We start from the raw sequence: 144,179 nt of genomic DNA, 5'->3' as shown, positions 1-144,179 counted from the left end.
TTAAAGACAGACCTGCTTTGAATTCTGATATTGTTAAACAACAATATATGCTTTTATTTCAACTTAATTTTTTATGTGTTTAATAGCCATATTCCCAGTGAAGAACTGCTGTACATCAGTGGTTCCCAAACACGTTCCTAATGGATATTTCAAAAGGTTATGTGCACAGTGCGAGCTGCTGCACACTTCGCACACAGGTCTGCAACGCAAGATTTTCATAAATGTAATAACTTGCCACTTCGGTTTGTTTCTCACCAAACCTGACAGTGTACCTTCAGAACGCTTGGAATATATGCCATTGCCATGAGATACATAGGATTATTTTACTACAGACTTGTATCCGCTAAAAAAACAAAACAAAGTGAAAGTCACTATTCTCTGCTATCAAATGGGCAAGTGCGAGCAGGAAATTTTGTGAGTGTGTGTTTCGAAAAAGGAAAGTAATAAGCCTTTAGAACAACATCAAGGTGAGTAGTTACCCTAGTTCACACAGTTCCAATAAGTTGCAATGGGTTAAATAAACTCAGTGAACTAAATAAGCAGACAAACGGGACTACAATCCAGTTTTGAAGTGTATAGGAAATATGCAGCAGTCATAACTTTTTTGCTGAGTTTATTAATTGATGTTCACTTGGATTTTTTCCTCGGTAGCGGAAATAACGTAATACCCTATTATTTATAGTTGTATGATAAAATGTATATTTTTATTTGTGTATATTCAAAATGACTACAAAAATTCATGCCTTTGAAAAATAAAGAAAACAACAGAATGTGCTGCTTTAGCACATCTCTGTCTCCTTGTAGATCTTTCTGGCGCATGTCATTTTTGGAAAAAAATGTAAAAAAACAAAAAGGAGCTGTTTTCTCTTTTTTTACTTTAAATATTAAATAAAAAAATGAGTGAACGAATGATACACAGATTAAAATCCATGAGCACAGCACAATTTAGAGCCAGAGAACTGCCAATCCAGTGTACCTTCATTTGCCTAGGAGATAATGATGATGATGATTATTATTATTATTTTTATTTGTTTAATCTTGATGTTTTATGGGGCTGGAGCATAATCTGCAGTGGTTTGCGCCACATCAAGCATAAACAAGGTTTTACAAACTGTGTTGAAATTTTTAGGCACATCTGAGAAGTGCTGTACATTTTGGAGTTTGCTTGGGGTTGTCTGGTAAGCATAAGAAGCTGTAATAGTGCACTTCTCACATAAAAATCTCCTCTTTTGTCTGTTTAGGCTGAGTCAGGTGCTCGTGGAGTCAGCCGGGACAGGTTAAGTTCAGAGGCTTCTTCTACCCAAGAGAAAGGGGGTCCCACTGTCCCGGCCCACCTAATTGGAAACCCTTACACATTTGGCTTGACACCCGCGTCAGTGATGCAGGACTCACGCTTTCAGCCCCTTAAGTGAGTATTACTGACGAACTGTGGGAAATTGACTTCACTGCTAAGCACACTAAGCCATATCGCTATTTGGATTTTAGAGATGTTTTATGTTATTATGAAATATTTTCAGGTTATTATGAATCTGTGGCGGGGCAGATTAGATGCGATCCACCACAATCTTGGTAATTAATGGGAAACACTGGTTAGAAAACTGTTCATTATTAGCTCTGGTCAATTAAATAATTTAGAACAGATTTTAATAATGCTTTACAAAAATGTTGAAATTAATATAAACGAAGGTTAATAAAAGCTTTGTAAGTATTTTTCATCGTCAGTCCTCTGCCAATCCATTGATGAAATTGGGTGTGCCAGAACTTTCTTCAGTTAAACAAAGCGAAAACTGAAGTCATCGCATTTAGAAACAAAGATGAAGTTCTCAAGGTGAATGCATACCTTGACTCTAGGGGGTCAAACAACAAAAAATCAAGTCAAGAATCTTCATGAGATTCTCATAGCTTAGTTTCAGTAGTCAATGCAATAACTAAATCAGCATACTATCATCTCAAAAACATTGCAAGAATTAGATGTTTTGTTTCCAGTCAGGACCTTGAGAGACTCGTTCATGCCTTCATCACCAGCAGAGTAGACCTTTTTAATGGACTTCTCACTGGCCTTCCCAAGACCATTAGACAGCTGCAGCTCATACAGAATGCTGCTGCCAGGATTCTGACTAGAACTAGAAAATCTGAGCATATTACACCAGTCCTCAGGTGCTTACACTGACTTTGTTACATTTAGGATTGATATTAATGTATTATTACTCATTTATAAATTACTAAATGGCCTAGGACCTCAATACATGCAGATATGCTCACTGAATATAAACCCAACAGACCACTCAGATCATTAGGATCGAGTCAAGTTAGAAATACCAAGGGTTCACTCAAAATAAGGGGAGTCCACTTTTAGCTATTATGCTACCCTCAGTTGTAACCAGCTTCCAGGAGAAATTAGATGTGCATATTTAAATCCAGCCTCAAAACACATCTGTTTAGCTGTGCATTTACTGAATGAGCACTGTGCTATGTCCAAACTGATTGCACTGTATCCTCATCTTTTATTCTTAACTGTTTTACTTCATTTTCAATCAATTTTTTTTCACTTTGAATTACCATTAAGTTTAAAATGCTTCCTTCTGGTATACGGTATAGTATGCCTAAACTAAAAAGCAATCGGTACAGACATTATTTTATTCCCACTGCTGTAAGGCTTTTAAATCTATGACATGTCAGAATGTTGTGTTGTTATTTGTTTTGTTTGTGGGTTTTGTATGATGTTACACCAATAATCGCCCTTTGGGCTTATAATAAATTTGAACCTTGAACCTTGGTTGTGTATGAAATGTGCTATATAAATATACTTGCCTTGTCTTTAACAAACTTATTGTAAAGCGTTACCTTTCCGCTTTGTTACAATTTTGTTCATGCAAAAAATGTAAGGTGTGTGGAGAGGTCCTAAATCTTGCCCTCCCTTGTGACATGTTTTTTTTTTTTTTTTTTTAATTGGCTATATTGCTTTAAATTCTCTTCCTGTATTTCACTGACAGCCTGCCCCGTCAGATGCCCCATGCCGTGCCCCCGGCCAGTGTTCCTGAAGAATATCTGAGGGGGTTTCGTCCTTACGCCACAGCTGAGGAGCTCCGCATGCCCTCTTTACCTCTGGGGCTTGATCCTGCCACTGCTGCAGCTGCTGCTGCCTACTACCACCCTGGATATCTGCCCCACCCCTCCTTCTCACACTACAGGTACACTAACATGCAACGAATAACATGTTTAAAACCCTGGAGATCTGAGATTTTCTGTCAGCTAAAGCAAATGAAGTGATAATTCTGTCCTTACTTACTCTCAGGTTGTTGCCAATCTGTGTGAATGTCTTTCTTCTATGGAACACAAAAGGAGACATTAAGCAGAACGTTCACACTTAAAACAATGACATGGACAATAAAGGATGATAACTGTAACTATAAAGTTTTAACAATCAATCATAAATAATCACCTAATTCTGTGAGATTAAGGAAGTCCACATCACAACTATAAAATAGCGAACAATGAACAATAAAAATATGCACAGGCAATCAGATTCCATCTAAATTTAAAGAGCTTGAGCATTTAAAGTGGCAGATGACATAACGGCATTATGTGCTTATAAAAAAACAATGTTATCATCCATTGGTAAGGACATATATATATATCTTTATAGTTACTATTCTTGGTGTGAGCAGAGCTTAATGTACTGCACAGGACAGCCTAAAGGTGTAACATGTAATTTTTGTATCACCAGATCTCCAGAATGGCATCTTTCCTGAAACAATTCCCAATTCAGCCTTTTGTTGGCCAAACAGCCCTAAACTTAATTTGAGCCAATATTGTTGTGTAGGGCTGGTCAGAATGCTCAGAGAAACAGAGCAATGATTTGAAAGAGCCACAGTGTTTAAATTCATTCAAACAATCAACCTATGAATGGCTTATTTATAGCTGACTAAGCTTCTGCCTATTTTAACTCTCTTAGAATGGATGATCCATTCTGTCTGTCAGCGCTGAGGTCGCCATTCTATCCATTGCCTGCAGGGGGTGCTCTACCTCCTCTTCACCCGTCTGCAGTACACATGCACCTGCCTGGGGTGCGTTACCCTGGAGACCTAAGCCACCCCTCACTGTCCAGTTTACAGTCGGAACGCTTGTCAGAGAGGTATTCAACAGCACCATGAAGCCTGGATGTAAACAGAAATACTGAAATATATCAATGTATTACAACTTGATGAATCACTATACCATATTATATTGTACCAGTGTCATTTTTGTAATGGTAATGGCCTTAAACTAATTTCATGACGTTATATCTAATTGTAGTAATGTAGTAACATTGCAGACTTGATTAAATTTGATTATTTTTTAAATAAATAGCATTGGGGAAAAAGATGCTCTTTATTAATGTAACTACAAAAGGAGAGCTTGACTGTAGTTTGAAGGACTAGTTTAAATTTGAGTAGCTTGTTGCTGGACAAACTTTAGAAGTACCACAAACATGTATTTGCGCTATGTTTCTGTAGTTTGAGCTCTTCTGTGTGTGTTGTGTCTTCACAGACTCCAGATGGAGGATGAGCTGCGACAGAGAGAAAGAGAGCGCGAGCGCGAGCGGGAAAAAGAACGAGAAAGAGAGGCTGAGCGAGAAAAAGAGCGTGAGCGAGAAAGAGAGAGAGAGAAGGAGCTGGAGCGTGAGAGAGAGAGAGAGAGAGAGAGAGAGAGGGAGAGAGAAAGGGAAAAAGAGAGAGACCGTGAAAGAGAGATGGAGCGACAGAAGGAGAGGTCGGCACGAGAGAAGGAGAGACTCTCTCTGGCTGAGCTTCATGGGCTGAGAGGCCCCCCAGATGACAGAGCCAAACCTGCAGACAGAATCACTACGAACAGACCTGGTATGAACATATGCCAAAGCAACTGAACCACAAAAACAGTATGAATGCTTAGTAGCATCTTTTTTTGTACTCATTTCAGCAATTTTATACTCTGGTTTAAATACACAGTATCAAATTTAGGAGTGGAACGTGACATGTTTTTGTGAGATTCACTACACTTGGTCCCACTCCACATAATTGTATTTTATGAGTTTTAACGCAAGTAGCAACAGACCTTTTGTTCCATACATCTGAGTGAAATTATTATTATTATTATTATTATTATTTATTTTATTTTTTTTAAATGGGGACTTAACCATCGGTTGTTGTTTGGGTTAAGGCAGATCTAAATGGGAGTTTACAGTCAATTGTGAGAAAGGGCCTGGTTTAAGCAGACTAAATGTTTGAAGAAGTCTGGTTTACGTAATAGAGAGTCTTTTGCTTCACAGGAAGATCAAGTTAGGACATTTTAATTATGATGAGCCAAAAAGTTCATGCGTTATTTTAAGGTCCAATTCTCCAATTAACTATGATGTTTGCCTCAGTAAACTCTTAATTTGCTGCTCATTAATAGTTAGTATGGTAATGGTTAAGTTTAGGTATTGGGTAGGATTAGGGATGTTGAATATAGTCATGCAGAATATGTGCTTTATAAGTACTAATAAACAGCCAATATGTTAGGCATACTAATAAGCAACTAGTTAATGGTGAGAATTGGTCGCTATACTAAAGTGTTGCCATATGCATGGATTAAACATTCACAATAAGATGCATTGATAGGTTGAACTTCCATTAAATGCTGACTTCAAGTGGATATGAATCAGTCAGTCAAGTTTACATCATTTAATAAATGTATTTCCTCCCTAATCCAAAATTATATGCCAAATGTAAACATTAAAAAAATGTCCTGTAATAGCTTTTTATAGGAACATCACGCCTTCTTACAGTACTGTAAAGTGTAATGTCACAGAGATTGGCATTGCCATTGACAAGGGCTGCCCCTAATAGTCAACTAGTTGACCAGAAGAGGCTTAATCGATCAAAATTTCATTAGTCGCTTAATCACAGATAAAAAATAAAATCCATGGGAAGTGGCAAAGTTACATAGTCCGTGACGGATAGATCATTAACAGCTGGTCTATGTGGTCATTACAGTACATCAGTCAGGACATCCAAACATTCATTTGAATCATCGACCTCAAATGTGGCTTATCATCTGAAACATGAAAATGGCTGCTCATCCAACATTAAAGTCCTCATGAAATCAAAATTGACTTTATTTACTTACCGCACATTGCTAGTCTTGAGGTGAACAATTAATCTGTGCAAGGTAATCCACTGAAAACAAAATTGTCTTGGTAATCATTCATCAAAATCTGAACATTTGCTTGGGAATAGAATATCCTTAACCACGCCCCTCCAACTGTTAGGTTGCTATGAGTGAGAGACAGAGAGACAAAAATTAAACCCCGCCCTCTGTTCAATATTCAATATCTATTCAATATTTTGAACCAAATTACTACGCTGCCTTTAAATAGATACTAGTACACATTTATTAGATACAAGTACTTATTTGAAATGTTAATAGTTCGATTTTATTTTTTTATTTTACTAGTAAAATGTTTAACTGAACTCGACTGTGGCCATTCGGACTAGTCATAACAAGACGAGTAAAAAAGTAGATCTGACTAGTAAGATAAGAATTTTTACTACACTATAATTACAAAAGAACTAGTGTCTAATAAAGAAGTACTAGTACGCAATGAATAACTACTGGTATTTAATAAATAGGTACTAGTATCTAATGAATAGTTACCAGCATCTAATAAATAAGTATTAGTACCTAATGAATGTAATGAAGTAATATTTAAATAGATACTAGTTACTATTAGAATGATACTTGTCATTAATTAATAGATGAAATCAAAAACAGAATAACAACTACTTCCTGTTCTTTTGGAGATATCTTCAACCTCATAAAGAACTAGTGAGAATGTATTTGGAGATATCTTAATTCAAACAGATCATTCCATAAAAATGAGTACCTCTCAACCATCCAGTCAGAGTTCACATGATTAATATAATACTTTAATATTACCAGTAATGAAAACCATATAACCAGTAATGAAACTGATTGTTAAGTAGGCCTAGCTGACTGTGTATATTAGCTTATCTTGCTAATTGGTTTGTGTAAAAATTGGAAAAATAATACTTCTCTTTTAAGAACTTTAAGGTAAACACAATGCAAATCCTTACCTTTTTCTCCAGTGTAGAGAAGTGTACAGTTTTTTTTTTGTTTGTTTTTTTTTTCTTGCAGCTATATTTATTATTATATTTATTTTTAAATACTCAGTTTTGTATAGTGATATAGTAATATTCCTTATTTTGTTTAATGTTTTTATTTAGTAATAATAATATCCATAATCATCATTAGTCGTATTGACATATAAAAACATTTTTTGACCAAATGTGCGGCCCTACAAACAAGCACAGCAAACATGGTGTTTTTTGTTTTATTTTTTATAATTATTGGCCTTTTTTTTTTGTGTGTGATTTTGTGTGCCCTGTACAGAACATTAATGTAAAGACATTCAACGTTTGTAGCCCCAGTGCTATATGTGCAAAAGTTAATGTATAGCCCTGATATGTGTTTTTTTTGGGGGGTTTTTTGACTGGAGGAAAAAAGAGGAAAACAAGTAATAAAATAGGTGTCTTATGTCCATCCTGCCACCAGAGGTCACTCATACAATCACCAACACACACATTAGGCTACTATGTTTGAAAATTATAGTGTTTACATTACTGAAAAAAATATGTTTTCTATGTGTTTGTTTACAAATGATCATTTCTTTTCTACGTGGTTTCCTCATAATATGGTTTTCTTAACAAGAAATGTATATTTTAAATACTAGTCACTATTGGAATAAGTACTAGTATATAATAAATAAGAACTAGTAGCTAATGAATAAGTACTAGTACTTAATGGAAAAGATACTAGTATCTTGATAGTACGTTGATTTAAACCTAAAGTTGCTTCGTCTGTTTTCAAGCGGAGTAAGCCAATATAATCTTTAACCTGTGTGACCCATCATTCTGTGCAGCTAAACATTATGCATATAATTTCCCCCAGATAAAACCAAAGAGCCCATCCTTACAACCCCTAAACCAATCCAGCCTGGACTTCACCATTCTCTAAACTCCACCCATCACCCCGTGCCCAGCCTTGTCTCTGCTCATGGCATGTATCTGGGCCCTGGAGGGGCAGGACCTGCCAGTCTGACAGCGGCCACCATGCTGCAGCGCACAAATGAGGAAGAGCGCTGGTTGGCCCGGCAACGGAAGCTAAGGCAAGAGAAAGAGGACAGGCAGTACCAGGTTTCAGAGTTCCGTCAGCAGGTCCTAGAGCAGCACCTGGACCTGGGCAGACAGGGGGAAATTGCTGACCTGCATATAGAGGGACACAGGTAAGGGCATTTTCACACTGGAGGTTGTCACACAGATGTCTATTCCCTGCACTTTAAACAGAATTTGTTCTTTTTTTCTTTGAAGATTTTTTTTTTGTTTGTTTGTTTTTTTTGCATCTTTGCCTTTATTATGACAGGACAGATCAGAACTGACAGGAAGCAAAGTGGGAGAGAGATAGGGGGTGGGATTGGTAAAGGTCCTCAAGTGAGGATTTGAACTCGGGACGCCCGTAGCGCAACAGTGCTGTATGTCAGTGCGCTGCCTGCAAGGCTATTGGTGCCGACAACATATGTGTTCTTTAATGACAAAAATTCAGCCTGCAATATACAAGAGGTCACACTTATTTTTATTTATTATTACAGCAATTCAATTATTGAGCTGCATTAACAGGTGTCAACTTGGAAAAATAGAAATGCTGGATCGTGAAAAAGCATGTGTTGGGTGGTCATAAAATAAAAAAACAGGAGCAATTGGACATCAAGTGAAAACTGTTGGGATGGGTGGGGATGGAATAAAATTGCAGAGTCCTCTTGTTTAGAGTCTAGTGTTTTTGGTTGGGGCGTCAGAATTGGTATAAATCCAGGTGACTTCAAAGAGTGACTCACATGTAAACATCATCTACAGTGTACGAAAACTGATACAAATTAGTTAAGTTTAGGTTACAAAACCTTGGGATAGTTTTGTTGCATTGCAAAAGTCAGCGCTAACAAAGACTGGAAAATGTATTTCCTCTTTTAGACCTATACCAAACCATCACGAGCCCAACAGCAGAGATCGTGAGAGAGACCGAGATGCCCATCCTCTCCTGGGAGCTCCGCCCCCTCTCATCTCCCCAAAACACCAGCACAAAGACCATGCTCCCCCACCACCAACCACACTTTGGAACCCTGCATCGCTCATCGAGACCTCCACCGACTCTAGACGCACCTTGCACGAGCCCCAGAGTCTGGGTCACTATGATATTAGTCGGCTTCCCCTACCCCCCTCCAAACATGAACGGCATTACAACTCTGAAAAGCTGGAAGAGGGATCTCGGAAAAGGGACAATCTGGATAAATATCCCCCCATCCAGCCCAGTGGGTTCTCTGAGTCAAACACTTTCCTAGTGGAGCTGGAAAAATCCACCCATAGCTTCCTGAACCAGCAGAGGGCACCATTGAGTATGTCAGGGCCATATGGAGAGCTAAGTGCAGGCCTGAAGTCCAGCGGGTGTTTTAAGAGCCTCCAGGGGCATTCACGTCTTGCACCAGATGCCATGTTAGTGTATGATGAGTTCCTGCAGCAGAACAGACAAGCTGTCAGCAAACTTGACTTGGAGGAGAAAAGACGCAGAGAAGCCAGAGAGAAAGGTAAGTAGTTAACTGTGCCAGTCATCAAATGGTAAAAATGTTCACACAGCCATCCCAATGATTATTGCTTTTGTGAAAACTGGTGCTTATATCTATCTATCTACAATACACAATACAATACAATATTTATTTGTAAACCAAAGTGCTGTACAGAAAAGAATAAAAAAAAAACAAAAAAAAAAACACAGGAATAGGATAGATACAACAAGACTATCAAATTTAAAACACAACACTAACAAAGCAACAATTCAACCAATGATCAAGGGGTATTGAAAGCTAGAGAGAAGAAATATGTCTTTAGAGCAGACTTAAAAGCCGAGATAGAGGGGGCTAATCTGATATAAAGAGGTAGACTATTCCAGAGTTTCGGACCTGCAGTCGCAAAAGCGCGATCACCTCGTTTTTTAAGTCTACATCTAGGCACGATGAGTAGACAGAGATCACTAGATCTCAATGTTCTAGAATGGGTGAATGGATGAAGTCTTTCAGGTACTGAGGGGCCAAGTTGTTGAGGGCTTTATACACAAATAGAAGAATTTTAAAATCAATTCTGTATTTGCAGAACCAGTGCAATGTCGATAAAATAGGGGTTACTGGCTCATACTTGCGGGTACCAGAAAGAAGTCTAGCAGCTGCATTTTGCACTAGCTGAAGACGGGAGAGAGAAGACTGAGAAACACCATAATAAAGTGAATTACAATAATCTAAACGAGTTGTTACAAAAGCATGGATCACCGTTTGGAAATTACTCTGTGATAGGAAGGATTTTACTTTAGAAAGTTGACGGAGATGATAAAAACATGATTTTACAACAGCATTAATCTGTTTGTCAAATTTTAAGTTATGATCAAATAAAGCGCCTATCTAGCTATCTCTATATATATATATATATATATATATATATATATATATATATATATATATATATATATATATATATATATATATATACTGGTGCTGAGAGCTGGAGAGCCTAGAGACAATGTGTGGTAAATTTTCAGTAGCTGAATACTACATTATTTTTGGATAGCGAATACTTCTTTTAATTGCATGATTAGCCAATAATTTTTCCATCGCTGTTGATTAACCAGAAAAACTGATACTTCGGTCGAACTATAGTTTCTAGTGGGTTTGTGCACATTATCAATTGGAATATATATTTGGAGTGTTTGATGCCAAGTCAAAACTGGAGTATACTTTTGGGCTTTATTCGTACCATTTTTATCCAGTGGGTCAAGCTTACATCATTTGTAGGTCGTTTCTAAGAGCTGTTGAGTGTTCAGTGATATCTTTTGCAGGTTATTACTATGAGCTGGACGACTCTTATGATGAGAGTGACGAGGAAGAGGTGCGAGCTCATCTCAGGAGGGTCGCAGAACAGCCACCACTCAAACTAGATGATTCCGCTGAGGTGAATCACCACAGTCTCATGCATTACTACTATAGTTATCAAATGTTTGTAAATATTGTTGCTTTGTGTAGATTTTTGATGATTCCTTCTTTGACTCTAATGGCCTTGTCCCAGTAAATCAGTATTTATTGAGAAAAACCCTCTCTTCCTACAGAAGGTGGAGTTTCTGCAGATGTTTGACCTGACAACTCTGGCCCGTCGGGAGGAGATGATGGAGGTGAAGAGGAGGAAGAGGAGGCGCATGCTGAGAGAGAGGAGTCCTTCCCTGCCAGCTGTTCAGACCAAGCGGCCTACTCCTGCCCCCCTAATAACCCGCTTCACCCCAGAGGACATGAACAACAGCCCTGAGCTAGAGGAAAAGAAACGCTTTCTCACCATCTTCAGCCTTAACCACATCACTCAGCAGCAGAGAAGAGGTACTCGTGCTGTCTATTGTGTTCATATTGATGCTCTGGTTTGTTTTTTTTGTAAATTTTCACACTAGAGCTTACTTCAGAGTCATATAATACAATTTGAAGCAGGACTGGCAGGGGGTGGTAGAAACCTTGTTCTGGACCAAGTGTAAAGCAGTGTTGCTCTCACCTCAGCTCTATTGGCAGCAAACATACAAGATACTTTCACAAGCTGTAACAATAATATATTCCTGTCTTTCTTGCTCTTTTTTTCTTCCTGTGTTTCAGATAATGAGAGGGTTGAGGAGTTGTTGAAGGCCATAAAACAAAAGAGCGTGACTCTAGACAGCATCAGACACAACCCTCACCCGCTGTGCAGGAGCCCTTCAGCCCTATGCTCAGGTCAGTTCACACTGATCTGTGTGTATGTGTGTGTGTGTGTGTGTGTGTGTGCACATGTGTGTTTGTCCATGCAGCGAGTCATGTTGTGTGTTTACACAGTGTGGATTGTTGTCAGCGTGTGAAAGCAGCTGACAGCTCCAGATGTTCATCACTGTCTGTTTTCTCAGCTCATTACCACAACATGTAATGAGTGTTTTACTGTGTGGATGTGCGCTACGTCTAATTTGACTGTCGTTTAAACGGAAGTTTTGTATCCGACTAGTCGACTAGTCTAAAAGCTAGAAACCCCCATAAAATGGCTAAAGAAAAAAACTGTGTGTGTGTCTATGTAATTGCCTACACTTGAAATACTTAATCTTTGCATCACACTGTCAAATCCCTCAATGAAATCTGCAAAAAATAGGTCACGATTATGCTTGCCTCGCGTTATCATCATTTAATTTTAGGCGGTCATTAAACAGAAAAAAAGGAAGGGCATACACTCAACATAAACCAGTGCATAGCTTATTTATTCAGATCGGCTGGAGCAATGCAGAAATGGAAAATCAATCAATAGACTGACAGAATTCTTCATTTTCATATAACGTTAGCCAACATATTAAAACACAAGTCAAAAACAATAGGAAAGTTTATCAAGGAATAGCATTAAAACGGCTTTTAAAAATGTGTTGGCTATGTTGTCTAAAAACAAAACAATGCTCAGTTTACTTACTCAGACCATGTGCATTTGTTCAGTGAATTTAACATGTTAACGTGGTCTGGCGAAAGACGGGACTAGAGGCGATTCTGCACTTGAAAAAAAACAAACCGCTGGCTTTGGCTAGTCTTCAAGCTAACGCGAAGAAAACGCATGCGAGTTCTGAGGTAAAAATGTAGTTTCTGACCAGATACGCTTTTAAAAATATTTATATATTTAAATATTTTGATATTTATTCTTTTTTAAAAGTTTTATTTTAACTTGTTATTTAAATGTAACGTTAAAATGATGGTAATTTGAATGATAAAATCATCATGGTTTTTTTCTCTCTCGTGTAATCGACTATTGTTTTCAGTGTCGACTAGCAGGAGCTGTACCGTTTAGTCGACTAGACCCGCACATCCCTAGTGTGGATGACCCTCAGGAGATGCACAGCATCTGTGTTACACTGTCTGGGATGTACAAAATACTCCTCATGATAGCTTCAAAATCCCTTCAGTCAACTCTGGTTGAGAGCTTGTTTGATGTTTTGCTATGTTCATGAATACACTAACCTGCAAACATTATATTATTGTAGTTATTTATTTATTTATTTATTTTGCAGACCCGTCGTCTCAATCTCCAGTCCAATCTGATGAGCTGCTGAACGGACGGCCCCCCAGTCCCTCCCCTCTGTGTCTGTGCCCCAGCCCCAAGCAGAACCCCTCTCGCACTTGGATCAGCACAGATCTCTCTCGGATCCCTTAAGACTGAAAGACTCTTCCTTGCCTGCTGCATTACCTGACAAATGTCGAGCCAATGACAGCATCCCAGGCAAAAGCTCTAGTCTGCTGAACAGTGTGCGACAGCCCCCATTCACTAAAGAAAGTTCTGTTAATGTCAACGGAAAGACCAAACCCTGGGAGAGTTTCATTGCTGAAGAGTTTGCCCAGCAGTTCCATGAATCAGTACTGCAGTCCACCCAAAAAGCTCTGCAGAAGAGTAAAGGTAATTAGCAGTTCAAATTCTCTTTAAGATTCTGTTATTTCATTGCTTACATACTTAACCACTAACTTAAAGTCGCCATTAAAAATGAAAGTTGTGATAGTCTTTTCTTTCTTTTTGTGATATATCTGAGTGAAATGACTTGTTGAACAAGAAAAAAATGTAGGGTGGGACATTTTGTTTGAGAATTGATTGGATTGTTCTCGTTTGCTATTGCTGCGATCTCATTTGAGTGGCCCTTGCTCCAGTGCAGTGGTTCTCAAACTGGGGGTACGTGAGATGACGGAGGGGGTACACGAACAAAATTCTAAGTTTTGGCATTTATTTAATTCTACCCCAACTTAAGTGCCCCTATTATGGGTTATGAAAGGTTCTTTTTTTGGTTTTGGGAGTCCCCAACAAAAGGTTGACATGCAAGCAAGGTAAAAAAACACTTTCATTTTCTTATAATATGCATTTATTTTTACCTTATTTGCTCAACGACTCCCAAACGATTCGCTCAACGATTCATTTTTCCAAACCCCTCCTTTGCCTGACGCTAATTGGTGTGATTGGTCGATTTCATTTAAAGCAGTTTTTGTGATTGTGAGCAGTGCTGATTTGTGTACAGCCGTTATCAGGGAAACAGCTATTTTGAACGCTCCAAAAGCAGCACCTAGTGGCAACAATTGGGCGGGCAATATGCTAATGTTTCATTTTGACATCAACGTGAAACGGCTTAAGATTAGTTTTAAAAATGACTCATTTCAATGATTCAGAGTCGACTCTTTCTTTTGAGAGACAAAAACTTTATACACAGTGCACTTTCAGATTTAAAACTTTGCAGGATGTTTTCATTCACTTAGACCTGTGTTACACACTGCATGAAAGGTTATTTTCAAAAATCCATAATAGGGGCACTTTAAAGTATAACATTAAAACCGAACATGTATTTCTGACAAGCAAAATGCCGCTTATAATGTAAAAACAGGAAAATGGGAGTGCCGTAAACGGTCAAATACATGATATCCAATCAGCTGACCTCATGTTTTGCGGTCAAAACTGACTGCATCCACACAAGCAGCGTGCATGTGATAGGATGCTGCTGAAGTTGCTGCTTTAGCAAATCGCGGCATTGTTTAATATATCTTTAAAGTAGATCTTCGCTTAATAGCATGAAGAGCAAATATTGACATGGACTGTACATTGAGATCGATTTAAACTCTCCGATACAGACACAATCTGTGCGAGTTATTGTTTTCATGTTTAAGATACAAGCGTGCAAATTTCCCTGAAGATCCAAACGATGGCAAATGTGACATTAATTTTTACAGCAGTTCAACAAAAAAAGGTAATATTAAGTGAACATTTTACATTTTAAATGTAGCCTAAATTTTTAACAGATTATTGTCATGTTTGTTCTATTTTGCAACTAAATAATAATGGTTCCAACTAAATCTGTTTCATCTGGTGTGCGTCTCCAAGCAACATACAGCGGTGTTTTGTTAGTGAACGAATCTGCGGCTTTGAACGATTCGGAGAGTTGGTGATTAATAATCCATTCATAACTACAGCATTTTGCTTCGTTACTGAATGAATGAATGACGCAGCGCCTGGCTCATTAAGACAGTTGCTGGGTCCCAATTCGCATATTATCTGTCCTAAATAGTATTCGAAAACAGAATTAGTATGTCCCAAATCATAATGGCCATTTCTCAATACCAAGTACACAAAGTTCGGACTTGCGTCCTCTGTAGTTCGGACTTCACAAGTTCGACTCAGGAGTGTGAACTCTCAAGACGGAAGGACACAAGTCCGGTAATTCTGCAAATGAAACAGCAGTGTACTTGATAACGTCAGTCAGCTCGCCTGCACTGTATTACAATCAGGGGCGGATTTAACCAATAAGCGAGGTAAGCGGCCGCTTAGGGCCCCGTGGAATCAGGGGGCCCCATCTGATATTGGCGAAACATATCTGCAGCGTTGAGCAGTGTAGCCGTTGAGCAGACATGTGCACTGATTTCTTGAACGCAGTGACCAGAAGTGTTTAAGTTAGAATCCACTTACCAATCAAAATGCCGAGTTTTTGTCAAGTGCTGCAAGTTCTGCAAGTTCGGGGATTATCTCATTATAACAAAGTGTAGATATGATGTAAATAAGAGATTCATTGTGCAGTGTAGACTTGGAATAAACACTTTGAATATGGAATGAGTTGCAAGGGATAGTTTTATGTTTGTAAAAAGATTGAAAATTTTTACAATTTATTAAATAGATAAGTGCACGCATTTTTCTTTTCTTGTTTTATTTATTTATTTTTTGATAATGTCTTCCTTTTGTGATCCGAAAAAAACAAAAAAATAAGGTAGCCTAATTTTACTTTAGAACAGCAGCAAGTTGACTAATTACTGGTTGTGAAGGGATAAATAAACTAAAAACAAGAGCGAACGACCAAAATAGGGGTTAAGCATAAAAGGACACATATGGGGGCCCCATACCTGGAATTTGCTTAGGGCCCCCAAATCGCTAAGTCCACCCCTGATTACAATACGACGAAATAAGATATCAAACACCACTGCCTCTTTTTGTTTTTATGTAATCATATTAATAGTCGCATAAATGTATTTCAGGGAACGTACATACATTACAGTAAAACAAAAGGTCACACTTTATATTAGGTGGCCTTGGTTTTGCTACAGTTATATTGCAGTACTATTGTACAACTGTAGTAAACCGTGACAGTAGTAACCATGGTTTTTTGATGTGAACCATGGTTTTAAAAACCATGGTTCAAGTACCACAAATTAACTATGGTTGTATTACCATAGTTTAACCATGGTTTTACTAAAGTACCTCAAATTACATTTAAGCCTAGTTATTCAACAAACATCTACAAAATAAAAACAGAATGACAAGTTACTATTCTATGATACAGGCTTTATTATAGCACTTACATCATCTGAAAGAAAATATTGTTGTCACATGACAAAATGATTCAGAACTATGAACTATAACTTTATTTAAAAAATAGTGATAAAGCACTGCAGTGGTAGAGATGGTTTTCTGTTAATTTACAAAATAAAAATAGCAAACTGTTTCACTGTAATAATGCATTATCTCTATAGAAATGAATTACATGTTGTACAAATAAACATGACTTAGTGTTCACACACAACATTATACCGCCTACCTCTTTAACAATATCTTATGCAGGGCTGCATGCAACTAACAATTTGTTTTGATAATCAATTTATTTGTAGATTTTTTTTATTAATATTAGTAATTGGACGACAAAAAATAAATAAAATATATACATTATTTTTTAATTAAAATAATTTTAATCCATTATTTTAAAGAATGTCATTTCACATCCTGCCTATGAAAACAAATATAATGAATGTATCTATGTAGGCTCTGCTGTACATTATAAGCATTAAAGTGTTAAAATACCAACATTACATTCTAAACCTAAAACCAACAGATTGCTTGTTATTTTGAAACAGAATTTAAAACAGTTTAAACAAAAAAACACAATGTTAACTTGTAAGAGGTACGAGGAACAAACACAATCATTCGTCTGAACAGAGTAATTATACTATATTATATTAATGGACAATTCCAACAATAGTGCCTTTACTGTTACTGCTCTCATAAATAAGATTACTTGTGTTGCATGTAGGGTTTATACCTACACTTAATTTCTAACAAAAGAGCGGTCTGTTTGTTTTGATGCACTATTCAAATTCGTTGACGATTATTTTCATTATCTATTAGTTGTTGCAGCCAGGCCTAGTTTTATACAACCTGTAAACACAAGCCCAACACAGGCAGATGTGTGCAGTCCATCGGGTGCATCAAGGTCGCATTAACAACCTTGATTACAATATCAATGAAGGTAAAAAAGGTTCTTTCATTGGAAAAGTTTTACACATACTACAAAATACATTCACAAGAAATGAGAAGTACTTTTAAAGAAGGTTTAAAATGATATCAACTCACATGAGAAGATTTCAGTCATTTCAAGCCTAAAGCAAGCTGATTTATTCTACATCTAGTCACCTCATGGGGGCCGATGAAGGCCAGATGAATTCTCCACTTTTACTTGAAGGAAATGCCCCTCTTTTCAAAAACTTTTGATGCTACATACATGGCAGTAGTTGTCAGTATGAAGTCTATCATATAGTCCATTAGGTTACAGTCCACCTTTGGTTTGATTGTCTTGATCCTCACCCCATATGGTCTCAGGACCTAAAAATGAGAAGAATATATACACAATATTAATAAACAGCTTGCTGGAAAACTCAGTTGTTATTGGTCAGTTGCACACTCATCTACACTCTTAAAAAAGGTGCCAGAAAGAACCAAAAAGGGGGTTTCATGGCGATGTCATAGAGGAACCTTTTTTAGCAGGTTAATGTCAGTACCCCATCATCGACTACTATGCCCTTTTTCATCCCGTGGAAACTGCCACTGGTTCAAAGAGTTCCCGCTTTCACAGTCCTTCTGATGAATGGTTGAGGCTGGGTACATAGGATCCTGTAAAAAAAAAAAAAAAAATACAACCTTTCATTAGTTTCTTAATTTTAATAGGTTTAGCACAGGTATAATGATGCAAAATGACAAACAATGATAATGGAAAGGTATTTTTAAGAAACAAAATCAAAGCAAGTCAAAGTATTTTGGAAGTTCATGCATCCATCTATTCACTCTCCAAACCACTTTTCCTCTCTAGGGTCTTGGGGGCTGAAGCCTATCCCAGCATCTTGGGCCACAAATCCATCCAATTAATGTTATTTAAGCAATATAGTAACAATTGTTATACAGTAACTGTATAACAAATGTTAAATTCGTTAATATGTGAATATATTTTAAAATTTTTTTTTTTTTTTGCTGTGATCAAAGCTGAATTTTCAGCATCATTACTCCAGTCTTCAGGGTCACATGGTCCTTCAGAAATCATTCTAATATGCTGATTTGCTGCTCAAGAAAATTTCTTATTATTAAAAGAGTTGAAAACAGTTTTTGCTTCTTAACATTTTTGTGGAAACGGTGATACCTTTTTCAGGATTCTTTGATGAATAGAAAGTACAATTAACAACATTTATTAAATGTATTAAACAGTTTAGTAAATATAAATTTTTTCCAACATTATAAATGTCTTCACTGTTACTTCTGATAAATGTAATACACCCTTGATTAATAAAAGTATTAATTTCTTTATTTTCGTACCACAAATGTTTGAATGGTATTGTTTCCATAAAAATGTTAAGCAGCAAAAACAAAAGGTTTTCAACAAAGGTATTAATCAGAAATGTTTCTTGAGCAGCAAATCAGAATCTTGGAATGATTTCTGAAGGATCATGTGACACTGAAGACTGGAGTAATGATGCTGAAAATTCAGCTTTGATCACAGCAAAACAAAAATACATTTTAAAATATATTCATATAAAAAAGTGGTATTTTAAATGATAATATTTTACAATATTTCTGTTCTTACTGTATTTTTAATCAAATAAATGCAGTAGTGGTGAGCAGAAGACTTACTTAAAAAACACATTCAAAAAACATTTAAAAAAAATCATACCAACCTCTAACTTTTGAACAGTAGTGTCCTGTATGTTTGAGGTTTTACTTACTAGTCACATGGTTCATAGCGACTTTGAGATGTTGTCCGACAGGAGACTCTGCGCTCCTCTGCTGCACGGCCATCATAATCTAGAAACATAATATGCAATTTATCACAGAGCCAACGATATTTAGCTTTATTTAAAGGAAGCAAGCTAGAGCAGAAGTGAAACGCAGAAAAGAAAACGGTACATACACACACGCACACACACATAAACAATTTCTTAAAATAAAATTATTAACGTTCATGTATTTAGGTTTGTGTCACTACCTGTCAAAATCTTCCTTTAATGAACTGTAATATAACAGATGCATGGTGATATAAGAAAATATGTTGTGAAAAAAATGCATATGAATGCATATTTCTTCTATGCTCACCTGTGTTTTCTGCATTTCTGTCAGCAGCTCCCTTTAGAAATTTAGAAATCTTGGAGCTTCTCTTCCTTTGTAGAAAGATTATATTATCACTCCTGAAACCACAGAACATTTTTTTTTTTTATTTTTTTTTTTTATTTATCAATATTTGTTTACCATGAAAGATCAAAGCACGTTTGAACTAATGTTAGATTCAGTTAATTCGTGCTTTGTGTAAGTGACACCACCCATTAACAGTACAGCGCATATTTTAGGCTAAATAAGTTAGACAACTTCCAATAAACCATTGACAAACTGACAGCAAATCCTTTACAAAGCTATCAAAACCTCTCATCTACACATAAAGATGTGATTAAAAGCCCAAACTTTCATAAATAAGAGCTCAAGCTTCAGAGTTAGCCTAACATACCTCGTCTGAAAACAGATGCTAGCGGACTTTTTCGAAGACTGTAAAACATTTCTGTGAAGTCAATATTCAACAGAAACATGTCAGTTACATGTAGGAAAGTGTCTGGAACAGTTGTATGTGATATTTGTGTGATTTTAGAGACTAAACTCACCTGAAAGCAGTGAAAACAGCAGCAAGAGACGGAGATTTACTGTTCGTCAGTTACAGTGTTGCTCACCGTTTCCATGGCAACTCCCTCCGCTCCAACGTTACTTTCTGAAAATCTTAATAACAGAAAACAAGGTATCTAGAAATTTTCACATGTTTTGAAATGCCCAGATAATAAGTTGATAGCGGTGCGCCAAGTCTGACACTTTCTGCTTCCCATGATGACACTCGTGCAGTGTTTGCTTACTTCAATACAGATGAAGTGGATGAGAAACAGTATTTTTCAAATACATAGACACTTCAGATGTCTTTATGAAGCAGCAGAGTGCATGAAGTGTCCAACATTCCACTCTGGGTTTTTTTGTTTTTGTTTTTTTGGTTAATTAAAAGTGTCATCCAGGTATTTAAAGTGCACTTGATGTCTTTGGGAATTTTCAGTGTAAACGATCGCTATTTATACTACAAAATAGCCTAGAGTAGTGCATAATTACGCAAAATGGGATGCACTTAGAATAAACGCTAAACACCTGTGCCAATTGTGAAACAGCTGTTTTGTCATCAGTGCTTGTGCAGCCACTCTCGAGAACCTACTAGGGATGGGTGATATCAAACTTTTTTTAATTTGATCAAATTCGATACATTCGATACAATTTTTAAAATACTGATACTGATTATGTATGCGAGTCTGTTTAAAACAAAACACATCTACATGATATATACTGGCCATTAATAACAAATGTATTAAATGTACTTAAAGGGTTACTCCACCCCAAAATGAAAATTTTGTCATTCATCACTTACCCCCATGTTGTTCCAAACCGGTAAAAGCTTTGTTTGTCTTTTGAACACAATTTAAGATATTTTGGATGAAAACCAGGAGGCTTGTGACTGTCCCATTGACTGCCAAGTAAATTACACTGTCATGGCCCAGAAAAGTATGAAAGACATCGTCAGAATAGTCTATATATAGTCTAAACCGTAATATTATGAAGTCAATGGGACAGTCACAAGCCTCCCGGTTTTCACCCAAAATCTCTTAAACTGTGTTCCGAAGACGAACGAGGCTTTTACAGGTTTGGAACGACATGGGGATAAGTGATTAATGACAAAATTTTCATTTTGAGGTGGAGTAACCTTTTAAAACATTTGAAAGTCATGCAAAAACCCAGCTCAACTGGTAGAACGGTGTTTCCCAAAACTTTTCCTGGAGGTACACCAACAGGACACAATACGGATGTCTCCCTTATCGGACTCATCCATTTCAGGTCTTGATCTCTACTAATAAGCTGATGAGTTGAATCTGGTGTATTTGACCAAGAAGGGTTTGAAAATGTGCACTGTTGTTGTGTCTTCAGCAACAGGGTTGGGAAACACTAGAGAATGGTATTAGCGATGCAATACCATTCATGGTTTGATTCCCAGAGAACATTTTGCATAAATTTAAATACATTAGGTTTCATTTTAGCATCTTGTCAGGCTTAGTGTAAAGAGCAGCTAATAGAATCAACACGTCTTTTCCTCTAACAGGTGGTGTCTTGGTCATGTCAGAACAGAACAACGCAGTAGATTCATCTGTGCATTATAACATTCCTGAGCTCCAGAGCACACCAGGCCGGTCCAAACCCCACCCACACCCTCCTTCATTGCAGCCCAATGGACAGCACTGCCCCCCACAGCCTTCCCGCCAGGAGCTTTCCACAGAAGAGTCTGAGGAAGAGGATGAGGAAGATGACACAGAGGAGGACGAGCCCACTACATCTAGGTGGCAGGGCATTGAAGCCATCTTTGAAGCTTATCAAGAGTATGCAGAAGGTAAGATGTGTGTTCAGCAGATTGGGTCCCTATCAGTACTGTTGCATGATGGATATCATAGCTCTGGCCAACAGAAGAGTAGCTCTGCAAATCCTTAAGTTGTGGTGTGTTGGTGTATGTGATGCCAGGGGTTTCTTGAATGTAAGAGGAGGACCTTAGGAGTCTTACCGCTCCCTCTCTCTTTCTCTCTGTTTGACTCTAGAGCAAAGCATTGAGCGACAAGTTCTCCACAGTCAGTGCAGACGGCTGGAAGTGCATCACTATAATCTCAGTCTAACTGCTGAACAGCTCTCGCACTCAATGGGGGTAAGAAACACACAAATGCTAACCTCTTTTAGACTCCATTTCTACCTGATATTAGGATGCATTTTCAATGGTCACATTACTGTTTCCATTTTAACATGCATTTCAGAAGTGTCTCCTATAGTCAAACCAAAATTTATTCGGACACCTTCAACATTTCTCAAATTGTAATAAAATACGACAAGAACTCACAGTTAAACCATGTCAGAACAAATTCATCTTGATAACTTAGATAGAAAGGTATGTAATAAATTAGGTTAAATAGCTGTCAGCTGTTAAATTTAAGTACACAATTAGATGATATCAACTTAGGTTAACCAATTACCAAGCAATGCTTAATTTTGTTCAGTCTGTGATGTAGAAAGGTTGCATTAGCAATTAAAGAAAAAACATTTCAGCAAAACTTGGTCAGGTCAAAGTATCTGAATAATTTTTGGTCGCAAATTTATTATCAATTTTACTGGTAGTCCACTGTATGAAGAATTTTTGGATATAATATGTCAGTTTCTTTATTTTGCAATCCTCGCTTACATAAAGGAACAATAGTTTCCTTCACCCACTTGTAAAAAAATATCAAAAATGATATCTGGTGTCTGAATAATTTTTGGTTTGACTGTATAACCACTTGTGTTTACATTTTGTTGAGTTACTGTGCTCTTATTTCATATCACTCTACATCACTTTCATGGGAGTGCCAAGTGCGGTGCACAAATACTGTTGAGTGAACATACCCCTATTTAACGCAGTATCAGATCATGTCCCCACGCCATAAATATTAGATCCAGCCTGGACACCAGATCCCGTCAGACATCCTGTCCAAACAGGTATCTGGTCCTCCCCAGATGATGTTTCATAGGTAACGTGTGCATTTTTTCTGTAGGAGCTGATGGCTCAGAAGCAGAAGCTTGCGGCCGAGAGGGAGAACCTACAGGCAGAGCTGGAGCACTTTAAGAAGTGCCTGATGCTGCCACACAGCCCCTGGTCTAGGAGTCACTTCAAGGGCTATCCACCCAGGTGACACTCTACGGCACCAACCACCCACTCAGACAACCTCCCACATCCCTTACAAACCCCCACACCCAGACCCACATTCAGGCCACTCCGACAGCCTGGATAGTGATGGTGAGGAACAGAAGATCTGGCCCACAAATTTGCCATCCACTGACCTCCCTTGTGATGCCATCCTGTGGGCAAAATCACGCATGAACACACGTCAAAGCCTCTGAATGCCTCCAACTCGCAGGGACAGCCTGCATCGTAGTGAGAGAAGAATGCCAGGCGAAATGCAGCTCAGCCCATCTGCCATCTCTTTACTATGGAGGTCACGCCTTGAAATGCACTTAAAGACAAAAAAATCCTATCTGGAGGTACTGTGTTATGACAGACTACTCTTTATGATCTAGGGAAGGAAAAAAAACATCAATTAAATAAAGGAAAATGTTTTATTTCAAGAGTTAGAATAAAGTTTTTTAAAGAGGTGCTTCAGCATTGTATTGTAAATAATTTCAAAACAACGGAAAAAGAATTTTGTATGTTTTTAATTCTTTGAAAAAAAAAAAAAAAGCCTGCCATTTTTTCTAATATATTAATGCTTTTGGGCGTTAAAAGGTTTACTTTGTGTTTGCTCTGCTGCTGGTCAGAATAACCCTTTCAGGACTTGTGGAGTGATAATATCACTTCCTTTGTGCCTGAACTACAGTAGCAACGGCCCCAGGATGTACCGCCAACGTTTTTCTCTCAAGGCCATGCTTTACAGGATAACTTGAGCCCTGCATTCTGATGACATACCCACTGATATTATAGGACCCAGGACGTCTACTGTCTTCTATTATTGGCTAGTGGTCACTCGTCTCTCACAGTTCCAGACTGCTAACCTGAGTTGTCCTTTTTTTATCATGAAGCAGCATGCAGCCTCTTTTTGGATTTCTGTTTCATTCAATTAAAGGGCGTTTTTTTTTTTTTACTAAAATGTGATATTCTCAAATATATATCTCAGCTGTGTGCACAGAGGGCTCAAGCGATGACAGTCTGCCAGGAACTGACATGCACAAAAATTAAATCCATAAATGTTGTTGTACAATAAGAATTATAATTTGTTTGATATACGAAACATTTTTGCCATTGACAATTACTGTGCCAAATTTTCAGAGGTGGCATGCCAAAATGTTGAAAGCAAAGCTTGATCAAGTTGAAGAATTAAGTCAGTCCTGCTGAGAGTTAATTGGAAATTGGAGTTTAACTATAAACTCCTCCTCTCTCTCCCACCAAAAACTGCTCTGGCCGAATAAGTTCTTGTTTGCCAAGAATTTTTTTTTTTTTTATCCATTGCTTATGAATGACGCATTTTAACATGACGAAGCATTGACAAAAAAACATTAATATGGGCCTTAAATGAACTCTGACTGCCTGTAATATCTTTAATTTTCTACCTTTTTTATATTATTCTCTTAGATGATGTAGAATCTGGGAATGACACCTGTTTGTTTTCCTGCCACTTAACCCAACCTCCATCACTTGTGCCGCACATCACATGTATCTCATGTATGCAGTACCACATACAGCATGCAGTTATAGACGGACCGCACACACCATTTTTTGATCAGAATTTAGTGCAAGGGTAAAACACAGAGGTATCTCAAATGCATCTGAAGCACAGATGAGGAGTTTGCTTGCCATTTATTTAGGCTATGCTGACCCCGAGCAGGCGTGCCATCAGTGTAATCACTTTGTGTGTGTCTGTGTGTGTGTACCTGCTTCACATGAAGCACTACCACTGCCTGATGAGAGCATATACAAACCTGCCCAATGCACACAGTCACGCCCAGACTTAATGGAGGATATTAGATGCTGTGAAACCATGGGGTTTTTTTTTTTGTTTTTCTTTTATTTTCTTTTTTTTTATGTACTTGTTTGAATTCATTGTAATGTAATATATTCTTTGTTGAGTGTAGTAATTAGGTATTTATGGATATATTGCTGTAATTTCAGACAAAAAAATTAAATATTGCAAAAATGTGTTAGCTGTGTTTTATTTTTTATCCAACAAAAACGTCTTCCCATGACATTCTTTTTCAAAATAGTAATTCTCTTCCAAAATTCTAGGAACACTTCATCCAAAAAAAAAAAACCTTATGATTGGGCATTTAATGTCAGAGTAATAAGTGACAATGTGTTTTTTTTTTCTTAAGAATCTCGGATTTTTTCCCTTCACAAATGAATAGAACAGTCATATACGCCTGAATGAATGGTATGAAGAAGAAGAAAAAAACAACAACTTTGTAGTATGTTTTGACGTGCAGAATCCATTATGTCCAGAAGGAATACATCATCATGGTGGTCTCACACTCCTTTTTGGCTTAAAATATTCTTCAGTAAAATACGATTACAAAGGAAACATTGTTAAATGCCTTTTTTGTTGTTTTTGTACCTTTGCAGGTTGTAGCATGGTGCACCAGATGTAGACGAGGTGTTACCTGAATAAAGTGCTAAAAATAGAAATTAGTAACCTCCTTGTGTGATCTGAACAATGGCACTCAACAGTGTGCAAGAAAGATTGGACCACAGTAAAAGTACAGGGCCTACCCATGGTCACAGTTTTCCTTGATTGCTAACAATTCACTATTTTCTCACAACTATAAACACAATTTCAAAACTACAAACCAACTTGTATAAATCTCAAACTTCCATTCAAAATACTGTTACAAAAAAACCCTTAAGGAATCATTTTGCAAGTCAATGTCTATTATAGTTTATAACATAAAGGGGTGCAGACACAGCAAAGGTTTACTTTGATTACACTACTGTAAAGAGATTATGCAGTAGATTAAAAGCACTAGAAAAGTTCAAATGCCAAATTGAATATGAATACACAATACATTATACTGTACATTTAAAATAAAACATCCTCTGGTAAGTGCATTACAAGTGTTGGTAATGTCCTTTTTTATTTTATTTTGCAATACTACAGAAGTTTCTTTTGTCTTCTGACAAGACACTTTCTTTAGACAGTTGTCTCTCAGTTCCGGTAAAAACAAAAAAAACACAGTACACGCAAGTACTTGACTACAAATCTAAAGTTTCTTCTCTAAAGTACTGCTACTGTGTACTGTAATTATACTATATGTAAGCAGTAGAACAACAACCCTGTAGATGATCATGTTGGCCAACATCTCTGATGGTCAACTATAGACTACATCTTTCCCCCTTCTCTTCCTTTTTGTTTCCCACCACTAGGATCCATTTTCCAAAGCATATTTTTAAGAAATGTGACCCTGGACCACAAAACCAGTATTAATTCGCACAGGTATATTTGTAGCAATAGCCAACAATACATTACATGGGTCAAAATTATTGATTTTTCTTTTTTTCTTTTAGAATAATCATTAGAATATTAAGTAAAGATAATGTTCCATGAAGATATTTTGTAAATATCCTACTGTAAATCTCAAAACTTTTAATTTTTGATTCGTTATATGCATTGCCAAGGACGTTTGGACAACTCTAGAGGCAATTTTCTCAATATTAGGATTTTTTACACCCTCAGATTACGGATTGCCAGATCTCGGCCAAATATTGTTCTATCCTAACAAACCACACGTCAATGGAAAGCTTATTTACTCAGATGTATAAATCTCAATTTTTTAAAAATTACCCTTATGACAGTACAACTTTAGGTTAATACATTTATTTAAACACAAATTAAAATGGTCAGACAACTTTTTTCTAAAAAAAAAAAAATAATAATAATAAATTCTCCATTGCATACCGCTATTGATTCAGTGTTTTGTTTTTCTCCACTAGACTGGTCAGCATCTGTTACCATTTACATGCCAAGCCACAGCAGTGGTCACAAGTTGAAGTTCAGATATGATTCCATGATATGGTCAATAGCAATACATTTTCAATGATCTGTTTCAGAACATTAAAGCAAACTTCAATCTGTTTTTGTTTTACTACATATTGCAATAAGGCTGAAAAATGACAGATCAATCTAGAGAATTTCTCCTTTATCCGAGAACTTCTCAGTAGTCCTGACTTCTGCCCGGCTGCAGGTTTGAGCGCAGTTTATACATGTAGTTCAGAGAGTCCAACAGAAATGAGCGTGTGGTGTTGATCTCCATTAGCGTAAGATTATCCAGCTAAAGAGAAAGAGAATGAGAGTTTATCAAACAACTGATATCTCAATCTGACTAAATCACACCAGTTAAAGAGAATTAATAAATGTGAGGGATTTATACCCTGCACTAAGGCTTTTTAGGCCTGCTTTTAAACCTTGGTAAAATAACGTTTCACACTAATTTACAAAGGGGTTACTTAGCACTACAGTGAACCCTGTAACATAAAACTTTGGGAATATTTAATTATGTTCACATTCACATAGAATTCTTCTTGTCTTTCCATGCAGAATTTGAACTATACTCACTACTTACCAGAAAAGGAAAAAATAAAAAATAAATAAAAAATACTGGAATTTTCCTTGAGCTTCCAAGATAACTATACTGTATGGTTTAGAAATCAAATCCCCCTCCTCTGCAGTCCAACATAAGAATTTATTAAAACTAAACTGCAAAAATACAACAAAATGTGAATCTGAGCCCTGGAAATATACACAAATGACTGCCCACATTTACACTTCTACTAAACCTATGGTGATCATAGAGAAACTAATAAATCCATAAATAATTAAAGGGGAAAAAATAGAATATATAAATATTTCCGTTCATGAAGTTAAAGGTCAGTTAGTGTGATAACACTGAAAAAAAGTCTGTTTAATTCCAAAGACCACAAAAAGTGAAAACACCTTTCCCTTCATCTTTTCACCAATAAATCCAACATTTCAATAGCTTTTATAGAGGTAAAATAATGACAAATGTCTTTGAAACAAACAAAAAAAGTGTGCTGAACTGCACTAATTGAAAGGTGGGGGGAAAGAAACATTGCACTGCATTAACAGTGCCTGCATTTTAATGCATTGTATTATGAAATTGGCCATTTAAAAAAGGGGCGGGTGGGGCTGCTTGATATGTCTCACCCTGTCTTCCAGTTTCGGTCAACAACTAGGCACACTTTTTGTTTCATTTAAAATGACGTCAACACACAGAATAATGCTACGTGTTTCAAAGCACTTCTGTGAACCTTTACATTAACATTTAGTCATTTAGCATTTAAAGGACGCATATGTCTCAAGATCATTTCGCTAGCAGATAAGCTGTCTTCTCGGCTCACTCGGGGTACAGCTGTGCTTACCTGCAGTCGTAAATGCAGTAATGGACAGCTGTATTTCCTTAGTCGGCAGGTGTTTGGATTTAATGTGATTTCTCATTATGGTGGTAATATTATGATAACTTAATTTCACTGATTCATTTGATCAAAAGTAATTCCATTTTGCAAGATCATTTAGTAAAATCATTTTGATCAAAGTAATTCCAAACGTAGTTATCTACTTACCCAGTGATGGGTCGTTCTTGAATGATTCGTTCATTTTGAATAAATCTTTAATGTGACTCAGGAAGGAGTCGTCGCGTATGCGCAAGATCCTATAGGTTCTGTACTGGAATTAGTTCACCTGTTTCGAGCCTCCGGGTTTTTTTGAGTCGTTCGTTCATCACATGACGGGGCTGTCACATGATAAACGAATGACTCAAACACGAAGACTTAATCATAGACTAAAGACCCAGGTAAACAATGAATTAATCTTTTCTGTTTGTTATTGCATTATAGTTTTGTCTTAGTGTGATTAACGTTTGCGTAAGTAGTAGATGTGTTAGGGAAGTAACACATACCGTTTTATTATACATTGATAAAATGAATTAAATGACTCTGAAAAAAAGTTCTGTTCATTTTGCTGAACGAGGCTAAAGGTCCAAGTCGGTAAAATGATCCGAACTTCCCATCACTACAAATTTTTACGAGGCAGATGACGACATTTTGAAATCAAATACAGTACATTCCACTTGTTAATACGCTCCACAGCGCCACCTAGTGCATTTAGTTATAACTACTTATATTTGTTTATGGATTCCCTGCATTTACAGCCAGCAAAGCAACAAGCAGTAAAATTCGAAGTGTGTTTTTTTTCTCAAATAATAATTACAAAGCGAATATTCAAATACTTGTGTAATGTTTTGAATTATCAGCAGTAGGGATGTGCACAATTCACACAATTTTTTTACTCCAGACTACACTTCAGTCTGTTTAAAAACACGACCTATAATATTCAACAGGCAATTTTCAGTTCCTTTTATTTATTGTGTGTGAATATTTTTTGTGTGTATGTTTTGAATTGAATTATTCACAGCTTAAATATATGGTTCACTGTTGAATTTTCCTATAATACAATGCACTATAATGAAGTATCTAGTAATACAATGCATTTTGTATTAGTGCAATTCAGAATGCTATCTTTGTTTCAAAGATATTTTATTTCCATACATTTTTCCATTACTTTTTATGATTATAGGACTTTTCCCCCTCCATTAAAGGGGTCATGAACTGCCTTTGTTTTGTACTGTTCTGAGGTCCACTTGTTATCAAGATTTTTTACATCAAAAAACATAATTTAGAAGTAATAAGCTATTTTCTGTCCTATTTTTAACCCCCCTCATCAGAACGCTCTGTTTGAACAGGCGTGGTGGATTGTAGGGCTGTGCAATTAATTCGAAATATGGTTTCGATTTCGATTTTCGATTATGAAAATACAATATTCGAGATAAAACGATTATTGTGCCCCATTCCGCCCCCTTTCTAGCAGTGTGCTTTCACTCCTCCATAAAAGCCATTTTTTTTTATTAGATTATTCATATATAGCCTATCGTTATTATCATTCATTTAAAGTTTTGGTCATATGGCCCACTTATAATCATGTTAAATAATCATGATTACAATATTGACCAAAATAATTGTGGTTTTGATTTTTTGTCATAATCGAGCAGCCCTAGTGGATTGTAGATTCGGAAGTAAACACCCACTGCTATGATTGGCTAAGAGTTACGTATGTTTGACAGGGTACATTTCTCATAGATGAACGCTGCTGTGATTTAGGTCAAAAATGCATAAATAACTCAATACATATCAAACGATCTGTAAGAAGAGACAAAGCAACATTGACTAAGTATTGTAAACAGTTACTCACACTTGTTGCGACATTACTGTCGGACCCATTATTGCCGGCACAGCATTGTCTTTTAGTTTAAATCTTTTTCAAAATCACTGCACTGCACAGCATATTGTTGTCTTCAGAGCCATCTTTATCATTTGGTTTCTGCTTAGACCTGTGCGTTCGCCTCTCTCGTAAACTCTAACACTACATGCGTGAATTGGTGGGCAGGGATAAACAAGCAGTGATGTCGAAGCAGGCATTGATCTTCTTCTGCGGAGGCGGTGCATATCTATATCAATACATCATAGAGTAGAACATTCCAAAAGCTGTCGTTTTGGCAGACCGCCTTCAATATAAGCTGTTTTTAGACTAATAACAATGTTTTGAGTTCTCAAACTTAAAGGATGTTTTTACAGTACAATGACCTCTTATATGTCAACAGATCAAGGGAATTTTGGTTTCTCAGTTCATGACCCCTTTAAAGAAACTGCAATCATAAATAGCAATTTCTCATTGCCAAAATATTTTTGAATATAAAGAAAAATTCATATTCAACATGAAAAAGGCCTGAAAATAAATTTTAAATCATATATTTTTAAAATTTTCCATAGCCATGGAAACCCTGCTGCATTCAGAGCATGAGTCCATCAGAAACCCATCAGAGTATTTCTGTGGTTCTGAACCATTAATGTCAATAACTAGAAGTTGTGTTTTACCTGTGCGTGAGCCTCCTGCCGGCTGATGAAACTATCTGCAGAAAGTCTTAGTTTGGCCACGCGCGTGTCCCAGATGTCCTTCACTAGGGTTCGGATCTCATCGGCTTTGGGGATGTTATCTGCACAACTGTCCCCCAAAAAAAAACACTATTTCAATATTTCCAAACAGATGCATAAGTGTGCTTGAACCATGTAGTTAGTTTCAATTTCATTATCATGAAAATTGCAAAAAAAAAAAAAAAGGAACTATTTTATAGCAAGGCAATTAGCTTGGTGTATTATAGGAATGTTTCACCATGCTTTCGAAGAACTTACAATCGATCAAAATGCTGTGGATTGTATGTCAAAACAGCAAAAACATATGCTGACATTAATAGATCTTCTAAATTGTGAAAGAATGAAGAATAATGATTTTCAAATGTCTGTCATGTTTGATCAAGCACACTTTTCGTTCCTGCTTTTATGCATTTTCTATTGAAAAGGAAAGCTTAGGATTGACATAAAAGGACTTGTAGTTTCTTCTGAATAGCCAAGAGCCTTTAGTTTACAATCTAGCCAAATAAACCATATTTGACACCTGTTTAAGCAAAATAGCTGTTGTGGTTTTTAGCCAGATTTCTCTTGAGAAATTTTAAATATTACCTAAAAATTATGAAGTCAAGCAAACAAAAAGACAAAAAGCCACAAAACTCTGATTCTGAATGCATGAGGTCTTTTATCTGAACATACTGATGGTGATCTAGTACTCACTGGTTGAGTAATAATTTGGTTAGCTCCATGTAATATGGACTCGGAATGGGAGTGAAAGTGTCTAGTTTTCTCTCCTGTTCACGGATCTCCTCTAGTTTGTCTGGAAATGAAAAGATCATCTGTGTTTAGATATGGTTTCAGGAAAGATGGTATCTCAGCACAGACGTGATTTAACTCACCGGTGTCCATCCATTCTGGAGGAACTATCCTGCATTTCTGTCTTTGTTTAAGATTGAGGGCCAACCACACAGGAACTTCCACTGGCAGACCCGGGTTAAACGGACCCAAATCTCCCTAAAAGTTTGTTTATACACATCAAGTCATGCATTTTATGCAGTGATTAATGAGTGTGACATAATTAAAATATTGCAAAATATTTAATACACTGAGAAGTAGTCCGTGTTGGGTTGCAGACAAAATCTGTCTCAATTAATTACTTGGATTAATCTGTTAGACCTTTATAAGTATTGATTGACGTTTTGGGGAAACATACTGCTTACTCCATTTTCCCATAAAATGCGTGTTTACTGCAATTCAATGTATCAACTGCGTCAGAAATTATCATCTTTAGTATTTAATTTAAGCTAAACAAATAATCCAGGGCCAGAATTCCCTTTTTAGATGTACTGGATGTTTTTTCAGCAACATCTAGATAAGAAAATCAGATTTGACAAAATAATATTTTAATAGGAGCCAGTTTTGCAGGGGAAACTTCTCACCAGTACCTGCAACACTGTAATACTATTCTATACGTGTGTGTTTATGTTTAAGATTGATAACAACTCTAGCTCTAGAAAGAAGTTGAATTACCAAAGAACGACAGTATTAGTAAGTAATTAACAACTACTGAATTAAATACCTAGTTCATTTGATAATATATGACTGTTGACAAACAAAACGCAGAATCATACACACAGACTTAGAATAATAACATTTCTGATTAAAAACATACTGTAGCTGTCATATTTACTCACCCCAATCAAATAGATTTTGTCGAGACTGAAGTTCGGGATGATTTTTACCAACTCTTTCTCTGCGAGAAACTCTACCTCCGGTGGATCCATTCTGCAGTGGCAGTTTTCCCGCGAACTCTCAGACGTGTATCTATGACGTCAGGGAGGCGACAACAAAGCCACTGGAAGACAAGCCCGCAACCTTTAGCCAAAGAGCGTAACGGCGACGGTGACAAATCGAGTCCCCCCCTCGACATCCGGTCCCATTAGGACCCCAAGCGATCCCATTGGCTCAAATTACTTTTAATAGGCACTCTCTTTAGTGCCTGATTACAATTCCTACAAAATCATGTTATGATAAAAGCTGTTTAAACTACGTTACAATGATAATCAATGTCTGTCTTCGTTAGCTTATGTACTAGCAGAGCATACAGATACCTGGTTAGCTGCATAGCTTATTTTATACAGGAATTTGCGCTTATCCTACATGTATTCAGAATTTCTTTTTTAAATTATGTGTTAAATTAAGTGTTAAATGTCAAATGTTTTATTTTATAAACAAAACGAATTAATGTTTTTATTTTATTTTCACTTAATAGGATATTATTACTTTTATTTATTAATTAGCAGTTAATCAAGTGTAAGAAATTACATTTAATTTGTTTAATTATGCACTATAGTAAGCCATACGTTTTTACATTAAAGTGCCCCTATTATGGAACGAATTAATGTTTTTATTTTATTTTCACTTAATAGGATATTATTACTTTTATTTATTAATAAGCAGTTAATCAAGTGTAAGAAATTACATTTAATTTGTTTAATTATGCACTATAGTAAGCCATACGTTTTTACATTAAAGTGCCCCTATTATGGATTTTTGAAAATGACCTTTCATGCAGTGTGTAACACAGGTCAAAGTGAATGAAAACATCAGGGCTCTCAAGTCTCACGCAATCGGAGTGAGACTCACGCATTTCAACCAGTTCACACGTTCTCACACCTTGTATTTCTCACGCTGAGAAGGGATAACTTGTCCCGCTACAATTACTATACAATTAATAGATGAGGGAATACTGAGGTAAGTTTTCTGCCGAGTTGATAGCTCTCTCGACTCTGTAACTATAGAGTTAAATGCCACCTACCAGCCAATCAGAAATTAGGATGTTGTTGTTTCAGTTTAAATTACACGATTCTGCCGCAAGCGGGTTCGTTACTAAGCAACATGGATGCGCGCGCACATGGAGTGTAAATTGGAAGAGAAAGATCCAATGAATGCTGTCGGTAACCCCTTCATTTATTTTTTCGATTGTAAGATTCCTCTACGAAATCACTTGCCTGTGAAAAGATAGTGAGAGGAGAGCTGATGTTGGCTATAGCCAAATTCGCGCTAAAGTATTATTGATGCAGTCAAAAAAAACAAAACAAAACAAAAAAAAACTCTCCAACTGCTTTGCAACCAGAAGCTTTAACATTAGCTTTGGCTTCCTGAAAGGAAAGTACTAGAGATGTTATAACAGTTGGTGAATCTGATAAAAGACAGACAAATTCATCCAAATAAAATAAATTGTTTTACATATTTAAAAAAGGATAAAAAATACAAAGAAATTTGGCCCCAAACATGCCAACTGAACAGCAGTGCTCAATGTACATATGTACACACACAGTAGCATTACAGAACTTGTCCTGAACATGTATGTCAAGCTCTCTCTCTCTCTCTCTGTGTGTGTGTGTGTGTGTGTGTGTGTGTGAGAGAGAGAGAGAGAACACATTTCAGCTTATAATTTTATTTTTTTCTGTTGTGTTTGTTGCACATCTTGATGGCAGGGGTAGGGGGCTCCCATATAAAGCACTGAGGCTTCCCCAAATTCAAATTCAGATGCAGTGTGTTTTCCATGGTGGGTTTGAACAAAACCAAAACTAGAAACAGTTTGGCTCTGGATGGAACGCTATTATCATGACAGTGCTTTATGTGGGAGTCCTCTACCCCTGTCATCAGGCATCAAAATGTGCAATAAACATTTACAACAGAAAAAAAGAAACATAAGCTGAAATGTGTTTTCGCTCTCTCTCTCTCTCACACACACACACACACACACACACACACACACAGTTTGACATACATGCTCAGGGTAAGTACTGTAATTTATATGTGTACAGTATGTACATTGAGTACTGCTGTTCAGTTGGCTCGTTTGAGGCTAAATTTATTTTTATTTTTGATACATTTGTATTTTTAAATACATAAATATTTTTATTTTATTAGAATGAATTTGTCTTTCATCAGATTTACCAAATGTTATAACTTCTATTTGTGCTGGTCAATTATGAACAATAGGTTAAATTGAACTGCTAGCAAAAACTTGGGTGCTGCAAATATTTGAGTTGCTCCTCCCCTTTGACTTGCCCCTCCCCTTTGTGTGGCCCCTCCCCTAATCTCACTCCAAACTTTCGCTATAACTTGAGAGCCCTGAAACATCCTGCAAATTTTTAAATCTGAAAGTGCACCGTGAATAAAGTTTTTGTCTCTCAAAAGAAAGAGTCGACTCTGAATCATTGAAATGTTCTTTTTTTTAAATCTGATTTCATGCTATTATGTATTTAAATTGTGCATGAATATTCCCAAACACTATGCCAGTGCGATCTCTGTGTGAGATATGTGATTGTTGTCATATTTTCTATAAAAATCTAAAATACATGTTTGAATTAAAATAAAAATGGATGATAAATACGCCTTTCGTATGGAATTAAATAGCAAGCACTTTGAGTGTCTTGTTCATCATATTTATATTCATATAAAAGCAACAGAACTGAAATGACATCATGTTTATCAGCAGCACGGCATATGAGTGAGAATAAAGCGATATCTGCCTTTGATCTCGTATGTATCTGTTCCACTTCGAGAGGTCAGAACTGTCCGTCTTGATTAGCTGTGTCTCATTTAGAAGGCTGCGTCCTCCGGAGGTCTCATTCGAAGGGTGCATACGTCATGGAGGCCGTCTCATTTCAGAAAAGCAAGTAGGACACTCCGAATGCGACCTTCTTTCACGGGAATTCGAAGGATACATCAGGGGTGCGTCCGAAATCGCATACTTCCCTACTATATAGTATGCGAAAAACAGTATGCGAGGCGAGTAGTATGTCCGAATTCATAGTATTCGAAAAATAGTAGGCGAGAAGTACCCGGATGACCTACTACTTCCTTCCGAATTCTGTAGTAGGCATACGATGGACACTTTACTATCCCATGAGGCCGCGGGAGAGGCGGCGTCATATTCGAAAAATGGCGGAAAGCGACGCGGCTGTCTTCAAGTGTAAAGGGAAAACCTCAAGGAAAAACATTGTTGTTCATTGTGGTTAACTTGTACTTGTTTAACATCATCCAAGTAAACGGCTGACTTGTTGAGGGTTTAACAAACAGATTAAACTATTGTGTGAATTGTGTGTAAAAAGATCTCTAATCATTAATCATCAGATGGAGTTATGTTAACCTCATTGTAGTACATCAGCTTGTTAACGCTGCTTTCTTTAAATAGGCGGTTCGTTAAGCGTTAAGAATTTAAAACATTAACGATGTTTGCACAGTGAAGTGGGCTCTTTAAATTTTTGCGCTGTTGTGAAGACGCATGACACCATCAACATGGCGGATGTAGTACGTCCGAATTCCATTCATACTACCCTCATTCATACTATATAGAACGTACTTTTTTAACGGTCGAGTAGTACGTTCGAATTCAAATGTAGTACCTACACAAGTAGTATGCGATTTCGGACGCAGCCCAGGTGTATCCTTCGCTGCTACAGATAACCCACAATTCTTTCAACCGTCATCTATTTGAAAAATGCTGGAGCCGGTGTCCTGACATTTTATCCTACCCGTCAGATTTTCCTACCAGGCTTACTACAAAATCAATATTGCGTCTTTTTTCTCAAGCTAAACAACAATATTTAATGTATCTGCATTACTGTATGGGTAGGTTTAGGGTTGGGGTAGGTGTAGACATTAATAAATCATAATTTGACAGGTGGCATTTTTTGTTGTCGAATTGTACTACCTACTGTTTTAATGGGAGGTAGCAAAATCTGACAGGGTAGCACAAATCGACAGAACAGTTCAGATGTACACACTAGCGCAGATGTGGTGTTTTCAACTTAACTTAAAGTGCCTCCAGTAAAAACGGATAAACTTTGTTCTTAATATCCTTTTTTTTCTCTCTAACAGATGTCTGTACGTACGCTGCAGCTCCTCAAACATTGAGCAAAATAAAACGAGTATTTATTTATTTATTCAAATTACTTTCCAAATTTAGAAATAATTTTCCTTCCTTTAAGTAGTGTGAGAGTGCAATGATGCTCTAAATGTGTTGGCAAATCAATGTGATACTTCCTGTTTTCTTTTCTACCTGTCCTACAAAGGCTGTCTCATTTAATTCTAGGTTAAGGACACTTCGTATACATTACGCATACTACTGAGGATGCGACCTCCAGAGGACGCAGTCTTCTAAATGAGACATGTTTATTTCACTCCTCCCCTCACTGCAGACGCCTACTCTCGCCTACATTTCAGGCAAGGCGCATCTCAAACGAGCCTATTTTTAAAACGAATCTTAAGCCGTTTCACGTTGACGTTAAAATGAAACATTAGCATATTGCCCGCCCACTTGTTGCCACTAGGTGCTGCTTTTGGAGCGTTCAAAATAGCTGTTTCCCCGGTAACGGCTGTACACAAATCAGCACTGCTCACAATCACAAACACTGCTTTAAATTAAATCGACCAATCACACCAATTAGCGTCACGCAAAGGAGGGGTTTGGAAAAATGAATCGTTGAGCGAATCGTTTGGGAGTCGTTGAGCAAATTATGGCAAGTGTTATGTGACAGGATTACCTGCCGAAATAGACAGTCGTGTATTTTTACATGTGAGAAGGGTACGTCGCCTCCATAAACGCGTGAAAGACGTCGCCTCCACAGACGCGTGAAAGACATATTTTAACGCGTATTTCACACTTATTTAACGTATATAATAATACTTATAAATTTTATTATAATATAAAAAATGTAGTATACCACATTAATATAATTATTTAATGAAGAGTTCCATGTCCCGTTTTGTGAGGCTTCTCAAAGGTTTTTCACACTTCTCCCCTGGATGAAGAAACTCGCAATAAGTGGATTCAGAGTAGTAGATGTAAGGATTTTAACATCACTTCTGATACTTCAAGAATGACGACAGTATGCGGTTCTACACCAGGTAAGATCTAAACCCTTATATACTTTGTCTATATTACAGATAACCGGACAGTATGTGTCACGAATCCGGTTCATGGTCTTCCGTCCACTCACCATCAGAGGTCGCCCTTCCTTCATATTGACTCTTGCACCACACAAATCATTGCCCATTACACTGGACTGTATTTCCCATCATCCATTGCACTGAGCACACAACTGTCATCATCACACAGCTCAGTGGCGGTTTTAGGCATGGGCGAACCGGGCAGGCGCCCGGGGTGGCATTTTTTCATGACACGTGGGGGGCGGCACAAGCACTTGAAAAAAAAAAAAAAAAAAAAAATCATCTGCGCCGCTAAGTGGTTTTCTATTATCTATCATATAACTGTGTGGGGAATTGGCAAATTGGCGCCCCTGCTTGCTGAGAAGGTACCGTGCACAGAAGCTGTGTGAGAAGTGGAAAGGGGAGGGGATGCGGCCGCGGGGGACAGTTCACCTCAAGGTTCTCAAGGTTCTTTATTATTTATTATTATTACAATCATACAGGGTATAATCAGTAGTGAAATGTAGGTCAGGACAGGTCCGCTCAATGGACAGTGCAGAAAAAAATATGAAACATAACACGAGAATATATATATTTATATAAATAGGAAGAATTAGATAAAAAGTAAGAAAAGATAAAATAAATTAAAATAAGGAGTAAAATGTGCAATGAAATAAATTGTGCAGTACAGTCTACTGTGGATTTAATAAATATTAATATAAACAGGGATGTGCAATAGGAATGTGCAAACAGGTTGTACCGGGTAAGTACACATAGCAGCAGTGCGGATGATGGAGAATAATGAATGGATTTACAGTTTATTAAATTAAATTGAGTCCTGTAGATGTTATGAGACTGAGTTTAGGAGTCTGATGGCCTGAGGGAAGAAGCTCCTCCTTAGTCTCTCAGTTTTTGCCATCATGCTCCTGAAGCACTTGCCAGATGGCAGTGTGATGAAGAGGTGGTTGATCTGAGTCCTTGATTATTTTTGCAGCTCTGCTTTTGCAGCGTTTGGGGTAGATGTCCTGCAGAGAGAGGAGGGCAGACCCTGAGATGCGCTCGGCTGAGCGCACGACTCTGCAGAGCTTTGCAGTCTTGATTTGTGGCATTACTATACCACACTGAGATGCACTGGGTCAATACACTTTCTATGGCCCCTGAATAGAACGTTTTCAGGATTGCTGGTGAGACCCTGAATTTCCTCAGCTGCCGCAGATGGTACAGTCTTTGCCTGGCTTTCTTGACCTGTGTTTGAATGTGTGCAGTCCAAGTCAGGTCCTCGGAGATGTTTACACCGAGGTACTTGAAGCTGCTCACCCTCTCCACAGGGGTCCCGCTGATCATAAGAGGGGTGTAGGGCCGCTGCTGTCTCTTCCTGAAGTCTACAATCAGCTCTTTAGTTTTGCTCACGTTCAGAGAGAGACAGTTGTCCTGGCACCATGATGTAAGTCTCTCTACCTCACCCAAGTATGCGGTCTCATCATTGTTGGAAATGAGGCCCAGAACCACAGTATCATCAGCAAATTTAACAATGGAACTGGAGCTGTGAGAGGACACACAGTCGTGTGTGTAGAGAGAATAGAGCAGGGGACTCAGGACACAGCCCTGCGGGGCTCCTACGTTCTTGGTGATGGAGTTGGAGGTGAACTGGCCTACTTTCACCACTTGTGGTCTGCCGGTGAGGAAGTCTTGAATCCAGTCACAGAGTGAAGTGTTTAGGCCGAGGTCTGAGAGTTTGACAGCTAGTTTGGTGGGGACTATAGTGTTGAAAGCTGAGCTATAGTCAATGAATAGCAGCCTGACATAGTTGCCATTTTTGCTGTCAATATGTGTGAGGGAAGAGTGCAGTACCTGAGAGATGGCATCATCAGTAGACCTGTTTGGGCGATAGGCAAACTGAAGAGGGTCCAAAGTAGCAGGAATGGAGGAGCATATGTGTTTCTTTAAAAATCTCTCAAAAACCTTCATGACTGTTGATGTGAGGGCAACTGGGCGATAGTCATTCAGGCAAGAGGGTTTACTGATCTTAGGCACAGGGATGATGACTCATTAAAGATAGAAGTAAACAAACCAGCAAGCTGGTCGGCGCAGGATCTCAGAACGTGGCCAGTAATCCCATCAGGTCCGGCGGCTTTCCTGACGTTCACTCTCCTTAGTTCTCTCCGAATCTCGTCCTCCGACACGGTGATAACATGATCATCATCGCTGCTCTGCCTGCTGCTTCCTGACGCGCTGATCGGCAGAGTTGCGTCGCCATTACTTTCAAAGCGGCCGAAGAAGGTGTTTAGCTCTTCGGCCAACAATGGATCTGCTCTCACCTCGGCGGAGGAGTTATTTCCAGAGGAACAGATGGTCTTCAGTCCCTGCCACATGCATAGCACGATGCTTTGTACTCGCTCATGTTTCCTGACAAAAGACCGGCGTTGTCTGCGGCAGTGCGTTGGTTCACTGCAGCACGGATTGTTCTGTCTACCCACGGTTTCTGATTAGAGAATGTCTTTATTGTTACCGTTTCAGTGGCTTGGTTGGTTAGCATGTAAACAAAGCTTAATGCTACATCCGTGAACTCGTTGACGTCAGCTGAACTCGCCCGGAACATGTCCCAGTCGACGTCATCAAGAGACGCCTGTAGCATAGCTTCAGAGTGGGAGAACCAGCGCGTCACTTCTCTCTCCACCGGGGATTCCTGAACGATCCTTTGTTTATATTCCGGTGTGAGGAAAATGGCGGCATGATCCGATTTACCAAAAGCCGGCAGGGAACGAGCTTTATAGGCATTCTTAAACTGAGTGTAGCAATGATCCAGTGTATTCGGTCCTCCAGTTGGACAGGATACATGCTGATGGAAATTTGGCATAACCTTCCTGAGGTTGGCTTTGTTGAAGTCCCCCGCGATGATAGAGGCAGCGTCAGGGTGTTTGTTGATTTAGCCGCTGAGCTCATCGTGTAGTTTGGACAAGGCCAAGCTGGTGTCTGCCTGAGGTGGAATGTAAACGGCAGTTAGCGATGATCGCTGGGAACTCGGGGTAGGTAGAATGGGCGGCAGATAATGGAGAGATGTTCCAGATGAGGCGAGCAGGAACGCGACAGAATGGAGATATTCCTGGGGTCACACCATTTGTTGTTAATCATGAAACACACTCCACCACCTTTGGTTTTTCCGGCCTCGGCTGTTCTGTCCATCCGTATAACAGAAAAGTTATCAGACGGTGTTGCAGCAGTATCTGGGACCGAGGGTGTGAGCCATGTTTCAACCAAACAAAGGATGTTACAGTCCCTAATGTCCCGTTGGAAACTTATCCTGGCTCTAAGATAGTCCATCTTATTTTCCAAGGATTGGACATTAGCGAGCAGAACACTCGGTAGAGGAGGACTGTGAGCCCTTTTTCTCAGTCTGTCACGAATTCCAGCTCGTCGCCTGCGGTGTTTCTTTTGCCTCCTGGGATTATTCAGGCGGCCTTTGTTAACTTCGGCTCCATTAGCGGGACAAGTGGGCTAAAGTCAGTCACACCTTGACTTTCTTCCAAATAACGCACATTTTATTCATAATATTAAAACACAAGCCTATAATTTGCACGTTTTTGTTTTTTCTGAATTGTGTGAAATGGCTAATAAAAATAGGTAATACAAAACGATTATGTGGAGGTGAATTGGTTTAGTCTTGACTTCTGGTCGTGAGTGACAGTGTTGGGGGATGGGAAATCTGTTGATTGTCGAGTGCCAAATAAACAGTGTTTATTATGTATATAGAGTATATTTGTTTAAGTTCTGATAACTTATACTGTTTTGTGCATAATTGTGTTTTTCAAATGTTCTGTTGAAGGATTTGTGCATTTGAGAAATATAAGCTTGTCTTACACTTATATTGTTATAGTAAAACATGGCTGTTTGTGCAAAAAAAAATTTTCAAAAAAGAGGGGGTCTTGCCCGGAGAGTAATTCAATGTAGAACCGCCACTGACACAGCTGTCTCAATCACATGCTCACACCTGAGAACTATCACACAATCACACACCCTATATAAACCATGGACTTCCGTTCACAGAGTATCGTTCTGCGTATAGCACTCTCCTAGTGTTAGCTGCCTTACCGAGCCATTCCGTGTTTCTGTTCAGTTCCAGTATGGTCCTGCGTTTATCACTCCCCTAGTGTTAGCTGCGATATGGTACCTGTTTCTTGTTTTCTAGTCTGTGTTCCCTGTATTTACCCCTGTCTCACCGTTCGGACTCTGTTTATGCCTCGCCTGGACTATTGCTCATGTTTATGGATTACCCCTGATTATCCTGAGCCTCGTCATATCTCAGCTGATCTTCTAGAATCTTGTCATGTCTTCGCTGATCGTCCAGAGTCTCGTCATGTCTCAGCTGATCTCCCAGAGTCTCCTCACGTCTCAGCTGATCATCCAGAGTTACGTCACGTCACAGTTGATCATCCAGAGTCACACTGGGTCACAGCTGATCATCCAGAGCCACACCGGGTCACAGCTGATCATCCAGAGCCACACCGGGTCTCAGCTCATCATCCAGAGTCTCGCCACGTCTCAGCTCATCATACACAGCCTCGTCAAGTCACAGTTGACCTTCCAGAGTCTCGTCATGTCTCCGCTGATCTTCCAGAGTCTTGTCATGTCACAGCTGTTCATCCAGAGTCATGTCATGCCCTGTCTGATGCACCCAGATCATCAAGGTCAGTCTTCCAGTATCCCAGTCTGATGTCTAGTGTGAGGGATGTACCGCTGGTGTCTGCATGTGCAGCTGGCATCCCCAAATCCACTTACTCCAAGCCTTCTGTCCCTGAACTAATTCCCCTGTCCGAAGTGCTTCCCATGATGGGAATCACTTTATGTTGCGTTTGGGCTGCGTACACCACCGCAGAACTGCACGAGGTGGCGGCACCTGCTGCAGTTTCTCCAGAGGTGGCGACACATGCTGCAGAACCTCCAGAAGCGGCAGGGCTCGCCTCAGCCCCTTGTATGGTGGTGGCGCCCAGCAATGTTCTCTTAGCCTGTCGAGTTGCGGTAGAAGAGACTGTTACCATTGTAGATCTTCCAGAGGTGGCGGTGACCGCTGCAGAACCTCCGGAGGTGTCAGTGGTATCCACTTACCAACTCTCGTCTTGCTCTGTCACGGCCATGGATGCCGTCAACGAATCCTTGTCCTGTCCGGTCACGGCTATGAAGGCCGTCTATGAACTCTTGCTCTGTCCTGTCACGGCTGAGGAGGCCGTCTGTGAATTTTCGTCCTGTCACGGCTAAGGAGGACGCCTGTGAACTCTTGTTCTGTCCTGTCACGGCTATGGAGGCCATCTGCGAATCCTCGTCCTGTCCTGTCACGGCTATGGAGGCCGTCTGCAAACCCTCGTCCTGTCCTGTCACGGCTATGGAGGCCGTCTGCGAATCCTCGTCCTGCCCTGTCACGGCTATTGAGGCCGCATGTGAATCCTCGTTCTGCCCTGTCACGGCTATGGAAGCCGGCTGTGAACTTCTGCCTTGCTCTGAACCGGCCATGGAGGCCAGTTATGAACGGGGCTGGTTATGAACTTTTGTTTTGTTCTGAAACAGCTGAAGAAGTTGCTTTGTGTGTCTCAGCTTTATCGGTCCCAGCTGAGGAGACTGTTAGTGAACACTTGCCAGTTCTAGTTAGTGACTCTAAATATGGACTACGTTCTGTGTTCACAAATATGTCTGTTAAACCATCCATCTCGCCACTCCCTGTCAGTGAGTCTTATGATAAGCTGTCACCTTGCTCAGTCTCCCCGAATGTGTCTACTATTGAACTCTTCAGTTTCTGTCAAAAAGTCAGGTCATGTGTCATATGCATGTGTGTCTGATACGAAATCCTCTGTCTGCCCTGTTTTAGTCAAGAAGTCTGTTGAATCATTTGTCTGTCCAGTTCCCATTAATGAGTCTGAATTGTCAACCTGTCCAGTTCCTATCAATGGTTTTGATTCTGTACAGTCTGTTTGTACTAATGTTGCTGTTGAATCTGTCACTGAACTGTCTGCTTCAGCTTCTGTCAATGCCCCTGATTTTGAGCTATCTGCCAGTTCTACTCCAGACAATGCAGTTGATGTTGGACTGTCTGTCAGTTCAGTTTCTGTCAATGAGCCTGATTATGAACTGTCATCCCGGGAAACTATTGATGAACTTTTTGTGTTCCCTGCCTTGACTCTTGGGGCCCAAAATTCTCTGTCTGTTTCGTGTGTCTCAGTGTTTCCTAGGTCCCAGTCCCAGCCTGGGTTTACAATTCCTTCCGCTCCAGTCCAGTGGTTTTCTGCTTCGTCTGATCAGGTCTGGTGGTCTTCTGCCCTGCCTGCTCTGCTGTGGAGATCTTCTGCTCTGCCCTGGTGGGCTTCTGTCCCGTCTGCTCTGCCATGGTGTTCTTCTGCCCTGGTCTGGTGGGCTCCTGTCTCGACTGCTCCGCCCTGGTGGGCTTCGGTCCGGTCTGCTCCACCGTGGTGGTCTTCTGGTCTGGTGGGCTCCTGTCCCATCTGCTGCGCCCTGGTGGGCTCCTGTCCCATCTGCTGCGCCCTGGTGGGCTCCTGTCCCATCTGCTCCGCCCTGGTGGGCTCTAGTCCCGTCTGCTCCCCCTTGGTGCCCTGCTCCGCCGGCTTTGCCTCAGTTCTGGGTCTCTTCACTTCCTCACGGACCTGGCCCTCCATCCCTCCCCCTGTTCCGCCTCTGCTCCACCGCCCTCCTGGATTGTTCTGAGTTTGGAGCGTCTGGAAGCTGCTCCTTGGGTGGAGGCTCTGTCACGAATCTGGTTCATGGTCTTCCATCCACTCACCATCAGAGGTCACCCTTCATTCATATTGACTCTCACACCACACAGATTGTTGCCCATTACACTGGACTGTATTTCCCATCATCCATTGCACTGAGCACACAACTGTCATCATCACACAGCTGTCTCAATCACATACTCACACTTGAGAACTATCTCACAATCACACACCCTATATAAACCATGGACTTCCGTTCACAGATCGCTGAGTATCGTTCTGCATATAGCACTCTCCTAGTGTTAGCTGCCTTACCAAGCCATTCCGTGTTTCTGTTCAGTTCCAGTATTGTCCTGCGTTTATCACTCCCCTAGTGTTAGCTGCTATATGGTCCCTTTTTCTTGTTTTCTAGTCTGTGTTACCTGTATTTACCCGTCTCACCGTTCGGACTCTGTTTATGCCTTGCCTGGACTATTGCTCATGTTTATGGATTACCCCTATTGTCAAGCCCTCTGGATATTGTTCGCTGATCGAAGACCACGCCTGTTTATTTGATTACTCATCTGTCTTTCCCTCAAGATACCTGTTTGCCATTTGTTCGACCCTGCCTGTGTTTTGACCATGTCTCTGTTTAATAAAAGCTTGCATATGGATCTGCACGTCTCGTCAGCCCTGTTACAGAAGGCCTATTGTGAATTTTTTTTTTTTTTTTTTTGTCGCTGTGGTTGCCTGTTTGTTTAAAAACCTCTTCTGTGGGTCTGGGCAACACGTGTTAACCAGTTAATAGATGATTCACCCAAAAATAAAAATAAAGCTGTCATCATATACTCACCTTTATGTCGTTGTAAACCCATATGGCTTGCTTTCTTCATTGGCACACAGAAAAGTTGTAAATAATGTTCGTGTCAGTCAGCTATTTAGATTTTTATTTTTATTTTTTTCCCCACAGAAGGAATTCATAATAGTTTAGAATGACATGAGGGAGAATAAGCTAAAACCCCAGCTAAAATCTTTTAGTACTTGCATGTCAATTTTTAAAGTAACCTTCAGGTTCAGTGTAGGCAAACTAACTGGCATTGTTATTACATTGTGTGGTGTGTATTTTCTGAAAACATGTCTCATCCAATCTAGATTTGAGATTTAGAACCATTTAATGGCCTTTTGGAGAGTTATTGAACCTGCATCCCACAGCATGGTACACGTGACCAGAGCAAGGACAGCTACCAACAAGTGAAGTTGGAGTAACAAGAAATGCAATGGTAAATATTGATATTATATTGTTTGTGACAGAGAAAGAAAATGTTATATATATTTTTATTTTTTGATGCACACGTTACATGCATGTATCATAATTATTTAAAATTTATTTTGACAGCGTCAGTCTCTGCAGCCCTTCGATGAGTTTCTCCTCTTCATGGTCCACCTTTCAGTCTGTCTTCCTCAGAGAGATCCGGCCTTACACAAAACACTTGGGATGGACTACAATATAAAATGTAAATTAAATATAATGTAAATGCAAATATATATAACTTTAATACGGTTTCTTGCTCATTAGTGTAATCTAAACATGTAAATATAAACACATACATTTTAGAAACTTTGATACAGTGTAATAGTTATGTAAAATACTAATAACTGTGGCAGTGTAATGGTATTTATTTTATTTTTTACTTCTGCCACTTGGAGGACTGATAGGTCAGGCAGTTCGCTGGTGACACCACTGTAAAGCGTTCTCCCGAGATGAAAAACAGAGGTATAGTGTAAATTGACCATTAAAAAAATAAAAATCTTCCACCACTGTAATTACTTGTTGCATACATTATGAACGGAGCCATATTCAATATGATTGTGCTTGTCTTTTTTCTGCTAGGGCTAATCATATAGGCATGTTATACATTATGAATATAGCAAGATATGAAAAGATGATGTAACAATATTAGACAGTCTACTCCTACCTTAACCAATCTCTTGCAAACAGGACCACCGTCCTACTGACAGGACCTGGCTTGACTCTCTAGGCATACCAATGGGGCATGTTAATATTATTAATCAAAGTTGATTAATTATGTCATTCATTAAAAATTTGATAATTATCTTACTTACCATTGTTCTAGGTTTGTACCAGCTCTGCTCCATTCCATTCTGTACAGGAGGAACTGCACTGATTCTCAGTTCTGAATAGTGTGATGTCTGGTACAGTGCTGCAACAGTATGGATGGCAGTCCTTTAAAACAATCTGTGAAGATAATTACATTGGGTTACGTATTGAATTTATTTCAGATACATTTTGAATTACTTTCAGTTGCATTTTAAATTGTTACATTGTAAATTAAACTATATGAAAAATTAATAGTTTATATAATGTTACAAACATGCCAATACACTGTAAAAAGTTCAGTAATATTTCAAAGGAATATTTTGTTTGCTTTTTACTGAATGGCTTCATCATGTTTGTGTTAGGGATCCCTGGAAAACTGCTATATTAAATGTAACAACTGAAGCTTCAGGTTACAGATAATAAAAGTTGAAAATATAACAATAGCTACCAGAAACTGTCAGACGTAAGGTTTATTATGATACATGGCAATCTAAAAATGGGAACAGTATTTAAAATACTTTATATCAAGCAAACGCCTATCAGAGCCACAGATGCAAACAAACGTGGATTACCGGGAGCTCTGCTGTTATTTCTACTATCTCTTAGGAATTATAAAAACCTGAGGTGGACGGAGTTTATAGCTAAACTCTAACTTAGCCCTGCTATTTTAGCGCTGATCAAATCGGTGCAGCAGCGTTATATCCAGCCTTATTAGCTAGATTTGTTAGAAGATGATACTCACCCTAAAGTTGTCGAAGTAACTTGAAACCTTTTATACCCTTTTCCGTGCGATGAAATTAATTTACAGTAATCCGGGGAAGTTCTTGTAAGATGAAAAAGCATCTTCTCTTGTAATTTTGAAAGCTCTACGTATTAAGGAACAATGGCTTCCGGCACAGCACCGGATTTAAACAAGCCCCCCTGAGGAAAAACGCGGAAGTGACCGTGCATAGAGCAGAACTAAACTGTCCAAATCGAAAATAATATTGATTTATTTTCTGCTCGATTCATGAATCGATACATTAAGATTACCAGGATATCAAAACATTCAGTGAAAACACGTTGTTCATTTAAAAATCGATTACACAATCACTTACCTTGTGGCGTCTCGAGGAAATAACTGTCAACACTGCCCCCTAGTGGTCAGGAGCATTTCCGTTGTGTTGTGGCTTAATGTCGTTGTGTTGTGAGTTTATGCTTGCTTTTTTAATTGCGTTGTGCACTACTGGGCCACCGTAGTTGGGGACCTCTGCACTACACCAACGGTTTCTCTCAGCCGCATGCGTACACGCGTTTTTTGGTGCAAGGCTTGTTGGGCCAACACAGATTTTTCACTTCTGCTTGATAGATTGGTTGGTTGAGCACAATTTAATATGTTCGGTGAATATATTTTTAACTTTAACTTCAGACCTTCAGCTAAAATTAGTGCAATGTATTTTTTTGTTTATTTGGGGGTAATTTTTGGGAAGCAATTTGTTGAGTCAATGTTTATTTGTCAGTTTCCACAATTTTTAAAAATGTATTTTTTTTTTATAGTGTACCTTTTCGGAGGCTTCTGGTCTAAAATTTAATATACCTAAATGTGAAATTCTTTGTTTATTTGATAACCTTGAAACCTCTGTGAATAATATACCTAAAGATAATGTGAAATATCTCGGCATCCATATTCCCAAGAAAATCTCTCTTAGGCAAGAAATGAATTTTCTTCCTAAAATTAAAAAAGCTAAATAAATATTTGACAATTGGCCTATCCTTCCTTGGTAGAGTTCTTTTAATAAAAGCAGAAGGCCTGTCTAATTTGATATACCCTTCATTTTCATTATTTGTTCATGACAATACATGTAAACAAATTAATAGTTTATTGTTTAACTTTTTTGAGGAAAAAAAAAACACATTTTGAAGAAACAAGTTATCTGTAGTAAGAAAGCTGATGGAGGTTTTGACATGCTTGATTTTTATTTTATTTTTTTTTACATTAATTATACTTCCAAAGTAAATTGGGTAAAGAATTGTGTCAATTTACCAGATTATATTTGGTACTTTATCCCACACAATATCTATAAAATGGATATATGTGGGAGGTCTCAAAATTTTGTTAACTTGTAACTTCTCCCCTTCTAACCTCCCCATAAAACTTTCTAAATTCCATGACCGGCACTTTGGGCATGGAAACTTTGTTTTTTTCCACAATTTCTCCCCACATAAAGTGAAGCGATGGAACAACAAGAGTATTGTTGTAAAGAACAAGTTGATTTTTCGTAAGAATTGGCATGAAAAAGGTATTGATTATCTTTGTGATATACTAGATCCACAAGGGAATGTTTATTTTTACTGTGATTTTATGTTTAAATACAATTTCCCCTTTGTCCATAAGGAATTTCTTACCATGGTTAAAGCTATTATGGTCTTGTTCATCATTTGAAGTGATTGTAAAAAGGGAGTAGATTTATTTATTTATTTATTGGGTTGAAGACAAGTGTATTTACAACCCAAAATGTAGTAATAAAATGATAAGAAATGTGTTTCAGTCAAGGAAAGGAAATACTACGAAGGGATTATTTTTTCTTTTCTTTTTGGAATTCTTTAATAGATAAGATTAATTGGAAAAAAGCATGGCTCTTACCTTATAAATTTTGTGTCCCCAACACAAAAAATAATTACATTCAAAAATTTTGCATAATATATACCCCCACTAATGAGATTACATAAAATTTTGGTAATCCTCATTTGAATTATAATTTCTGCAATTTCAGTATTGAGTCTATTGATAATCTTTTTTTTCAAATGCCCCCTTGTTAAGGAATTGTGGTGTAATTCATGTAAACAGTGATTGGCTCAGGTAGGTAGCCAGGTAAGTTAACTGCTTAGTGACTACTAAAGTATGGTGAGTTGATGAGCTTGTGCAGGTGCGCTGGATTAGAATTGAGACTGAGTGGGCGGTGCTGGAAATCGAATAATATGTCATTTTCCAGCAACAAGGACTTTTTCAGTGATTTCATTTCTGATGGATAAATGTTATTTTGGTGTATATATATATAATTTATTTATTTTTTCCCCCATTTTTTTAAGAGTGTAATATCTATTTGCCATGCAAGAGCATATAATATTTTTTAGAGAAAGCTTATAACTAGCATTTTTTGAGGCAAATAAAAAGGAACTAGCATTAGCCAAAATCATAAAGACAGAGCCGTTTTGTTTTGTTTTTCTCCCCCAAGTGTGTACACAAATTTGAGGTTAATTTGAGGTTTCATGACACTGTAAAAACATACTATTCCCAATTCTTCCATTGTTTCTTCAGTTATATTGCCATTCATTGAAAACACTTTCCCATAGGGTATTATGGGCATTAAAATCACCACATATAGTGCCTTATTATCATTAGATCCTCCTATATTTTCAAATATCTCTTTTCTGCAGCACTGATAAACGCTCCTTTTTCATTCTGTTTCTTACATATTGAAATTGCGTAGCTTGAATCACATTTGCCACTGTAATATTATTTTTATCCTCTTCTTTAGATATTTCTATGGGTACTCCCCATCTGACACATTTAACTTTTTTCCCCATCAATTTCAACTTTGTGAAACTATCTTATGGATGTATCAGTAACACTTTATTTTAAGGTCCAATTCTCACTATTAACTAGTTGCTTATTACTTGGATTTTGGCTGTTTATCTAAGCAAGAAGGTACGAGAGGCCTTGCTTTATTGTGAACCCCTTCAGCCGTGACTTATTCACAATACAGCACGGCCTCGAGTACCTTATTGCTTTTATAAAATGGTTACCACACAATAAAAATTTTAAAATTATGTACTGATGTTACTTTTTTGAAGCAAGTTCGTTAAATGCAGTCCTTCCACTAAAAATAGTTCCTGACAGCAACAGTAAATGGCAAGAGAATGTTCCAATGTAATATGCCTCATCCTTTGAGCTCAAAAAACAAAACAAAAACCCCCAGAGAATAGGAATTCTTCTTATCCGTCTGTTTCTGTCTTTTAGTTTAAAAGACCGATTTGTGGCACAGCGCGAGTTTGTGCACCTGCTTCGAATATCACTCGACTGAACAGGCGTTATTAGTGGTTATCAGGTCATAGATATGGGCCAGAAGGGATGGACATGGATATACAGATTCATACCTGAAACAGAAAACTAATAAATTCAGTAATATTCCCTCGTAACTTAAAAGTGTGAGCTTCCACACAGAGGCGTGCACACATCAACATATGTGAGAAGAGTTTCTTTGAGGAAAGGAAGGGCGCAGTCTCAAAATTAAAGATGAATGATGCAACACAACACCAGCAGGGGTCACTCATACTTCATTAAATAAATAACAAACAGTTAATTTTGCTGAAAAACATAATACATGGAATAGTCTGATGCCATGTTATTAATTGCTTATATTGCTATAAGAGTGGTTGCTAAGGGTGTTGTGCAGTAATACCAGAACCATTTGGTGGGCTGTATTGTGAATAAAACACAGCTGCTGACCAATCAGAATCAAGGACTGGAACTAACCGTTTTATAATAGTACTACTAAAGCACAGATTATGTCTTATTCTACATCCTTATTCCCCAATACCTAAAATTATCAACTAGCTTACTAACTATTAATAAGCAGCAAATTAGGAGTTTATTGTGGTGAAGTCTTAGTTAACAGTGAATAAGAGTTCCCTATTCTATAGTGTTACCGATGTAACAAATCAGTTACCTTATGTTCAGCGCTGGGCAAATTGCAAAGAAATTGCAGTACCTTACTGATTACAAATTGCATAACGAAAATTGTAGTTAACAACAATCTATTCAATTACATATTTTAGGTAATATAATCTGACTGCTTCTTGATTAGCTACTTTTAGATATTTTTTTACCCAGCTTGTTTATCACATAGATTTGAATAGAACTATTCTGTACCATATTGATTTAAAAATATAAAAAGAAAATACATTCTATTCTTTCATTTCAACCAGGGGTTGTGAAGGAACTGCAGAGGGTTCAGTTGATGAAAAGCTAATAATTAACTTAATCATAATGTTCAAATAATAAATACTTAACATAAATGAATAAATATGTAAATAAATACAATAAAAATTAATAATAAAAACAAATTAAAATAAGACACGAGCACAAAAAAAATCTGAAATATTTTATTTACCTTAAAGACATATAACCATCATAGAATCGTGAACATGCAAACATGTTATTAAATTATGTTATTGTTAATGTTATTAACCTAAAATTTCATTGGTACTTAAAGTAACCATTTTAAGTCAAAGGGGTTCCAGATTTATTTAGTTTTGGCAACACTTTATTTTAAAGGTGTCCTTGTTACACATTATATGCACTTACTATTATAATAACAAATTATGTACAAGTACATGCAGGTAACCCTAAGCCAAAACCTAATCCTAACCATACAGTAAGTACATGTAATTATTTAATATTACTCAGTACTTAAATGCATAGTTACACTGTAACAAGGGCACCTTAAAATAGTGTAACCATTTTTTTTTGCTCAGATTTCTAAAATCAACAATAAGTGAAGGTCACTGGATATGATAAACACACAGTATTTCACAGCTATCTGATTATGAGTGTTATGTAATATAATGTAATTACAAGTACTTAATTTATGGAATCTGATGTAATCCAGATGACACATAAGCAGTTAATACTCAGCTCTGCTTATGCTGGTAGTTCTGCTTCATGCAGGTAGTTCATCATAACTTTAACTGTCAGACAGTTAATCTTCCTCAAACTCAAAGTGTAATATGTTTTGCCTTTATTTTCAATCATAAAACGTTTTGCTAAAAAAAAAAAAGATTGTGTGCTATCTTTCTTCAAAAACACAATACAATGATATTAAAGCATTTTTAAGCATTATATATCTGCCCAGATACTTTGGGGGCCACCGTATACTGCTTTCACATATTGTTTCCCTATTTGATAGTGTGTTTAAATTATATTATGCTACTGCACTAGAGCCAGCTGAACTCTCTAAGAAATTTGTTTAAAATTATTTGGAAAAACAATCAAGTTTATTATTTTTTTTTTATAAAACTTTACAATCATAAAGACCTCATACCTAAGGTCGAGTCCTTTATTTACTGAAAAATCTGAGCCAATATATATATATTTTTCCACCATTAACAGATTATTACTGGTCTGCTGCAAACATAAAAGCAATTTATCTTATAAATCAATATATTAATTTCTACACTGAAATTAAATATTTTCTTTTGAGCAATTTAAGTAAATAACCATATCTGTAATTTAAACTAAAAATGACCATATTTAGCAATTAGTTGAGTTAAATAAGACTAGTCTGACTGCATCCAAAATTGTACATGAGTCTTATACAAACCATCGCATAGAAACAGGTATAAAACCTATTTGACATTGGATTCCTGGAGTGACCTCAGTGTTTTCAAACATGAGGATGCAGCACTTACAATGTTCCATTTACTCTTTCGCAAATCTTTCTGCTCAGTGAGAGAGCATGTCACTAACAGTACTAAATACAGGTCAGAAATGCATTCCATTTAAGCACTGATGGTTTGGCTAGGTGGACAGGATCTCTGGCTGGCTTCAGCATAGATGCAAGACAGATTTGTTGATCTCAGGGTTGGTCCAGTCATTTCGTAAGTCATCCAGATGGTTGTCAAAGTCCACGAGACTCTCGTATGATTTGCTTTCTAGAAGAGCTGCCGTGATCTTCTGTGCCTCTATCCAGTCCTCAAAGCAGTCACTGCAATTTAAGAAAAGTTAGACAAAACATTGAACTTCTGTTTTTAGCTTTTCTGCCTTTTAATAGTCTTATTATGTGACAATATCATTAGATCTCCATTGTTACATTATTATTTTATGAGTTCATATACAGTACATCAGTAATGAAGTGTCAACATTGGGGCACCCGCTCATATTACATGGACTCAGAGAGATGCATTCTTTTTCTAAAAATCTTTTTGTTTGTTTGTGTTTGTGCGTATTTATTTTTCTATTCAGGTGGGGACTTAAACCTGAATACACACAGACTCATGCCACACCTAAATTGATGTCCCCACAGGCAAACAAGCTACTAAGTCACACAGAATTAAGTTTTTTGAAAATCAAAAAAATGCAGAAAGTCTCCTGTAAGGGGTAGGTTTAGGTGTAGGATTGGTGTAGGGCAATAGCACATACGGTTTGTACAGTATAAAAACCATTACACCAATCCGATATTGTGCGTATACTATTTTGTGTTATTGTTAAGCCCCACGAGAGCACAAAAACATCATAAAGCACCATAAAGTCAAAGTCCAAGTGTTCTGAAGGTGAGGTACAGATGAATATTTAAGTCATTAAATTCAAGTTGACGTAAACTCTTCTCTCCGCTGCGGCTGTCTGTCATCCTCCATTCAGTGTTCCAACTGTGTGTCGCTTTCGGTTACGATAGTCAAGACGATTAAAAACCTCTCTTCAAGAGTGCACCGTAACTGAAATTTAAAACTGTTAAAAGAAAAAGCTCAAACATTCACACAGATTTAAACTACGCATCAATATCTCTTCCCTTTGTGCTTTGAGTCAAAGCGCTCTGCATAGAGAAGTTCAGTGTTGCTTCAAGCACATCATTCTGCACACGGGATGCACATAAGCGCTTCGTATTGGAGCTTTTCGTATTATAATACCTTTGCGCAATAAAGATTATTTATAGTGTTTCTTATTCTGTCCTTTGATAGGACAGAAAAAGAAAGGCTATTAATAATCTAATAGGGGTGCTCCGATATATGGCTATATGTGGGAAAAGCCTACTACAGCTCTGTCAATCACTGGGCCTGTATATAGTGAACGGTCGCATACGAGTCGCATCTTTTAGTTGTTATACCTTTAATTCTTTTCTTGGTAACAGTACTGTAGATTAATTTCATCACAGACACTGATCAAGTGCATCTCAGAGCATTCACAGTCAGTCCTCAAACACCTCTGTCAGACAACTGTAAAATTACACCATCTAAAACAAACTCAAAACAATGAAATATGCAGACAGCCCTCTCATTTACTAAGGCTACATAAATCCTACAAATGGACAAAAAACAGCAAAGAAAACTATGAAAGTGCAATAGAAAGTCAAACTATCAAATTATTATTGGACAAATTTATAATTAACACATATCCACAAAATAAAGTAGGCATAAACCTGGCACTAAAGGACATTACAGATATATTCCACCAATCAGCATCCATGTGCAATTTGAAAAAAAATAATCAAAAAGAAAACCAAAAAACACCAATGAAAAGTGGTTTGACAATGAGTGTAAAAATTACAATGACAGTACGAAACCTATCAAATAAAAAAAACACAGATCCTGACAACCAAGAACTCCGCCTTCAATATCATGAAGCTCTTAAAGTGTACAAACAAACTCTAAAAGCAAAAAAGGAAGAGCATACAGAACAATTATTTCAAACAATGGAGGAATCAATAAATACCAATAACTTTTGGAACACCCTCTATAGACCACAAAAGGAAGAATTGGCCATTCAAAATGAGAACAGAGGACACGCTTTGAAAATCTGTACAAAACAATTGAAACAAATCCTGTTCGAAATGAAATTAAAACCAAATTAGAAATCCTGAAAGAAAAAAATTAAAGACAATCAGAATCCCCTGGATTTCCCAATCATAGTAAATGAGCTAACAGACAGACTACACGCACTGAAACCCAACAAGGCATGTGGCATTGATGGAATATTAAATTAAATGATCAAATACACAAATGACAAATTCAAAACTGCAATAACCAAATTATTCAACATTGTTTTGAGTGTAGGATATTTTCCAGACACCTGGAATCAAGGCCTAATTACACCCATATTTAAATAAGGAGACAAGTTTGAGCCAAGCAATTACAGAGGCATGTGTGTCAATAGCAACCTGGGGAAAATATTCTGTTCGATTATTAACATACGATTACAAAACTTTCTCAAAACCCACAAAATCTTGGAGAAAAATTGGATTTCTGCCCAAACACAGAACATCTGACCACATTTATACCCTTCACGCTATCATTGATAAGCACGTACACCAAAACAAAACCAAAATCTTTGCTTGCTTTATTGACTTTGAAAAAGCCTTTGGTTCAATCTGGCATGAAGGACTCTTTCTAAAACTACTGGAAAACTTTTGATCTAATCAGCACCATGTATAAAAACAATACATGTGCTTTAAAAATACAGCGAACAGAATCTCTCTCAACGACGAAGAGTTGGACAAGGTTGCCCATTGAGCCCCACTCTGTTTAACATTTATATAAATGAATTAGCCAAAGAATTAAACAATTCGACTGCCCAACCCTAACTGAATCAGAAATCAAATGTCTCCTCTTTGCAGATGATTTAGTCATTCTGTCAAAAACAAAAGAGGGACTACAACAGCTCCTCGACATCATAGAGACATTCAGTCAAACATGGGCTCTTAAAATGAATCTAACAAAAACAAAAATAATGATTTTTCAAAAGAGACCCAGGTGTAATGAAAATAAATACACATTCAGAGCAGGAAACCAGGTCCTCCAACACATTCATGAATACACCTACCTGGGATTAAACAGGGAACTTCAATCTGGCTGTGAATGCACTGAAAGCAAAGGCACTGAGAGTCTTCTACATGATCAAAAATACAATTCAGTATGAAATTCTAATTCAAACCTGGCTAAAAATCCTAAAAGCAATAATCGAACCAATTGCACTATATGGCAGTGAGATATGGGCACCTCTAAAAACCCAAGATTTCTTTAAATGGGAAAAAGAAGAAATTGAAATAATGCACACCCAAATTTGCAAAAACATCTTAAAAGTTAACAAAGCAACCCCAAACAACTCGTGCTGAGCTGAATTAGGACAATACCCACTATTAATTAATATTCAAAAGAGAGCTGTGAAATTCTACCAGCACCTGAAATGCAGTGATCCGAGCTCTTACCAGGCTGAAGCCCTGCAGTGGGAGGAGCAGAACCTGCAGAAGAATGCACTTTTACAGCTGGTACTCAAACTACACCCAAACCAGCACAGCACAATCAGGCCCAACCAAATCACACAGTTACAAAAACAAAACTACACTGCTTATTGGAAAGATGCCACTAAAATACAAAAGAAGATGGAGCTGTATTTACACCTGAAAAGAGACTACAAACCAGCAGAATACCTGAGCTGTATAAAAGATCACAAATTAAGAAAGACACTAACGAAGTACAGACTGAGTGATAACTGTCTGGCTATAGACAGAGGACGGCACAGACAAAGATGGCAGCCACGAGAACAGAGACTGTGTTCACTGTGTACGCAGAAAGAGGTGGAAACAGAGGAACATTTCTTACTGCACTGTGATTACTATCACAATATTAGAGCTGCATATATCCCCAAATTCCAACAAAATTAAACCAAATTTTATGGCATTACCAAATGCAGAAAAATTAAGGCACATTTTAGGGGAAAATTCTAAAATGATCACAACAGCAGCAAGATATGTATCAGCCTGTCACAAACTAAGACTATCAGCCAGTGGACATAACTGAAGCAAGATCATTTCTTACATGTTGTACAAAAGGTTTATTTTTTATTTTTTTATTTATTAACAAATGTCTTAAATTATTTTTCTTGTGGAAAAAAAAAAAAAAAAAAAAAGTATACATGTACATATTTACGTAATTATTCTACAGATCTATTCTTGCTCTATGTATTATATAATTGTTTGTTCCTTATTCATGTAATTGACAATACTGTGCAAGTCATGCCAATAAAGCTCATTTGAATTTGAATTTGATTAATCTTAAGATTAAGATTAAGATTAAGTGTGTGAATTCAGGGATACCAGTTTTCACCCATTTGGTGTGAGAGATGCCTTCAGGTCCTCTCGTGCCAAAATCTCACGCCAAATAAGAGAATGCAAACTGGCTAAATCTGCTCATAGGATTTTCTGACGAGTGCAAGACTTGTTTGGTCTAACACAGATATTCTTGATGAACTGTCTATAGCTGGCTGTCAACAGTCACATGAAGATAATGAAAAGATGCACATGACAAGTATTTGTGCTGGTGAATTTTTCAGTATAGCAGGTGATCATTTTTATTGCGAATTAGCTGGATGTGTGAAATTGTTAGTAACCTCACTTACAAAACCAAAAAACGTTTATAAAATAAGAGACGCATTTAAAGGCCACAGAGCAAACTGCATTGAGAAAAACACACAATCCAATTTGTCTTGAATTTCAAATGGAGTTATATTCGTAGAGTTTTTTTTAATTTAGCATAAATATATAACTGAATGGAACCATCCACCTTATTTTACCTTATTTATTTTCTGTGAATGCGCAAGACTTCTGAAACAGTACAGAAATATAATAAATTATAAATAATAAAATAATATAAGAAATACCAGTTTGCATTTGCAATATCATTACAAGCAGCATTACAAGCTGTTTTGAAGAGCTAAAAGTAACAAAGCAGATGACACTGGAAGTCTCGCACATTCAAGTTACAAATCGCCATGCCTGCCTTTATGTTAAAAATTAGGTGGTAGGCATAATTTATTTTTTTTTAATTGTATGAATATGCGAAAAGTAGAGCCCGACCGGTATGGGTTTTTTGGGGGCCGATGCCGACATTCTTTGTGTGTATATTATAGTACAGTACCATCCAAAAGTTTGGACACACTTCCCATTCGTGTCCAAACTTTTGACTGGCACTGTATATAGAATACATTACATACATAAACAGAATATATATATATATATATATATATATATATATATATATATATATATATATATATATATATATATATACACACACTAGGGCTGCACGATATATAGGTTCAGCATCGATATCGCGATGTGCACATCTGCGATAGTCACATCGCAGGATGTGCAATTTTAAGTATAGGCCTGCTGATCGTTATGTTTATACTGATCGTTTTCGCGACACCCATCACGCTGTGCCGCCCTGCGCTGTCTACACTGGACGCGACAAAGCGACCGTTACAAATCCTCTGAACTTTGTGTCAGTACATCATGAAAAGAATGAGGGATTTACTCTCGGCGATTTGCCATGTCGCACCACATCCAGTGTAGACAGCATCACTGATTATAATGGGTTCTATTGTATTTTGTTGCGCCGCGCCGCGCCGCTCACGTCTGGTGTAGACATGGTGAGAGCCACGCAGATGCACATGAACACCAAATTCCATTCACTTCCGCATCTGTTCCCTAATGACACATACGTGCGAAACTGTCAAAATGCATGTTTCTGCAAGTATGCTTGTAAACAGTTGCTTACGGCTTAGGTGAAGGTAAACAATTGATAAAGAAAATGGATGTATAACAGTATATTGGTTCACAGCACTTTAAATGTTCCTAAGGCTTTCTGTGTCATGAATGTTAATCAAACAAAAAAAAATCACTTTTGTAGCTTTAACACAGATTTATTAGATTTAATTATTTGTTCTATTATGTTTTTCTGTTCGTAATTTATTTATGCTAAATTACTCCCCTACAAAATCACCCCAATCATTGATTTTTTTCCTTTTTTTTTTTTTTCCTTTTTCCAAATAGAGCTTTTCAAGTCATCTGGTGCAGAAATACAAAATATCGCAAAGTGAGTTTTTTCCAATATCAAGCAGCCCTAATATACACCAACACATTTTTTGCAATGATCAATCAAATGTGGTGATCAAACACTTAATGACGTGACAAAGATATGTAATGGAGGCAGGTTATTTAACAATTTAACAAACTTTATTATCCAAAATGAGTCTGACATCAGTGCACTAAACAGCAAACTTCACTTACTATAAATAACTTTAAAAATCAAATAGAACAAAATGTATATCTTGAATTAAGAAAATAATGTAACTACGTAGGGCAAGCAAGCTACTGCCAATTCAATCCAATATTTTTTTTTTTTTTACCAAATTCTGTGTTTTCTGTTTTAAGTTTTCTGGGTTCCATTTTAATGGTTTAATTAAATTTGAATATTTAAAAATAATGTCTAATTAACTGAATTCATAAAACAATCATTTTTCCCCACAAACTCTATGCTGTGTATTTTCTGGTAATCAAATGAACATGCATAACATGAGGATTCATATTTATTGTCTTTTTAAAGTTTAATATTCACAGACACTATATCGTGATTTGATTTAAAGTGCCCCTATTATGGGTTATGAAAGGTTCATATTTTGGTTTTGGGAGTCCCCAACAACAGGTTGACATGCATGCAAAGTCAAAAAAACACTTTCATTGTCTTAAAATATGCATTTATTTTTTCCTTTTCTGCTCACGACTCCCAAACGGTTCGTTGAACAATTCATTTTTCCAAACCCCTCCTTTGCGTGACGCTAATGTGCAGTGATTTGTCTGATGACCCAGTCTGTTGTGATTGGTCTTCTGCGTACAGCGCATGTCAATAACGGAACACCCATCGCCACTTAGCCCACAGTTCGGTGGTAAACACCCAAACAGCCATGATATGCGTTAGCCCAATGCAGAAACGCATTGTTAAAGCATTGCAGTTTGTACACCAACGTATTGCTCTATTCTTTATCAGAACTCCAAATAATAACAATGACAAACATTTACTATTCATTGACACATTTCTAGACAATTGCGAGCGAGCAGATATTGCTGTTAGCCGGTTAGACGGAGACCTACCAGCTGCGCGGAGCGAACAAAATACGTATTTTGCATGCTACAGTACAGAGTACATGACAGCAAGTTTTAAAAAAATTACTCCTTTCAGATGGTTTACACTTAACCACAAATGCTCGTCTTGTCTAGCTCTGTGAGGCGCATGCATACTTTGTCTGTGTACAACGGTCCAAGACAGGGTATGTCTAAAAACTTCCAGCACTTTTCTCCTCCAACTTTTATTCAATACTTTTTGAAACCTCCATTTGCCAGTTTAACAGCTCTAAAATCTCTCCTATAATGCCTGATGAGGTTAGAGAACACCTGACAAGAGATCAGAGACCATTCTTTCATCCAGAATCGCTTCAGACCCTTTAGATTCCCAGCTCCATGTTGGTGCTGCTTCTCTTTAGGTTCACCCCACTCCATAGGGTTCAGGTCAGAGGACTAGAATGGCCATAGCAGAAGCTTGGTTTTGTGCTCAGTGACCCATTTTTGTGTTGTTTTTGAGGTTTGTGTTTGGATTATTGTATGGTTGGAAGATCCAAATATGACCCATTATAAGACTTCTAACAGTCAGTCACTTATTGATTTTTTTATCTGTTGGTATTTGATAGAATCCATGATGCCATGTGTCTAAACAAGATGTCCAGGACCTCCAGCAGAAATATAGGCCCACAACATCAAAAACACAGCAGTATATTTCATTGTACTCATGGGGTACTTTTTATCCCTGTGTTCACCAAACCCATCTTGAGTGTTTGCTGCTAAAAAGCTCATTTTTTAGTTTCATCTGACCATAGAAGCCAGTCCCATTTGAAGTTCCAGTCGTGTCTGATAACTGAATATGCTGGAGTTTGTTTTTGGATGAGCGAGGAGAATTTTACTTGAAACCCTCCCAAACAACATGTGCTGATGTAGGTGCTGTTTGACAATTTTTTAAGGTTTTCTGCCCCCGAGACTCAACTATTTTCTGCAATTCTCCAGCTGTGGTTCTTGGAGAGTCTTTAGCCACTCAAACTCTCCTTCTCACCGTGCATTAGGACGATATAGACACACGTCCTCTTCCAGGCAGTTTCGTAACATTTTATGTTGATTGGAAATTCTTAATTATTGTCCTGATGGTGGAAATGGGAATTTTCACTGCTCTAGCTCTTTTCTTAAAGCCACTTCACTCATTTGTGAAGCTCAATTATCTTATCTATAAAACGGGTTTGGTGAACACAGGGATAAAAAGTACCCCATAGCCGCTTTTCCACTGTCGGTCCAGTGCGGGCCAGTGCTTTAAACGGGTCGGGCGGGGCTAATAGCCTCAGACCTGTAGCACCGAGCCCAAAATCACGATGCATTTCCACCGTTGGGCCAGAAGCTCCGCTGTGCTTCACTAAAACCCACCCTTTACACGCCTCTCTGGAACAACGTCACGCAACCCCGTCATTTCATCAACAAAGAGCAGTTATCAGAAAACTAATCAGAAATAAGTCACTTGAACTAACGCGATCACAAAACGAACATGATAAAAGTGGCTGTTTGTTTGCATGTTTTGTTAGATTTAAATCCAAAAGCATCGATGTTTTACAATAGCCTATTAAGTGATACATTGATCATGAATTCATTTATCAGGATTGAAAATTAGTCACACAGAAATAAAGCAATGTGAACCACTATTTCACAGAAGAAAGAGGACAAATAGGCCTACCCTATTCAGTAGAGTCTGCTTCTGTTTATTTGTAGTCACAGTATACATCACGTTAATAAGAATGATAATTTCTTTATTTTTCCATCAAAAACACAACCCGAGTAGCAGAGGGAGCTCCCGAACAAAAAACATTATATATTTTAATGACACACGGAGCTAAAGTCTCAAGACGAGACTTATGACAGATAAAATGTTACTAAAATAAACGATTGTTATAGAGAATGAGAAGCTGAGGTCTGATTTCTTCAAGCGGTCGTATTTACCATGTTTAGTATGGTAATGTTAATGGCTAGCGTGCATAGTCTTTTGCATCGCTTATAAATATTTCTGCCTTGTATGGTGATCATAATAATAAACTAATTATTTTAAAAGTCTTTGGCCCAAGGTTTTCGGCGGGCCAGAAACCCCGGCCATTGGCCCCAAGGAAGCACAGATGAGGCACGATCAAGCCCCGGAAGTGACAGTGGAAACGCGACTGGTCCTGGCACGCACTAGCACGCCCGCTTTTGGCCCGATAGTGGAAACACGGCTCATGTGTACACATACTGCTTTTTTACTGGATTTTTTTTGTAATTTAATGGGGTGGAGGGGAGCATTTTTTTGACATTTTTCAAAAATATATTTCTCTCACCTAAATGTTCGATCATGCAGTGCATTTTTGTTTTTACACTTCTGCAATTGTTGCACAATAGCTTACACACAGCCCAAAAAAAGTTGCTCAAGCAAGTGGCAAAACATTTAAAATACTTTTATCACAAACATTCTAAATTAAAACTTACCACTGACAGAAACAGTCAGCTCTACTGCCTTTCCTTTTGCTTTTAAATCCTGCGGTTCATAAAGAACTTTGTTTTCCTACCTCCACAAGTGCCACCTATTGCTTTGTTTATCTAAAAGTGCTCTTTTGAAAGAGTAGACACAGTAGACTATAATTATATGCATTTATGGTGTAATTACTACATTTTCGTTTTCATATTTGCCGCAAACAATGCGCTGTCACTTTAATTCAGCGCATGCAGCAGACTCAGTGCGGAAACTATCTCTGCATTGCTGCAGATGCACCGCTCATGGAACGCACAGCTGGACGCAACCGTGTGCAGTGTGAAACGCTTATTATGAAGGTAAAATAATGCCTAAAAGATTTGCATACACAGGGCTCCAGACAAAAAAAAGTTGTGTAAGGAGCCATTGGCCATTTACTCCAAAAAAAACTTAGGCGCCAAATAATTGTTTTTGGTGCCACAGAATAAACGTGTTTTTTAGCATTTCAAACATACTGTCATGTGTTCATGTCTCATTTTTTCTTGACTTTATCAGCATTTTAGTCCATCTTGTAGATGACCTGGAAACTAAGGTTCACTTAAAGTAGGAACTAAATGTCTTCTCTAACTTGAAATATACAGTCACAAAAAATTGTTCATTACACAGAATCTGTACCAATATCATGGACCATAAGCATCACTTTGCCACTGAGAGTAGTTTGGGCTCCTCCTCAATGTATCCTATAAATGTTGCCATATGTCTTTCACACATTCAGTCTGTTTTTCATTAGTAAAACAATTTTATAGGAGGAGTTGAATCATGTAGACAACAGGTTAAGTAAAAATATTAATATGCAATAGCGCATAAATATAGCAAAATGCTCCTCTTTATTGTTATTTTTCTAGCTGACGGATAAGCTTATGGACACCGAATGGTTATTCTGAGGTTTACAAGCTTTACACGTTTGAAACATTGAATGAGCTTTTAAATGAAACATTTCAGTAAATTGTACTGTAGGCTCTCTTATAAAATAGCCTAACCTTTGATGTTAATTCATGTTCATTATGTAGCCTACTATAGTAGTAAATAGAAAGATATAATGGGTTCACTTGCCACTTGAACTGAGGTGCTAAAGCGTTCGCGCCTGCCGCATTAAAGAGCGCCAAAACAGTATTTATTGTTTGAATTTCATTATGTATTTGGCATAATTTTAAACCTGATACTTTATTCACGCATTAACAGAACACAGCATATAGATTAAGATCTTGATAAGAAGCCATATTAGTAATGATTATAAATGAGAGTTGTTAACGATATTGCCAATATCCACTCAACTGACAGCTTTACCTGTTGTAGTTTGTTCAAGTTGTGCACGAAATAGATGCTGCTTTTGTGCACTTGTACTTCGCACGACTCCGTCATTTCGATCTCTCTCGCGTTGTACAACTGAGCTGCGTTTAGCTGGTGTGCGTCAATGCTGCTGTGCGGCAGAGATGAGGACTCTTTTTTTTCCACTAAAACTATGATGCGCATCATCTCAGTTTAATACGTGAACATAAAAGATGTGATCGCAAAACAATCAGGAAAAAAGGCATTGCATTTTTAAGTCATGACATGTAAATATATATAGTCGCCAGTGGCGACCTCAGCAAAAACTTCACTCGCAAATTAATATTTCTGGTCGCAAATGCGACCGTTTTAGTCGCAGTCTGGAGCCCTGATACACAACATCATTTTGACTGATTATATGACATATGAAATTTCAATGTAAAGCCAAACCAATCCAATAATGTTAACGCCAGCTCGCAATTCAGTACACAAATTATAAGGTCTCATTTTAAATAAGTTATTTATTTTTAATGTACGTGTACGTTAAAAGTACCATTCTGGCAGCGAGAATAATCTTCATTTAGTTCAGGATCAATGTTTTGGCGTGTGATGGGTTTATTGAACCAATCAGATAAGAATAAATGGAGAGTCAGCAAGAGCCCCATTTGATTGGCTACAAGAAGCATGCCAAGTGTAAGTGTGGAAAAATGGAAGTCAGAAGAATGCAGATAATATTTATTTTGCGTTAGCATGAAGATGCAGTTTCACAATACATGAATGCTGCAAATATTTTTCTCTTACGCTTGAAACGCGATTTACACCTTTACAAAGCTTCTCTTGCGCATGCAAATTTAATTTACGCTTAGTCTTATGTACACTTCTACAACTCTTACTCTGCGTATGGAAATCTTTTGGGCATTATTTTACCTTCATAGCTTATCCGTTAACATGAGCACGAAAAAAACCGCAACGCACCACATACGCACTGCAAACGGAGTATGCGTGAACCTGGCATTATGTGTGCGCGCTTCGAGTGTGCATGAGCACACAGTCTTCAGGAGAGTGCACGAGCGCTGAATGGTTTAAACACTGGCAAGAATTAAAAAGAAATGCAATTAATAATAACTGATGATGCAACATTGCCTCAATTGTGCAAGTGACAATTCCTGTGTCAACTCTAATGTGGCTCTTCAGCTATCAGGTAAAACTGTAAGCTACGTTAGTATTAAGTTAGCTTAGCATGCTAACTTAAGGTCTCCACGGGGACCCAGAGAACACGCACTCTGCTAAGCTCCTGGCCCCAAACCTTTCAGGTCGTGGGTTCGAATCCCGTGTGACATTCCCAGACTGAAAGAGGAACCGTGTCTAGAATCACATCGGTTCCAGACCTTGCACCTTCCGTGTGTGTTCTTTGTCTTAAATTAGAAATTAACTTCTGTTTATTTAGATCATTCTGGCCTGTTCTTCTGAAGTTCGTGTGAATGCATGTCTCCCCAGTGGCATAGCAAGATGGGTGACCAGCATTAAGCCCAGAGTTCATGCGTTTGAGCCCAGTGTGGGTTAGCTTTTTGAAATTGTGTATGTGTCACTTCGATTTCTTTATTATCTGGGTAAGCATTGTACTTATCTTACTTCCTCTTGGTTTAAAAATAAATGTGTTTTTTGTTCATTTTGAATGCATTCACACCTGTACTTCTGATTTTTGAGTACATTCACTTTATGATGTTTTTGCTTTTGCTGACTGTTCAGGGCTTGGCCCCGATAATTGCTGCTTGCACCTATATTTTGTGAACTGAATTCATGTTTGTGAAACTATATATTTCTGGATCTCATTCTATTTATTTGTGATTTTGTTTATTTCTATGAATCTCTTTATATTTATTTGTGCAACAATCTATATTTATTTGGAAATATGGAACAAATCTAACCTTATACAAGTACTTTGGTAATTTTGCATTATTAAGACAAAAAAACAGATTGTTGGATTCTTAAACACAAATAGAGGTGTGTTATTGAGTCAGCACATCAAAATCTCACTCAGGGTGGCAACCAAAGTTAGCAACCCTTTGCCAAACAGTTGATAAATGGAAATGTGCACAACTGTAACGCAAGTTAAGCCAAGGAAAGCATCTCTCGACTGCATTGACCCTCAGGTTGTGTTGTGGTGTTCCCAGTCAAAAATAGGCCCTACACAAAATAGCTTATAAATCTTATGCAGCAATATCATCACCAAATATTGGTATCAATCTTTTTGTCAGCTTGTTTTCGTTCAATTAGGACTGGTTTGTATTTATTTTTGAGACTGATTGATCGTATGCCTCATTGATCTGAGCCTAGGGTTAGGGTTCTTCTTACTGTCTATAGCATGAGGCAGTACCTGTAACCCAGTCAGGTTGCACAGGTAGTCCAGCTCCTCCAGGATGGCACATCCATACGTGCCGTCACAAGGATGTTTTCTGTGTTTCCCAGCACAGTTTCAAGAGCATGCAGGAGATGCCGGGCGACGTAAGGACGTAGAAGGGCAACAACCCAGCAGTAGGACCGGTTTCTGCTACTTTGTACGGGAAGGAATAGGAGGAGCACTGCCAGAGCTCTACAGAATGACCTCCAGCAGGCTGTAGGTGTGCATGTTTCGGACCAAACTGTCAGAATCAGACTTTATTAGGGTGGCATAAGGGACCGATGTCCTGTAGTGGGACCTGTGCTCACAGCTCAGCACCATGCAGCTCAATTGGCATTTGCCATTCAAGACCAGAATTGGTAGGTTTGCCGTTAGTGTCCTGTTCTCTTCACAGATGAGAGCAGGTTCACACTAAGCACATGTGACAGACGTGAAAGAGTCTGGAGATGCCGTGGGAACATTATGTTTCGTGCAGCATCATCCAGCATGACTGGTTTGGCGGTGGGTCAGTAATGGTCTGGGGAGGAATATCTGTGGAGGATTGCAAAGACCTCCACCTGTTAGCCAATGGTTCTCTTACTGCTGATATCCTCAGAGCCGCTGTCAGACCTTATGCTGGTGCAGTGGGCCCTGGGTTCCTCCTGATGCATGATAATGCTGGCCTCAGTGGCTAGAGTGTGTAGTTTTTAGATGACAATGGCATTGATGCCATTGACTGGCCCTCACATTCCCCAGACTTGAATCCAATTGGGAACCTCTTGGATATTATGTATCGGAGCATCCGATGTTGCTATGATGAACTTCATGCTAGTTGGATCAGCCTGTAACTTTATTTTTTTACATTGATTTTTGGTGTGATTTTGAATAGAGCCATCAGTGTGTGGATGATTTTGGTTTCCATTGACTTGTCACATATAGACTGCATATAAATAAAGATTTTTAAACTGAATATTTCATTCATTGAGATCCAATGTGTGATTTAAGTGTTCCCTTAATTTATTTGAGCAGTGTATTTGCGTCAACATGAACATGATCAACATGCTTCTGAACACTAAATATTTCTCATATTTCTAATCTCTCCCATTCATTTTCAACGAACGGTCATTTTTGACCAATAAAGTTAAGATCAATAAGGCCTACAATCAGTCAGTATCAAAATTAAACAAAACCGGTCCCAATTGAAAGAACACTAGTTGACAAAAAGATTGAATCCCATTTTTGGTGATAATACAGCACAACATCAGATTTATAAGCTATTTTTTTGTAGGCCGGTCATTTTTGACCGGGAACACCACAAGTGTTCTTGTGCCATTTTTTTTTTTACAAGATATAAGCATTTCAAAACAAATTTCTTGGTTAAACAGAGCATGCTAGTTTGAAAAACTATGCACACTGTTTAATATTTTTTTTTAATATTGACAATTATCCACAAATAATGCTTTTTCACCCAAAAACTGGAGGTATGTAAACTCCGATTAATGAGACCTAAAATCAGCTCCAAAAATAAACACAAAACCAGTCCTAATTGAAAGAAAACAAGCTGACAAAAAGATTGATACCAATTTTAGGTGATAACAGACCCTTTTTGTACCGACGTCACGATTACATCACAGCGCTAGCTGGAGGCAAAACAAAGGGAAAACTGGAGGCGGCCCATTCAAACCAGCACAGATTCAGCTATACAAGGAGCTTAAAATATAATCTTGTTGTGATGTTAGGTTCCAGATTCGACGTAATACAGGCCCCAATTTGAAATTGTCTCGCATACCTGCTGCCATTGTCTTGCCAAAAAAAAAAACTATTGTCTTGACAATAGCTGTGGTTAAGCGGACTGGACAGAAACTATTGTCAAAAATGCTTGCGTTGGCAGCGCACACTTCTTATCAGAAAAGGTTAAAAAAAGTATTGTCTTTTGTTGTTATGGATTATGCTTTGTTACGTGTCTAAAGAGTTCTTATGCATCTCACAACTGTTGTGTATGAAATGATGTCTGTGTGCATGCGTGTAAAAGAAACTGACGATTTATACGCTTAATCATCTGCAACATACATTGTTGTGATTGATAGTGGCTGGAGTTTCTAAGAACTTGGTAAGAAAGAATAATCAAACAAAGTTCAAAATTAGTTTCTGAAATTTTTATTTCTAGAAAATATTTTGCATCTTACTTTAAATGTACTGTATGTAATAGTATTGTAAAGGTACTGAAATGTCATCGTTTACAGGATGTATATACTTTAAAATAACTATTTAGCCATTGCATGATACATACATCTTCAAATAGCCTAATATATCCAATCACATTGAATGTAGGGCTGCCACTAACGACTATTTTTATTTCGATTAATCTATCGACTAATTTAATCGATTAATCTAAACTATTAATTTCCCACAAAAAAATAAAAATCTACAATTTTACTTAAGAATATTTTATTAAACCAAATTAAATCCAAATTTCTATTAAATCCTTTTTTAAAGCAAAAGTAAAGTGCAACAAAGTGCAAGTAGCAAGTATTCATCTCATAGTCCAAATCACTAAAATCAAAGTTCAGTATTACAGTGTAAGAATGACAACATATCCACGTGTTCTAGTCTACTACTAATAAAATTATAATCAAAAAACACTTTTTAAAGGAGTATTTAACAGAAATATTATTTAACAATTTAAGTGAAAAATGTAAATGTGCAGTATTTCTGAAAAAGAAAAAAAGAAAAAAAAGAAATCAAAAGCATCTCCAATTAATTGATTTTATATTAAAAAAAATTTTTTTATTAAAAGAGTATAGAAAAATGAAAATGGAAAAAAGAAAAAACAGAATTTGGAAATAAAACGGATTTCATAGGGCCCTATAATTATAATTTTTTTTTCTGTGGTAATAAAAACAGATTTAAGTGAACAATAGCTTTTAAAATGACTTAAAATACATATATAAATGCAATGATGCAATAATAATTAGTTCAAATAAAGTATCAAAAGCAAGAAATCATGTGGTTTTATTGAACAAAACTGTTCAAATACATAAAGTATTATAAACAATAGAGCTAATGTACATTGCATGTAATGTACATAACAAAGGCCTGCAGGGAGCGCCGACGGCCTGATGATTATTTTTACATATTACTGCGCCATCTAATCCTTGTTTAATATTGACCAAGAACCATTTAATTTTAATGTCCACTTAATCTTTAATATTTCGCCATTTCTTTAGGACAGAAATGCTATAGCCACTGTAATTAAATGAATATGTGGACATCAAAACCTGTAAACTCAGAGTGAGGGTTTGAGCTTTTATTTTGAAATCGCGATGCATTCTCCTGTGTTTGCGTAGATTTATAAATGATTTACCTTACAAATCTGATGAAATGGCACACATTGCGTTCCCAGTAGGGGTTGCACCAACTAATCGACTTTAATGCTCTGCCATGACGCTTTAAGCTTGACGTCGACTAGTCGCTGGTCCTATAGAGGGCGCAACAGTATAAGAAATCTCTGAAGGACTTCCACATTTACGCTCCGTTTCCAAACAGTTAAAATGACAAATAAATGCATACTCTGAAAGCGCTCCACAAGACATGTGTGATTATATTACTGGATGATCGAAATTGAACGGGAGAATGCACATTAAACACCTTATAGTACAGGTCAGTTAATCGCCATTCTAATATAATGCGCTGCTGCTCTGAAACGCACACATACAGGCTTCAGACAGTAGCGCGTACATCACGCGCAGATCGCGCGTGCACAGAATCGTTCAGCGCGGAAATGTATTGTCAACGCTGTTCTGCGATTTCTCGATAAAATAGCTTAGAAACTGAAAAGTTCAAGCATATATTTCTTATTAACTAAATCCCACAGCTTCATTGCTAGTAGAGAGTAGCTGCCAGGTAGAATTAATTCACACACGCAATCACTCTCACTAATGCATTCATATGAATGTAATCTTTACTGTGCAACTTTATCTATATGTGATTTAGAACGAGCAGAAATCTGTGAGAAATAACGAATATAAAGACAAAATAACTGATAAAAATGAGCTGTTTGTTATAGGAGCAATAGCCATGTGGGCAGCACTGTGTCATATGCCAACAATGTTTGTCACGGCTCCAGACTTATTTGTTCATTAATGACGTCATCAGCGACTAGTCTACTTCGAATCGACTTTCATCACATAAAAGTCGACTTTAAAAAATCAGAAGTCGTTCAACCCCTAGTTCCCAGATGAATGTTATAATAAACCCAAACTCACAACAACATGCAAAGATGAGTTTGAGACGCTCCACACATGTAAATGATAACAGTTTCTGTGGAGCTACTGTGAACATTCTGTCACACGCTGTGTGACGCACGTACGTAACCTACTAGCATGTAAATAATTAAAGCGCATATACTGTATTAGAACTGCATCGCATATAATTATTTTATTAAATCATAGCGTTTGTGAATTCACAATTATGCTTAATTATGATTTTTAAATGAGTTTAATATATCATGCAGCCTTGGAAAATAGTCTAAAAATGTGTTTTATGGATTCTCGTCCGTGAAACGCGCCAGTATTTTGCCGGTTAGTCGACACGAGCAAAATCAAGCCAAAGTTTTTTTTTTTTTTTAATCGACTAGTCGACTAAAATCGACGAATTGCATCAGCCCTAATTAAATGTTTAACTTGCGCACTTGAAAACAAAGTCTACTACACAGTAACCATGTACTGATTCTGAAGGCATCTCTCACTGACAAAGGAGTATACTTTAAAGGCTTACGCACTCAACTGTTTGCGAAATGGAGCTTTGTGCTCGTGTATCCTACCTCTCATTCGGCAAAAATCCAAATATTCCGTAATATTCCCAAATTTGCGATGTAACGTATCTGAATACGAAACTATTATTTATTATGTAAATGATAGGCTTTGTTCTTCAGTCGCGTTCCAACGGTGACACAGAGGAGGGCGCTGATGTTTGGTTCACTGTATTTTATTTTGATAAAGTACCAACTGTGCTGTCAAGTTAGCAATGCTGGAACTGATGCATTTTGTGTGCGTGTGTGTGTGCGCGTGCTCCGGCGTGATTACTTCAACTGTTTCCTTATACCAGCAGAATCAACTTTAAACACTTATTGTCTTAATGCATCACTGTATAAAAGGTCTGCTTTTATTTGTGTACACTAACAATGAAAACAAAAAAATGAAAAAACAAATAGGATGTCGCTTTCTGCCATTTGAGTTTCCTTTCGGTGAACAAATTAAGCATGTCACAAAAATGCTGAAACTCAGCATATATAGGCTGTTACGTGTCGCACTGTTTGTCCCCCATTGTTTATCTGTAAACTTTTTTCTTGTGTAGTGTAGACGAGGATCATTTTCATTCTAAAACGCAGTTTTAACCACTGATAACAGCTATACTCACTTTGTAAAGTGCTAAAAGAAATGTGACTGGTGCAGAATCTTACCCCCCTTAGAGCAGTCCAATTAAGAATGTCTGTGCTTGTCATTGCACACCAAGTCCTAAATTTTCGTGTGCGTTTTTCAGTTTGTTTTTTTCCGCGTTCCTCATCCTTTCCTATCAAAATGCATGCTACAGCCCACTGTGAACACCCTTGTAACTTTATGAATGATTATTTTAGATTAAATGTGTGAAGGAATTGGAAGCAAGCAGAATACGACCGTTTCTAAATTAGGGCTGTGCGATTTGGGTAAAATATCTAATTTCCCTATCGGTAAAGACCCTTCCCTCGAACGCAGATGATGATGCTCCGTCCAAACCCCCTTCCTTTTACAATTTAACTAGTTTATTAGTACTCGACAGTCAGTATTTTCTACTTGCAATAGTTTCAGCTCAATGCACGGAAACAGAAAACAGGACTTTGTCATCCACAACCCCTTCGGGGAAGAAAAAGATTAAACTAGCGAGCACCGAAGCTAATCTGACCAACGCCATTGCAGAGGCGCTTTCGAAACAGCAAATCTCGCTTGAAACAACGGTTCAGAAAGCTATACGAGTGGCCATGGAAGATGTTAAATCATCTCTGATAGAGCTCCGCCAAGAAGTACAATCTCAAACGAACACGATACGAGACTTGATATCAAAAGGTTGACAAGATCCAGGGTGAGACGCGACAGATGAAGAAAGATTTAAATGTGTACAACAGAGCAGCAAAACCTCACCTCGAAAATTGCGGAGTTAGAGGACAGGTCTCGCCATAATAATGGTGGGGCTCCCGCAGGGCCGAGAAGGGGATGACCCAATAGGTTTCCTTCTAAGATGTTCCCTACCTGGATACCAGCGCTGAAGAAGGGTCCGATCGAGATCGACCGAGCTCACAGAATTTACGGCTCTGGTAAATCCCGCACGGTAATCTTTCACGTGTTACAGTACCAGGACCGGCAAGCAATTCTTCAGAGAGTCAGGGAAGTGATGAAAACCGAACTGATTCATGATCAGGATCACCTGCTGCGTTTCTTCGCCAACTACAGCGGGTTCACCTCCCGTAGACGACAGGCCTTCATAAGTATTCAAAAGGAGCTGCATGCACTGGGAATTCCAAACTTCCTCATTTACCCTGCCATTCTTCGCATCAGTTCTAGTGGAAATCAACACTCGTTCGATTCAGTTAAAAAAAGTGGAGGAATTCTTAGTGGAAGCCCGTAATAGTCCCGCATCGGGTGCCAGACGTAAACTGGCCTTTCATGGGCCATCGCCGCCTCCAGAGTCTATGGATGAGTAAAGAGTCCATTAACGGGTTAGGAGTAAGCACCTCTGTTCGTAACGTAAGGTGCAAACAATGTAACAATCTGTTTCAGAGGGTTTGAGTCCTGAGATTTTAGTTCGTTTATTTAATATATTTTTTTGTATTGTTTATTTATTTGTATTTTTATATTTTATTATTATTACAATTGTTTAAACCCATTTATTTATTAATTTGGTGAATCACTTGCACTCTGTTCATTTATTTTATACATATCTTTTTGACTGTCATTACATTTACATTATGCATGTTATACTTCATATTTCATTTTCAATGGAAGAGGGTGGTTGACGTTGACTTTGAGGAACGAAGGTGGATGTTGCCACCGGCCCTTATAATGTTGGGGGATTTTGCGATCTCGGATAGGGGGTATTTGTTCATGTTATTTCTATGTATCTTCTGCATTATTTTTTGGTTTCGTCACAGGTCAGGCAGATATGTTTAGGTTGTGCAAAACTTCTTAAAGGGGTCCTATTATGCGTTTTCACTTTTTGAATTTTAGTCAGTGTGTACTGTGTAGATCTTTTTATGCCCAAACATACAAAGTTACAAATCTCAAAGTCCACTACAAAGGCAGACATTTCGTTTAAAAAAAAAAAAAATCCCTTTTCAAGAACTACAACGAACATCACAAATACAGGAAAAGAATTTTGTAGTCCAAACAAGCTATCACAAAGTGGTACATTAGAATATCGTTAAAATAAATCCCGCCTACGGAAATTCAAATGGTTTGCAGGTGGGGAAAACGCTTGGATGCGAGCAACGTTTCAAAATCGAAACCCGTGCGGGTGTTTTTATATCACTGTATTTCTGAAGGAAACCGACTGTCTTCAGAAAATTTTGGATGTCATTTTCATTTAATCTTGCATGTAATGTCTGATAAAGCAGCGTTTGTGAGCAGAGCTCTGCTTTGTGTACAGCGTTACTGGGGAAACCGATCTCTACCACTCCAACAGCGCCTCCCGCTGGCAGAGAATTAATTTGCATATATACAGTGCTCAGCGTAAATGAGTACACCCCCTTTGAAAACTAACATTTTAAACAATCTCAATGAACACAAAAACAATTTCCAAAATGTTGACAAGACTAAGTTTTATATAACATCTGTTTAACTTATATTATTATCCTTACTTTCATGTTATAACTTGGAGAACAAAATGTTCAGTTTTACTCAAATTAGGGTGACGCAAAAATGAGTACACCCCATTGAAAGTCTCTGGAGCAAAGCTAGATTTTAGACTACAAATGTCTAATTTGTATAACATTTTTTATTGAATTTTAACAAAGTTTTATAAAAAAAAAAAAAAAAAAAAAAAAAAAAACAACAACACATCATCCTTCCCCATAACTTACCCCAGATCGGTTAAATAAAAAATAAAAAAAATAAAAAAAATTCCGTCAGTAATAAATTTCTATAACTTCACACATCTAAAGCATCTTCAATATCTCCATTTTTAACAAAGTCTAAAAACACCTCCCAGATATAAAAAAAAAAAATCAAAGGGTTTCTTTCTAATTACATATGTAAGTTTTTCAAGAGCCAAACATGTTAAGTTTTTTAGCCATAATCCGATGGAAGGGCAATTCGTATTTTTCCAGCACAGGGCAATGGAACGTCTTGCTTGTAACAGACACAAATCCACCAACTTTCTTTCTTTAGTGGGCAATGAGCAATCCTCTTCATACATACGCAATACACACAATACAGGACAAAGAGGAATTGGAAAGGAAGTAAATTGAGAAACATATTGAGTCACCGCTACCCAAAACTTCTGCACCTCCTCACATTCCCATACACAATGGTAAAATGTACCTTGAAATTTATTGCATTTAAAACACAAATCAGGGATATTAGGGTTAAATTTATTTAATCTTACTGGGGTTATATAAATTCTCATTACCCAATTATATTGTAAGAGTCTCAACCGAGAGTTCAAAGTTTGTGTTTGTGCATTTAAACAAATTGTATTCCAATCATCTAGTGAAATATCCATATTTAGATCTCGAATCCATGCTTGCCTTTTATTTTCAGAGCTTTCTTTATGATTTTCTCTTAATATGTTATATAACTGGGTAATCTGCCCTTTAAATGTAGCAATCTTGCAATGTAAATGTTTCCAATATTGACATTGGGGGGAGTTGTGTAAAATTCTTTAAACGCGTAAAAATAAAACTTCTGAGTTGCAAATATTTAAAAAAGTGTTTCTGAGGTATGTGAAATTTTGTTACAAGATTATCAAATGACATTAATATATTGTCTTCATACAAATCTTTCAAACTAATCATGCCCTTATTCATCCATAATTTGAACCCCATATCTTTTTTAGCTGGGCTGAAATGATCATTTCCCCAGATAGGAGAAAAACGGGAAAGCACAGGGAGGTCTCCAAGATATTTATGGACTTCGTACCAAATTACAATGGTATTTTTTACAAATGGGTTATCGGTCCTTTTTTTTAGTTCTTTAAGTGGTGCTGAATATAAAAAGCTGTCAAGTGTCAAGCCTTTTGCGGCCAATTTTTCAACATGTAACCAAGACACAGCAGCTTCACTAGCAAACCAGAACAATGCAGCCCTCAACTGAGCAGCCCAATAATACCATAAGAAATTAGGTAGTTGGAGCCCTCCCCTTTCATAGGGCAGATATAGTAAAGAAAGTCTCAGTCTTGGCTTCCTGTTGTTCCAAATGAAATTAGAGAGAAGTTTACTTATTCTTAGAAAAAATGTTGGGGGAGGGGGAAGCGGTAGTGATTGAAAAACATATAAAAATTTTGGAAGTATATTCATCTTAATCACGTTTATTCTTCCCATTAAAGAAAGAGGCAGTGTCATCCATCTAGTCGTATCTTCAGATAATTTAGTCATCAAAGGTTCATAATTAGCTGAACTAAGGAGGCTTATGTTTGGGGTTATTTTAATTCCTAGATAATCAAAACCATTTAGAGCATTTACAAATGGGTGGCTTACTTTAGGGTTTAATCTCTCTTGTTCATTGAGAAACATAATTGAGGACTTGTCTTTATTTACTTTAAATCCAGAAAAATTGCCAAACAGGCCAATAAGTTTTAAGAGGGAGGGGATAGATTTTCCAAGTTCTGAAAGAAATACGATGGCATCATCAGCGTATAGAGCAATGCGGTGTTCTAAAGCTTCTGTAAAAATACCGTGAATGGTAGGATGTGATCTTATTGCTATTGCCAGAGGCTCCATAGCTAGTACAAACAGTAGAGGTGAAAGTGGTGAGCCTTGCCTAGTACCCCGACTAAGTTTAAATGCAGGCGAAATTAGATTGTTAGTAAGTACCTTTGCAGAGGAATCAACTAAAAGTACTTCCATCCATCTACGGAAAAAGTCACCAAAACCAAATCTTGCCAGCACCTCCATTAAGTACGGCCATTCTAGTCTGTCAAATGCTTTTTCGGCATCGAGTGACAAAATGGCCGTATCAGGGGCTCCATCTCCTGCATGCACTAGATTAAGTACTCTCCTAACATTATGAAACCCTTGACGGTTTTTAATAAAGCCATTTTGATCTATATGTATCAAATGAGGTAGAACCCTCTCGAGTCTCATTGCCAATGCTTTAGCGATAATTTTGGCATCTACATTTAAAATGTAGACCCAAGATGGCGGCGCGATCAGACGCGGCGGCTGCTGCTCCAGGTCCCAAAGACGGTGCTTTTTTGTCTTTTAATGTCGTCTGTTCGTCTCCAAATAGTGTAAATTTACCGCTAGTTCATAAGGAAATCACTCCTAAACTCAAATATGTTCGCCAAAGACTTTTGGATATCGGCAACGCATACAAAGACCAACTCTCGCCGGCGGCTACTGAGAAGCTACGAGGCCTCTGTTTACTGCTGAAGCCGGACCTCGAGACCGCGGCCTCGCCTACTGTCGCTACCCGCACAAGGCGGCGTCGCAAGCGGTGTGAGAGAGGATGGAAGCGGTAAGCGCGGAGGTATACTGAGCTAGGCTGAGGAAAACCCCACAAGACCGGCTCTTCCAACACTCATGCTCTCAAACGTTCGCTCTCTGGAAAACAAACTGGACTTAATTCAACTCAGTCGATCTACACAGCATGAGACAAGGGATTGTTGTGTGTTTGTTTTCACTGAAACATGGCTGAACGACAACATCCCGGACTCCGCCATTCAGCTGCATCGGACTAACTTGCTACCGCGGACAGAGATTCATCACTGTCTGGTAAGACTCATGGCGGTGGCTTGTGTGTGTACGTCAACAAAGAATGGTGTAACAATGCTGGGGTAGTGACAAAACACTGTTCATCGCTGGTGGAGTTTATGTTTGTGAAGTGTCGACCGTTCTATCTGCCGCGGAGTTCACGGCCATTGTTATTGTCGCGGTATACATCCCACCGTGCGCAAACGCAAAGGGCGGCGCTTCGCGAGCTGTACAGCGCCATCAGCGAACAACAAACAAATAACCCCGACGGCTTTTTCATCATAGCCGGTGACTTCAACCACGCAAACCTAAAGACAGTTTTGCCAAAGTTCTACCAACATGTGAACTTTGCAACAAGGAAATAACACACTGGACTTTGTTTACACAACAGTTAAGAGCGCATACAAAGCTGAACCCGCCCCCACCTCGGGTACTCAGACCACATCTCTGTTATGCTAATCCCAGCATACAGACCACTTCTGAAACTGGCCAAACCGGTTCACAAACAGATCAAGGTATGGCCAGACAATGCCACCTCAGCACTGCAGGACTGCTTCCAGGACACAGACTGGAACATGTTTAAAGAGGCGGCCACCTACAACAACCACACAGACCTGCAGGAGTACACTGAAACTGTGACTGCTTACATCCAAAAGTGCACTGATGATGTGACAGTCACCAAGACCATCACCACACGCGCCAACCAGAAGCCATGGATGACAGCAGAGGTTCGTGGGCTGCTAAAGACCAGAGATGAAGCATTCAGATCAGGAGATAAAGCAGCCCTCAAAACAGCAAGAGCTAATCTGTCCCGCAGCATCAAAAATGCAAAACGGTCATATGCTCAAAAAATCAACAATCACTTCACAGACAGCAGTGACACACGGAGCCTGTGGCAAGCTATTCAGACTATCACAGACTACAAGCCCCCGCCACAGGCCTGTGATGACGACACATCCCTCCCAGATACACTCAACCACTTTTACTCACGGTTTGAAATGCTGAATGACACACCTGCACAAAAACTGCCCACACCTCCCAACGACCAGGCGCTCTGTCTGTCTCCAGCCGACGTAAGGAAGTCCCTATCTAGGATCAACCCACGCAAGGCTGCGGGTCCCGACAACATACCTGGCCGTGTACTGAAAGACTGTGCTGCACAGCTGACAGATGTCCTAACAGATATCTTCAACACCTCGCTGAGCCAGGCAGTCGTCCCCACATGTCTCAAATCCACAACAATCATACCGGTACCAAAGAAATCACCTGTGTCCTGTCTAAATGACTACCGTCCCATAGCACTGACTCCAATCATAATGAAGTGCTTTGAGAGGTTAGTCATGCACAACATCAAAACCAGCCTCCCCAACACACTCGATCCGCTCCAGTTTGCATACCGTCCGAACCGCTCTACGGACGATGCAATTTCCTCCACTCTCCACCTGGCTCTTACCCACCTAGAAAATAAAGACTCCTACGTTAGAATGCTGTTCATTGACTTCAGCTCAGCATTCAACACAATAATCCCACAACAGCTCATAAATAAACTCAACCTGCTGGGCCTTAACAATTCCCTCTGCAATTGGATCCTGGACTTTCTAACCGGAAGACCTCAGTCAGTCCGTGTCGGCCACAACACCTCGAGCACTACCACACTGAACACAGGTGCCCCACAAGGCTGTGTGCTCAGCCCGCTGCTCTTCACGCTGCTGACCCACGACTGCACTGCCAAGTCCAGCTCCAACCACATCATCAAGTTCGCTGATGACACAACAGTGGTAGGCCTCATCAGCAACAACGATGAAACGCACTACAGAGAGGAAGTGGCACAGCTGGCTGAATGGTGTGGCACTAACAACCTGTCCCTCAATGTGAGTAAGACAAAGGAGGTTGTGATGGACTTCAGGAGAAACTCCGTGATCACCCCCACTGACCATCGACAGCTCGCCTGTGGAGAGAGTAAGCAGCACTAAATTCCTGGGGGTGCACATCACAGAGGATCTCACCTGGTCCACCAACACCATGTCACTCTCCAAGAAGGCACAACAGCGCCTACACTTCCTCCGCCGGCTGAAAAGAGCAAGTCTCCCTCACCCATCCTCACCACTTTCTACAGGGGCACCATTGAGAGTGTGCTGACCAGCTGCATCACTGTCTGGTACGGGAACTGTACTGCAGCAGACCGCAAGACCCTACAACGGACAGTGAACACCGCTGCAAGGATCATCGGTGCCCCTCTCCCCTCCATCCTGGATATTTTCCTCACACGATGCTCCAGCAAAGCCAATAGTATCGTGAAGGACTCCACACCCCTCCCACAGTCTCTTCCAGCTCCTACCATCAGGAAGACGGTACCGGAGCATCAGAGCCCGCTCTGCCAGACTGCTCAACAGCTTTTTCCCCCAGGCTGTGAGAGCCCTGAACTCAAATCACCCCGTCCCTCTCTGAAACCCCATACAAACCCCCTACCTCCTGTAACATGTAACGTGCAATTCAAGTGTGCTACACACAGGTGAGTGGGCCTGTACAAACCACCTGTAGTAGCACACTCTCCTCCTCTATGCGCACTAGTCACTTTTCACACACACTGCTGTGTGTACACAAATCCCACAAAAGACTCAGTAATATATGTATGTTTACATGCTCATGCACTACAAATCATCCTGCACTGTTCCCCAGCCAGCTGCTTGAACTCAATGTTTCTCCTTGCACATGTACAGTACTTATCTGAAGCATTCGTATAGTTTGTGTAGTTTGTATTTTTTAGTTTGTATAGGTACTTTTTATAGATAGTCAAAATCTATCAGTAGGATAGTTGTGTATAGGTTTATATTGTCTTACTCCATTGTTGTATGCCTGTATTTATGTAGCACCGTGGTCCTGTGAGGCACGACATTTCGTTCCACTGTATGCCCCCGCATGTAGCGGAATGACAATAAAGCTCAACTTGACTTGACTTGAAAAGCGAGATTGGCCTAAAGGAACCACATTCCACAGGTGACTTTCCTGGTTTTAAAATAAGAGTGATGAGGGCACTCCTCATCGACGGAGGGAGATGACCTTGTCGAAAAGCTTCCACATACATTTCCAATAAACAAATGTCTAATTTAACAAGAATTCAACCACAGGTGAGTCTAATTATGCATTACACAGGTGTCCAGCAGACAGTTGACTATAAAAGGGTGTTACTTAAAGAAAACCCCTTCCCATTTCATGCTGTCAGCAATGGCAACACATGGAAGAGAAATGTCACAAGACCTGAGAAAGAAAATAATTACTTTACACAAGAAAGGTGAAGGCTACAAGATAAGCAAAACTTTACTTATCAGTCAGAATACTGTAGCAAAAGTGGTACAAAAATTTAAAGACGGAACTGCAACCATCTCACAGAGATGTCCAGGTCATCCATGGAAGTTAACACCTCGACAGGAGCGTCTTCTGATGAGAAGGGTTGAAGAAAATCTGCATGCAAGTTCACTGCAGTTACTTAAAGTAGAAAGCCAAAAAGGGGTGACTATTTCCTATGACACAATACGGCGTACACTGCAGAGGAATGGCATGCATGGGTGCCATCCACGAAAGAAGCATCTCCTAAAGCCCAGGCACAAAAAAAGCCCACCTAGAGTTTGCCAGGGCCCATGCTGACAAAGATGAAGACTACTGGGACTCTATACTCTGGAGTGATGAGACCAAGATAAATGATTTTGGAACTGATGGCTTCAAAACTGTATGGCGTCGCAAAGGTGAGGAATACAAAGAAAAATGCATGGTGCCTACAGTGAAACATGGTGGTGGCAGTGTCCTTATGTGCGGCTGCATGAGTGCTGCTGGTGTCGGGGAGCTGCATTTCATTGATGGCATCATGAATTCACAGATGTACTGCTGTATACTGAAAGAGAAGATGCTACCATCACTCCGTGCCTTTGGTCGTCATGCACTTTTCCAACATGGCAATGATCCCAAACACACATCTAAGGCCACTGTTGGATTTCTGAAGAAGAACAGGGTGAAAGTGATTCAGTGGCCAAGTATGTATCCTGATCTGAACCCAATCGAACACCTATGGGGAATTCTGAAGAGACAAGTTGAGCATCACTCTCCATCCAGCATCCAGTCTCTAAAAGAGGTCATTATTGAAGAATGGAAAAAGATAGATGCTGCAAAATGTCGCCAACTTGTTCATTCCATGCCTAGAAGACTTGGTGCGGTCATTAAAAATCATGGAGGCCATACAAAGTACCAGATGTAGTAGTTTTTGTTGTGGGTTGTACTCATTTTTGAAATCACCCTAATTTGAGTGAAACTGAAAAATGTGTAATCTAAGTTATATTATTAACCTTACTTTCATGTTATAAGTTAAACAGATGTTATATTAAACAGTCGTGTCAACATTTTGGAAATTGTTTTTGTGTTCACTGAAATATTGTTTAAAATGTTACTTTTCAAAGGGGGTGTACTCATTTACGCTGAGCACTGTATGTACACACATACATACAGAAAGTATTCAGACCCCTTAAATTTTTCACTCTTTGTTATATTGCAGCCATTTGCTAAAATCATTTAAGTTAATTTTTCTTCCTCAATGTACACACAGCACCCCATATTTACAAGAAAAACATTTTTGCAGATTTATTAAAAATGAAAAACTGAAATATCACATGGTCCTAAATATTCAGACCCTTTGCTGTGACACTCATATTTAACTCAGGTGCTGTCCATTTCTTCTGATCATCCTTGAGATGGTTCTACACCTTCCTTTGAGTCCAGCTGTGTTTGATTATACTGATTGGACTTGATTAGGAAAGCCACACACCTGTCTATATAAGACCTTACAGCTCACAATGCATGTCAGAGCAAATGAGAATCATGAGGTCAAAGGAACTGCCTGAAGAGCTCAGAGACAGAATTGTGGCAAGGCACAGATCTGGCCAAGGTTACAAAAAAATTTCTGCTGCACTTAAGGTTCCTAAGAGCACAGTGGCCTCCATAATCCTTAAATGGAAGACGTTTGGGACGACCAGAACCCTTCCTAGAGCTGGCCGTCCGGCCAAACTGAGCTATCGGGGAGAAGAGCCTTGGTGAGAGGTAAAGAAGAACCCAAAGATCACTGTGGCTGAGCTCCAGAGATGCAGTCGGAGATGGGAGAAAGTTGTAGAAAGTCAACCATCACTGCAGCCCTCCACCAGTCGGGGCTTTATGGCAGAGTGGCCCAACAGAAGCCTCTCCTCAGTGCAAGACACATGAAAGCCCACATGGAGTTTGCTAAAAAACACCTGAATTACATTCTCTGGTCTGATGAGACCAAGATAGAACTTTTTGGCCTTAATTCTAAGCGGTATGTGTGGAGAAAACCAGGCACTGCTCATCACCTGTCCAATACAGTCCCAACAGTGAAGCATGGTGGTGGCAGCATCATGCTGTGGGGGTGTTTTTTAGCTGCAGGGACAGGATGAATGGTTGCAATCGAGGGAAAGATGAATGCGGCCAAGTACAGGGAAACCTTCTCCAGAGTGCTCAGGACCTCAGACTGGGCCAAAGGTTTACCTTCCAACAAGACAATGACCCTAAGCACACAGCTAAAATAACAAAGGAGTGGCTTCACAACAGCTCCGTGACTGTTCTTGAATGGCCCAGCCAGAGCCCTGACTTAAACCCAATTGAGCATCTCTGGAGAGACCTAAAAATGGCTGTCCACCAACCTGACAGAACTGGAGAGGATCTGCAAGGAGGAATGGCAGAGGATCCCCAAATCCAGGTAGGGCTGCAACAAACGATTATTTTGATAATCGATTAATCTAACGATTATTGGAACGATTAATCGACTAATCATCGATTATTTCACTGATTAATCAGTAGACTTTGATTATTCAGCTTTTGCAATTAGTTAAAATATTAAGTTATACATATTCTAACATAAAGGTCAATTCAGCTTTAGAAAAGCATATTATGTAATTATAATTATTATTCAATTAATTGGTAACACTTTACAATAAGGTTCATTGGTTAACATGAACTAAGAATGAACAATACTTCTACAGCATTTATTAATCTTGGTTAATGTTAATTTCAGCATTTACTAATGCATTTATAAAAATCACAAGTTGTGTTTTTTTAACATTGGTAAATGCACTGTGAACTAACATGAACAATGAATAACTATTTTTACCAACCAACATTAGCAAAGATTAATACATGAATTTAATAAATGTATTGTTCATTCATGTTAATTAATACATTACAATAAGGTATCATTTGTTAACATTAGTTAAAGTGTTACCAATTCATTATACAAATAGATGTATTTGGCACACAAAATGAGATGACAGACAGAGACTCTCTCTCACCATTTAATTAGCTACATGGAAAGTAACACATCATTCTGCCTAACATCTCCTTTTGTAAGTGATAAGAATCAACATAAAGGTAAGTGATGAGATGCTTTGGATAAACTATTTTATTCAAAACATAATGTCTTAAAATAGCCTACCGTATAGGGTTATGATAACCAAAACAGTCCCGAGCTAGATCAAGCTTTGATTTCTGTAAAACAAACTATCACTTTAATTAAATATTTTTTTCCCCACTAATAAAAACATTTTATCATTAGCTAGCTCCACATTGGAGAGCTGCTTTATTTCAGAAAATCAAGTTGTAATTCTAACTGAAAGCGACACTGACTCTGGGTTTTCATGTTTAATACCGTAAAACTGCTACAATTTTTTTAATTTTTTATTGTCGACGTTGTCGATAATGTCGACTAATCGTTTCAGCCCTAAATCCTGGTGTGAAAAACTTGTTGCATCTTTCCCAAAAAGACTCATGGCTGTATTAGATCAAAAGGGTGCTTCTACTACATACTGAGCAAAGGGTCTGAATACTTAGGACCATGTGATATTTCAGTTTTTCTTTTTTAATAAATCTGCAAAAATGGTCAACAATTCTGTGTTTTTCTGTCAATATGGGGTGCTGTGTGTACATTGAGGAAAAAAAAATTGAACAAATGATTTTAGCAAATGGCTGCAATATAACAAAGAGTGAAAAATTTAAGGGGGTCTGAATACTTTCCGTACCCACTGTATATCGCTTAATATCAAATATCGTTATAGATTATTCTCTGATTATTGGGGGGGACATGAATGTGGTTATAGATCTTCCTCCTGCAATCAAGTCCAGATTAATTCTTCCGCCACGCTTAATAATTTTGTAAAAGCGCTGAACTTGGTCGATGTTTGGAGATCTGGAAACCCCTTGAGAAGAGATTATACATTTTTCTCGACACGGCATCTCTCATATTCAAGAATAGACTATCTATTGTGCTCTAAGGAACTTTTGATTTATTTTGATCAGACAATGATACTTCCAGCTATTCTTGCAGATCATAATCATATAATGGCAGATTTCAATTGTAATTCGTTTGTTGAAAGATCTCAGCAGTGGCGTTTTAACATCTCTCTTTTACAGAATATCCAGTTCGATGTAGACTTCAAGGCCAGTCTGTTTGAATCGCTTTCATTTAATGTTGGTTCGGTTGAAGACCCTATATTTGTGTGGGAAGCCACGAAAGGTTTTCTCAAAGATTTTTCTATAGCCTTTGCTACCAATTTAAAAAAGATGCAAAATCAGAGAATCGACTATTTAGAAAAAGAATGTAAATCACTTGAATGTTCGTTAAAATCTTCATTTTCCAATTCGGTATTTAAGACGCTTCAAACCCTTAAGACTGAACTGAATGATCTTCTGAGAAGGAAAGCAGAATTTGTACTTCACAGAACCAGACATAACTATTACTTCAGTGGTACTAGACCTAGCAAACTTTTAGCCCCTCAGATTGAAGAAAAGTCAAGCAAAAGCATGCATTGATATAATCAATCACCCATCCAAAGGACTGTTTAGGAATAGTAAAGAAATTAATCCTGCATTTTCTGACTTCTTTGCTAAGCGCTATATATCTGAACTTAATCCCTCTAGTACTGCTGTACTACTTTCTTGCAGTCTCTTACTTTACTTCGTCTTAGTCATGAAGAAGCGGAACAGTTAGGACAGCCTGTTACCTTGGAGGAACTTAAAGAGGCGTTACAGGGTGCTAACAAAGGCATGGCACCAGGTTTAGATGGGATCCCTGTAGAGTTATTCCTTAAATATTTTCATCTACTCGGTCCTGTCTTCCTGACGGCCATTCATGCGGCAGTATAAGCTGGGGCCTTTCACCCACAGTTGAATACAGCACTTATATCATTGATACCCAAAAAAGGGAAAGACCGTGCAAATTACAGACCCATTAGTTTGTTAAATACGGATATTAAAATTATTTGCACTGTCACTCGAGCCACTAGCCCAGCTGATAAAACAAGAAAATGTTTCTTCAACTTTAGTTAAGCCTTACAAACAGCTTATCTCTCTCTCTATGCGGATGATATATTACTGTTTATTTCAGATCTACAAGCTTCATTTCCCCGGATACTGAAGGTATTTGAGAAGTTCAGTATGCTTTTCGGGTACAAAATCAATTGGGATAAATCCTCTTTGCTTCCACTTAATTGCATGGCAAAAAAAGTTAGACTACCATGTAACGTTCCCATACAATCTTCCATTAGTTCCTTAGGCATTGTTGTTCAACCATCCCTGCAGGCTATTCCAGATGCCAACTATCCTCAAACTCTAACTAGGGTTGAGCAAGATCTCCAAAAATGGACCTTGATGCCCTTTTCACTACATGCCAGAATAGCGAGTGTTAAAATGAATGTTTTGCCACGAATCAATTTTCTTAGTTCTATGATCCCGCTACCTGATCCTAAAAAGTTTTGGCACAAACTTAATTCTATGATTCGTAAATTAATCTGGAATGGGAAACAACTTAGATTGAAATTTGAAACTCTGTAGCGTACAAAAGATAATGGGGGATTAGCCCTTCCGAACTTTGAATTATATCATAGGGCTTTTCAAATTAAATGCATCAATATTTGGCTTAACCCGCTCTCTAGGGTTCTTTGGAGAGAGATTGAAATGAGCTTAGCAGTTAAATATAGGTTACAAGATATACTGTTCTCTGGGCTAATCAACAAGCAATGTATGGAAGCTTTTGGTCCAATTATTGCCAATACAATAGTCAATTTTAAACTGATGGAAAAATGCATTCAACATTCACATAATTGGCACACCCATACACCTATTTAGTATAATAATGATATTCGTTCTGGTGGTACACCATTTTTCTCAAGAGATTGGATGCAGAAAAGCATTTATACACTGAAAGATATTCCGGGTTCTAATTGCATGTTAAGTTTTCAAGAACTGTGTGAGCGGTATGGAACTGAACCCTCATCTCTGTTCTTATATTTGCACCCAAGGTCGGCCATGAAGGCCTACGGGGTTCCCTGGGGGAAAAGTCTTCCCTTGCATCCGATCATTGCTTGGTTTGATCTGTCCTCTTCTAGCCATTTCACCTCATGGATGTACAGAAAGGCCTTAGAGGCTACAACAAAACGCTTAGCTATACAGCACACTTGGGAAAGAGACTGTCAACAAGAGGAGGGTGTTACGGACTGGGAAAGAGTATGGCAGAACATTTTTAATTCATCTAAAAATCCCAATTACCAACTGATTCATTATAATTTTTGGTCACAGAACTTAGACCCCACTCAAAACACATCGTATCGACGACTCCTTTAGTCCCTTCTGTGATAAATGTCCTGACCAACATCTCAGATCCTTTTTTCATATGATGTGGGAATGTGAAAAAGTAAAAAACTTTTGGAGTGAGGTGTGTAATATCTTGTCAAAAATGATTGATTATCCTATACCGGTGAACCCCTCTATATTATTACTGAGTGACGATTCTCCGTTGAAGCTACAAAAACTGCAAAAAAAAACTGCAAAAAAAAAAAAAAAAAAAACCCAAACAAAACAAAAAAAACACAACTGTTAGCGCAACACTGGCTTCCACCACATATCCTGGATATGTACAAGTGGTTGATACAACTTCGGGACACTATAATGCTTGAATTATCCACGGCTCGGGTGAACTTGGCACAAATGTCTACATTAAAGATCTGGACTACAGCTGCTGAGAAGATCTCCAAGTATATTGCACAAAACAATGATCAGGACTCAGATTGAAAGCTTAACGCTGTATTTTTATTTTTTATTTTGTATTCTTGATTACTGGAATGTTTTATGTTTTATGATTTATGTTTTATGATTCCTGTGGCTTTGGTTTTGTGTTTACGTTTCTATCCATTAGGTACCCCATTTTAAAGAGACTGCAAGGGAAGGGTCGGAGGGTGGGGGGGAAAGCTGAATTGATATGTGATATCATGTTATAATAATACATTTTTTTGCTTAAACTGCTTGATAAACAAAACAATGGTTGCTTTTTCATTGTAGCCTACTTTTTTTTTTTTTTTTACTTTTTGCATATTGAAACTGCATGCTTTCAGTGTATGCAAATGATCAGCGTAAACGTGAGGCTAAGTAATTGATTACAGAATACAACATTTTTGGGTAACATGGTTTTAATGTTACAAAATGAACTCTACTTACGTGCTTGGCTCTCTGCACTTCCACTTGTTATCATGATGATCATAGATGAAGAGAACAGGCACAAAACACTCCATTGTCAATCTGCTGTTGTCCAACTAATGGTGACAAACAATGTAGTTTTACTGTGTGGCTATATGACACGGTTGCGATAGGGCTGTAATATTGCTAATTTAAAATACCAATGTAATATGTAAATTACCATGATCATTGCAGCCTCACTGAAGTTTTCTGAGATTCTGGCAGCAACCTTCTCAGCTACCTGGTTTGGTCTGAAAAGTTGGAAAGATCACAACATTCCATATACTCCACATACATACCACGCAAAGCACATGAAGAAGCCCAAATTTTACCTGGCTTCCTTTATACGCTCATTTGCTTGATAATAGCCAGCAATGACATACTTGTTCGCTTTGCACCATGTATCAATCTGAGGAAAGACAGACATTAGATCTATAAGTGCAACAAAGTATTAGGTTCATCTGACTTACAGTATACTGATTATAAGGATAGTCCTCTAGCCCTGCTAGAAAGTTCAGTGGTTTATGCTGAACTAGCTGATGGACCGACATGACTATGCTATGTCCCAGTACAACTTCAAGGTAGGATTATGATAGTTTTGCCAGTTATAGAGGGGCCTCAGTTCCCCAATACAACATTTGCTTGTGACAAGCTATTTTGTCCAAGGTAGTGATCTGAAAGTTGCAGGCTAAAAATCCCTCAAACAGTGAACCATGATAAATCGCCAACCATTGTGGCCTTGGTCAAGACTGAATCTGCACCAAAGTGAATGAGAAAAACTTTAACTTTACCAGTCACCCCTAGAAAATATTCTTTTTCAAATCTCTCCTTTGTAAGAACAAACCGTGGTTAACAATGTTGCAAGAAATTTTAAATCATTTAACAAGCATGTACATTGAGATTGACATACGTTTGGAAATTGACATATATAAAAGTACCTTTGTTTTTAAATTTATTCCTGCAAAAAATGTACTTGCGTGTAGTGTTGTCAAAACACCCGGTACTTCGGTACCAAGTCGGTACTAAAAAAAATTAAATCATCACTGTACCAGGTTTTATTAAGTACCGGTAGTACCGAGTACCTGGTCAACCCGGTTCTTAACGAGTGCGGCCCTATGATTTCAGCGATGCAGAAAATGCAGACGGAATCTCGGAATCCAGTTATAAAAACGGAATTTACTGTGTAGAACGGAATGTCACGGAATTTGTCAAAGTTTGGATGAATTAATCAAAAGTAGGCCATTACACAAATCAAATCGCAACGTGGGCTAGTATCTGAAAATATTAAGCCGCAAAAGTAGATTCCGATATGAATCCCGCATGTTCTGCGAGTCTCTGTGTGAATGAGTGAATGGCAGAGACGCGCGTTTTTTTTTTTTTTTTACTACACACACTGATGTGTGCGTGACGCTCGCGGTGATTTGAGCATCTGCCGTCTCAATGAGGACATAAATACATAAACAACTTCTACAGAACTACAGAACAGAGTCACTTCACGAGCATTTTACCGTTTCATTTGAGTAAAACCAGCGTCATATCATATAGCTACACAGAAATTTAAAGGTATTCACGGCAACCCGTCAAAATAAAAGTTTCTTAAAGACATTGTGCCAGAAATATATTACTATTATTTAGTAGAATGTATGTGACACTATTACTACTGTTGAAAAAAAATATATTTTTAAAGAAATCATCACACTATTTCTTCCATATTTTTATTTTAATAGTAAATCCCTTTTATTTACCAAAAAAATAAAATGTGTTTAAATTTCATTAATTAAAAGACATTCAATTTGGGTGAAACTTTACTGTTTTTCATACTTCTATTACTAGCGGAAAAACTTGAAAAAGAATGGCATTGATTTTTGAACACTTTATTTTTGTTTGACTTTATTATTAAAACGTGTTTTTTAATTAGCATGTGGTACCGAAATTGGTACAGAGAACCGTGGATTTTCACTGGTATCGGTACCGAATACTGAAATTTTGGTACTGTGACAACACTACTTGCGTGTGTAAAATCGTGTTGAATATGATGGAACATATGAAGAGTTTATTTGCAAAAACAATCATGTTTTGAACTCTTCATATATGGGCCTAGGCCTATAGCTTGTAGAAAGAGCTCATTAAGAGCTTTCATTTGATATATACACTATATTGCCAAAAATATTGGGTCACCCCCTTCTAATGAACAGGTTTGACTACTTTAGTAATTTCCATGAGTACAAATCTTAATGTTTAAGCATATAACAGGGTTGCTGCAGGATTTTTAAGCTCAAATTTAAGACTTAAGACCTTTTTTAAGACCTGCACAAATAAAATTAATACCATATGAGCAGCGTAGGGCAATGTCTATGGTAAACTGTAAAATGAATGTAAAAAGCACGATTTACTGTTCAGATAGAAGTTTTCACAAAACAAAAAGTTTCATAAAATAATACACTCCACATTTAAACCATTAAACCATTTTTTAAGAAAAAAGTATTAATTATTATATTAATTTAAACAATTATCAATAAATTATTATATTAATTAATTAACATACAAACACATTTTACTGTCTAGATTTTTATAATGGATTATCTCCTTATCGATCCACCAGTTCACATTTACAGCTCTGCGTGTTTGCAGAGTAAAAATATGGGTCGAGTTTTGCATTGGTCTGAACAAAAACAACCCAATGTTCCTGCAATACTGGAGGCTGCAGTTCTAGGACTGCATAGAACCCTATTTTTTGGGACAGCACCATCTATTCCAACAGAGGAGACCTGATTCAAAGAAACAAACAAACAAACAAACAGATGCAAACAAACAGCACATCAGACGTGAAGCGCTGCAGCTAATTAACTGAAGTCTCGCACAGACACAAGTCTTCTTTCCAAGAAAACTGAATATATTGAAATAAATTAGGTTAAATATTTCAAGAGGGTTACCAACGGGTATGTTTAGGGAGTTTAGGAGTTGGTTAGGACAATAATTAAGTGTATAAAATTAAATAACTACATAATTCCTTAAAAATAATAATATACAGAATTGAATAGCAAGTGCTATAAAACAGTATGAGCCACTAATATTTAGTCATTTAGCAGACGCCTTTATCCAAAGCGACTTATAAATGAGGACAATGAAAGCAATCAAAATCAACAAAAGAGCAACGATACGCAAGTGCTACAACAAGTCTCAATTAGCCTAACGCAGTACATGTAGCAAGAGATTTTTATTAAATTATATAATAAATAAAAAGAAAACATAGAATAGAAAAAGAATAGAGCAAGCTGGTGTTAGAGGCCTTTTTTGTTTTTGTTAATTGTATAAATAAAAAGAAAACATAGAATACAAAAAAAGATTACAAAAGCTAGAGTGCAAGTCTAAAAGGGACAAGTTTTTTTTTTTTTTTTATAAAGAATACAATTAGAATAGAGAGGTATGACGTTCTTCATTCTCTCTTACATTATTTTTGGCTCATTAAAAATTAATTTAGGTTTAATTAAGGTTTGATAGGACTGGCTGGAAGACCTGACATAATACATACAAAAAATAAATATAGAAAATAAAATAATTAAAAAACAAACAAAAACAACTATAGGGCCCTGGAAATCCAGTTCTGAAACTACAGCCTCCGGTATTGCAGGAATACCCTACTCATATGGAATGCCAATCCTGCCATAATTAGAAATAAATAAATAAAACAAACAAAATGTAAAAAAGCAAAAATAAATAATTTATAATTTTATTTCCTTATTTATGTATTTTTTCATTTTTTTCCACATTTATTTATTTCCACTTTTATTTATTTTCATATTTATGTATTTATTTATATATTTATTTCTTTATTTCCACATTAATATATTTTCACATTTATTTATTTATACATTTCTTTGTCCGTAGGGTAATGAGGAGGGCGTGTTTTACATCAGGAAAAGCAATCGAGCCAGAGTAGTCGAGGGGTAAGCTTGAGGCCACAGTGACACCTTGTGGTGCCCAAACGAAGTACAAGAAGTGTAGCCTACATGACGCACCTGTTGATAGTGTGGGATGAATGACTTAGATGGGTGATATGGCCAAAATCTTATATCACCGTTATTATTTCAGTTTCACGTGGGGGGTTGTTTCGGCTGGGAAGCCTGCTATCTGTGATCGCGTGCATTTGCTGAAGCTCGCGAAAGCGTGCAATCGATCTCTTATGCGCGCTGTTTTTTTAGGTTTCACTTTCAAAGCATACAAGGCATGTTTCCAATATTCGGAATAGGAGGTAACTGTAGTAGATTGGTCGCCTCGCGCCTCTTCCCGTGTGGACAGTCACCGCATCAACTGATTATAATGGGTTCTCTTGGTGTAGACATGGCTTTAGATACGGATTAATCACACGTTTTAGGCTGGAAATATCCAGAATTAGGTCAAACAAGAGGTGTCCATGTGAACGGAGCTAGTGAAACACACACGACATGCATTGAACATACAAGCATCATGCTCATCCAAACAGCGCCTGTCGTGTGCCCTCAGTTTTTTGAGCTAACTGCATTTTTTTAATGTAATCAAAAGCCAAAAACAACATTGACAGCATCAGAAACAAACCTGTAAACTGATGTCCAGGGGCATTTAAAAAAAAAAAAAAAAACGTATTAAATGCATGCATCATATATGGAATGCCACGTTTTTAATTCCAATTGATAAACTCAGTTAAAATAATAAAGAGCTGTTACTAGTAAAAATCCAATCGGTGTCAACAAAAGCCATCAGAGACATCATTACTGAATGCATTTACACTGCAATAAGCCTACAAATGCATAAAATGTTATGAAATTAATGTTTTAAATTTTGAAGGCAGAAATGTGTCAATGTCAATCAATTAAATGATACGTTTAATATGAAACTAAAACAGACACTAGGTGGCGCCAAGTCACTGTCTTAACGAGTGAATTCAATCCATTCAACTGATTCCTTCAAATAGGTTACGCTGATTACGAAAACACCACTACTTGTTGCCGCGGTTCAGCTGTGGATTTGTTTCTGTGATGATTATATGTAGGCCTAAGGTGTTATTTAAAGAAATAAAACATTTTCATGATAAAATTATCAAAAAGATGGCAGGTAGGGTAGGGGACATGTTCGGCGAACACGACTTCTTATGCTGAGAGAACAACATTTATTTCTTGTGGCCAATGCACGAACCTGTGCGACCATAGCAACCTTGTATATTCAGACATTAATATTATGAATAAATTAATAAAATGTTTTGAATTTAATAAAGCGCAGAATTAAGAATTATTATATTAACCCATACTGCACATACCATGCAGACCAATATGTAGCCTAATAGGCTATTCTTCCTTTCTTTATTAAGAGTTGTAGTACTGTTAGTATTATCATCATCAGCATTATCATCATTATCATTATCATAGCCAATATCCAAAATAAAATTAAATAGGCTAGCCTATATGAAATAGGCATGTGGAATTTAGGTCTAATGACGCATTGTGATCCTGATGTAGGCCAAGCGATTCTGCATAAATGTTACTAAATAGGCCTATCATACATATTAACTTACTGTTGTAAATAAAATAACTCTTGTTATATGCTATATTAGTTAACAAAAGTTGCGTATGACTTTGGAAGCAAAGCAATTAATCGCGTCTAATGTTTCCAGATAATAGGCCTACCAGATAACGGACGTCTTTAAACTTTAAAGTTTAAAGCAATATGTGCGCACATTTTGTTTTTATGAAAAGAACATGCATAAATGAGAAAATAATGCGGGAAGAGCTAGTTTTTAAATGCAATAGGCTAAGCCACAAAAAAGATCTCAATGTGTTACTGGCGTTGACTGACTCACCTGCGTGCATGGAAATGCAACACTGAATTACTTAAAAATATATCTGTCTTGTCGAGTATTCGCTTAAATGGGCATGTCTTAAGTGAAAGCAAACAACTGTGTTAAATTTTGATGTGTAACATTAGATCTGTTATTTGGATATTAATATAGTAGCCTACTGCTGCTCTCTGTGTCATGTTAATAAAGAAAAGAGGGAAATCACTGCTCTTGACCAGTGAGTGTCGGGCTAGTGGTTCAAAATGTTTACTTGGCCTGCAACAAAAATATAAAATAGTGTTGTTATCGTTATTTTTGATTCCCAAATTTTAGATAACAGTTCAGTTTTACAAATCTAGATACCACAATAAAAACTACTAGCCTAATAAATATAAAGTTCAAACATCAAAGTGAACAGTCAGTAAATATAAGAACAAAACACACACACAAAAACAGAACAAAGATACCATTTAAACAGTACTTTAGGTTTTGGGGTTTGTCAATGCTATCTCATGAACAGTTTGTATGTATTTTACGAGGTGGCTTATTACGAATTGTACTACCTCACTCGTAGGATACGATTTTGTACGATTTGTACAAAAACACACTCGTGTACATGATGTGTGACAATAAAGAGATTTGATTTTGATTTGATTTAATTCATGAGGTTCCTGCTGACTAACTTTCAAGACCTGATGTCCATTGCGATGGACATTAAATAAAAAAAACAAAAATAAAAAAAAACACCTGTGTTCTGCAACTCTGAAGGATCTTCAAAATGACTTTGAAAATTATCACTTGATAGTCTTATAATAGGTGCAAGTTGATAAGGCTACCATGAATATAAATCTGCATATAAAAGGTAAAAAGTGGTCTAGTTGGTTAGTCATCTCTTTCTTTTGTGATGCCTGTAGCTCATCAGATTAAGTTAGGAATCATATCTTCATTGTGGTTGGTTTATCAGGGACCAAGCAGTGACCAGGCATTACACATAATATAAAAGCATATAATTTTATTGGTTTAAACAAAACAAAAAAAAAATCATGTTATGTCCATTACAATTGATGCATAGCCCATGTTAAATTAAAGTGAATACGTAACACTCAGTGTGCCTATCAAAGCTTGGCGTGGGTCTAATAGGCTATAGGCAGTGTAGCCTAACTGTAAAAGGGTTAAATTTATTCCTTTTGTATGTAGCCTATGAATTTATCCTGGGTTTTATTTTTTCGTTCAAAAAAGCGCAGGTGCGTGAATAACCTACGTGAATGGATTTAAAAGACTTTGGGATGAGATTAATATTTTAGCTTAAATAGCCTATTCTTTTTACATCTTGTTTTGAATTTAAGAAAGTGCAGAAATTAGACTATATATTATAGGCTATATATTATTATTATTATTATTAGCATATAACCTAATTACTAGGCTATCAAAAAAAAGTATAGCCTAGGCCTAGCCTATGTTAAATTCCTGTACAGAGAACCCGTAAAATTCCCGTAATTTAATTAAAGAAAGAAAGAGAGAAAGAAAGAAATGATCACTAAATTGATTTAAAAACCTGGATGGATGGGAAAGATAGTAATGTTTTTTTTTTTCTAGGCATGTTACATTTCTTATTTTTAAATGTATTGATTATAACAATGTTCATAAATGTTGTCTGTGGACTGTAGCCTATATATCTAATGCACAGGTAAGTTAATATAATATTTTCTTAATTCTGCGCTTTATTAAATTCAAAACATTTTATTAATTTATTCATAATATTAATGTCTGAATATACAAGGTTGCTATGGTCATGCAGGTTCGTGCATTGGCCACGAGAAATAAATGTTGTTCTCTCAGCATAAGAAGTCGTGTTCGCCGAACATGTCCCCTACCCTACCTGCCATCTTTTTGATAATTTTATCATGAAAATATGTCTTATTTCTTCAAATAACACCTTAGGCCTACATATAATTATCACAGAAACAAATCCACAGCTGAACCGCGGCAACAAGTAGTGGTGTTTTCGTAATCAGCGTAACCTATTTGAAGGAATCAGTTGAATGGATTGAATTCACTCGTTAAGACAGTGACTTGGCGCCACCTAGTGTCTGTTTTAGTTTCATATTAAACGTATCATTTAATTGATTGACATATTGACATATTTCTGCCTTCAAAATTTAAAACATTAATTTCATAAAATGCTATGCATTTGTAGGCTTATTGCAGTGTAAATGCATTCAGTAATGATGTCTCTGATGGCTTTTGTTGACACTGATTGGGTTTTTACTAGTAACAGCTCTTTATTATTTTAACTGAGTTTATCGATTGGAATTAAGAACGTGGCATTCCATATTCATGATGCATGCATTTAATACATTAATGCATTTTTTTTTTTTTAAATGCCCCTGGACATCAGTTTACAGGTTTGTTTCTGATGCTGTCAATGTTGTTTTTGGTTTTTGGTTACATTAAAAAAAATGCAGTTAGCTCAAAAAACTGAGGGCACACGACAGGCGCTGTTTGGATGAGCATGATGCTTGTATGTTCAATGCATGTCGTGTGTGTTTCACTAGCTCCGTTCACATGGACACCTCTTGTTTGACCTAATTCTGGATATTTCCAGCCTAAAACGTGTGATTAATCCGCATCTAAAGCCGTGTCTACACCAAGAGAACCCATTATAATCAGTTGATGTGGTAACTGTCCACACGGGAAGAGAGGCGACCAATCTACTACAGTAACCTCCTTCTATTCCGAATATTGGAAACATGCCTCGTATGCTTTGAAAGTGAAACTTAAAAACACAGCGCGCATAAGAGCGATTGCACGCTTTCGTGAGCTTCAGCAAATGCACGCGATCACAGATAGCAGGCTTCCCAGCCGAAACAACCCCCCACGTGAAACTGAAATAATAACGGTGATATAAGATTTTGGCCATATCGCCCATCTAAGTCATTCATCCCAGACTATCAACAGGCTACATGTAGGCTACACTTCTTGTACTTCGTTTGGGCACCACAAGGTGTCACTGTGGCCTCAAGCTTACCCCTCGACTACTCTGGCTCGATTGCTTTTCCTGACGTAAAACACACCCTCCTCATTACCCTACGGACAAAGAAATGTATAAATAAATAAATGTATAAGTAAATGTGGAAATATATAAATGTGGAAATAAATAAATAAATATATAAATAAATACATAAATGTGAAAATAAATAAGCGGAAATAAATAAATGTATAAATAAATAAATGTGGAAAAAAAACAAAAAAAAAACAAAGGAAATAAAATTATAAATAATTATTTTTGCTTTTTTACATTTCTTTGTACATTTATTTCTTTATTTCTAATTATGGCAGGATTGGCATTCCATAACTCACAACAACAGCCTTATTGAACATGCACATTCATTCTCTGCCAGCAGGAGGCGCTTTCGAACGGTTTCCCCGGTAACAGCAGAACAAAGCAGCGCAGCACTGGACTTTGAAACGTGCTGCGCGCATATTTATTTATAGCTTAATCCTCACATTAAGCTGTATAGCGATTCTGGTTTGTACCCAAATTTAAGACCTCTTTAAATCATAATTAAGACTTTCTTGTACAATTTAAGACTTTTTATGACCTTAAATTTGATAAAGTAAATTTAAGACTTTAAGGACCCGCGGGAACCCTGATATAATGATATTCTAGGGAATTGTGTGCTTCTAATTTTAAAGCAACAGTTTGGACAGGACCCTTTTCTAGGGTCCCTTTTCATGACAATGCCTCTGTGTTTAAAAAGAAATGATTGATTTAGTCAGTGTGGAAGAACTTGACTGGTCTGCAGAAAGTCAAGTCCTAGTCCAAGATGAACACCTCTGGTGTGACTTTAAATGCAGCTCTTGAGCCAAAAACTCTTTACCAAACACCAATGACTTTGTACATACACTATATGGATAAACGTACTGGGACACCCCCTTCTTTAGAACAGAAAAAGGCACTTAAAACTGTGGCAACAAAGATGGAAACATAATTCATGTATTTAAAAATTGTATTTCCATCTCTGTTGCAACAGTTTTGGAAGCGTCTAAAATGACTGTACCCATATGTACAAGTCATTGGTGTTTGGTAAAGAGTTTTTGGCTCAAGATCTGCATTTAAAGTTACACCAGAGGTGTTCAGCTTGGATTAGGGCTTGGCTTTCTGCAGACCAGTCAAGTTCTTCCACACTGACTGAATCAATAATTTCTTTTTGAACCTTTTGAATACACAGAGGCATTCTCATGTTAGAATAGAAAAGGGTCCTATCCAAACTGTTGCTTTAAAATTAGAAGCACACAATTCCCTAGTATATCATTATATGCTTAAACATTAAGATTTGTACTCATGGAAATTACTAAAGTAGTCAAACCTGTTCATTAGAAGGGGGTGACCCAATACTTTTGGCAATCTCCATTTCACCAAAAATGTCACTTACGCCAACTTTACCAGCGTATTACGGTATACTATAGTACAATATAACTGTAGTAAAACCATTTTATCAGAACCGTGTTTTTTTTTTTTTTTTGTTAAACCATGGTTTGCACCAAAAAAAACCACGGTTCCTAACAGTTATAGTTAACTACAGTTTTGCTATCTATAGTAAAACCATGGTTAATTTTCGTAACTTTACAGCAAATCTCAACTGCTTATTTATTTTTTTATACTGTAGTTAAATGCCAGCAATATTGTCGCCCAACTCTAAACTGCTACTTTAAATGCGACTAATGTATGACCAAGATATTGTAAGGCAGGCTAAACATTAACAACATGATTTTCTATAAAGCTGCTTTGAAACTATGGGTAGATTGTTGTACAGTAAAACTGACTTGACTTTTTTCACGTGATTTCAAGTGAATGTTTTATTAATTAATTATTCAGACCGATCGGTGATCCGGTTTAAATATTGCTGCATCTACATCAATCACTTTTCTAGTCAGGGAAAACTCAATGTTAAATCTACCCGTTAGTTAATATTTTGTGAACATGCCAACCCTTAAATTTACAACTAAACTTATTAAAGAATCGTCTTACCAACGTGAGTGCCACCTCCAGCATGGGGGCTAACGCCAGAGCCCCATGGAACAGAGGTACACAATCCACGCACAACACGGAGTTTCTTGGGCTGTCCTTCTTTTTGTGTTTTTCAGCCACCAGTAGCCCGTTAACGGCGCGATGAGGGTATTTAGCAGCGTGTAGCAGCATCTTACAGTACGCTTGAGTGGTCAGTTTTAAGGACATGTTTACAGATTTACTGTGATTAAAAAAAAAGTAAACTATTCCTCAACAGAGTCTCTTGATGTCGTGATACTTGGGAAAGAATCAAGTGTTCAAGAGTGTACATACACTGTCTCTAAACTAGTCCCTCGAACACGTTTTTCGTTCATTTTCTACACGTCAACCATCACCTCCATTCTGGATCTGACATGCACAACTGACCCTGAACCGGCTGGTGGTGTTTCTTCTTCTTCTTCTTGCTTTACGGCGGATCTCACTTATAAGTGCATTACCGCCACCTATCTCTCAAATGGACCATTGACACTCTGGCTGCGTTCGAAACCGCATACTCAATAAGTATACTTTATTTCAATAAGTACATACTTAACGAGCGCTAAAAGAGTATACGTACTCTAAAGCCAAATCTGGTTGAGTATGAATCATGTGCTGCGTCCCAATGCGCCTATACTACGCCCTTAAAGTATGTACTCTTTTGGTGAAGAAACAATACACACTTTTGAGTGTGTAGTAGAAGAGTAGGCAAGCTTTGGGACATATCACGTCACACAACTGCGTGTTTAACGGACCGCTCCGTCGCACCTGTTACACGCACCCTGTCACTGTAAACTGGCCTGTCAGTCATCTTGTCACTGTTAACATCCTCCACATTTAATTTAATTTAACTTCCTATCGTATTGGAGAAAAAAGAAGTTGCTCGATGATCTGCCAGTAGCGGGTCTGAACTCTGCTCAGATTTTCTGCATAATGATGCATTTAAAAGGTAACGACCAAATGGATGTTTATAAAAGTTTACATTGCTGTTGCAGATGAAATATAACACGGATAAAAATAAATAAATAGTTACCAGGTTAAATGTTGATTATTGGAAACCCCCTTTTGTAAACCTCTACCTAACAGTCGCTCGCTCGCATCAGCCACGTTTGTAGTTTTTCTAACGCTTTTTATTCGTGTTTGTAGTTCTGGACCGAATGCTTCGCCAAAGCGCAATGGATTGTGGGCAATTTTAGCCGGATCCACACTTCAAAAATCGACCTGAAATAGTAGACCATCCGGGGACTTTTGGCATACTCTTTTCAACATACTATGCGACACACTTATTGTAATCTCACATACTATTTAGAAAGGATAGTATGAACATTGGGACGCAGGGATAGACTGTGAAAAAAAAATGAATGCGATCCGCCATATTGACGTTATCATGTGACCTAGGCTATGACGTTATAACAACAAGCCCAACAATTTAAAAGATATGAGCGACAGGCTTAATTCAGGTTTAAATCTGTAAATATTTTGATGTTTCTTGTTGAATTTAAGTCTCGTTTCATCCCCTCAGGCTTATAAATAACAAAAACAACACCAACAAAAATGTAATTTTTGATTATGATCATATGAATATTATGATTATTCAAAGATATTTAACCTTGTCATTGTGCTTTTTTTCTGTGTATGTCATCTCATTCTTTGATGTACGCAAACCCATTATATTTATGTTTTCTTTTTTTTCTTTTGTCATTATGATTGTTTGTTAAAGATACAACTATCTTCCCCTGATCTTGTATGCAATTACAAGTTATGCAATTAAAATAAATAAATAAATAAATGCGACAGGTGCACTAACACCTCACAGCATCAGTAACTCGACAACCCTACCTAGTACTGTTTTCCTCAGCCTTTGCAGTGATTGCAATGTCTGCATAAAGGAGATGTACTGCAGATGCTCGAAGATCTTGCCTTTGGAGAAGACTGTTTATATTATACTGGAAAAATGTAAGTATTAAAAAAGATGATTACCCCAGAATGCATTACTAGCTATTACTAGCAATTACCAACACTACAATAATAATGGTAAATACTGACCAATAATTAATTATATTAATATTGTATATATATATATATATATATATATATATATATATATATATATATATATATAAAAAATTTTTTATTTATTTATTTTTGAAAATTGTTTTATAAAACTATAGTAAACCAAGCAAAATGTCATTTGTTTTGTCATATGCCATAGGTATGCATGAATATACATTAGACAAATTCAGCCAAAGTGAATACATCTCAATTTTCATTCAAGCAAAGAATTAATGCATAAGTTAAAATTAAAACTGTTGCTTTCTCATTCCCTTTAATATTTACATGAGCAGGTACCCAGCAGAATCTCACCACTATCTGAAGTTTCCACAATCTAAATAAGCTTTGATGAATTTCTAGCATATTTTGAATGCTGAATAAGGCTGCTACAGAGTCAACACAACATATACTACTCTATCTAGCTTTATTTCCTCCACCCACTGCAATCCTATAATAGCCATCATCTCAGCCGTATACTGATAACTGATCAGGTAATCTTTTTCCAATACTTAAATCCAATATATATATATTCCTACGCCTACTCTATCTTCGTCATCTTTGGACCCATCTGTATAAATATCTAAATAATTAGAATATTTGCTTTTTATGTACTCAGTTGTCATACATTCTTTCCCACTCTCTTCCCATATTTCTTTTAACTTCATTATATTTAAGTCTACTTCAGCTTTTGGAAATAACCATACAGGGATATATTACTAATAGGAGAAGGGGAATTAAAACAGATTTTGTGTAGTCTATATTCCTCTGATTTAGCTCTTTACCTGGGGTGTATTCCAGAAAGCAGGTTATGTGACATACCCAGGTATGTTTGAGGATAAGTGAGCGGATAACCTCAGCTTTCGGTTCCAAAATCGGCGGTTACTTTCAGGGTATGTAAGTAACCATAGCAACTTGCTCTCTGAAAATAACCTGTTTATGTTCCAGGGTTAGTTCACTTCAGCGCTATCAGAGCATGACAGATAGTGCACAGTATTATATATTATTACAATACAGTTATGTATATAGCCTACTATATATATATATGCTATTTTAATGATAAAACGCTAATATAAGTAATAAATAAGGTTTGCCTATATATTGCTCTAATATGGTTATTATATTTTATTGGCATATATAACAGTTATCTGTATAAATTATAAAACACTATTATGACAGGGTAATGTTTAATTTATTATATTAGCCTATATATATATATATATATATATATTACATTTTATATTATCATCTCACACATGGATCGGCATTTTCTATAATGTATTTCTATTATAAAAATACATATCTGATATGACTTAATATATAATTAGTATCAAACAAACAATATAATTCTTATTCTCAAGGATTAAAGATCAAACGAAAAAAAAATAAAAATGATTGCAAAACCATCAATTAGGTGGCGATATGCACTAAGCATAAGGCCAACATGACCTTTGAACAGAAGAAGAAGAAAGAAGCGGTATGGCGCGCTTATTCTTAGCGTCCGTTTCCATAGTGACTCGTCGATTCGTCGCTCTGTTGAGAATGTCTTGAGTCTTAACCAGGAACATACTCTGAGTTGAATGAACTTACTCCTGGACGCGTTTTTGGAACCACATACCTCGAGTAAGCAAGGTTTGGGGTTAATCAACCGAAAGTTCAGGGTTTATCTGACGGTAAGTTAACCATGCTTTCTGGAATACACCCCTGATGGGATACACTTATAGACGGTTGCAACGGCAACGACATAAACAAACGTTACTGCGCATGCGCGCTTTTGTGGCCCTAACTTAACTTCCGGTAGACATCCAAATACAATCAGTAACAACAGCTAAGTCCCTCTAGAGTAGATTATGTTTTGATAACAAGCAAAATATGTTTGCTGCGTAAATCAGACAGACCGAGATGCAGCGATAACTACTTGGACGGATTTATTAAAAATGCAAATTCATTCTCTGCCAGCAGGAGGCGCTTTAAAGCAGGAGAACTAGAGGTTTCCCCAGAAACGGCTGTTGGGCTGTACGTTACACAAAGCAGCGCTGAGCTTACAAACGTTGCTTTATCAGGCATATAACTTGCTAGATGAAATGAAAATGACATTGAACATTTTCTAAAGACAGTGTCCTTCAGAAATACAGTGATATAAAAACACCCGCGCCTCTTTTTGATTTTTAAACATGCGTTCCCAGATAGCAAAATTTGTCTGGCCCACCTCTGGGCCACAACCTTGCTTAGCTTCTGGCCCAGTTCTGGCTGGGTCCCCGGCCCAAAGCTGGCACACACACTGAAAACAGACTCAAACAATTTCCTCTGGCCCAGATGCGGCCCACGCCCTGTAAAATTACTCTTATTTATTGACGTAGCCCAGATCTGGCCCGCATACTGTAGAGTGACTTCTATTATTTTATGTGGCCCAGGTCTGGCCCAGACACTTTATGCCAGATCTGGCTGAGACTCGGCTTGGTCCCCGGGCCGAATGTGGCCCAGAAACTGATAAATGTAATTCAGCAGTGAAACACAAATACAACCATTTAAAAACATTAAAAAGGCTTTAATTATAAAATTACCAAATACTTTAATATAAATATATATGAACAAATGCACTACAGTATAAACATTCACACTTTTTAAACCACGAAATAACAAGTAAATTATATTTACTGTATATATATATATATATATATATATATATATATATATATATATATATATATATGAAGAGTTCATTTGCAGGAACGGATAACTTCGTTTTAACAATTTTTAAAAATCATGTTTTTCATTGTGCATTCCAATTAATCTCAATCAAACTGCATTCAGGTTATTTTGATTAGGTAAAGAATAACTAATAAATACTAGCTAACTAACACGAAACAAAAACATAACAAAAAACATGATTTTTAAAAATATTTAAAAACGGAGTTATCTGTTTTTGCAAATAAACTCTTCATATATAAAACATTGTGTGTCATAATTCAGTTCAGTTCTTATCAAATGGTGTCAGTGCAGTCAAGTCAATAATATTGCTGAATATTAGGTGTCTTAAACTAAGCAAGACAAAAGGCAACAGTGACAAGGAACCCAAACAAGACCAGGCTCAGTCAGAAACAGTCTCCTCTGGCCAAATGAATGAACGTGGTGTGATTATTCCAGGCTACATCACAAGTCAAATTGTGGATTGATATCTTTCAGAATATTTCATCCAAATTCTTCTGCTTGAAGGAACATCACGCTAGCAGGTGAAGCTGGTAAAAAGGGTCTGTGCAGAGGGCTTGTCTGGTTCTCGTAGTCTTTGCTGAGGATCTGTGTTGGGGCCATCAACGAGGTCTTCACAGGGATCTGTCATCTAGCTGACATGGTTTCCGCTGACATTCAGGGATGTGTTGTGGTCGCTCCTGGGTGCAGGTCCACCGTCTGGTCTGGATACCGAATGGATCAGCTGATTACTGTAACCTAGGGATGAGGGTGAGACAGTATATAAGCAACTAATATAAGCATTGATGTCATTCTTCTTTCAAATTAACAAGTGCATTAGATATTATAGGAAGTGTTGCTGCTTACCCTAATTGGTGCAGCATAAAAATCCTTTAAGAGATTTGAATTATAGAAATGTGATAGTGTGTCATGTGTATGGAAGGTTAAAGAGATGGGTCTTTTAAACTCACAGTGTGTCTGCCTCCTGAAGTCCACCCTTCAGCTGGAGCCACCTCTTCAGTCCCCTTGACCTCCATTTCAGCAGCATTAGCTTGAAAGTTTTTTTCCAAATTGCAGCCTTGAAATATGTACAAATATATATTGTAAGGTAATTATTTAATCTTAAGCATTACAGCTTTTTACAATCATTAGGACCAGACCCAGAATTTGCACCTTATATGTTTGATGAATGTTCATGCAACAGCTCAGAATTTCTGTAAAAAAAATAAAAAAATAAATAAATGTCAGATTACACATATATAGTGTTCAGATTAAATTTTTTAAGTTTGTTTGCTCATAATCCCCACCACAGTAAAATAAGTATGATTTTAAATCACATCATATGGCATATCTATGCTTCAAAAGTTTTCATTCACTCTAAAAACTGAACCTGCTCAAGTGCAGCAGACAGATTAGGCCTCCATTCAAGAACAAAAGATGATGCACTTACATTTTACGGCTCCCTCTTACGTATCTATAGTGTTTTTCTCTGTCAGAGCTTCCCACACGGCAGTGTTACCACAAAATAAATATTATTATTAAATTCAGATTGCATTGAATTGTCTTGGCAGGTGTAATGCTACAACAGCGTGCTCAGTTTGATTCACAAACAAATGACTAATTTGAATGGTTAAGTGAATCGAATCAGACAGAGTCACTCGTATAGATGTTTATGGTGCCACCAGCGCAGTCCGACTCCTATGATTCAATATATCACTCGTTGAAAAAGACGAATCGAATGAATTCTAGCAAACAAAATAGAATTTAACTCATTACAATTTAATTACTTAACAGTATCGTGCACTGGATACAGCTCATCGGTTTTTTATATTAAAAAAATTACATATTGTTTTCCTAAAGAGACCGCGCCTGACAGTTAGGCCTAACGTTACTCATCAACACTCAATATATCCGGGACCGAATGATTTTTCTGACGCTATGTTATCATCGCAAACCTTACAGAAACCATCTAAATACTCTTCGTGGCATTTAAACATCAAACAACTCTAGATTGATCATTAAATAACTTAACTTACCTTTTTGCAGCTGAAGTAGTATTCCTCTTGAGAACTGTGCCCGCTGAAATCTCCTCAGGATTAACCGCCAAATCTTTCTCTCAGTGGCTGATCTCCTTCATTCTAGCAGCGGCCGACGGAGACAAAACCAACTCGGGCCGAAGGTAAATTCACGCAACTACACCGAGTGTGGACCTGCCACACGTACAACAGCTCGCAGCCGAGATCGGCCCAGAGAGAAAAAGCCGTCCGTCAGCCAGAAGTGTTTTGTAGAGTCGGCGCGGCTCTGGCCCATTATCTTCTCACCAATGTCGTGACTGAGCCGACAGTGCCGCATTTTAGCCAGAATCGGCCCGAGTGTGCTTGCTATCTGGGTTACGTGCTCATGTTTATTCAACGCCATTTGGAAAATCAGTCCGTTTTGATATCGTGGCGGGTCGCCACAAATAAATAAACGTATGTGAAACACATCCCACAGCACAACAACCTGAGCCCAACTTCATTACTCATCACTTTAACTTTAACTGTGTTTGTAGCCAGCGCCACTAATGGCGCTTTTCCACTGCATGGTACAGCTCACTTTTGGGGGGTTTTCCACTGGGAACAGTACCTGGTACTTTTTTTTAGTACCACCTCGGCCGAGGTTCCAAGTAGTGATGGGTCGTTCTTGAACGATTCGTTCATTTTGAGCGAATCTTTAATGTGACTCGGGAAGAACGAGTCGTCTCAGGGAGTGATTCGTTCAGTCGCGCATGTGCAACATCCTATAGGTTCTGTACTGGAATTAGTTCACCTTAGTTCAGGTTTGAGTCCTTCGTTCATCACGTGACAGCCTCATACACTAACCTATGCAGTCAGAGCCGGAAAGAGAATTGATTAGTTCACCTGTTTCGAGTCTTCGTGTTTGAGTCGTTCGTTCTTTTGTCACGTGACGTGACAGCTTTGGGCAGAGAAATTAGTTAATTTACAACCTTCCTTACAAATGGGTGCATTATTATTATTATTATTATTATTATTATTATTATTATTTACTCGTACAGTTATGTGATGCATTTCTGGTCTCAAATTATTGCTTTTAATTTCTGTCACGATGGTACTTTTCCATAATACTGAATGTAGTAATAAAGATAATAACAGGGGTGCAAACTTGTCACCTTTCGGCGAAATTCGCCGTTTTCACCTTGAAATAGGTCATTCACGTGAATCGTGTAGATCTGTAAAAAAAAAATTTAATGGGGGTCGTATCTGCCTGTCATCTGTGTCACGTCACCTGTAGCGTTTTTTCCCCTGTTGGCAAAGGAATGGACCCGCCCTACTCTGCCTCTGATTGGCTTACCTTAATGTCCTTTACCTCAACCAACCAATCTCACTCCTGAAGGATAACTTTTAGACGCTGCAGGCAATGCTATCCATATTTCCAGAGGCTACGTAAAACGTGTAGGAACAAGCTAACGGCAAGCAACTTATGACCGAATGAAGAATGTGCATCAGTGTGTTTTTTCTTTTTTCCGTTTTATTTCATTTATGAAGGTGATGTAAACTGAATAATTATATATTCTATTATAATTATATAATAATATTGTGTGTAGGCTATGTAACTTATATAGTTTTCATTTTATTCATTTCGACAACTTTACCGACACTGCATATGGTCTTTGGCTGCGTCCATTGCATCCGACACGTTTTTTCACGGACACGCCGCCAAATCGGAAACTCGGGGCTTAAAGAAAATTTCAAGTTTCCCACTCGTAATAACGACTTTGTGGTGGCGTTCATGTGCGTTCAACTCGTACATGTATCTGACATGACTGTAACAGCCTATTTCAAGACGGAGAAACACCTCGCGTTTAGCCCGTCAGCTGCTTCAGTAATTCGAGTGCTGAAATAAAGATTTACAGTGGTTTATTTGCCCTGACTAAGTTCATGTATCTTAACAACAGTCCTTGTTGAGTTGTCGCTCAAACGTCTTTTAATCATATAAAGGTGTTTATCCTTGAATGGTGCACTGCAAAAAATGATTTGAGAATGTTTTTGTCTTGTTTCTAGTCCAAATATCTAAAAATTCTTAAATCAAAAAGCATTTTCTAGACAAGTAAAAATTGTCTTGTTTTCAGAAAAAAAATTGTCAAAATTAAGTGAGTTTTTCCTTAAAACAAGCAAAATAATCTTATTTCAAACCGAAAACAAGATTATTTTGACTTTTGACTTATTTTTTTTATGGAAAAAAAAAATTATTTGATTTAAGAATTATTAGACTAGAATTATTAGATTATTTGGACTGGAAACAAGACAGAAAAATGTAAGAAAAGCATTTTTAGCAGTGTGTAACATTTTCTCCCTATAAAGCACATTGACTTGCCATTGTGTGTGAAATGTGCTATGTGAATTATGTCAATTAACTTGCCCTTAGTTTTAACACACCTGTGTGTGTGTGTGTGTCTGTGTCTGTGTGTGGATAAACTCCTGAATAAAGAGTTGGTTATGCTTTAATTTAATTTTATTTATTTTTTTGGAGTCTAATCTTCATAAAATACAATACCTTGTTGTATTTATGTATTTTGAGTTAACCCTTTAGATTAGACTATAGTGTTACTTACTATACTTTTGTAACATATGACACTTTAGACATTAACACTGTGTACACACTCTTGAATTGTTTTTTTATTGTTTATTTTTGTGCCAGAAAAAGCTTTAGCAAAGAGGATAACTATTCCAAAATGAATTAAAACAATTTAAATAAAAAATACAAGAAAATTAAAATTTACTAAAGCCACAGAGCCAGATCATAACCTTAATATTTTAAACTAACATTAATCATTCATATTCAAAATGTTATTTGCTTTCACTTCATGTCATTGTGTCCTTTTTGACCAATCTTCTTATACAAATATTAGACCAATATGTCAAGTCTGCCTAGGAAAAACGATTATACCAGCAAAGTCAAAACTGGAGTAAAAATGAACAAACTATAAGTGCTTTGTAATTTTAGGCTTGGATTTTTTTTTATTATATAGTTATATTATATGTTTATTGATAGACAAAGACAGTGAAAGGACAAATCAATCAATATTTTATTTATAACAGGGTTTTATTTATTTATAAAATAACACAGATCCTCAAGAAACAGTAACAAAAACAGTGACAGAAATGGACAGACCATTTTTATTTCTAGGAAAATGCTTATTACACATATTTTGATAATTTTATGATAATTCTTAAATATGATCCAACATACAAAAAATACAGTTTTACTTTATAGTATTTTACTGATCCGGCAAGTGGTCACGTGACAAAAGAACGAACGACTCAAACCCGATGACTCGGGAGGTGAACTAATCAATTCTCTTTCCGGCTCTGACTGCATTGGTTAGTGTATGAGGCTGTCACGTGATGAACGAACGACTCAAACCCCATGACTTGTCAGATAGAGGTGAGGTGAGCTAATCAAGACCCAGGTAAACGATGAATTAATCTTTTCTGTTTCTTATAGCATTATAGGTTGTATTGTTTGTAGTGTGATCAACGTTTGCATAAGTAGTAGATGTGTTAAGGAAGTAGCACGTAACATTTTAATTATATTTTGCTAAAATGAACGAAATGAACAAAATGACTCGGAAAAAAAGATTCATTCATTTTGCTGAACGAGACTCAAAGGTCCGAGTCAGTAAAATGATCCGAACTTCCCATCACTAGTGCGGACTTCCGGGAGCTGGTCCAGCATTAGAAGTTTTCTTTTTTTTTTTTTTTACTTTATTGAATAATGTAAACTTTACAAACATGGCCTGGTACAAAATGCTAAATTTCTTAATCAGACAACAGACAAGCATAGTCCAGGATCAGAAGTTGCCGCTTCCACAAAAACGATTCAGAGCCAAAATGAAAGCAATATATATTTAATGTTTATATATATATATATATATATATATATATATATATATATATATATATATATATATATGTGTGTGTTAAAACAATGAAGCACAATTTGTTGTAAAATATTTGAATGCTTTAATTCGTCAGCCACAATGCTCTGCCCACCTATTTCCTGTTTGCGTCACACTGACTGCCTTTATCCTTCCTTAAGCGAGCGACAGACAGAGGCGCGAGGTTTGTGAGATAAATTAATTTTTTTGCCGATTTATTTTGATATCTGTGGGCTCTATATCTTCTGATTTAATAAAGCTTTGTTTGTATTATTTTATGTGTCGAGCGAGCGACTGAGCATGTTTGAAATTTTGTTAGTGACATTGAGACTACTGTGGTCGATGACTGATACTGTATTTCAGTTTTAGCATTAGCATTAGCAGTAGCATTACACCAGTAACTTACATGTGTTCTAATGTATCCAGCACGGTGCAACAGAGTAAAACAAACTTTAGGATACGCAGTCACATTGTTTATTAATGTATTAAGTGCGTTCTAGAGGGAAATGCCATATTTTTGTTGTTTAACAAATCCCAGCGACGATATGACCTTGTAATGTTAGTTAACCGGCTCATGCCAAAGACTGTGTTATGTTATGCGCTGACTATCCTTTCTAAGTTATTTAATATTATGACGATACCATAGGAAAGCGATTGTAATTTCGTAGTACTTGTATGATTAGCATATTCGTATAATGCATATACAGATATAGGCACTTTAATGATATCCTGTCGTGCTTCTGTTTCCTTTTCTTTTTAATGAGTGATGAACTTAAATTATTTCTTATATTGTAAATTAGTATTTTCTGCCTTGATTACTCATAATGATAGCAATGTGATTTTAGGAATGTCCTGTAAGAAGCATGGTTTAAAAAAATAAAATAAAATGAATATATATAATTTATTTTATTTTTTTCTATAAAACAGGAAATATACTTTTTTCCAGGGATACCATGAATATCATGCATAAACAATGTACACATAATAAATTAATATAAATACAAATCAGGCTTTGATAGTAAAGTTCACCCTCGAATCACTGAAAATAGTAATCATGTTCTTACATTTGCAAGATGAAGTTTGAAAACATTTCCGAAATGCACCAGTATACTGCATGTATGTTTGTACCAGCTTTGGAGTTTGGGACACCAGTGTATTCATGTTTTTACTTGTATGTGATCTAAATTGACTGACTTGTGGGGGGAAAAAACCTTCATTTTGGTCAGATTTTGTTCCAAATTGCATCATTTGCCCTTAGATTTAGATTAAATGTACTACTGTGATTGGGTGTTTTCATATTAAAATTGGTTCTCTTAAGTTATTTGTTTACATTTTTTTTTTGTTCAATTTAAAATTTCTCAAAATGGAAAGAAGGATTAGTAGTTTCTCATTTACCATTTACTGTTTGTTCTCTTACAGGATGTTGGCAACTAGAGTATTTCGCCTTGTTGGTAATCGGGCCTTGTCCACTTCCATCTGCCTGCGTGGTGGACATGGTAAGCTACATGCAAACTTGTGTGTGTGCGCATGGCCCTATATATATATATATATATATATATATATACACATATACACAAGTGCATCTCAAAAAATTAGAATATCATGAAAAAGTTTTTTTTTTTGTAACTTATTTCAAAAAGTGAAACTTCCATATATTCTAGATTAATTAAATGTCAAGTAAAACATTTAAAAAAAGGTTTTTTGTTTTAATTTTGATGATCAGAGCTTACAACTCCTGAAAGTCAAAAATCTAGTATCTCAAAATATTAGAATATTTACATTTGAGTTTCATTAAATGACCATCCCTAAAGTATAAATTCTAGGTATCTCTTGTTCTTTGAAACCACAATAATGGGGAAGACTGCTGACTTGGCAATGGTCCAGAAGACAATCATTGACACCGTCCACAAAGAGGGTAAGTCACAGAAGACTGACAGGGGTGGCTGTTCACAGAGTGCTGTATCAAAGCATATTAAATGCAAAGTTGACTGGAAGAAAGGAAGAAATTGGGTAGGAAAAGGTGCACAAGCAACAGGAATGACCGCAAGCTTGAGAATACTGTCAAGCAAAGCCGATTCAAACACTTGGGAGAGCTTCACAAGGAGTGGACTGAAGCTGGAGTCAGTGCATCAAGGGTCACCACACTCAGACGTCTTCAGGAAAAGGGCTACCAAGCCAATACTGAAACAGAAAAAATGTCAGAAGCATCTTACCTGGCTAAGGAGAAAAATAATTGGACACTTCAGGGCTCGCAAGATTTCAAAATCCCTGGTAGCCCTTCGGGCAGGTACTCTTCAGATTTTGGTAGCCCGAAAATTAATTTAACTAGCCCGAATTAAAAAATTACTATTTTATTTTATTATTATTATTTTTTTTTTAATATAGAAAATCAGATAGGAGTTTAAATGTCAATCAAAAATATTTTCAATACACAAATACCAACAAATATGAAGGAAGGAATTTTATTTCACTATTTACAGGGTATCTGCAGAATTTTAAAATATATATTTAAGGCAATTTATGACCCATTTTAAGAGCTGCACAAGTAAAATGAACACAGAATGAGCGGGGTTGGACAATGTCTATGGTAACACAGTTTTGAGCCATAAAATTACATGATTTACAGTTCAGATACAGGTTTTCACAAAAACAAAAATCTTATACAACAGCGTTTCAGGCTATAGACCGTTTTTATGAAAAGGGATCAATCAAGCATATAAATTGTTAATTTAAAATGTATAAATATTACTGTCTTAATTGTTTAGATTTTTAGAAGGCACATCAACTTCTTTCTCATTTACAACTCTGTGTTTGCTGCTTAAAAACACAAGTTGATATTTGCATTGATCTGAGCATAAACAGTAAGAAAGGCTTATTGGAAATGCAAATTCATTATCTGCCACGAGGTGGCGCTTTAGGAGCGCTGAAATATTGCGGTTTCCCCAGAAACGCTGTACACAAAGCAGCTCCGCGCTCATAAACGCTGCTTTATCAGGAATTATAGGTAAAATGAAATTAAAATGCCAACGTTTCTGAGGACAGTTGGTTACCTTCAGATACATTCACATAAAGACATCCGCGCCGCGTTTTGACTTGAAACGTGCAGCGCTCATATTTATTCAGTGACGACTTTGCCTTTTGAAGTTTAATCCTGCCGTATCGCGACTCATGTCTTTCCGTCCCCAACTGTAAGACCTCTTGAAATTATAATTAGGACATTTCTTCCACCATTTAACGTATTTAAAACTTTTTAGTTTGAGTTTTTAAGGACCCGCGGGAGATCTGTATTTAAGGAGCCCGTCGGGCAGGCGGCGATACATTTTGGTAGCCCGACTGGAAAACACAATAGCCCCGGGACGTCTGGCTAGCGATTTTGCGAGCCCTGCACTTGCTCAGTGGTCCAAAGTCCTCTTTACAGATAAAAGTAAATTTTGCATTTCACTTGGAAATCAAGGTCTGGAGTCTGGACAAAGACTGGAGAGGCACAGAATCCAAGCTGCTTGAAGTCCGGTGTGAAGTTTCCAAAGTCAGTGATGATTTGGGGTGCCGTGACATCTGCTGGTGTTGGTCCATTGTGTTTTATCAAGTCCAAAGCCAATGCAGCCGTCTACCAGGAGATTTTGGAGCACTTTATGCTTCCATCTTGCTGACAAGCTTTATGGAGATGCTGATTTCCTTTTCCAGCAGGACTTTAGCACCTGCCCACAGTGCCAAAACCACTTCCAAGTGGTTTGCTGACCATGATATTACTGTGCTTGATTGGCCAGCCAACATGCCTGACCTGAACCCCATATGGAGTCTATGGGATATTTTCAAGAGAAAGATGAGAAACAGTCAATCCAACAATACAGACGAGCTGAAGGCTCAATAGTGTCTCAGCAGTGCCACAGGCTGATCGCTTCCATGCCACACCTCACTGATGCTGGAATTTGTGCTAAAGGAGCCCCGACCAAGTATTGAGTGCATAAATGAACATACTTTAAAGAACTTGAACTTTTCTGTTTTGCAAATCCTTTTTTTGATTGATCTTAGGAAATATTCTAATATTTTGAGAGACTATTTTGACTTTCATGAGCTGTAAGCGCTAATCGTCAAAATTTAAAAAAAAAACTTTTGAAATGTTTTACTTTACATGTAATGAATCTAGAATATATGAAAGTTTCTCTTTTTGAAATAAGCCTTTAACTTTTTCACAATATTCAAATTTTTTGAGATGCACCTGTCTTAATCTAATTAAATACAAGGTGCTGCCATTAATTAATTAATGTTAAATGTTTAGGCTACAATGGCCTAACATAGAGTATGGAACATAAAAGAAGATAATTCGAGAAACATCTCAGTATTTTAATTTTTTTCATGCAATGAAAGTCACTAGTGACCAAACAGCTTAGTTACAAAAAGTATTCAAAAGACCGTTTATGTTGTGAAAAAGTAAGTCAGTCATTCAGGTTTGAAACAACATGAGGGTGAGTAAATGATGGCGGGCGGACTGTTTACAGCTCACTCAGGGCGGGTCTAAGGTAAGACAGCCTTGTCAATCAACTATCATGGGAGGGTCTTGTACAGAACTGCGTCATTCTAACAGGACTCTCAGAACAGCCTGATTTGAGAGAGGGGATTTAAAAAAAAAAACACTGGGTGGATTTTTATCATAGGATGGATGTATACACACACTTCCATCACACATTTATGTTCAAACAACTTGAAAAGTGAATTTTGCATCCGATGACCCCTTTAAGTAAATGAAATGATACTCTAAAGAAGAAACTGAAACTACCAGCAGATGGCAGTAAATGTCTTTGAGTCGATTCGTTCAAACGGCTGATTCATTCAGGAATTCAGTAAAAGGCTCTCTTTATGAATGGGCCTTTGAATCATTGGTTCACCCGATTCGTTCAAAACGCGGATTCATTCAGAAACTAAACAAACATCGCTGTGTTGCTCGGAGATGCACAACAGTTCTGCTGTGACTTTATAGGTAATATTTTCATTGGCAAAATTGAACAAAATGCACAATATTGTTTAAATTTTGCTCAATATTAACTTCTTATTTACTGAACTGTTGTATAAAATCACATTTGCACTTGTGCTCTTTGTGACAAAAACGGCACTCGTGTGATATTACTCTCGCTGCTGATGCGATATCGCTTACCATATGATATAAATATGAGACAAAAACTCATAAAGGGGCATTTTTTCCCCAATATCTTGAATATTTAGGGAACAACTTCATTTTTGGAGTTGTCCTGCATCCTATTTGTCAACAGTCAACTGTATGAAATGTAAGATGATACACAGGCCTGGGGGCGGGGCCAGTGCCTTAACTGCGTTAAAATATTTTAATCGCGTTATTTTTTCATAACCAAGCTAACGTGTTAAACTGACAGCCCATACACTGCCGCTCAAAAGTTTGGGATCAATAAGATTTTTTATGTTTTTTTTTTTTTTTTTTTAAGGGAGTCTCTTCTGCTCATCAAGGCTGTATTTATTTGATTGAAAAATACAGAAAAAACAGTAATATTGTGAAATCTTGTTGCAGTTTCTTATATTGGCTTCCTATTTTTATATACTTTAAAATAGAATTTATTTCTGTGACGCAGCGCTGAATTTTCAGTATCATTACTCCAGTCTTCAGTGTCACATGATCCTTCAGAAATCATTCTAATATGCTGATTTATTATGAGTGTTGAAACTGTTGTGCTGCTTAATATTGTTTTTTTGGAACCTGTGATAATTTTCTTTGATTCCTTGATGAATACAAAGTTAAAAAGAACAGCATTTGTTCAAAATATAAATCTTTTCTAACAATACAAGTCTTTACTATGACATTTATTCATTTAACACATCCCTCCTGAATAAAAGTTACTGACCCCAAACTTTTGAATAGCATTGTATATTGTAACACAAAATGTATATTTTAAATAAATGCTGTTCTTTTTAATTTTGTATTCATCAAAGAATCAAAGAAAAAAGTATCAAGTGTGTGTAAATTGTGTAACAGTTGTTTTACTTGTCTTCTCAGGAGTTGCTAAGGTTGAGGACTACACACTGCCAGCATACTTTGACCGACGAGAGAGCCCTCTTCCTGATATCAAGTTTGTGCAGCAGCTGAGTCCTGAGCAGAAGTCTCTAAAGGAAAAAGAGAAGGGATCCTGGGCTGCACTGTCCAAAGAGGAGAAGATTGCATGTGTGTCATAAGTATTTTTGAAGACTTCTCTGTTGGTTCAGACTTTGGAGTTTTTATTTAATATGCTAATTGCCTTCTCTTAATGGTTGATTTCAGTATATCGCATCAGCTTCAAGGAGAGCTTTGCTGAAATGGACAAGGGAACAGGAGAGTGGAAATCAGTAGTTGCAGGAATTTTCTTTTTCATTGGCTTCACTGGCTTGGTTGTCTTGTGGCAGAGGAAGTATGGTAAGTTCCCTATCGAAAGGTAACTTGCGTTGCGTCGCCATTGACGACTGCTTTGGGGAAACTCCTGTTTACTCTGTTACTGAAGCCAGATTGGTTAACATTTGTGTAACTGCACAAACCAATGGCGCTTGAGCCCGCCAAAGGGGGAGGGGGAGAGGGGGGGGGGAAGCCGAAGAAAAGAAGCTTACCTGCTCTACGCTCCTCTTCACTGCTCCTGCCGTCGAATCCAGCCCCAGCAGTGGATGGTTTCCCCTGTGGCGATCCGTGCTTTGGACGTCGCAAGCGCTGCGTCATTTCCTGTTGAAGCGCTCCAGCCCGGCGACTCTTTTAAGCTGCCCCAAGCCAGTGTCCACTCAGCACCCTGCAAAACCAGCGCAGCCTCAACTCTCGCAAAAGCCACAGCCGGGGCTTCAGCAGCGCCCCAGATCGGCGAAGAGGTACACCTTCCCCAAGCATCAGGGAGCACGCCCTCGCGTAACGCTGGATCCTGGGCCATCCTGATCTGCGCGCGGAGAGGAAGAGGAGAGGGATAATTCTTGCGGACGCCAGAATTCCCTCAAAGACAGCTCACAGTTATTCCCCACCCCTTCGAATGCCTCTGAGTGGTGGAGGTGTTTTAACAGGACTGGTTCCTGTCTGTGGATTTGAAATATGCTTACTTTCACATCCAAATAGCGCCCCGTCACAGACCGTTATTGAGATTCGTGTTCGAGGGAATGGCCTATCAGTACACAGTCCTTCTGTTTGGACTGTCACTGGCCTCCTGCACTACGAAGTGCGTGGACGCGGCTCTTTCCCCTCTGAGGCAGATGGGAATCTGCATATGCTAGCAGACTCAGAATGGCAATTGATCGCTCATAGGTCGTTGTTGCGCAACCACCTAGAGCACTCAAGGGTTGAAAATCAACCCATCCAAGAGTTTTCTGTTTCCCAGACAACGAGCGTCCTTTCTGGGAACAGTCATAGACTCTGTGCAAATGCGGGCTTGGGTTATGCCGGAACGTTCCCTGAATATCCAGCGAGCGGTGGCATCTTTCAACCTCAAAGCATTTCAGCCCGTATTCCGCCCCACGCCTGGTGCCTGAGCCGCACTCATGTCAAGGTAACCTGCCGCTGCCTCAAAGCTGTGGCCCCTTGGACAACTTCTCGCCTGTTTCAGTCAGGCGTTCAGCTGGGGACGACCTCCAGGAGGAAGGTGGTCACGACAGACACTTCCAGCTCAGGCTGGGGCGCTCTGCACGAGGGCAATCTGGCATACGGCTCCTGCATATCAACGGCCTCGAAATGATGGCTGTTTGTCTGACCCTGAAGACCTTCCTGCCAGCCTTAAAGGGACATCATGTCCTAGTCCGGTCGGACAACACAACTGTGGTGGCCTCCATCAACCACCAAGGCGGACTCAGGTCACGTCCCCTTCACAGGATGACTCAACGTCTCCTACTTTGGGCACAGAAATAATTCTTCTCACTACGAGTGGTTCATGGGCCGGGCAGACTGAACCAAGGAGCGGTATGTTGTCAAGAGACAATGTAGCTCCGGGGTAATGGAGACTACATCCCCAGATGGTTCAGATGATTTGGTCATTTTTCGGCAAGGCAGAAGTCGACCTCTTCACCTCCGAAGACAACTGTAACTGCCCAACCTATTTCTCAAACCAGCGGGATGCTCTGGCCCACGACTGACCCAATGTAACAGGTACAGAAAGTGTACTGTTAAAATGTCAGTATAATTCACACACAATTGTTTATTTTCATATACTTTCCTAAAGATGAGCGTTTCCCTTTAATTGCTGTGATGTCATCATGAGCCTGCTCAATTTCCTGTTTTGTCTCCTCCTCTTCCTCTTGGCATTGTTAATGGATGGAAGAGGTGGGTTATTTTAGCTCCTGTTGATCTAAATTAATCTTTATTTTAATTGTTGTTTTTATGTCTATATTTTCATTCTAATTTATGTATATAATATTATTTTACATATCTGGGTGGTTATTTTTGTCATTTCATCCTGTTTTAGTTATATTTTTGTGTTTGGCCTATATGTGGAAATGAGAGCACATGTGACAAGTGTACATTTGTGTTATAGAAGCAAAAAGGGCGATTTATTCAGAGGATGCTCTTCTTTGTGTGTTAAATATCAGGTATGTTTTATTTGTTCTCGCTCTTGGCATTGTTAATGGATGGAAGAGAAGCAAAAAGGGCGATTTATTCAGAGGATGCTCTTCTTTGTGTGTTAAATATCAGATCAGTAAATCCAGAGAGATACCGCCGCCTGTTGTCCCGTGTCTGATTTCATCAACAACTACACAACGCAGACAGTTTCATAACTGGTGTCGCGAACCACCGGTTACACGTGGTGCCGTGAGCCCTTCGGATTTCGCATGATCGGCCGCGCGCCGATCGCCGGAGTTGCTGCTTCTAGACGACGGTGTGCTGTGAGATCGCTGGAGGTGTTCTGCTGATCGCGGAGGCCGCAGATCGTTTCATCTCGTCATCAGCGTTCAACTATCTGCTGCTCATATCACGTAGGATTGCTATAGGTTGAACGTTTGCCTTTTATGAGCTGTACTGAACTGTTCTTTGCGTTGCTGCAAGCTCAATGACAGTTTTTTTTGTCGTCACATTTTTTCTCTCCTCCATGAAACTTCACACTGAACTGTTTTGAGTCTACATGACCAGATTTCTGTAAGATACATTTATCTGAATACTAGTTAAGTGATTTCAGTGTTTTTATTTATTTTTTTTTCCTGAAACTGTTATTGCATTTCTCTTTTTTTTCTATTCAAACTGAGTCATGTTTGAGGACACTGTCAGTCAGGATGATTTTAGCCCTGTACAACGGCCTAGTGCCATGTTCCCAGTAGGCAGGGGTAGAGTACTTAACCATCCTGACAATATGTCTGGAGTTTCGCCTCAGTGTTTTGGTAGAGGAGGGCACTCTTTAATACTGAAATTGACCGTGTACATGCATCTGATTCAGCTATTGGTACGTCAGGGTGCCCAGCTGCTTGCTCTACCCCTTTTACACGCCCAAATGTTGATCACGTCATTACCCCTGAGTCTCTAGGAGGTCTTATTTCTGATTTAGCACAGAAAATTGGTGAGAGCATTACAGCCAGTCTCAATTTAACACAACATCCCAGCCCAGTGCAGTCTAAGTCAAATGTACAGCAGTCAAGTGAATGTTTTGATGCTTCTAATTTGAAAGTCATTGTCCAACATGATGTTGCCCCTCCACCATTCTTTAGAGGTGATCAAAGTGATTTGTTTACAGTACATGAATGGGAAGATTTGATGTGCAGTTATTTGAACAGTAAGAAATGCACTGATGAAACTGCCTCTGATCTCATTTTGAGCAGGTTAGCTGGGAAAGCGAGGGATGTAGTCAAAGTGTCCTTGCGCAGCTTCCCAGGGCCTACTGCTGCAGTCCCCACCACCACCGTGTTCGACATACTGAAGCGAAATTTTAGTGAGTTGATGTATTCAAACATGCCTATGGCTGACTTTTATAACACCCTGCCTAGGGCAGATGAGAGCCCAATGGACTACTGGATAAGGCTGAATAAGGCGATTGATGTGGCTGATGAGTGTTTGCGTAGGCGCAACAAGAGCGTTGAGGACCCTGCTACTGAGGCTGTCATGATGTTTATCTCACACTGTCCAGATCCTGGCCTTGCTTTGTCTTTTCAGTTCAAGCCTGCTGAACAGTGGAGTGCTGCTGAAGTTCAAGAGCGACTGGATAGTCATCGCAGGAACCTGAAGAGAGCTTTTGCTAGAACTTCACGCTCATTGCCTGTGTCAGCTTGCCATCAGAACTCTGTGACTGTCTGTGAAGAGCCTGTATTCAGTTCTCTCAATCAGCCTGAACTCTCCTCAAGTCAGTTACCATGTTTAGCTGGTCAGCTCAACCCAAACGCTGCTGCTTTTACTCCTGTCGATAGTATGCAGCAGTTGGTTGACATGATGGATAAAGTTTTATCTCTTTGCACTGCCTCACTGTCCTCACCCAACCCAAACTGTCCTGTCAGAACTTCAGACCCCAAGCCCAGTTTTAGCTCAGCATGTAGAGTATGTCAATCAAAGGAGCACACTACACATACTCATTGTATGCGCCAGAGGCTTTGTCGTAACTGCTTTAAACCTGGACACTTTAAGAGCAATTGTCCTAAGATGACGGGCCTTGAGCTGCCTTCTCCAGCCACCCAGTTAAACTAAATAGCCCATGTGCAGAAGGGGATAACATGGGCAGTGGTGTATTTCCCCTAAATAATGAGTCAGACCCACAAGAAATTTTTAACAATAGTTGCAAATTGTTGCCACCCGACAAAACAGTGCTGTATGTGGGATCTCAGAAAATTGATGGAGCTGGTGAACTCTTTTATGCTCCTGTGACTGTCGGTGGCCAGTCCGTACTGAATGGTATGCTAGATTCTGGTAGTATGGCTTGCACCCTGAGTACGGAAGGTGAATCCAAGTTGTGTGCTGACGGAGTTCTCCCTCGACCTTCAGTGATTCCTGGTGACGTGGTCCTGGTGGGCTGTGGTGGTCTTACTACTCAGCCTAAATGTGCTTACGACCTGGAAATCGAAGTCTACGGGTTCAAGTTCATCGTACCAACCTTAGTAGTGCCTGGACAGAAGGATGAGTTCATTATCGGCAGTAACGTCATCAAATGCGTGCTTCAGAAAATGAAAGCCGAAAAGAAGTACTGGGAACTGATTTCCTGTAATAACACCAACCCTGAGTGTGAAGAGTTTCTTGAACTTTTGAGCTGTGTTTCTCGTTGGTCTGGTCCTCAACAGCCCGCTAAGCTCGGCACAGTTAAGCTTCGTCAGGCGGTTACTTTGCTTCCCAGATGTGAGCACCTTGTCTGGGGAAAACTACCAGTTAACATTAATGTCTCTCCAGGAAGCTCCGTTATCGTCGAACCCACTACTTCACGTTCAGCTCCACGTCATGTTCTTGTTGGACGTGTGGTGACTCCTATGTGGGGTGATCGATGGGTGCCGATGAAGATCTTAAATCCCACCCAGTCACCAATAACTCTTCGACGTAACACTAAGCTGGCTGATGTGTCTCCTTGTTTGGCGGTGGAGGATGTTACAGTTTCGCAAAATGTGTGCAGACCTCAAGTTTCTGATGCAGCTTTCCCCAAGTCTATTCCACCTGTTGACCCTGTGCGGTTACTGCATGAATATGGTTTGGAGGGCATTGATATCGAAGGGTGTGAAGTCTCCGAGTCATGGAAGGAAGAGTTGGCGAGTCTTATCGTGTCCTATCGTGATGTTTTCTCCAGAGACAGACTCGATTGTGGAGAGGTGAAAGACTTTGTACACGAATTCATCTGAGTGATGACCGTCCGTTCCGCCTGCCCTATCGCCGAACCCCTCCGCGCACTACCAAAAGTTGAGAGAGGTACTTTCTGAAATGGAAGAGAAGGGCATTATTAGCAAATCCGTCAGCGAGTATGCATCTCCTTTGGTAATGGTATGGAAGAAGGATGGGTCTCTCCGAGTCTGTACGGACTTTCGCTGGCTTAATGCAAAGACGATCAAGGACGCTCATCCTTTGCCTCATCAGGCAGATTGCCTGGCTGCTCTAGGTGGCAATCTTCTTTTCAGCTCTGTGGATTTGACGTCAGGATTTTACAACGTCCCACTCCATGTATCTGATCGTCATTACACAGCATTTACGACACCCATGGGCTTGTATGAATACAATCGTCTTCCCCAAGGCCTGTGTAACAGTCCAGCATCCTTTATGCGCATGATGCTCAGCGTATTTGGAGATCTCAACTTTTCCAGCCTCCTTTGCTATCTTGATGATTTGCTGGTTTTGCCCGCTCTGAACAAGAGGCTTTGAAACGCTTGGAAGTGGTGTTTTCACGGTTGAGAGCTAGTAATTTGAAGTTGGCTCCGAAAAAGTGTCACCTTCTCAGGCGCTCCATCAAGTTTCTGGGCCATGTGATCAGCGGATCTGGAGTTTCCGTGGATGAAGACAAAGTAGCAGTCATTTCAGCCTTTCAGAAGAATGATTTGATGAAAGAAGATAGCATCACACCTTCGCCAAAGAAAATAAGATCATTTCTGGGCATGGTTCTCTACTACCAGAGCTTCATCCCTGGCTGTTCACGTATCGCAAAGCCATTGTTTAATTTGACTGCTGGTCAAAAACGTTTGACGAAAGGCACAGGTAGTCGTAACAGATCTGGCACTTTCCGGGAGTTGTCTCCCCAGGACTGGACTCCTGAGTGTGATGTCGCCTTCGAGGAGTTAAAGAGAGCACTTGTCGAGGCGTGGTCTTGGCCCACCCTGACTTTGATCGTCCCTTTATTCTCTGCACTGACGCATCGCTGGACGGCCTAGGTGCAGTGCTTTCTCAAGTTCCCAGTGGCGAGGACAAAGCACGTCCTATAGCCTTCGCCAGCAAGTCTTTGAGCCGCAGCCAAGCCAATTACCCTGCACACAGACTAGAATTCTTGGCCCTAAAGTGGGCAGTCTGTGACAAGTACAGTCACTGGCTTAAAGGCCACGAGTTTACTGTGTGGACGGATAATAATCCACTCACGTACATTTTGACAAAACCTAAATTGGATGCATGTGAGCAGCGTTGGGTTTCAAAACTTGCCCCGTACAACTTTAAGATCAAGTACGTTCCTGGAAGATTGAATGTCGTGGCGGATGCGCTCAGTCGTGACCCATTCGTCAACCCAGTGAGTCAGCGACTTCTGTCCGAGCCTTACTCTGAACTTGTCAAGTATGTACTCAGTGTGGAAGATGATTCTGTACAGAAAACATTCCGTCTCACATGCCAGCCACAGACACTTGACACTGAACTCAATCTGAGCTCTGAGATAAACTGTTCCATGACTACTGAGGATGTGTCGTCTATCTTGTCTGTTTATGATGATTGGGATTCAGGAGCTGTTTCCAGAGCAACATCCCTGGCTGATCATTTGACTTCCTTGATTCCTGACAGTCAAGACATAATCCATGCCTTTTCATTGTCCGAATTGCAGGATCAGCAGAACAAGGACACAGTTATTTCAAGGGTGGCTTTCTATGTCAGCAGGAAACGCAGGCCTACCAGGCGTGAGCGTGCGAATGAGGATTTGCTAGTTTTGAGGATTTTGAGGCAGTGGGAAAAGCTCTTCATGCTTAATGGCATCCTGTATAGAGCTGTCAAAGATCCGCTCACTAAGCATAAAAAGTCTCAGTTCGTCCTGCCTGGCTCCCTGAAACAGCAAGCACTCTCTGGTGTTCATGATATGGCCGGTCACCAAGGTCAGCCACGTACCCTGTCTTTAGCCCGCCAGAGGTTCTATTGGCCTGGGATGGAGCATGATGTGCGCAATTACGTTAAGACTTGTACCCGTTGTGTCCTGAGTAAAACATCAGAGCCAGCAGCAAGAGCACCCTTGGAGAGTATCAAGACTAGTGCCCCGTTGGAGCTTGTCTGTATTGATTTCTGGTCTGCTGAAGATAGGCACAATAAATCAGTGGATGTCTTGGTAATCACGGATCATTTCACCAAGCTAGCTCATGCTTTTCCTTGCCGAAATCAATGTGCTAAAAGTGTTGCTAAGAAACTGTGGGATGGCTTCTTCTGCATCTATGGATTTCCCCAGCGTATCCATTCGGACCAGGGAGCAAATTTTGAGAGTGAGCTGATAGCAGAGCTTCTTGATATTGCCGGTGTTGACAAGTCACGGACTTCCCCGTACCACCCAATGGGGAATGGTGGAACTGAAAGGTTCAACAGAACGTTAGGTAACATGCTGAGATCGCTTCCACCCAGATCTAAGCAAAAGTGGCCACAGTTGGTTCAAACAATGACATTCATGTATAACTGTACTGCCCATGAAACCACTGGGTTTGCTCCTTTTTACCTGATGTTCGGGAGGGTGCCAAGATTACCTGTTGACCTTATGTTTCAAAGTGTGCTTCGTGATGAGTCAATCTGTGATTACAATGACTATGTTCAATCTCTTGTCAGTGATCTACAGTCTGCTATGGCGCTGGCCCAAAAGAACTCTACTGCAGAACAAAAACATCAGTCTGTTCAGTACAATAAGAGAGTCAAAGGATTGCCTCTGTCAGTTGGTGATCATGTTCTCATTGCCAACAAAGGCTGTAGAGGTAAACGGAAGCTTGCCGATAAATGGGAACCCACCATGTATTCTGTTGTTGACTCCAAACCTTCTCTGCACATTTATAAGATCCGTGACAAATCTGGTCATGAGAGAGTGGTACATCGGAATCTATTGTTGCCAGTTAACTTTCTCCCTTTGCCCGCAACTGATTTTTGTGTTGGTGAAAGTGCTAGTGGTGATCCTTGTTCCACACCTTCTCGGTCTGTATGTGATGTGGCTGAGTCAACATTACCTGTCACTGATGATTTGTCACATGCTGAGTCTCTGTCTGTCATTTCTCACATAGCTGTTTGTGATGATGATCGTACTGCTTCTTGGGTCTCAACCCATTCTTCTCAAACTGTTTCTGAAGCACAAGATGGTTTATCTGTTGACCTTGACACTGTAGCTAGTGCTTTTTCTCCTACTGTCCCTAACAATTCTCATGATCCTTTGGTTGACCATACATCTGACGATCGTTACACCACCAGGTTTGGTAGAGTACTTAGACCTGTTCGTAGGCTGATTGAGTCCATGGTTCAACTTGAAACCTTACTTGGTGTGGAGTCTTTACCTCCTGTTATTCATGTATAGGTTTGTGTATGCCATTTTGCACTGTCTCTGATTTCAAGTGTGAGCTCTATTTTTTTTGTTTATATTAGTCCTGTTTATGTACCTGGTCTGAGTTTTTCAAAGTGTAATGGGCACTTTGTGTGCCTACAAAATGTGTAGAAGTTTGGCCAACTTTCTCCATATTTGTATCCCTTTTGTTTGGGTAGCTTTCAAGGTGGAGTCTTCACTGTTTTTAAAGTGTGGACCATGTAATTCAAGTGACCAGTGTGTTTTCTTTTTGTTAAACTCTAAGAATTTTGTGTGAATTCTGAGGGGTGAGTGTAACAGGTACAGAAAGTGTACTGTTAAAATGTCAGTATAATTCACACACAATTGTTTATTTTCATATACTTTCCTAAAGATGAGCGTTTCCCTTTAATTGCTGTGATGTCATCATGAGCCTGCTCAATTTCCTGTTTTGTCTCCTCCTCTTCCTCTTGGCATTGTTAATGGATGGAAGAGGTGGGTTATTTTAGCTCCTGTTGATCTAAATTAATCTTTATTTTAATTGTTGTTTTTATGTCTATATTTTCATTCTAATTTATGTATATAATATTATTTTACATATCTGGGTGGTTATTTTTGTCATTTCATCCTGTTTTAGTTATATTTTTGTGTTTGGCCTATATGTGGAAATGAGAGCACATGTGACAAGTGTACATTTGTGTTATAGAAGCAAAAAGGGCGATTTATTCAGAGGATGCTCTTCTTTGTGTGTTAAATATCAGGTATGTTTTATTTGTTCTCGCTCTTGGCATTGTTAATGGATGGAAGAGAAGCAAAAAGGGCGATTTATTCAGAGGATGCTCTTCTTTGTGTGTTAAATATCAGATCAGTAAATCCAGAGAGATACCGCCGCCTGTTGTCCCGTGTCTGATTTCATCAACAACTACACAACGCAGACAGTTTCATAACTGGTGTCGCGAACCACCGGTTACACGAACACCCGTCTGTATGCATTCCCTCTGATTGTCCTGCTACCCCAGGTTATCAGGCGAATCAGAGAAACAAAATGCTCTCTACTCCTCGTGGCCCCCCCTCTGGAGGAACCAAGTTTGGTTCCCAGAGATGATCCAGTTGCTGTCTGCAGCACCGTGGTCAATACCACTGAGATCTTCTCTCGCATAGCACAGGGCAAGATTTGGCATCCCCAGCCGGAACTATGGAGCCTTCATGTCTGGCCGCTCGACGGGAGTCTGATCGACTCCCAACGAGAGTCACTAATACCATTTTAGAGGCTAGAGCTCGATCCACATGGTGCCTCTATGCCCTTAAGTGGTCAGTCTTCCGCGACTGGTGTTCAGCACGTAATCAGGATCCGATTTCATGTGGCGTGTCCCACGTGCTAATCTTTCTACAAGAGCTGCTGGATAAGGGGCGCACCCCTTTCACGCTCAAGGTCTATATGGCAGTCATCACGGCGAATCATTCTTCCGAGGCTAGCCGGACTATTGGCAGAAATGAGTTGGTTAAGTTCCTTTAGAGGTGCTCGGCGGTTAAATCCTCCTATACCGACCTGGGACTTATCTATAGTCCTCGGGGCCCTCAAGAGCCCTCCATTTGAGCCACTTCAAACTGCTGGCTTAAGGGTCATGATGCTCAAAACCGCTCTGCTTTTGGCCCTAGCGTCCGTCAAGCGAGTGGGTGACTTGCAAGCCCCGTCTGTCAGTGCTTCCCGTCTTGAGTTTGGACCCAATGACTGTAAACTCGTTCTTCAGCCACGCAGCGGCTATGTACCGAAGGTGCTCACAACTCCGTTCAGAGCCCAGGTTATCTCTCTTCTAGCCCTCCCTGCAACAGACGGTGATCAGGGGCCTAACTTGCCATGCCCAGTTCGGGCAATGCGAGTATACTTTGAGCATTCTAAGTCATTTAGACAGTCAGAACAGCTTTTTGTGTGCTTTGGAGGGCGTTCTAAAGGGCTGCCGGTCACGAAGCATGCCTCAGCGGGCGTACAGTGCCCTATAGGTATGAGGGCCCACTCCACAAGGGGAATGGTCTCCTCCTGTGCCTGGTCCAGCGGAATCTCTATTGGGGAGATTTGTGCGGCCGCCGGCTGGTCGTCGCTGTCTACCTTTTATTAGATTCTACAGTTTGTCCCTGCCTTGCAGACACAGGTACTATCTGCTTAATGCTACTTTATGACAAGCAGACACCAGATTCCACTCGGGTCTCTTTATAGCTCGGACTCACAGGGCCCACACTGAGTGTGCCTGAGCTGAGCTTGCGGAGCAGGCTTAGTTCTGCTTCTGCTTATAGCTCGGCGTTACTGGATGCGTTCCCCAAAGCAGTCGTCAATGATGACGCAACGGGAGTTACCTTTCAATAGGGAACGCTCCTGTTACTCACGTGACCTCAGTCCCCTTAGATAAGGGAACGAGCGTTGCGTAACTGGCCATGCTTGTAACTGCATGCGAATCGATGGCTGTCGCTTCAGTCGTTGATTCTGATGAAATGGCGCTCTGGGCTGACTTATGTAGCTAGTAAGAACCCCCCCTCCCTTTGGTTTGTGCAGTTACACAAACGTTAACCAATCTGGCTTCAGTAACAGAGTAAGCAGGAGTTTCCCCAAAGCAGTCGTCAATGACGATGCACCGCTTCTTCCCTTATCTCAGGGAACCGAGGTTACGTGAGTAAGCAGAATGTTTAGCTTGACTTCAACTGTATACAAGTATTGCTGATCATCTCATCCAGGATATCATACCTGTGTACAGTTATTGAATGTGTATGTCTTCTGTCTGTGTTTAGTTTATGGAGATGTTCCCCATACATTTGACCCTGAATACAAGCAGAAGGAGGTTCAGAGAATGCTGGATATGAGGATCAACCCTGTTGAGGGCTTTTCAGCCAAATGGGACTATGAAAACAATGCTTGGAAGAAATAAATTGTAGACCAGGCCCTCCCCTTCTAACTAATAATCCAACTGTTAATTTTCTCCACTGTTACTTCTGAATGATTTTGGAAGTTTGCTTCCTCTTAAGGTTATGTATCATAAATAAAAATCAATATGTATCAATATGATTGTCTTATTTTGTCTGTACATGTTCAGTATTTTATTTTCAGATCCTATTTCAACAATCAAATCGGCAATTATTCGAAAATTATTTGAAAAATGGAATGAGAAGTTAGTAAGTCTCTCTTTAAACTGTCCTCAATGTTTATTTAGGAGTAATGAAATTGAAAAACACTTTTGGATGAAAATGCAGTTGTGTTGACTGATTTTTTTAGGCTTCAGCCTAACATTTCCCTGAGGACCCACAGCCTTGCACATTCTGTATGTCTCTTTTACTTGACATTTTCGGTTCAATTCAAGAGTCCTCTCCTAAGAAGCAGATGATCTGAATCAAGTGGGTTAAATAAGGAACACAAAAACGTGTTCTATGGGAGAATTGAGAGTCTTAATTATTGTTTTTAGATAAAAGATTCGCTTAAGTTTTCCAATTCTTCCTAGTTTGAGTCATTCTGCGGCGTTGTGGATGAGTACGCTCAGACACTGTAGTGTCACAAGAGGGTTAATGCTGCATTCACGTGCAATCGGAATTATTGTAAATACGGCCATATATTTATCGGAAATTGGCCATATAAAGCGTCTCTAAGGCCGTTCAGTTTCCGACTAGGAAGCTCGTATTTACGATAATTCCGATAGCACGTGAATGCAGCATAAGTTCTGTCTTGTGACATAAACGGATTTAATGTTTTTATTGCGGCAGAATTCCGGAAGCTTTGTCACAGCAACTGTTTTTGTTCTAATTCATACTGATTATAATTTGGTTAAATATTACTGGAATCAGTGTAATACTAGTTTTAGTGACGTGTAGTCTAACTATAATGCATAAATGCAGTTGTCTTAGGTCTATAATGCAAGTCTGAGGTCTGACTGCATGTAAACCACATCAGTCATACGAATCATGGGCAACGGCATGAAGGTAATCAACATTAACATGTTTATAAAGAATATTTTGCAGGTTACTCTTTACAGTCCTGTTTGTCAGTGTGGAATGTCAGCGTCTTTATTTTTAAATGTGACATTTAAGAGACGCTTGACACGAAAAACTAAACAGAGACTTACACACTTTGTACACTAGTCAATTACCGTGTGTCATCGCAGTTATCCTTGATCAGCTTATCCTTTATCATTTCTACTGAGCCCTTTCATGTCCTTTATAAAAAAAAACACTTGTACCATGGGTGGTATCAAATTAATACCAATGTACGTTTTGACCACGCACCAAGCGATAATTTACGAGGTACATTTTTATTTGGCTAATGCAGCATTTATGAGCTTCTGCAATTCAGTCGAGTTTAGTTGTTAAATATGTTTTCGGATATTCGTTTGGAGAGGCAGTTTTAACAAGTGACATGACATCTGACGCACAGATGCCATTGGCACATGCCTATGCTCGGTGGAACTTCCGGTTTTCACTGGCATCATGTGTCAATTGACAGTGGCATGTGTCACTAAAACCTGTGACGCGTCAATGGACTGCGTCCTGTCACTGACATTGCCACTGTGTGTGTCGCCGTGTGGCACCTGCGGTGACTGACATCTGCCGCTGCATAATGTAGATTATGCACTAAACGGCAGAGCGATATTGAATTAGTTAACAGTATGTTGCTGTCAAACATACGATTTATTACATCGCGGAGTTCATTTGTACAACAAATATTGAGTTCCTCTATTAAGATGTCTAATGCCCCTTAATGTGTAGGCTATTTTTCATTGCAAGTTTATTTCCAGTAGACTGCTGAACTGTCCGGTTTTCATTGGCATGTGTCAGTGGACAGTGGCTTGTGTCACAAGTTTTAATGACACACTGGCTGCATCCAAAAACTTAGGCAGCTGACTTGCTGCCTCGCTGCCTTATGAGTCAATGACTTTGCAGGCAGCCTTTTTGCCCGAAGGTATCTCACGAAACTGATTTTGGACAGGCTTCTGAGGCAGCTTAACAGTTTAATGATCTACAACAAAATAGAACGAGTTTTGGTGATATTTAATTATTATAATACTAATTTCTAGCTAGAAATAACATCAAAAGTGCAAAAAGTTACATTTACACACAAACTAACCACCAAACACAACTTTGAGACACCATCTTTATTTCTTAGCTCAAGCGTCACTCCAGATAGCAAAATTTGTCTGGCCCACAACCTTGCTTAAGTTCTGGCCCAATTCTGGCTTGGTCCCCGGGCCAAATGTGGCCCAGAAACTGCTAAATGTAATTCAGCAGTGAAACACAAATACAACCATTTAAAAACATTAAAAAGGCTTTAATTATAAAATTACCAAATACTTTAATATAAATATATATTAACAATGAACAAATGCACTACAGTATAAACATTAACACACTTTTTAAACCACAAAGTAACAAGTAAATTATACTTACTGTATATTATATATATGAAGAGTTCATTTGTAAAAACAGAACTCCATTTTTAACAATTTTTAAAAATCATGTTTTTTCATTGTGCATTCCAATTAATCTCAATCAAACCGCAGTTATTTTGATTAGGTAAAAAATAACTAATAAATACTTGCTAACTAACACAATAAAACACAAAAACATGATGATAAAAAACATGAGTTATCTGTTTTTGCAAATAAACTCTTCATATATAAAACATTATGTGTCATAATTCAGTTCAGTTCTTATCAAATGGTGTCAGTGCAGTCAAGTCAATAATATTAATGAATATTAGGTGTCTTCAATTAAGCAAGACAAAAGGCAACAGTGACAAGGAACACAAACAAGACCAGGCTCAGTCATGAAACAGTCTCCTCTGGCCAAATGAATGAATTTGGTGTGATTATTTCAGGCTGCATCACAAGTCAGATTGTGGATTGATATCATTCAGAATATTTCATCCAAATTCTTCTGCTTGAAGGAACATCACGCTAGCAGGTGAAGCTGGTAAAAAGGGTCTGTGTAGAGGGCTTGTCTCGTTCTCGTAGTCTTTGCTGAGGATCTGTGTTGGGGCCATCAATGAGGTCTTAACAGGGATCTGTCATCTAGCTGACATGGTTTCCGCTGACATTCAGGGATGTGTTGTGGTCGTTCCTGGGTGCAGGTCCACCGTTTGGTCTGGATACGGACTGGATCAGCTGATTACTGTAACCATAGGGATAAGGGTGAGACAGTATATAAGCGACTAATATGTCATTGATGTCATTCTTACAAATTAACAAGTATATTAGATATTAAGTGTTGCTGCTTACACTAATTGTTGCAGCATAAAGATCCTTTAAGGGATTTGAATTATAGAAATGTGATAGTGTGTCGTGTATGGAAGGTTAAAGAGATGGGACTTTTAAACTCACAGAATGTGTCTGCCTCCCGAAGTCTGCCCTTTTGATCTGCCAGCTGGAGCCACCTCTTCATAGTCCCCTTGACCTCCATTTCAGCTTGAAAGTTTTTCCAAATTGCAGCCTTGAAATATATGTATAAATATATATTGTAAGGTAATTATCAAATCTTAAACATTACAGTTTTTTTTTTTACAATCATTAGGACCAGACCCAGAATTTGCACCTTATATGTTTGATGAATGTTCATGCATAAGTTCATATAGCAGATCAGAATTTCTGTAAAAAAAAAGAAAAAAAAGTCAGATTATAGTGTTCAGATTGAATTTTTAAATTTGTTTGCTCATTATAATCTCCACCACAGTAAAATAAGTATGATTTTAATCACATCATACGGCATATATATGCTTTAAAAGTTTTTATTCACTCTAAAAACTGAACCTGCTCTACTGCAGCAGATAGATTAGGCCTCCATTCAAGAACAAAAGATGATGCACTTACATTATATGGCTTTCTCTTACGTATCTATAATGTTTTTGTCTGTCAGAGCTTCCCACATGGCAGTGTTACCACAAAATAAATATTATTAAATTCAGATTGCACATTTTGAATTGTCTTAGCAGGTGTAATGCTACAACAGCGTGCTCAGTTTGAGTCACAAACAAATGACTCATTTGAAAGGTTAAGTGAATCAAATCAGACAGAGCCACCCGTATAGATGTTTATGGCGCCACCAGCGAAGTCCGACTCCTATGATTCAATAGCAATCACTCGTTAAAAAAGAATCGAATGAATTCTAGCAAACAAAATAGAATTTAACTCATTAAAATTTAATTAGCTAACATTATCTTGCACTGGCTACAGCTCATCATTTTTTTATATTAAAAAATTACATATTCTTTTTCTAAAGAGACCGCGCTGTTAGACCTAACGTTACTCATCAACACTCTGGGACCGAAGGTTTTTTCTAACGTTATGTCATCATCGCAAACCTCCTAACAGAAACCATCTAAAAACTATACTCTTTGTGGCATTTGAAACATTAAACAACACGAGATTGAACATTAAATAAATTAAATAACGTACTTTTTGCAGCTGAAGTATTCCTCTTGAGAATGGTGCCTGCCGAAATATCCTCAGAAAGAAATAAATCGAAATAAAAATTAAAATCGAAATAAATCTTTCTCTCAGGCGGCTGAGTTCCTTCATTCTAGCAGCGGCCCGCCGGTGACAAAACCAACTCGGGCCAGAGGTAGATACACACAACTACACCAAGTGCAGACCTGCCGCACGTACAACAGCTTTCAGCCGAGATCGGCCCAGATAGAAAAAGCCATGTGTCAGACAGAAGTGTTTTGTAGAGTCGGCGCGGCTCTAGAGACTGAGCCGACAGTGCCGCATTTCAGCCAGAATCGGCCCGAGTGTGCTTGCTATCTGGGGCACAGGATTGTGGGATATCAAAGGTAGCGAGGGATACATCTATGCTGCCTTCAAAAATCGATCAGATGAAGGTATGAGATGCCTTTCTGCAGACCAGTCAAGTTCTTCCACACTGACTAAATCAATCATTTCTTTTTGAACCTTGCCTTATACACAGAGGTATTGTCATGCTAGAATAGAAAAGGGTCTTGTCCAAACTGTTGCTTTAAAATTAGAAGCACACAATTCCCTTGAATCAGTGGCGGTTTTAGGCATGGGAGAACCGGGCAGGCGCCCAGGGCAGCATTTTTTCATGACACGTGGGGGGCGGCACAAAAAATCATCTGCGTAAGTGGTTTTCTATTATCTATCATATAACTGTGTGGGGAATTGGCAAATTGGCGCCCCTGCTTGCTGAGAAGGTACCGTGCACAGAAGCTGTGTGAGAAGTGGAAAGGGGAGGGGGACGCGGCTGTGGCCGCGGGGGACAGTTCACCTCTCCCAAATGGAGCGGACAAGGAGGGCTTGTCCACTCCATTAGCGGGACAAGTGGGCTAAAGTCAGTCACACCTTGACTTTCTTCCAAATAACGCACATTTTATTCATAATATTAAAACAAGCCTGTAATTTGCACGTTTTAGTTTTTTCTGAATTGTGTGAAATGGCTAATAAAAATAGGTAATACAAAACGATTATGTGGAGGTGAAGAGGGGGTCAGAGGGGGTATCGCCCGGAGAGTAATTCAATGTAGAACCGCCACTGCCTTGAATATCATTATATGCTTAAACATTAAGATTTGTACTCATGGAAATTACTAAAGTAGTCAAACCTGTTCATTAGCAGGGGGTGACCCAATACTTTTGGCAATATAGTGTGTGTATATATACACTGAACAAAATTATAAACGCAACACTTTTGTTTTTGCCCCCATTTTTCATGAGCTGAACTCAAAGATCTAATACTTTTTCTATGTACACAAAAGGCCTATTTCTCTCAAATATTGTTCACAAATCGGTCTAAATCTGTGTTAGTGAGCACTTCTCCTTTGCCGAGATAATCCATCCACCTCACAGGTGTGGCATATCAAGATGCTGATTAGACAGCATGATTATTGCACAGGTGTGCCTTAGGCTGGCCACAATAAAAGGCCACTCTAAAATGTGCAGTTTTATCACACAGTACAATGCCACAGATGTCGCAAGTTTTGAGGGAGCATGCAATTGGCATGCTGACTGCATGAATGTCCACCAGAGCTGATGTCCGTGAATTGAATGTTCATTTCTCTACCATAAGCCATCTCCAAAGGCGTTTCAGATAATTTGGCAGTACATCCAACCGGCCTCACAACCGCAGACCACGTGTAACCATACCAGCCCAGGACCTCAACATCCAGCATCTTCACCTCCGAGATCGTCTGAGACCAGCCACCCGGACAGCTGCTGCATCAATCGGTTTGCATAACCAAAGAATTTCTGCACAAACTGTCAGAAACCGTCTCAGGGAAGCTCATCTGCATGCTCGTCGTCCTCATCGGGGTCTCGACCTGACTGCAGTTCGTCGTCGTAACAGACTTGAGTGGGCAAATGCTCACATTCGATGGCGTCTGGCACTTTGGAGAGGTGTTCTCTTCACGGATGAATCCTGGTTTTCGCTGTACAGGGCAGATGGCAGACAGTGTGTATGGCGTCGTGTAGGTGAGCGGTTTGCTGATGTTAACGTTGTGGATCGAGTGGCCCATGGTGGCGGTGGGGTTATGATATGGGCAGGCGTATGTTATGGACAACGAACACAGGTGCATTTTATTGATGGCATTTTGAATGCACAGAGATACTGTGACGAGATCCTGAGGCCCATTGTTGTGCCATTCATCCACGACCATCACCTCATGTTGCAGCATGATAATGCATGGCCCCATGTTGCAAGGATCTGTACACAATTCCTGGAAGCTGAAATCATCCCAGTTCTTGCATGGCCAGTACAATCACCGGACATGTCACCCATTGAGCATGTTTGGGATGCTCTGGATCAGCGTATAGGGCAACGTGTTCCGGTTCCTGCCAATATCCAGCAACTTCGCAAAGCCATTGAAGAGGAGTGGACCAACATTCCACAGGCCACAATCAACAACCTGCTCAATTCTATGCGAAGGAGATGTGCTGCATTGCGTGAGGCAAATGGTGGTCACACCAGATACTGACTGGTTTTCGGACCCCCTCAGTACAGTAAAACTGCACATTTTATAGTGGCCTTTTATTGTGGCCAGCCTAAGGAACACCTGTGCAATAATCATGCTGTCTAATCAAGCATCTTGATATGCCACACCTGTGAGGTGGATGGAGTATCTCGGCAAAGGAAAAGTGCTCACTAACACAGATTTAGACAGATTTGTGAACAATATTTGAGAGAAATAGGCCTTTTGTGTACATAGAAAAAGTCTTAGATCTTTGAGTTCAGCTCATGAAAAATGGGGGCAAAAACAAAAGTGTTGCATTTATAATTTTGTTCAGTGTATACAGGTGCTGGTCATATAATTAGAATATCATCAAAAAGTTTATTTATTTCACTAATTCCATTCAAAAAGTGAAACTTGTATATTATATTCATTCATTACACACAGACTGATATATTTCAAATGTTTATTTCTTTTAATTTTGATGATTAGAGCTTACGGCTCATGAAAGTCAAAAATCAGTATCTCGAAATATTAGAATATTTACATTTGAGTTTGAATAAATGACCATCCCTACAGTATAAATTCTGGGTATCTCTTGTTCTTTGAAACCACAATAATGGGGAAGACTGCTGACTTGGCAATGATCCAGAAGACGAACATTGACACCCTCCACAAAGAGGGTAAGTCACAGAAGGTCATTACTGAAAGGTGTGGCTGTTAACAGAGTGCTGTATCAAAGCATATTAAATGCAAAGTTGACTGGAAGGAAGAATTTGGGTAGGAAAAGGTGCACAAGCAACAGGTATGACCGCAAGCTTGAGAATACAGTCAAGCAAAGCCGATTCAGACACTTAGGAGAGCTTCACAAGGAGAGAACTGAAGCTGGAGTCAGTGCATCAAGAGTCACCACGCTCAGACGTCTTCAGGAAAAGGGCTACCAAGCCACTTCTGAAGCAGAGACAACGTCAGAAGCATCTTACCTGGGCTGTGGAGAAAAAGAACTGGACTGTTGCTCAGTGGTCCAAAGTCCTCTTTTCAGATGAAAGTAAATTGTACATTTCATTTGGAAATCAAGGTCCCAGAGCCTGAAGGAAGAGTGGAGAGGCACAGAATCCATGTTGCTTGAAGTCCAGTGTGAAGTCTCTACAGTCTGTGATGATTTGGGCTGCCATGTCATCTGCTGGTGTTGGTCCACTGTGTTTTCTGAAGTCCACAGTCAACGCAGCCATCTACCAGGAAATTTTAGAGCACTTCATGCTTCCTTCTGTTGACAAGCTTTATGGAGATGCTGATTTCATTTTCCAGCAGGACTTGGCACCTGCCCACACTGCCAAAGGTACCAAAAGCTGGTTCAATGACCATAGTGTTACTGTGCTTGATTGGCCAGCAAACACGCCTGACCTGAACCCCATAGAGAATCTATGGGGTATTGTCAAGAGGAAGATGAGAGACACCAGACCCAACAATGCAGATGAGCTGAAAGCCACTATCAGAGCAACTTGGGCTCTCATAACACCTGAGCAGTGCCACAGACTGATCGACTCCATGCCACGCCGCATTGCTGCAGTAATTCAGGCAAAAGGAGCCCCAACTAAGTATTGAGTGCTGTACATGCTCATACTTCATTTTCATACTTTTCAGTTGGCCAAGATTTCTAAAAATCCTTTCTTTGTATTGGTCTTAAGTAATATTCTAATATTTTGAGATACTGATTTTAATCATCAAAATTAAAAGAAATAAACATTTGAAATATATCAGTCTGTGTGTAATGAATGAATATAATATACAAGTTTCACTTTTTGAATGGAATTAGTGAAATAAATCAACTTTTTGATGATATTCTAATTATATGACCAGCACCTGTATATAGCCTATATATATAGGCTATATGGACAAAATAGAACGAGTTTTGGTGATAACTAACCAAATATTTAATTACTATAATACTGATTTCTCGCTAGAAATAACATCAAAAGTGCAAAACGTTAGTCAGAAATATACATTTACACACAAACTGACCACCAAACGCAACTTTCAGACGTCATCTTTATTTTTTTTATAGTTCAACTGTCATGGAATGCACAGGATTGTGGGATATCAAAGGCAGCGAAGTATACATCTATGCTGCCTTCAAAATTTGATCAGATGAAGGTACCTCCGGAGACAGGAAGTAAAGCAGAATTTGGATTCCGACGTGCCTTGCTGCCTTCCTGCCTTGGAATGCTGCCTCCGAAGGCAGCATTTTTTCTGTTTTTGGATGCAGCCACTGTCAACTGAAACATGCCAGTGAAAACCGGAAGTGTCACTGAGCATAGTGGCATGCGCCAATGGCATCTGTGCATCAGATGTCATGTCACTTAATGTTAAAACTTCTGCTGTTGGTTTGCATGTAAACCGGGAGTTTTGGGAATTATCAGCATATAGGTTTCTACCATAGATATATATGCCCTACTTGACCGCTCCAGATATGTTTGACGCATGTGTAACGGAGTGGAAAAGTATGTTAAATTATTGCATAAATGGGGACAGCACCATCTATGTGGTGCGCAATGTAATTTAGTGCGTGGAGTAGGGACCGTCCACAGCAGAGTTAACGAAGCATTGCTGTGGGTAAGTTACATGTCTTCGCGGCCTGAGAATTACCATTTATAAGTGTCCAAAGCACACAAATATTTGCTTTATTGTGACTGTATCTTTCAATGAATATGTTGGGACTCTGTTAAGTTGTGTTTGGCGTCGAGTGTGTTGCTCAATATTGAGTTATGTGTTTAAATTACGAGACCTGATTGTAATCAATTTGTGTGTTGTCTTGTCTTGTGTTTTATGTAAATTCTTGTACTGAATCAGTGAAACCCTATTGACACGCGCTGTCTCCATCGTGCAGAAAGCAGACCACCCAGGCAAGACTGTCACATTGGTGCCGTGAAGTTGTGATGCCGCTGTGTTGCCATGGGTCGCGTCTTCAAGCAAGCTGAGAGAGATCACCGTGTTGCCGCTTAAGGAATGAAAGCATCCATCATCAGTTGAACAGTTCATAATCAGTCCACAGCCTTTCGGATCAAGGAACTCACTTTATCGTTTTTCACTCTCTTGGACTTTTCTCACTCTGCTCTTTGATATTGAGTTAATGCCTGCATGTATTGTAACATATTTCATTGCCCATAATGAGTAACGGTAATAGATATTTACCTGACCAATTTATTCCTGGTCCAGTAGGCAGAGGCAGAGGAGTTTTAGGTTTTCCAATTCCCTTTTCAGTGAACAGGCCCAGTGCTGACGATAGTGATAGTAGGCCTGGCAATGCAAGAAGGGTTTGTCCTCTAAGAGAGTATGATGCAGCAGACATGCAGTCAGATGTCAATCACAGAGTAGCCTGCACATCAACACCTAACAATGATAGCCTGATATGTTAGGGCAGATGAGTTCAATTGGCCAACAATTAGCAGAGAATCTCCTAACTGTGATATTTTCAGAAATAGAAGTCGCGTTTTTCTTTGCTTTTCTTTCTAATGCAGAAACACTCATGAAGCACGCAAAACATGCACAACGCACGCACGTATTTGTACTGGTGCAGAATGAGAGGGACAGTACAGCCTAGCGCATTTCACACAGGCTGCTAGTTTCACTTTCGCCAGAAAGTTGTGTATGCTTAAGGTTGAAAATAAATTATTTATTTTATAGTGAATGCCCCTATAAATGGTCTTATATTTACGACTCAGTTTTAATCCAAGTGATGCATGCTATGTGAGCGAACATCAATAAAGATCACAGAAGTCTGTCCCTCCCTCCCTACCGTTAAGTAACTTGTGCATTGTTTTGCTTACTTGTTTTTTACATATCTGACCGAACTACAAACGTTCCAGTGATGTCTGTGAGAAAAGTATATTCACTCGACAAGCTCGCGCATCTGCGCCGGCGCCCGCTCAATCCACTCAGTGCTTTGCTTTTCAGCTCGCGCACATCAGCTATAAAAGGCATTAATACTGAATGTTTAGCATTATTCATTGCATACATCTGCTTAGTAGACATCCTTAATCTCTAATAACTCCATTCTGCTGCATGTTATCCTGTTTCTTTGTCTGAATATGACACTTATCACATGCTGTGAGGTATCGGCGCTTGGTATCGGGGCATTTTAACGAGTACAAGTACGAGTACAGGAGCTCAGTATCGGGCCAGATACCGATACCAGTATCGGTGCATCCCTAGTACAGACCATGTTGACAATCCTCCCATCTTTGACACAGAAGATTACGAGTCTGCATATGAACAGTATAAACCGAGTGTTTCGCCTGATAATACCGCTGTCTTTCAAGGAATACAAAGAGTCCCCAGAGCTGGTTCATTATTTTACACTATTGTGTCTGTGGAAAATGGTCAGTCTTTCACTGCATTACTCAACAGTGGCTCAATGGCCTGCACTCTCAGCGAGACAGCTGAAGCTAGTTTGCTGGCAAGCACTTTAACGTTGAGAAAATGTTCTGCCGATGATGTTGTAATTATTGGATGTGGTGGTCATCGAGTCACACCAACAGCAATGTATGATCTGCCTGTCTGTGTCTATGGATGTAAAACAATAATACCTGTGCTGATCGTTCCAGGCCAGACTGATGAGATGATCTTGGGCAGCAATGCCATCAAATGCCTGCTGACTCTCCTGAAAAGTACAGATGACTACTGGAAATTAATCTCACTACCGAGCGGTAATGGACAAAACACACAGAGATGGAGAGGCGACCACGCACCTGAGAAAGTTGGTACTGTTAAACTCAAGCACTGTGTGACACTTCAACCCCAGAGTGAACACCTTGTATGGGGGAAGCTCCCTGTCAACACTACGATGTCTGTGGGTAGTACGGTGCTGGTGGAGCCCACCCAGTCCAAATGTGGCCCTAAGCAGATCACGGTTGGTAGAGTCATTACACCTTTATGGGGTGATGGCTGGATACATGTAAAAGTTATAAACCCTACGAACAGTGTGTTGACCTTAAGAGGAAATGCAAAGATTACGGATGTTTCTCCATGCAGCGCTGTTGAAGATTTCCCAGAGAGTGACTATATTAAGTCTCAAGTTCAATACTTTCAACATGAGGATGGTTCCCAGGAATCTGAGGATGACTTAATGCAGATCTTGCATGACTTGGGATTGAGAGACTTGGATCTGACAGCATGCGAAGTGTCTTCAACATGGAAAATGAAATTACTCCATCTTGTCAAGAAATATGAGTCTATATTCTCAAGGAATAAGATGGACTGTGGCGAAGCCAAAGATTTTGTACATCGGATCCGCCTAGTGGATGACAAACCCTTTCGTCTACCCTACTGTCGTGTACTTCCAAGCCATTATGAGAAGCTGAGAGTAGTGCTGGATGAAATGGAAGAGAACAGCATTATCAGAAAATCAAACAGTGAGTACGCGTCCCCTCTTGTGCTGGTGTGGAAAAAGAATGGTGATCTGAGCATCTGTACAGTTTTCGGTGGTTGAACGCCAGAACTGTAAAAGATGCCATCCTCTGCCACAACAGGCCGACGCCTTAGCTGCTCTTGGGGGAAATGCTTTCTTCTCGACTATGGACCTTACTTCAGGCTTCTATAATGTGCCGTTACGCAAAAACGTAACGGATGTTCAAGCAGCGGACTTGATGGACTCTGATGGCGTCACTCCATGTCACAAGAAAACCAGATTATACTTGGGTATGGTTTTGTACTAACAGAATTTTATAGAGAGATGCTCTGTTAAAGCCAAACCGTTATTCAATCTGATCTCAAAGACTGACACTACGGGCTCTAGAGGCAGGAGGAGGAAACTCAACTCAAAGGCTGTGTGTGTTAAACGCTCACCAACAGACTGGAATGACAAATGCCAGAAAGCGTTTGACACTTTAAAGGAGAATCTTCTCATAATCATAACGCTAGTACACCCTGACTTTAACTGTGACTTCATACTAGCTGTAGATGCCTTGTTTGATGGTTTGGGAGCTGTTCTGTCTCAAATCCCTGAGGGCAGCACGATGGCCAGACCAGTGGCATTTGCTAGCAAGACACTGTCTGGTTCTCAGATAAATTACCCAGCTCACAGGCTAGAATTCCTCGCACTTAAGTGGGCAATATGTGACAAGTTCCATTATTGGTTGAAGGGCCGTCATTTTACAGCTTGGACGGACAATAATCCCCTCACCTACATACTGGCCAAGACTCGATGCCTGTGAGCAATGCTGGGTTGCTAAATTAGCCTCCCTCAGCTTTGATATGAAATACGTACCCGTACTGACGCGTTGAGCAGGTAACCTTTTGTCTAGTCTAGTGTCAGCCATCGACTTGTAACGGAACCTTACCATTCTTTGCTCAATCAGGATAATGGAGTTGTAGATCAAGTTGTTCAAGATTCTTTCCGACTTATTACTAACTGTAAAGTACTAAGTCCTGTTGATGATCCTTCTGATGAGACTGGAGTTAGCGGACAAGGTCAGATGACGGCAGGTGCTTTGAGTTCACAGAATGTAGCTGCAGTATTGGACGCACATTGTTCTGGTGGTGTAGGACAAATGATGGGCGTGGAAACCATGCCACACATCCCTGATATGGACCAGACTACTGCACTCAATGTAAGCACACTTTCAGCCGCACAAGAACAGGATACCGCTGTGAGTAGAGCACTCTATGTTCAGAGACACAGACGTCCTGACAAGCGTGAACGTGCAAGTGAGTCTCGAACTGCACTAAAGCTTCTTAAGCACTGGAATAAACTTACCATCAAAGATGGCATGCTTTTCAAAGTCAAAAGAGACTGTCACATGAACAAAAAGTTGTATCAATTCATTGTCCCAAATGCTCCAAAACGACAAGTGCTTCATGGTCTGCATGATGCTGCTGGTCATCAAGGTCACTTCAGGACACTTTTTCTAGTAGCAACAAACCACTTCACCAAATTAGCCTACACTTTCCCCTGTAAGAACCAGTCCGTGAAGCAAGTTGCTCATCATTTATGGAACGGTCTCTTCTGTGTTTACAGATTCCCTAGGCGATTCCCTCAGGGATGAGACTGTTGTGAAGTATTCAGATTTCGTATCCAGGCTTAAAAGTGACCTTGGTGAAGCTGCAAACATTGCACAGAAGCACAGTTCTACTGGGCAAGCTCGGCATGCAAGGATCTACAATCGGAAAGTAAAGGGATCATCTTTGACTGTTGGTGACAGAGTCCTTCTGGCGAATCGTGGTGAGCGTGGCAAACAGAAAATTGCAGACAAGTGGGAGTCCAACCTCTATGAAGTTATGTCGATGAGATCACCCATTAATGTCTATCGGATAAGAGACAAAGAAACAGGTAGAGAAAAGACTGTGCACAGGAATCTCTTGCTCCCTGTTAACTTTCTGTACAAAGACGATGGAACCGCTTTACCATCTCAGTCTCATTCAGTTGATTCGACCTCAGACTTGCCTGATCATCCCGACAGTGATACGAGAACAGCTCACTGGGTTATGCAGTTTGATCAGCCCAACTGGTGGCGATACTTTCACGATATGACGACAGTCTAATCCTATTGGTTGAGCTGCCGATGTGACCTACTCTGCAACAGCGTCGCGTGTACTTTCATCGCAGTTGCAGAAATCGCTTGAACTGAACATTAGTAGGGCAAAATGAGTTCGGCTGAAACTGAAATTGAAATTGAAGATGCCCCGTCGTCTTATAAGTCCGACGTCTGGCAGCATTTTGGTTTTCCGGTCACGCGACAGGACGACGGTAAAAAAAAAAAATCATCACAAACAAAACACAAACTGTTTGTAAACCCTGTAAAACAAGGATGCCATACACAACGTCAAACACTTCGAATATGATGTGCCATTTAAAACAGAATCACAACAACAACAAACTTCTGCAAACTCCTGCGACAAAAAGAGTGAAAGAAGGCCAAACATCTATACAACGCAGTTTTGCTGCAACATGGTCTCAGTCAAGTGCGAAAGCTCAAGAAATAACCAGGTGCATCTGAGTTTTTATTGCAAAAGACATGAGACCATTTTTGGTGGTCGACAATGTTGGATTTCGCGAATTGGTTAGGGTACTGGAGCCCAGGTACCATATTCCGTCACGCCCGCACTTCAGTCAAGAGGTAGTTCCAGCCCTGTACTGCGAAGTTAAAGCAAAGGTGGTCGACGGTCTGAAAAAAGCAGAGAATGTGGCAATAACAACTGACGGGTGGACTTCGCGGGCTTGTCAGAGCTATATTACAGTCACGGCGCATGTTATTACCACGGAGTGGGAAATGAAAGGTTTCGTGCTTCAGACTTGCCCGCTTTTTGAGTCACACACTGGAACTAACATAGCCGAAGTTTTAAAAGCGGCTATACAAGAGAGGGAGCTTGAAAGGGCACCTCATACTACTGCTGTTGTTAGACAATGCACACAACATGGAGGTGGCAGTGAGAGAAGCCGGGTTGTCACCGCATATTAAGTGTCTCGCGCACACATTGAATCTTCCGTCGCAAGCAGGTTTAAATGTTTCTCGAGTCAGTCGCTTGCTTGGTCGCGTGAGAAAAGTCATGGCTTTCTTTCACCGCAGTGCCACAGCAACAGCTGTGCTCACGGAAAAGCAAAAGATGCTTGAGATCGCATCACATAAGCTTATCATGGATGTGGTAACCTGATGGAACAGCTCCATGGATATGCTGGAACGCTATCTCGAGCAACAAGCGGCTATAACGGCAGCTCTTTTGAGCAGAGAGATGCGCAAAAATACCCATCAACTTGATACTCTGGATAGCAATGACATCACTGATGCAGAAGAAATAGTAAACCTTAAACCTCTAAAAAAAGCCACCACTGTCTTGTCTGATGAAAAGAGCACCACCCTGTCACTCATTGTGCCCTTGAAATCGATGATCGAGCAGAGCATGACACTGGACGAGAAAGACTCCACAACTATAGCTAACATGAAAGCAGCCATCCTGCAAAACCTCTCAGGCAGATACACAGAAGTACAGGATTATCTGCTAGAGATTACTGCACTGGACCCCAGATTTCGATCGTTGCCCCACCTAGTCCCTGAACAACGCAAAGAGGTTTTCCAGCGGTTGATGGACAAATCAAACCAGTTACAGCAGGTATGTCTGTCGTGTCTGCATTACTAATTATTTGAGAATCTATGTATATGCATTTGCATGTTTGTGTATTTTGTGGTGTGTGTGTGTGCATGCTTGTAAGTGTGTAACTGCAACTATACTATACCTCCCCAGTTCTTAATAGTTTGTTTTAATATTTTTTTAAGGCTGTCACTGTGGAGCAAGCAGAAAAGAGGGAGGGAAGGTGCCAGTGATGGAGATCCCACTGATGCAGCAGTGAAGAGAGAGACAACACAGAGAGTTGAGCAAGAACAGCCACCACCTAGCAAAAACGCTTCTTAAGTTCATGTTAAATGTAACAATTTTTTCAGTGACTGACAGACAGACCTATTCAGTTGTTAATTTGAATACAGAAGGTTGTTAT

The 144,179-nt window shown here is 38.7% G+C and overlaps 5 protein-coding genes and 1 long non-coding RNA gene across 6 annotated transcripts in view; 3 read left to right on the top strand and 3 right to left on the bottom strand.

Annotated features, from left to right (window-relative positions):
• The window catches only part of gse1b (Gse1 coiled-coil protein b), a 234,955-nt gene extending 210,510 nt beyond the window's left edge, over nt 1–24,445 (top strand). Inside the window, 14 exon segments of the mRNA XM_058750715.1 lie at nt 1,242–1,408; nt 2,994–3,191; nt 3,956–4,135; nt 4,531–4,859; nt 7,969–8,302; nt 9,042–9,652; nt 10,951–11,063; nt 11,218–11,479; nt 11,744–11,857; nt 13,159–13,218; nt 13,221–13,541; nt 21,598–21,882; nt 22,085–22,188; nt 23,066–24,445. Coding sequence (XP_058606698.1) covers nt 1,242–1,408; nt 2,994–3,191; nt 3,956–4,135; nt 4,531–4,859; nt 7,969–8,302; nt 9,042–9,652; nt 10,951–11,063; nt 11,218–11,479; nt 11,744–11,857; nt 13,159–13,218; nt 13,221–13,541; nt 21,598–21,882; nt 22,085–22,188; nt 23,066–23,203 — 3,216 coding nt within the window. The 3' untranslated portion in view covers nt 23,204–24,445.
• Nucleotides 24,446–26,910: 2,465 nt separating this feature from the next.
• On the bottom strand, nt 26,911–32,977 carry gins2 (GINS complex subunit 2). The gene is made up of 5 exons (XM_058750726.1): nt 32,724–32,977; nt 31,929–32,043; nt 31,750–31,849; nt 31,000–31,126; nt 26,911–27,323 (listed from the first exon to the last, which is right to left on the bottom strand). Exons 1-5 carry the CDS (start codon nt 32,811–32,813, stop codon nt 27,207–27,209), a joined length of 549 nt encoding a protein of 182 aa, XP_058606709.1. The 5' UTR covers nt 32,814–32,977; the 3' UTR covers nt 26,911–27,206.
• Nucleotides 32,978–46,065: 13,088 nt separating this feature from the next.
• On the bottom strand, nt 46,066–48,048 carry LOC131524652 (uncharacterized). Its single transcript, XR_009267047.1, has 4 exons — nt 47,534–48,048; nt 46,797–46,929; nt 46,649–46,707; nt 46,066–46,172 (listed from the first exon to the last, which is right to left on the bottom strand). It is a non-coding gene; the product is annotated as an uncharacterized LOC131524652 (long non-coding RNA).
• Nucleotides 48,049–51,916: 3,868 nt separating this feature from the next.
• emc8 (ER membrane protein complex subunit 8) lies at nt 51,917–99,409 on the bottom strand. Its single transcript, XM_058751146.1, has 5 exons — nt 98,957–99,409; nt 88,448–88,524; nt 88,297–88,366; nt 88,098–88,192; nt 51,917–53,537 (listed from the first exon to the last, which is right to left on the bottom strand). Exons 1-5 carry the CDS (start codon nt 99,161–99,163, stop codon nt 53,378–53,380), a joined length of 609 nt encoding a protein of 202 aa, XP_058607129.1. The 5' UTR covers nt 99,164–99,409; the 3' UTR covers nt 51,917–53,377.
• A 10,342-nt stretch (nt 99,410–109,751) lies between these two features.
• LOC131524109 (cytochrome c oxidase subunit 4 isoform 1, mitochondrial) lies at nt 109,752–127,815 on the top strand. The gene is made up of 5 exons (XM_058750859.1): nt 109,752–109,830; nt 111,066–111,142; nt 115,669–115,833; nt 115,930–116,061; nt 127,547–127,815. The coding sequence occupies exons 2-5, from the start codon at nt 111,067–111,069 to the stop codon at nt 127,681–127,683; spliced, it is 510 nt and encodes a 169-aa protein (XP_058606842.1). The 5' UTR covers nt 109,752–109,830; nt 111,066; the 3' UTR covers nt 127,684–127,815.
• Nucleotides 127,816–136,580: 8,765 nt separating this feature from the next.
• The window catches only part of LOC131523940 (uncharacterized), a 7,913-nt gene continuing 314 nt past the window's right edge, over nt 136,581–144,179 (top strand). Inside the window, exons 1-2 of the mRNA XM_058750601.1 lie at nt 136,581–143,797; nt 143,962–144,179. The exon at nt 143,962–144,179 is cut by the window's right edge and continues 314 nt beyond it. Of these exons, the coding sequence (XP_058606584.1) occupies nt 139,107–140,180 (1,074 nt within the window). The 5' untranslated portion in view covers nt 136,581–139,106 and the 3' untranslated portion in view covers nt 140,181–143,797; nt 143,962–144,179. The remainder of the gene's footprint in view (nt 143,798–143,961) is intronic.

This window comes from Onychostoma macrolepis, chromosome 18 (genome assembly GCF_012432095.1).
Source record: "Onychostoma macrolepis isolate SWU-2019 chromosome 18, ASM1243209v1, whole genome shotgun sequence".
NCBI lineage: Eukaryota > Metazoa > Chordata > Actinopteri > Cypriniformes > Cyprinidae > Onychostoma > Onychostoma macrolepis.
The sequence above is the reverse complement of the archived record's forward strand: the minus strand, read 5'-3'. Positions and strand labels throughout refer to the sequence as shown.

Bases quoted from the DNA above. Each gene is read 5' to 3' on its own strand.
- gins2 (XM_058750726.1), bottom strand. From the start codon at position 32,813: ATGGATCCACCGGAGGTAGAGTTTCTCGCAGAGAAAGAGTTGGTAAAA. The intron at 32,044-32,723 runs GTGAGTAAATAT...ACAAACTTTTAG, and splicing joins ACAAAATCTATTTGATTGGG to GGAGATTTGGGTCCGTTTAA. The intron at 31,850-31,928 runs GTGAGTTAAATC...TTTCATTTCCAG, and splicing joins TCCAGAATGGATGGACACCG to ACAAACTAGAGGAGATCCGT.
- emc8 (XM_058751146.1), bottom strand. From the start codon at position 99,163: ATGTCCTTAAAACTGACCACTCAAGCGTACTGTAAGATGCTGCTACAC. The intron at 88,193-88,296 runs GTAATTTACATA...TGTCACCATTAG, and splicing joins GTGAGGCTGCAATGATCATG to TTGGACAACAGCAGATTGAC. The intron at 53,538-88,097 runs GTAAGTAGAGTT...CTTAAATTGCAG, and splicing joins AAGTGCAGAGAGCCAAGCAC to TGACTGCTTTGAGGACTGGA.
- LOC131524109 (XM_058750859.1), top strand. From the start codon at position 111,067: ATGTTGGCAACTAGAGTATTTCGCCTTGTTGGTAATCGGGCCTTGTCC. The intron at 115,834-115,929 runs GTGTGTCATAAG...GGTTGATTTCAG, and splicing joins CAAAGAGGAGAAGATTGCAT to TATATCGCATCAGCTTCAAG. The intron at 116,062-127,546 runs GTAAGTTCCCTA...GTCTGTGTTTAG, and splicing joins CTTGTGGCAGAGGAAGTATG to TTTATGGAGATGTTCCCCAT.